The sequence below is a fragment of the Eleutherodactylus coqui genome, chromosome 13, assembly GCF_035609145.1.
Source record: "Eleutherodactylus coqui strain aEleCoq1 chromosome 13, aEleCoq1.hap1, whole genome shotgun sequence".
NCBI lineage: Eukaryota > Metazoa > Chordata > Amphibia > Anura > Eleutherodactylidae > Eleutherodactylus > Eleutherodactylus coqui.
Genome location: NC_089849.1, coordinates 49,572,644 through 49,716,822, shown reverse-complemented (window position 1 = coordinate 49,716,822; position 144,179 = coordinate 49,572,644). Strand labels below are relative to the sequence as shown.

Genomic DNA, 144,179 nt, shown 5'->3' with positions numbered 1-144,179 from the left:
ATGATTCTCACTTTTAAAAATGACATTGATTTTGAAGATGTGCCAAAGGGCAAATTGTACGGATTTGTTCACTGCGCTGCCAAGAGACTGACATAGCCACACAGCAAGATTATAATAAAGGAGACAGCTGCTGGGATGACAGTAAAGTACGAGTATCACAGTCTAGAGCTGTCATTGTGTGTTCTCTTACAGAACATTGACCCTCCACATCTGTCAGCAGCTCCTCGGTCATGTCATGACTGAGCCAATATTGTAATCTCTGTTCTGCCGCTTTATAACAGACAAGCTGGAAAGGCCTATCCATTTGTTAAAGGGCCTGTGATAATAGTGAACACCTCAACGATTCCAGCTTCATGGTTCAAAAGGCAGGCCACCTTATTAACAGAATGAATGACGGACTCAAAAGGTAATAGGAAGGGGACAAATCTGTTGTGCCTTAAGACATACATGCATAGTTTGCACTTAACAATATCTGGGACACGTTCCTGGTTCCTCTGTAACCGATACAGTTGAGAAAGTACAGGCTCATAAAATGGAAGAATCTGTCTCAAAATGGCCGCTAGATACAAAATGGAGCATTATAAGATGTAAATAAGCTTGTGTGTAGTGAAACAATTATTCAAGCAGAAATAACTTTACAGCAGTATATTCGGTACAATGTGTAATGATGTGTCTCTCTCTGTTCTTTTTCATGAGAACCAAGTCTGGACAACAGTTCTTATCAGGAAAAGTCCTCCCACACCTGCGGAGAAACTTGGACAAGGGAACTGACTGTACTACAGCGAGTTGAATAACAAAGGGAGGACCAGGGAGGACGAGATAACGCTGAAGCTTGAGAACATAAATATATTCTCACTAAACAGTGCATGATTCTAATGTTTTTTCTAACCCAATGAGATTAACCCCCGTGACTAATGACGTATTCATTTTCTGTATTAGAACTATAGTCAGTCAATAAACTTTTCAGTGTGTACGCGCCTTAAGCAGAGTGGGCTGTATATACTTGCCGCGGCCCATCTCTACATATCTGTGAGAGCTAATTACTATGAATCAGATAGTTTTTGGCCTCTCTGATGCATCCAGGTATGAACTGATTTGGAACCCAAGGCTTGAAAGGTTAATGTGACCGGTCATGTGTAACGGTCCTTAACAGTTGGCGTAGTCGGCAGGATTTACTGATTGACTCTTGTGTCACTCATCGGACGACGACATCGGACTGGGAGGACATATATCCACTGTGCCAAACCAGAGGACTGATCAACCTCACACACAGCCCGGTAAGTGTCATATTTATCATATGATGTCTGCCGTTGGTCTGTTTTGGCTCAGTTGATTGACAGACTCCTAGGTCAGTCGGATGTTTGATGTTTGACATCATAGTTGTCATCGGTAAAGAAGTTTACCTCAGGTCTTGGGTGGTCTATGACACCAGGGGACAGAATCTTTTAGGACGTTATAAATTGGATTATCGAGCATACTTCTCAGGGACTGCAGATCCCGATTGAGAGACGGCTTCGAGGGTTTAGTTTATCGAGCATACTTCTCAGGGACTTCAGATCCCGGTTGAGAGATGGCTTCGAGGGTTTAGTTTATCGAGCATACTTCTCAGGGACATCAGATCCCGGTTGAGAGACGGCTTCGAGGTTTAGTTTATTGAGCATACTTCTCAGGGAGTGATTGAGCAGACGGCATCGGACGTGACAAGTACGATCACGTGATTGAGCATACGGCTTCGGACTCCCGGTTGAGAGACGGCTCAGAGTTTAGTTTCGGAACATGTTTAAATTAAGGTACCTGACAGTGGTCTGTTTGATCCTGTCCACTTGGTGTCATGTAAGAGGAGGGAAGGAGTATGTGAAGAAAGTCAAGAAGTTATGTGAAACTGTTGGTATAGTCACTGAGCAAAAGGCTCAGGCACTTAGAGATATACTTCCCAATGTGTCATTGAGCATAAGGCTACAGGCATACCAGGGTCTCAGGCAGTTGTATATACTTATAATTAGGCCGTTGTGATATACGATGTTTAAATTGTTAAGAAGAAGACTGTAGATGATGGTCTTTTGGATCCTGTCCAGTTGGTAGTATATAGAGAGGAGTTGAAAAATGCAGATTCAAGATGGCGATTATTCATATGCCTTGAGTTGAAGACAAAGGAAGGCAGTCCTTCACCATGATGTTTTTCTCCCCTTGTCCTGCCCCTAGATGGCCGTGTTGTTATTGGGGCCAATACCAGTCGATATATCTTGATACGTGTCTAGTATGTAGTATTCCTGGACCCTCCCATCACCATCGCCCAGTCAGGCCACGCCTTCGGTGGCCATTTCAGTGCCAGCCATAGCCCAGCGGCCATTTTAGCATCTGTTGTAACAATACCTTCAGTTACCCCTCAGACGTCATCTTAGCTCCGCAGCAGAAATGAGCTGGCCTCTGAACTCCCATCTATGTATGTTTTTACCCAGCATACCAATTCTTTGAACTGCAATGACGAGTGCCTTTTCTGAATTTTGCATAGAAACATTCAAGTCCCCTCATCGCGCCTGCAAACAGCCTCCTCCCGATTATCTGTTCTGCAGTCTGTGTTTAGCACCCCCATCCCAAGTAGGTCTGTGCTTAAAATTGCCCACAAATGTAGTTGTCGCAAGGAGGAACCAGGGGGCGAGTTCAGGCAGAATCTGTGATCTATGTGACAATTTGTATGTCTTAAGGTCCCAACATTGTGTCATTGCTGTACGTGTTGTCCATTCCTCATAAGTCAGATACTGCTGAGAAGAAAGGTCACTATAAGTGCTAGGATCGCAGACGGCAGTAGGAAAGCTTACAGAACGAAGGAGAGGGTCAATATGTGATAAGTGAATCTTACTGTTTTTGCTGTTTGTGTAAATGTCAGTTCTGTAATTGGTTGGACGTGTGCATAATTGCTAAATGTGTGTTCCTTTTATGGGAAATATTAGTGCTGTGGAATGTGGTATACTTCTCTGGTATTACAGACAGGAGAGGTGGGAGTGATTGAATGCATTTGTTTGCAAGATGAGGACAGTTGCATCATACGCATTACGTCCTGTGTGAACTCTTACTAACATTTGAATGAGAGAGACAGACTTGACCGCATGGATGGATGAGAGTTAATGACCCGTGTTCAGACTATGATAAATGTAAGATGTGTGATGCAGATATTGACTGGGGATACAAGTTTTTCTCCCCCCCCCCCCCCCTTCTGCATATGCAGACTGTAAATTTTCAATGTGGATAGATGTTTGTAGAATATTCATGTCTGTTACTGGCACTGATATCTTACAGGCCTTATCTGCATCCATCAAATTCTCACCAGATGGATCAGTACGGGTTGAGACCTCAGGTGCCGGTTCAGAAGAGTTTTGTAAACTAACTGCTCCAACAAACACCCCTCTTTTTCCAGTCCAGAAAAGACGCTGAAGGGTCAGTCAGCCACCTACCGCATGTAGGCGCTGTGTGCTGTCGGCGCTGTGTGATGTAGGTGCTGTGTGCTGATGATCTGGAAGCCTGCCAACAGGCCACAATTTCACTGTTAATTTTTCTTGCAGAAATGACAAACTCCAGTTCTGCAAAACTAAGGTTGTTCTCCTGGGTCATTGTTTAGGCCAAGGAACTGGACATCTGACAGAGGAACAAAAGGCTGCTGTCCCTGCCATACCTGTACCTATATGCGTTGCCAAACCCCGCACCTTTCTGGGCCTTGTTTCATACTGCCGACCATGAATGCACTCGGTTTCCCTACTTATGCAACCACTCTATGACTGTCTTTCAATTATTCTTTTCTCTCTCACCTCTGAAGCAGCTCCCTCGTGTGTTTGTGCGGTGGCAGCAGTACAGGCAATGGTTAACAAATCTTCGGAGTTGGTATTGAACTAACTCCCCCTAGTGGTCCTCACCCCCCCCATGACATCCGGAGCGTATACACGCAAGTGCAACCCAAGCACTTATTTCTGGCCCGTCAAATCCAGCTACAATGTGCTCTTGTCATTCTTCTCACTGTTGCTACTACCTTGAACTCGGTTACTCTCCCAATTAAGTACCCTAGTTCAAAGGGGGGGGGGGGGGGAGAGAAGATATAGGTGATCTAGGTATTGCAGGTCAGCTATTTTTAAATTTTTAATTTTTTTTTCTTTTTCCTTTTTACAATAAGGTTCTGATCTATTTGAAATAGAATACCAGCCTGATTGTCTAGCGGTAATCGGTGCAAGGGGTTCAGAAATGCCAATTCAGCTGGCGGAAACTGAACCGCTTGAGGTAATGTTTAAAGGGTCACGATACCTCACGCGCTTCCTTGTGCTGGAAGGTCCTGAAAGCGTATTGAGAATTGCGTGATGGGACCTTTGGGATGTTGTATCAAACTTCACCTGTCCGGTGAGGCTCGTATACACCCCGGGTCTGAAAGTCACCCGACCTTATGTCGGATGGCAGCAGACCAAGCGACACCTCTCCCCGTCCTCACTCTTACGTACGCAGAGGAACAAGCTCTTAGCGCCCTTGGTCCGTCAGTACCCCCTGGTACATGTCCAGGAAGATGCAGTTGCAGACACTGTCTTTTCTTTATGTTAACTTAAAGCCCTTAAGGAATGTGTCTTCCCAGCCAATACCCCTTTTGTTCCCCGTTAAAGAGAAAGAGTATAAAGGGCCAGCCAGACTGTCAGTATTTGTTTGCATTTATTTTCAGAGGAAAGCAGTACTGTTGGACAGTGCTGCCATAAGGGGCACAGAATAGCCCAAAACCAGTTTACCAGATGCATGAAGCTGATATTAGACGCCTGGCCAATTCCCGAGGGCACCACCCTCTTGTAATATGTTGATGATTTACTTTTTTATGTACTCCTGACCCAAATAGTTACCTCAATGTATCACTAAGCCTTTTGTGTTTCCTCCATCAAGAATAGAAAAGCTGTAAGTTTACTAATGGAAGCCATCATGTTGCCAGAACAGGTGGCCATAATAAATGTTAACTGAAAGCCCTTGTTAATAATGCATATTCTGAGTTGTTTTTGTAGATGGTACCAGGGTAATTGACGACTCCACGCTGGATATGCAGTGGTCACGCCAGAAGATGTCCTAAAAGCAGAATGCCTCCGCATGTCCCAGGACAGGAAGCGGAGTTACAGGCCCTCACTGAGGCATGTGGAGTGGTAGAAGGTAAGACGGCAAACACTTACACTGACTCCCGGTATGCATTTGGCATAGCTCATGACTACGGCCTAACATGGAAGGCCAGACAGCTTGTTACCTCAGCAGGACAGCCAATTAAGAATGGTGCAGCGGTGACAAAGTGGAAAGCTCACACCAATTCCTACAGCAGAGAAACAAGAGGCAACGCCATCACAGATCACACAGCAAAGGCAGCGGCCCTTAAGCCGTGGAAGAAAAGAAGAAAAGAAGAATTTAACAATAATTTTGGACTTTGATATAAACCTTGGACTTTGAATTACTTTGATATGCTAAAGACTTTATAGTTACAAGCCAGCAATGAAGAAAAAGACAAATGGACTAAATAGGGGAGCAGCAGAAATGGGACGGTGAATGGCGAACAGTCAACAGAACTTGCCCACCACGGTCCCTGTGCCCCATGGTGGCCCAGCGAATGCACGGAAAGACACACCTACCGGGGGTCCAGATGTCCACCTTGAGGTCGTGTCCTCTGGCCTGCTCCGTCACCTCCGGTGCCGTCCGGCATAGCGTGCCCACAAGGGTCTTTCTGACTTTATTCCTGATGATGTCGCCTCCTGTGGCTAGAAACGCGCTGACGCCAAAATCTGCGATCTGCACGGAGCCGTCTTCACCCAGGGGGATGTTTCCAGCCTTAACATCCCTGAGGATTTGGCCGTTCTTATGCAGGTACTCCAGGCCTTCTAGCACCTCCTTCAGCATGGTGGCGATGCTTGCCTCATCCAGCACCCCGTTCAAAGCAGCAATGATTTCGACGCTTGAACAAGGACGAGTGGCTCCTTGGTTTTCTGTAGCTGCTGCATCACTTGTCCAATTTTGCATGATCTTTGCCGTAAGCAACAGGGCAGAAGTAAATTTGCCACATAACGCTTGCCTAGACCACTCTACCCATTTCAGAGATTGCAAATTGGCTACACTCAGCTCCCACTTGTTGGGAAGCATGAATATGTGCTTGTTGTTGATTTCTTTTCAGGTTGGAGACCTACCCTGTTACCAAAGTAAATAAGCAGGTAACTGTACAGAAGCTCATGAATGAGGTAATCCGCAGATATGGGGTACCGGAAGTGATTGAGTCAAACAAAGGTACAAATGTCACAGGTGAAATAATGTAACACATCATGTCTGCTTTGGGTATATTCCAGGCTTTTCACACACCCTACCGTCCACGGAGTAGTGGGAAACGGGTAAATCTTGAATTGAGTGTCTTCCATTAGTTTTTCTTTTTCTCCGGAGGATACATGCCACAGTAACCAAGTTTGGGAAATGATTCTCTTGTTAATTTTGTCATAGGTCTCTCCAAGAAATTGTCAATAACGCATTCTGTGGTCTCTGCTTCTCTCTCAGGTCCTACAGACGAGCGTCACAATCTGAAACCAGGTGGCAGGTTTGATCCACATGTGTGTATATATATATAGATGCAATCAGAGTACCAAGGGGGGGTGCCAGATGAGTTTAAAGCCAGGGATCAAGTTAAGGCCGGATTTGAGTCCCTGTTTGGAATAGTAACCATCAATAAGAATGTTTGTATATATATTACAACTAACAAAGGTTCGTGAGCTATACAAGAGATGCACTTTAGGGGCTTGCTGATCAGTTGGGCCCCACGGCCACCATGGCTTTCCGGAACCGAGTGGCTCTGGATATGATGCTAGCCGAGAAAGGTGGTGTTTGTAAAATGATTGGTGAAAACTTGCTGTACATATATTCCAGATAACACAGGGCCCTCAGGTAAAGTGACTAATCGCAATCAAGAAATTGGCCACATTGTCAGAAGAGCTGAAGCGTAATTCTGGGATAACTAACCCCTGGGATGAGTGGTTTGCATGGACCGGACAATGGAAACAATTCTTGATGCAGATAGGAATAGGGATTCTGGTTACTCTTATCATACTCCTGCTACTTTCTGTCTTTATTGTGCCCTGCATAAAACGCTCCTGTGCTAAGCTTACAGATCAGATGGTACCTGTCGCCCCCGTATACGTAAATGTAGAGACCCCAGGCGATGGCTATATGCCTATAATACAACAGAGCGATTTGTCCCCTTATGGATCTGTCTCAGCAGAAACAGGGGTGACCACTCTAGTCTCCCAGCCATTAGAATAGAATAGCATGTATGTTGTAGATCCCTTCTGTGTCCATCAGGTCTTCGCGTTTAGTTAGTTAGGATTAGTTGTCGGGGAAGGGATTAGCCCTTGGACAGCTGACCAACAATGATAGGTAGGACATAGATCATAAGCTAGAGATAGGGAAAGCAAACCTTACCCCGCCCAGTAGAAGTTATAAAGTATCGTTTATTTTGAGACAGTTTCTAGGGGGAATTGAGAAAGTACAGGCTCATAAAATGGAAGAATCTGTCTCAAAATGGCCGCTAGATACAAAATGGAGCATTATAAGATGTAAATAAGCTTGTGTGTAGTGAAACAATTATTCAAGCAGAAATAACTTTACAGCAGTATATTCGGTACAATGTGTAATGATGTGTCTCTCTCTGTTCTTTTTCATGAGAACCAAGTCTGGACAACAGTTCTTATCAGGAAAAGTCCTCCCACACCTGCGGAGAAACTTGGACAAGGGAACTGACTGTACTACAGCGAGTTGAATAACAAAGGGAGGACCAGGGAGGACGAGATAACGCTGAAGCTTGAGAACATAAATATATTCTCACTAAACAGTGCATGATTCTAATGTTTTTTCTAACCCAATGAGATTAACCCCCGTGACTAATGACGTATTCATTTTCTGTATTAGAACTATAGTCAGTCAATAAACTTTTCAGTGTGTACGCGCCTTAAGCAGAGTGGGCTGTATATACTTGCCGCGGCCCATCTCTACATATCTGTGAGAGCTAATTACTATGAATCAGATAGTTTTTGGCCTCTCTGATGCATCCAGGTATGAACTGATTTGGAACCCAAGGCTTGAAAGGTTAAAGGGGTTGTCCCGCGGCAGCAAGTGGGTCTATACACTTCTGTATGGCCATATTAATGCACTTTGTAATATACATTGTGCATTAATTATGAGCCATACAGAAGTTATAAAAAGTTTTTTACTTACCTGCTCCGTTGCTGGCGTCCTCGTCTCCATGGTGCCGACTAATTTTCGCCCTCCGATGGCCAAATTAGCCGCGCTTGCGCAGTCCGGGTCTTCTCCTGTTCTCTATGGGGCTCCGTGTAGCTCCGTGTAGCTCCGCCCCGTCACGTGCCGATTCCAGCCAATCAGGAGGCTGGAATCGGCAATGGACCGCACAGAAGAGCTGCGGTCCACGGAGGAAGAGGATTCCGGCGGCCATCTTCACAGGTAAGTAGAGAAGTCACCGGAGCGCGGGGATTAAGGTAGGCGCTCCGGTAAGCTTTCTGTACGTCCCTGCATCGGGGTTGTCTCGCGCCGAACGGGGGGGGGGTTGAAAAAAAAAAAAACCCGTTTCGGCGCGGGACAACCCCTTTAATGTGACCGGTCATGTGTAACGGTCCTTAACACAGTGATGTTATTTGCTCGTTGATATGTGGCAAAGCCCATAGCAGGTGACACATATCTTGGCCTACCTCCACCCCATTTCAGTGGTAAAGAAGCTGAGCATGATATTTCCATCCATTCATCCTGCAAACACATAAGTTCTCTCAAGGAAAATGCATTGGCCAGTCTACAATGATGCAAGTAGCATCGTCATTGGGCAGTTGAGCAATAGAAGAATTTTCTATGGAGTGATGGGTCACACTACTCTATCTTCAAATCAGATTGATGTACCTGGGTGTGGAGGGTGGCTGGGGAATGCCTTTTGCCGGAGTGTCTTATGCCAACAGTTAAGTACAGTGAAGGTTCCATTATGGTCTGGAGATGTTTTACGTGGCATGGTCTCGTTGGTTGTAGTGACAAGAACCATGACTACGGAGGTGTACCTTGATATTCTAAACAATAATGTGCTGCCGAATATGTGGTAATACTCTGGCAATGGTCAGCCATACTTCCAACAAGACAACATGCCTTGTCACAAATCCGACGCTGTTTTATGTTGGTTTGAGGATACGGATGTTCCACAATTGGACCGGCCTGCATGGAGTCCCGACCTGAACCTACTGAACATCTTTGGGATGAACTGGAATATCGGGTCAGGAAATATGAGCAACATCCATCTTCGTTGAGAGAACTCGCCAGACATTTTCAGGATTAATGAAAGGAAATACCAGCTGAAGTGCATCAGATGTTAGTAGAAAGTATGTATCCAATGTCATTAGGGCCAAATGAACTAAGTATTAACATATGGAGATACTCGTAAATACTACTTTGGATTCTTGCTCAGGTATCCAATTACTTTTGATATGAAAGTATACTTCGATAAAAAAAATTAAAAGGAAAACTTAAATTACACATCGGATATTGAGGATCTCCATCATCTCCAGATTCTTTCACATCGGTCAGATGTGCTCAGTGTGAACCTGCTCTCATCTGTTGGACCATGATGACACCAGTAGTAGTTAGAAACATGCAGATGAACTCCAGGATCAGTCCGCTGGAGATCATTCTGTAGAGCTGTCAGTTCTCCTCCTGGACCTCCTCACACAAAGGAGCAGTTACCAATCTTGATAAAGGGTTGATGCCCTACTACGTCCAGCTCTCACCATGTAACAGCCCGTGTCCTGGTGTGCCATCATGGAGGAGCAGGTCTACCCGTACAACCTAATTGGCTGCCAGTAGCGCCTCCTGCTACCAGTAGTGACAAGAAAGTATATACAGTCCAGGCATGATGATTAAGGACCATTGACAGGTCGAAATGTCACTGGTGTTTCTTTTACTATGGAGGAATAAAGAATATAAGCCTTATTTCATCTCATGCTGCCTGGACTGCATATACTTTCTTGGGTGATGTTTTGGTCTAGATCCGGACCTCAAACCCGGCTTTGCATCTTGTTCTCCTTGACTTGAGAATCAGGCGTGTATAACACCAGGAGACTCCTGTAGTCTTCAGTTGCTGCTGTTTATATTGCTTTATCACCAGTAGTGACAAGGACACCAGCAAAACTAGAGAAGAATCAGTCTGGAAGGATGAGGAGAGAGTAATGTTCTCTGGCCGCCACCTGCAAAACCAATCAGTTTTTTGGGGTTGCCCTGCTGTTGTCCCTTCGGTACTCCTGCCGTCACTTTCATTTACACCAATGATATTATGGTTTCTAACTGGACAGAATAATATCCCTGAGGTTTGTGATTTGAGGTTATACTGTGACATTTAAGTTTTTCCTTAACTTTTCTGGGCAGTGTATAAATACTGTATAATAAACATGTCACTAAGGTCTTATTTAGATGACCATATGCGCGATTGCGCATGCATCAGCACAACCCGTTTGCGCTGTAAAGGAGGTAGATCTGCGTGCATATCAGCAAATAGTACGGTACTTTTTCCACACGCAGGGCCTATTCACATGCCGGTGACACCGCCACTCTGATTTAAAAGGTTATTTAGCCTAATGAGGTCCAGATGTGTTCTGTTCCTCATAGAATTGCTCAGCGTATTGTACATTTGTGCGCATATTTACGCACCTCCCATAGACTTCTATGGGTGCCGTTGCTGAAAAATACGCAGAAAGATAGAGCAGGTTGTATTTTTTGTGCATGCACAAAACAAGCACGTAAGACATGTTGATGAGAACGAACCTATTGACATCAATGGGTCTTTGTGCATTGCGTATATTTCATGCGCCCAAAAATGCACGCAAATACGGTTGTCTAAAAAGCCCTAACATATTGGACACATCCCTCACACACGCCATTGGCACTTACACAAAGCACCAACTGGACATGTGCCGAGTAGACACAACACATACATTGAACACATACAGTGAAAACATACTATGCACATGTCACTTATGCATTGGAAAAACATCCGTCAGTAAGGCATGTGCATGCAGCTACACTTATTTGATGTGATCGGTCCCTCTCCACCGGACTATACAGGCAATCTGTCCTCCTCTGGCGGTCCCATGCTGAGATGACGTCTTGCAAGAAGCTTAAAACATTTTTTCATGATTTTTATAACTATCTAGGGGGCAAATAGCTATGTAAAAAAGGAGAAAAAATTAGTCCTCACCGTTAAAATTCCAGCTGCTCCTCTTAATCTTTAATCCCCTCTGGTCTGATCCTAGATGCTCCCGCAGTGGCCAACCACTGTCCCTTGTGGTCATACTCCACACATGACCACTGCGGCCAGCGAGTACGGTTTGTTTGAGCTGCTGAATGAATATAACATAACCCTTTGCACTGGGCAGTAAAGCCACAAACCTACTGGGTGTTTCAGACAACATTTGTTTCTAGATAGAATGAGATGAAAAATGGAAGAAATAGTCCCGTGAGTGGGAGACTTGTGGGAGAACGGTGACAGGAGATTGACGAGGCTTTCTATACAAGACATCCTCCAGAACTAAACTCTGAAGAGAACAATGTGTCATCTCAGCATGCATGATGTATCAGTACTTATCACAGATTAGTTATTATGGCAGACAATTATAATGTGCTATGGCATTGAGACTGAAGACACAAGAGAGTCAAAACCAGAGTACTTGGGAATGGAGAAAAGTTACAGAGGAGAAACTTTCCTAGTTCCATATGTGTAGTGACCCGGAGGGTCCTACAGGGTAGTCAAACAGGTACCAAGTCTTAGATACCTTGCTATAAGCTCCTAGGGAGACATAGGAGGCATCGTAAAGGAGGAAAACCCTGTCATTCTCCTGATATCGGGCTGAGTCTAGTCTGCCCGGAAACTGCTCTTTTCTGATTGGCTGCTTACTAGTAAATTCTTTGATTGATGGAGTGGGAGGAGTTGAGTCAAGCCCAGGAAAGTGAGCAGTATTGAGGCGGAAATGAGTGAGCAGAGAGAGGTAGGGCGGGAAAGCGACAGGAGAGAGAGGAGTTGGTCATCGGAGGTGGAGGAAAGAGAAAGGAGTGAGTAGAGTTGCAGCAGCAAGGAGTCTCCGCAGGTGGGGGATTGGAGGAAATTGTCAAGAACTAGTCACCATGAGGAGCCGGAACCCAAAACAGCACTTTTCAACAGTGAGTGTTACATACCCCTGTGTAACTAGGAGTCAGTGAGAGCACAGTAAACTCTGCATAAGCCCTTCATTCCTCCACAAATATCCGTCTGGGAGAACCCCCAGATAACTTAGACTGGTGGGCTCATCTTCCTGAAGAGAGGAAAAGTTAAGGAATTAGTACGTGTATTTTCTGCTCACAGCAAATCTGTTGAAGTTAATGCTAACTGGAAATTCTGCAAAGTATTAACTGTTGTTAATCTTCCAAGCGTGAAGTAAACTGTGTGCCTTTGGTTTACTTTATCAAATGTGGTTTGGACTCTTCATTTCATCGCTACCAGAATGGTCCACTAAAAAAGGTACTGGTGTCACATGAACATTCAAACTATAGCATTCATCACCACTGTTATTATTTTTGCCACTGTCGCAGCCTGGCCAGGTCGCGTCTTCATATGCCAGGAAGGGACTGTAAAGCCACTGTTGACTACCATCATATTCCCCGCTGTCTCCCAGCAAAGGTCTGCGCTCAGCTGCCACATTTGCATTTTAATGGAAGGATCCGAGCAAGCGGGCTGAGTAATCAGCAATCAGGTTGGGGTTGATAAACGAATCATCTATGTACAATTATTACAGTACACAACTCTATGCCGAGTGCAAGGCCTGTACATTCTGTAATAATGCCAACATACAGAGACCAAGTAGCCCCATACTTAAAAAAGCACTTTAGTATAAAATTGTTTTGTTTTATCTTGCAGAATATACTGTATATATGTGTGTAAAGATTTTGTTCTTACCGGGTCCCTACCCATACATGGACTGGCGTCACAACAAAACAACATCTTCCCCTAACTGATTCCACAGGTAGAGCCCCACTGGGGTATCCCCATCTTACCCTGTCCAACTCTGCTGGCAGCATGCAGTGAGAGCTGCCAAATGTTGCCACTATTTAGCACCACGTCCAGACCACCTTTACCGCTTTTCCAGGAGGAGCAGCAGAGCCACTGTGACTACCATCTCAATTTTCATCGCTGCTTGACCCCTTCTAGGTCTGACCTGTTGCAGAAGTGCTGTGGAGGAAAAAAGTGTCCATAGTTGAAATGGTCCACGGTTGGGAGAATGGGTGCTTACTGTGTGTGTGGTGGAGTGATCCAGCCGCAAATGATCACCTGCCGTATTCTGGGAGTAGTACCAATGTTCAGGGCCATATTTGCCACTAGGCAGTGGAGGGCCAGCACCTAGAGCGTCCAGCCACACGAGGCGGCCAGGAGCAAAGAGAATATTTCTTATTTATCTCTTCGATCTCCCCATACCCCCACCTTCTGCCAGACTGGGTGTGTGTAGGGAATATCTGTTTTCGTCACATGGCTCAGAAGCCATCATAAGACGGATCTCTTTGGCCATTGGATTCCATTTATCTTCTGTAATGGAGCAGGAAATTGGAAGCCAAAATGGTAATGTGAACAGAACTTTATATACATACAGATACAACCCCCAGCTAATACTATACTCTGCCAGCAATCGGTGGGACATTCCTCATTGTCCTGGCTGGCTCCTGTCCCGTTGACACCACAGCTGAGGTGCATATGAAGATCCGCAGCAGCTGAGATGTGTATAATAAGGTTCTACAGCAGCAGACTCACGTTTTATGAGATTCTGCAGCAGCTGGGTTGTGTATTATAATACTCTGCAGGAGATGACACATGTTCTATAAAGTTCTGCAGCAGCTGAGACATGTTTGATAAGGGTCTTCAGTTTTACAAGTCAGTTATGACCCTGAATTAAAATATTGTGTCAAACACTATTACAAGTTACTTTTACATTTTCCTTTCTTTTGTTTAACCCAATACTTTACCAGGGCTAGGTATATTTCCCTGTGCTAGACTCAAGAAAGAGGGCCTTTCAATCTTCCCCATGGTAGGCTAATCCACCCATGGGTTTGTCTTCACCTCATTTGCCAGTCCAATAGTTCTCAAAGTTGTTGGAACCTCTCGTGGGTGAGGGGTGATTTGGATAAGTATCACTATATGTGCGTGTAATGGCCCGAAGTTAGCGGGGCCCCTCCATAATGTTATGTGTTTGTCTCGTGCTAACACAGAGTTACATGAAAGAACCTTCAGCTTCCATGTAGGTGAAGATGGAGGAATAGGAGAGATATCCCGTGGCGATTGGAGGTTGGATGTGAATGGAGTGAGTCCCAAGATCAGAGAGAGAGAGCAGTTCACAATGCTTTTGTATAGACGAACCCATCGTTCAGGTACAAATTCACACTACGGGCTTTTCCTGTGCGCCCGTCCAAAGTCAGGATCACCGCACAGAGGTACACTACTGAGACACACCCATGTGCCTGCTGTGCAGGGTGTTATTTGTTTAATCCGTCATGTAAATAATTATCTGCTAGAGAGTCTGCAGAGTGACCCATACCCCACTTCCTCCTCTGGAGTGCTCCTAGTCCAGGAGCAGTACCATACAGATAACATGGACTGTAGAACCGGTTTCATGCTCTGTATTCTCCCTGACCTCTGAGGTCTAGCCTGCTTGCACTTAAAGAGAATTGTACCTGCACTGCCTTGAATACTTGTGTTGTAAAAGTTTATTTCTTCAAGTAAAGTTATACCGGGCCCTAACCATTCCTGGGGACAGAGGTACTATACACAAGTCCCTATGTTATTTCTCACAATATCATATCCTACAGAAATTACATAGTACTATCACAGACGCTCACACATTTCTCAATATACAATTTTCTTTGGAATACTCTATGCATAGGAAAAAAAAAAAGAATTCTTTCTAGAATTTTGGCCTGACGAAGAAGCTTGTACAGCTCACTAATGCGTAATCCAAGGCTGAATAAGGATTCATGCCATTTCTCTATCCTCTTCTGCATTGCTGGACAGCAGTGCTGACTCCGACCCCTTTTCATTGATCCTCTGCCTTTTGATCCAGGACCCGGCGTCAGTGTTACGTACAGTGAAAGGGCTGCAGCTGCCTAATTGACGTCAACATTCAGTGTTTGGTTTATAGCGATTCAGGTGAGTGCTTCTATCTTACCTTTTTCTGGCGTTTAACCTCTGATATCTGCACTGTGGTAGTGCTTTTTGTATTTTTATTCCAATTTTATTATTTTGGAATAAACTGTGCATTGCATACTGACACTTGGTTAAAGGTGAGTTAAAAACCAAGCAGCTTCGACAAGTGAGCGATTACTTGGGTAACTCGGCCCATGTAATGTGAACCTAAGGAGTGATTTGCAGAGTGTTACCTATAACTAAGTTAACCAGACATCCTGATTTAGGTGGGACAGTCCCACTTTGGGACCTTGTGTCCTGCTTTCATCAGAGTCCAAAGCGCGATAGCCATTTGTCCCACTTTTGGGACGTGGGGTCAGCATGAAGGTAATTACTAGCCAAGGTGCTGCGGCTCCCATGCTGGTAATTGCTTGCAGGGCTACTGTGGGAAGCACACACTGACGGAAGTGTGTGCACCTGGGATTCTCCTCCCCTGACCTCTCCTCCTTGGTTCCACAGGGAGGATGTGTCTGGGTATGCATGCTTCCGCCCGTAGTAGCACTTAGCAGAGGAGCAGTGGTGCCCTGAAGACCAGGAGAAGGCAAGTATATGGGTTTCAGGGAGGCCCTAATACTATTGGGGCTTCTGTAGGGGTCACTGTTACTACTGGGGTTGATATAGGGGACACTATTATTAATAGTGTCCCTTATAACAGCCCCAGTAGTAATACTTTTACTACTGAGGCCACTAAGAAGGTCACTATTACTACTGGGAATAATATAGGAGACACTATTACTACTGGGGCTGATATAGGGGGACACAAATACTACTGAGGTCACTGTGGGGGACACTATTACTACTGAGACCACTGTGGAAGTCACTATTACTACTGGGGCCGATATAGAGGACACTATTACTACTGAGGCTACTCTGCACATGGCAGCATACCTCAAGCTGACTTTGTCCTCCTTTACACTGGCGAGTGCGATATCGGGCTGTGATTCATCTTCCATGTGAAAGCCCCATGGATGCCCCAGGAATCCCCTGCCACAGCTGTCACAGAGGATCACGGAGTTCTCCCATTGCTTTCAATTGGGCCAGCGCTGCTGCCGACAGCCCCACTGACAGCAATGGGGCTGTGATGCGAGATCTTGCCACTAGATAGAACATGTCAAGAATGGAGTTCATATTTGTGCGAGATTTGTGTGCCTCGCAAAGCACAAATCCAGCAGGATTTTTGCGTCAGTGTGAAGACAGCCTTAGGATATGTTTACACGTGGCGGAAATGCTGCAAAATGTCTGCAGCGGAAATTTCCATGGCATTTCTGCATCCAAAAAAAGGTCAAAATCAGCCACGTATGCACAGCTGGTTTCAAACACAATGTGGCATAAGCACATCCAAAGACAAGAGAGCTACCTCACTTACTAGTTCAGTTGCTTTGCCCGTAGCTGTATTACTTTGCTGAGCAGTAACCGGGCCAGGACTGCAGGGCACATGCGTAGAAAAGTGCGCTACCGAGAACCTGCCCACCACATATAGAATACAGAGTATGTACTGCACAAACTCATCGGCCACGTCTATTACAAAGTGAGGGTAGCGGGTCTCCTAGACCAGTGCTTCTCAAGGCCAGTCCTCAGGGACTGCCAACAGGTCATGTTTTCAGGATTTCCTCAGTATTGCACAGGTGATGTAATTATCGTCAGTGCTTGAACAAGAAGCGGCCAAAAATAGGAAATGCTTCAATTTTTCTATCTCAGGCTATTGAAATAATTGGGTATTTTTCACGTGCGAATTCTGTCCTTCTCACAATTGGACACATGTGAAAATCACCTGTGTGAATACAGATCCATAAAACAGTCACCAGCCTTGGGTCCCAAGCCAGTAGGGATGGCTAACGGTCCCTTAGCAACTACATAAGTTGGACTACTCCAAGGCTGGACCTCCGAACAATCCATAAACTGTCAGGAAGAACAAGTAAGTGGAATAGCCAACTATGTGGATAGAAGAGAAGGGTGACCTACTTACAAGCAGAGTGCTGTTAGACAATGCCATAGACACGTTATTGTCCTCCACCCACACTCAACTGAAAAACCTTGTCCTGGTCAGCTATCAAATAACTACATCCACAGTTACATGAAAATGTCACTTACCATCATAATAGAAGATAAGAATCGGCAGTAGGTCAATGTCTCTCTGTGTTTACCACTGTTTCCTTCCACATAGCTCACTAATGAATGCAGTCTTTGCATTTCTTCCTTTTTTTCCTTTGATGTGAGTCACAATAGCTTTGATTTCAAAGGAATAAATTGGTAAAATGCATTTATTAAAAATAATTTCCAGACTCCCTGTTACATTCTGCGTCCTTCCTTAACAAAACTTCATCCCAATTTATGTGTTGAATTGCTGACCTTTAACATGGTGAGAATCGTTTTCTTAAATGATTTTTGTCATACTGACTTGCAATTCTTTCTCATGGCTTAGATTAGCGGGAATCATCAGTAACGACAATAATATGGCTATTCCCCATGTTTTCCTATTTTTCAGAACGGTGATGCAGAATTGCTTGATGTTAAAAGACATAACGTAGCTTCTCTTACACCTGAGACATGCAATAACTGATTCATAAATTGTCCTCCAAGAGACTTAAAGTCTTAAGACATTAACTTAAGACATTTTTATTCTTTGTAGTGCGCATATTGCTATCAAGCCTATTTACAGGGACACATCCAAGCAATTCCAATATTTCACATCTGACCATCGGTAAATCTATGGATGAATGTTCTCCACGCATTCCTGTCTTTCACCGCTTCTTTTAGTTCCGCGATTGACATATTCGTGATGGCCTTGATTGTATCTAGCCATCTTGTTCTTTGTCGTCCTAATCCTCTCTTTCCACTGACCATGCCAAGCCTCAGTACTGTTTCCAGTGAGTTAGCGCGCATCACATGTCCAAAAGAAGAGAGTCACTGTTTGATGATTTTACCCTCTAGTGATATTTTTGGGTTGACGCAATCTAACACCACCTTGTTGGTTGTCATGGCAGTCCAAGGTATCCATAGCATTCTCCTCCAGCACCACAGTTCAAACACATCAATTTTCCTTCTGCAACCATACGTCGTTATGGGAAAGACGATTGCATTGACCAGTCTGGTTTTTGTTGCAATGCTAATTTCCTTACTTTACCAGATTTTTTTCATTTCTTGCATTGCAATGATAATTACCCAGCATAAACCATCCTTGGTAAAAGTTGATCATTCCCAAGTACAAATTGTGCCTACTGGTTCATGTTCCAAAATGAATTTTGTAGACGGTGAAAACCTGTAATCAAGATACCAGTATATTTTAACATATTAATATTGCCTAATTCTTAAATAAGTTACATGAGAGTAAAATAGAGGTAATTTTTTGCTCTCTTTTCTATGGGCTATGTTTAATAATGATGCTAAGCCCTATTGACTTGAATAATACTGACCAGCAATACCTTAAAGGGGTTATTTCAGTTAATGGAAAGCACTGTCACTGGGTCCCCCATGGTGTAAGATAACAAGTCAGAAGTTACTCACCTCTCCCTGCTCCCCGTTCATTCTCTGCTGCCAGCTACGGTCTCCCTGTGACATTGGTTTGCATGCTGAAGCCGGTCTACAAACAAGCTGCAGCAGCCAATGACAGCGCTCAGCAATCATGGCTGAGCGCTGTCATTGACTGCTGCAGCAGGTTTCCGGGATGTCAAAGCTGCTTGTACACAAACAGTGGCGGAGCACGAACAGGGGAGCTGGGAGAGGGGACTAACTACTGATTTATTTTACACCAAGGGGGACGCAGTGACTGGGGTTACATCTAACCTGGACAACTCCTATAAGGTGCCTTTACACAGGACGAATATGAGGTGCAAAAGCGCCTGATAACCATCCCACTGCTATTGATCCTGTGCTTCAAACTGGAGAGATAGTCGATCAGAGAGCGGAGGAGGAGTGTGCCATTAATATCTTCCAGTCACCCTTTCCCCTTTACTGGAAACAGTCATTGATAGATGAAAGACTGCCTGTTTATATGTGCTGGTAGTTGTTACGGCCGCTGGGCACACCTCGCCGCGGGACGGACGTCGGAATATTATTGCGTCTAGTGCAATTTTATTGGGCCGATGATTATGTTATGTTCGTCCTGGACTGCCAATAGGAACAAGGTACGGGGGGCAGCCAGGATATAAGCCGGAAACTAGAAATACAGGTGGCTAGACGCAGGATGGGTAACAAATGCAAACTGGACGCGCAGGCAGAAACACCAACAGGACAGTGAACTGCATACTGGGAACTGCACTCACGGACAGACATAACATAGGGACTGACAAATGACCAAAACACTTACCTTGCATACCTGTACACATAACAGATGGAATTGCTATAAAAGTATGAGGTATTGGTTCATGAATTGGCCAAATCACTTAAGCCCGAAAGCCACTTTAAGGCTCCTCGTTGTCTTGCGGGTCCCTACTCTTACGAGATAACATACACCAGAACCCTGCCGGCAAGCAGGGCAATTGCCCCGATAAGAGCGGCCCCACACTGAAACCTAAGGGCCACACTAGCCCAGGAATCGATCCAGCAGGACAGAGCAAAAACAAACTGACATGAAATTGACAGAAAATAAACGTAAGAACACACACAGAACAAGACTATCCACACCTAATGTCTGGCTACCTGTACAAACACTGTTCACACACAATAACACATATAGAGGCATGCAGGAACCCATAGATAAGAGTGCTGTCTCTTGAAAAAAAAATGTAAGTGCTCTTGCACATAAATGCATTACAGCTACACAGAGCAATATGGTGCAATCCACAGACATCTCTGGGTGTTACTAGGATACACCTCCTGTCTCATCATTGGTATCATTCTGCAGAAGAGGAAGCCTTAACTAATGATAAGACAATGGCTGTGTCTCACTGAACCAATGATTAAATAGGAGGTGTGTCCCAGACTACTTCAGATTAGGAACTGTAGCTAAATTATAGTAACAGATCACAGTTCTGTCCTGATAGAGCTGAGCTAAAAATCAGCCAAGGAGCTGGATCAGATGAAAAATAAATAGCAGATAATCATTCACTGTATGTACTGACTTACATATCAGTTTTAAGCTCCCAATTGGAGAGTCACCTTATGGTCTTAAGGAGCTGCAGTTTGCAGGGGTTAACATTATAGTGTCATACAACACCGGAAAATTGATCTCATGTTGGTGCTGCTTCCCAAGCATAAGATTAATATATCCCTTATTAAAGACAACCTTTTATTCAAGTGTTAAATTGCTACTTGCTAATAGTAATTTAACATTTGAATAGAAGTTAATCTCTTTTCATAAGACATTCTAAGGCTTTATTTGGGAATCAGTGACAATACAAGATTCATTTTCCAGTACTGTATGATTCCAATTTAATTTGGAGACATACAGAGGCTTTTTCCTGCCGGAGTTCATATGAATGTGGCACTCCACTGGAGGTCATATTGCAGAATAACACATACTGGCACCTTGAGTGTCTATGACTTAGTAGTTGACAGGGACTGTGAGCAGCCTAACCTTGTACAGCCCCTTAAAGAGAATTAAAATTCCTCAGAATTAACAAGCTACCTTATACAAATACTTTGAAATAGAGATGAGCGAACGTACTCGTCCGAGCTTGATACTCGTTCGAGTATTAGCGTGTTCGAGATGCTCGTTACTCGTAACGAGTACCACGCGATGTTCGGGTTACTTTCACTTTCCTCTCTGAGACGTTAGCGCGCTTTTCTGGCCAATAGAAAGACAGGGAAGGCATTACAACTTCCCCCTGCGACGTTCAAGCCCTATACCACCCCCCTGCAGTGAGTGGCCGGGGAGATCAGGTGTCACCCGAGTATAAAAATCGGCCCCTCCCACGGCTCGCCACAGATGCGTTGTGAGATAGCTGAGGGACAGTGGTATCGTGTTGGAGCTGCTGTAGGGAGAGTGTTAAGAGTTATTGTAGGCTTCAAGAACCCCAACGGTCCTTCTTAGGGCCACATCTAACCGTGTGCAGTAGTGTGGAGGCTGCTTTTAGAAGTGTTGCACATTTTTTTTTTTCTGGTATATCGGCCATGCAGAGCATTGCGCCCTGCAGTAATAGTCCAGGGACAGAAGTGGGGAGGCAGAGAGAGCGTTAGGAGTTATTGTAGGCTTCAAGAACCCCAACGGTCCTTCTTAGGGCCACATCTAACCGTGTGCAGTAGTGTGGAGGCTGCTTTTAGCAGTGTTGCACATTTTTTTTTTTTGGTATATCGGCCGTGCAGAGCATTGCGCCCTGCAGTAATACTCCAGGGATAGAATTGTGTAGGCAGGGCCAGAAGACATATATTATAGATTGAATATACGCAGTGGTCCTTTAGAAAAAAATATTTGAAAATATTTGGCCTGCCGGTCACTCTGCTCAGTGTTCTGGGTCTGTGTCTGCTGGGGGTAGTAGTTCTCCAAATAAATACGCGTCCAGCTAAGTGTTACAGCAGGCTTGCGCCAAATTATTTCCTGGCTCTGAAATCACCGGTCTGTTGCAGTTAATAACAGTGCAACACTGCAGTTCCGTGACACACACATCAGGGACAGAATTGTGTAGGCAGGGCCAGAAGACATATATTATAGATTGAATATACGCAGTGGTCCTTTTGAAAAAAATATTTGGAAAAAATCTATTTGGCCTGCCTGTCACTGTGCTCAGTGTTCTGGGTCCGTGTCTGCTGGGGGTATTATTTCTCCAAATAAATACGCAGCCAGCTAAGTGTTACAGCAGGCTTGCACCAAATTATTTCCTGGCGTTCCGTAAGCGAACTCAGCCTCAAACCACAGGCCAATAAGCGGCACATTTAATTACAGCGTTCTGTTTCTGCACTACTGCTAATACACCATGCTGAGGGGTAGGGGTAGGCCTAGAGGACGTGGGCGCGGCCGAGGACGCGGAGGCCCAAGTCAGGGTGTGGGCACAGGCCGAGCTCCTGATCCAGGTGTATCGCAGCCGACTGCTGCGGGATTAGGAGAGAGGCACGTTTCTGGCGTCCCCACATTCATAGCACATTTAATGGGTCCACGCGGTAGACCTTTATTAGAAAATGAGCAGTGTGAGCAGATCCTGTCGTGGATGGCAGAAAGTGCTTCCAGCAACCTATCGTCCACCCAGAGTTCTGCGCCGTCCACTGCTGCAACTCAGAATCCTCTGGCTGCTGCTCCTCCTTCCTCCCAGCCTCCTCACTCCATGAAAATGAGACATTCTGAGGAGCGGGCAGACTCCCAGGAACTGTTCTCGGGCCCCTGCTCAGATTGGGCAGCAGTGGTTCCTCTCCCACCAGAGGAGTTTATCGTGACTGATGCCCAACCATTCGAAAGTTCCCGGAATCCGGGGGATGAGGCTGGGGACTTCCGGCAACTGTCTCAAGACCTTTCAGTGGGTGAGGAGGCCGATGACGATGAGACACAGTTGTCTATCAGTGAGGTAGTAGTAAGGGCATTAAGTCCTAGGGAGGAGCGCACCGAGGATTCTGAGGAAGAGCAGCAGGACAATGAGGTGACTGACCCCACCTGGTTTGCTACGCCTACTAAGGACAGGTCTTCAGAGGGGGAGGCAAGGGCAGCAGCAGGGCAGGTTGCAAGAGGCAGTGCGGTGTCCAGGGGTAGAGGCAGGGCCAGACCGAATAATCCACCAACTGTTTCCCAAAGCGCCCCCTCGCGCCATGCCACCCTGCAGAGGCCGAGGTGCTCAAAGGTCTGGCAGTTTTTCACTGAGAGTGCAGACGACCGACGAACAGTGGTGTGCAACCTTTGTCGTGCCAAGATCAGCCGGGGAGCCACCACCAGCAGCCTCACCACCACCAGCATGCGCAGACATATGATGGCCAAGCACCCCACAATGTGGGACGAAGGCCGTTCACCGCCTCCGGTTTGCACCGCTGCCTCTCCCCCTGTGCCCCAACCTGCCACTGAGATCCAACCCCCCTCTGAGGACACAGGCACTACCGTCTCCTGGCCTGCACCCAGACCCTCACCTCCTGCTGCCGTATAGGGTTGTGGAAACGGAGTCCTTCAAAAGTATGATGGCGGTGGCGGCCCCGCGCTACTCAGTTCCCAGTCGCCACTACTTGTCCCGATGTGCCGTCCCAGCCCTGCACGACCACGTCTCCCGCAACATTGTACGCTCCCTCACCAACGCGGTTACTGCCAAGGTCCACTTAACAACGGACACGTGGACAAGCACAGGCGGGCAGGGCCACTATATCTCCCTGACGCCACATTGGGTGAATTTAGTGGGGGCTGGGACAGAGTCAGAGCCTGGGACCGCTCACGTCCTACCCACCCCCAGAATTGCGGGCCACAGCTCGGTGGTGGTATCTGCGGCGGTGTATGCTTCCTCCACTAAACCACCCTCCTCCTCCTCCTCCGCCTCCAACGCAACCTCTGTCTCGCAATCAAGATGTGTCAGCAGCAGCAGCACGTCGGCAGCAGTCGGTGTCGCGCGTCGTGGCAGCACAGCGGTGGGCAAGCGTCAGCAGGCCGTGCTGAAAATACTCAGCTTAGGAGATAGGAGGCATACGGCCCACGAACTGCTGCAGTGTCTGACAGAGCAGACCGACCGCTGGCTTGCGCCGCTGAGCCTCAAACCGGGCATGGTCGTGTGTGACAACGGCCGTAACCTGGTGGCGGCTCTGCAGCTCGGCAGCCTCACGCACGTGCCATGCCTGGCCCACGTCTTTAATTTGGTGGTTCAGCGCTTTCTGAAAAGCTACCCACGCTTGTCAGACCTGCTCGGAAAGGAGCGCCGGCTCTGCGCACATTTCCGCAAGTCCCACACGGACGCTGCCACCCTGCGCACCCTGCAACATCGGTTTAATCTGCCAGTGCACTGACTGCTGTGCGACGTGCCCACACGGTGGAACTCTACGCTCCACATGTTGGCCAGGCTCTATGAGCAGCGTAGAGCTATAGTGGAATACCAACTCCAACATGGGCGGCGCAGTGGGAGTCAGCCTCCTCAATTATTTTCAGAAGAGTGGGCCTGGTTGGCAGACATCTGCCAGGTCCTTCGAAACTTTGAGGAGTCTACCCAGGTGGTGAGCGGCGATGCTGCAATCATTAGCGTCACCATTCCTCTTTTATGCCTCTTGAGAAGTTCCCTGCAAAGCATAAAGGCAGACGCTTTGCGCTCGGAAACAGAGCCGGGGGAAGACAGTATGTCGCTGGATAGTCAGAGCACCCTCCTGTCTATATCTCAGCGCGGTGAGGAGGAGGAGGAGGAGGAGGAGGAAGATGAGGAGGAGGGGGAAGACACAGCTTGGCCCACTGGTGAGGGTACACATGCTGCTGGCCTGTCATCCTTTCAGCGTGTATGGCCTGAGGAGGAGGAGGAGGAGGAGGATCCTGAAAGTGATCTTCCTAGTGAGGACAGCCATGTGTTGCGTACAGGTACCCTGGCACACATGGCTGACTTCATGTTAGGATGCCTTTCTCGTGACCCTCGCGTTACACGCATTCTGGCCACTACGGATTACTGGGTGTATACACTGCTCGACCCACGGTATAAGGAGAACCTTTCCACTCTCATACCCGAAGAGGAAAGTGTTGCTATACCACAGGACCCTGGCGGACAAATTGATGGTAAAATTCCCATACAACAGCGCTAGTGGCCGAAGGCGCAGTTCCGAGGGCCAGGTAGCAGGGGAGGCGCGGAGATCAGGCAGCATGTACAGCACAGGCAGGCCAACACTCTTTAAGGCCCTTGACAGCTTTATGGCTCCCCAGCAAGACTGTGTCACCGCTCCCCAGTCACGGCTGAGTCGGCGGGAGCACTGTAAAGGGATGGTGAGGGAGTACGTAGCCGATCGCACGACAATCCTCCGTGACGCCTCTGCCCCCTACAACTACTGGGTGTCGAAGCTGGACACGTGGCCTGAACTCGCGCTGTATGCCCTGGAGGTGCTTGCTTGTCCTGTGGCTAGCGTCTTGTCAGAGAGGGTGTTTAGTGCGGCTGGGGGAATCATCACAGATAAGCGTACCCGCCTGTCAACCGACAGTGCCGACGGGCTAACACTCATCAAGATGAACAAAGCCTGGATTTCCCCAGACTTCTCTTCTCCACCAGCGGACAGCAGCGATACCTAAGCAATAGGTAGGCTGCACCCGCGGATGGAAGCATCGTTCTGTATCCCCATAAAAAACGGGGACCTTTTCGCTTCATCAATCTGTGTATAATATTCCTCCTCCTCCTCCTGCTCCTCCTCCTGAAACCTCACATAATCACGCCGAACGGTCAATTTTTCTTAGGCCCACAAGGCTCAGTCATATAATTTTTCTAAACAATTTTTATACGTTTCAATGCTCATTAAAGCGTTGAAACTTTCACCTCCACCAATTTTTATTTTAACTGGGCTGCCTCCTGGCCTAGTTACCAATTAAGCCACATTAACCAAAGCGATTAATGGGTTTCACCTGCCCTCTTGGTTGGCTATGGCCAATTTTTCTGATGTACATTAGTACTGTTGATACAGCAATTTTTGTGGGCCCTCGCCTACAGTGTAATCAAATGAATTTTTAGCCCACCTGCATTACAGCTGACGTTACATTCGCTGTGTTGAGCAATGCAATGGGATATTTTTATGTACCGCCGGTGGGTTCCAGGGAGCCACCCATGCTGTGGGTCCACAGGGAGTTGTAAATGCATCTGTTTCCACTTCTAAAGAACCCCAGTCTGACTGGGGCATGCAGTGTGGGCCGAAGCCTACCTGCATTAAACATGACATTACTACCTCAGCTGTGTTGGGCAATGCAATGGGATATATTTATGTACCGCCGGTGGCTTCCTGGCACCCACCCATGCTGTGGGTCCACAGGGAGTTGTAAATGCATCTGTTTCCACTTCTAAAGAACCCCAGTCTGACTGGGGCATGCAGTGTGGGCCGAAGCCCACCTGCATTAAACATGACATTACTACCTCAGCTGTGTTGGGCAATGCAATGGGATATATTTATGTACCGCCGGTGGGTTCCAGGGAGCCACCCATGCTGTGGGTCCACAGGGAGTTGTAAATGCATCTGTTTCCACTTCTAAAGAACCCCAGTCTGACTGGGGCATGCAGTGTGGGCCGAAGCCCACCTGCATTAAACATGACATTACTACCTCAGCTGTGATGGGCACTGCAATGGGATATTTTTATGTACCGCCGGTGGGTTCCAGGGAGCCACCCATGCTGTGGGTGCACACGGAATTCCCATTGCGGAGTTGTACCTGCCTGTGACTATAAAAAACCGCGGTCTGACTGGGGCGTGCAGACACCTTGACAGAATGAATAGTGTGTGGCACATAGGTTCCCCATTGCTATGCCCACGTGTGCAGCTCCTGATGGAGGTGGCACAGGATTGGATTTCTCATTGCTTCTGTACAGCATTGTGGGCTATCGCCCCGCCCCTTTTAAAGAGGGTCGCTGCCTAGCCGTGCCAACCCTCTGCAGTGTGTGCCTGCTTTTCCTGTGGCAGACGCACTTATAAATAGACATGAGGGTGGCGTGGCATGAGGGCAGCTGAAGGCTGGGCAGGGACAGTTTGGTGTGCGCTGTGGACACTGGGTCGTGGGGGGGGGGGGAATTGGCAGCATGTAACCCAGGAGAAGTGGCAGCGGAGTGTCATGCAGGCAGTGATTGTGCTTTGTTGGAGGTAGTGTGGTGCTTAGCTAAGGTATGCATTGCTAATGAGGGCTTTTCAGAAGTAAAAATTGTTGGGAGGGGGGGGGCCCACTCTTGCCGCTATTGTGGCTTAATAGTGGGACCTGGGAACTTGAGATGCAGCCCAACATGTAGCCCCTCGCCTGCCCTATCCGTTTCTGTGTCGTTCCCATCACTTTCTTGAATTGCCCCGATTTTCACAAATGAAAACCTTAGCGAGCATCGGCGATATACAAAAATGCTCGAGTCGCCCATTGACTTCAATGGGGTTCGTTACTCGAAATGAACCCTCGAGCATCGCAAAAAATTCGTCTCCAGTAACGAGCACCCGAGCATTTTGGTGCTCGCTCATCTCTACTTTGAAATCATCTTTAAAAAAACCCTATATCTTTGTTTACATAAGGAGATGGTACAATGTCTCTAGGGTGCCAACTATTAGAAGGCGGGATTCTTGCAAGTCAATGCCAAACCTTTTAACAAGCCTTGTAACAATGATAAGGAATATAAGACAAAGCCTGAGTTTTCTCCAGAAGGAAAGGATAACCATTTACAGACAGGAGTTTTGCGCTTTATTAGTGTACAGTAGGTTGCTGAGTGGCTAGGTGAAAGGCCTATATTGTGGGTAGAGAGGGGTATAGTTTCTTCTTGTAGAAAAGTGAGTACGAGTGAGGAGACTTATAAGGCCATGCATACTCCTCTGGGAAATTTAGTGTGCAAATGCAAGCTGGTACATGATTCTAGGTTGCGACCTACCTACTGTACACTGATGAGGGGCAAAAACCCCAAAGAACTGTCTGTACATGATTATCTTTACCCTCTAGAGAAAACTCTGGCTTTGGCTTATATACCCAATCATGTTGCAAGGAAGGAATGCTACCTTCCAATAGGTGGTGCTGTAGAGACACTGTTCCAGCTGTCATTTGCATACTACATTTCCCATAGGAACATGCATGGTCTTATAAGTCTCCTCACACTTACTAGGTGCTCTGCACAAGGACAAACTATACCCCTTTTGATCCTTTATATAGGAGGTAAATATAAAATAGGGATTTTTTTGTCATGTGCTGTATCATATTTTTTAGTGAGTTCATCTAAATTTCTGTATAGCTTGGATGCATACCCTCCATCAGCCAAGCATTTCCCTCCGCTGCAATGAGTCTTAGGCCTCGTGTCCACAGGATTCCCCCTGCAGAATCACGCAACGGATTCCAGCCGTGCCAGCAGCCATGAGGCCTTAAAAAACATTTACTCACTTGTCGGTCTGCCATGCAGGTCTTCTCTGTCGCGGCCGGATCTTCGTTCTTCTGCACTGCGGATGTGCTCATCACGCCATCTGGCATGTTGCGCACATGCGCCGTACCTTTTTTTAAAAATCTCCTGCTTTCCCGCCGATCCGCAGCACAGGCACGGTGTCAGCTGCCTCTGTGCTGCGGATCTGATGGCTTCCATCGACTTCAATGGAAGCTGTCTGTGCGGGAAACTGCAGAAAATTGAGCATACTGCGGGGTTTTTCCTACGTATGTGATCCGCACGCTAAGAAAAAATGACTTCCGCAAGTATTTAATTACCTGCAGATGCCCAATGAATGTCTATGGGCATATTGAACTGCGGATCACCCGCAGATTCCACAATTCTATTTTGCCTGTGGACATGAGGCAAGGACAGGTGGAGTTTTGCAAAGTGAATGATGGCCTCAGTGTAAGTTATCAGTGTTTCTGTCTTGTTTTGTGCTTGTTTTTTAATTCCAGTCTTGAATCTGATTTGTTGCAACCAGGTATCTTTGACTACATCTCCACTGCAACGTATCGTAATCCTTGCTGTTATGTCTGCATAGGACTGCCGGACCAGCAACTGCAGACGTGCACAATAGTTGCTCGCAGTGCGGTGGCCAAAACAAACAATAAATGGGAAGCCCTTCCCTAAATACGCAACAAACAAGGGAGTGGGCCCTACCTGACACGGCAGACTGATCGTGTCAATAGATGCGGGCCTGCTCTTGTACCTGGGACCTAAGTAGCCCTACTTGGCCAAACTGATAATGGACAAAACCAAGTAAAACACAGCACTTAGCTTTAATAGAAAAAGCCGCAGCACACAGAGCCGTCCGGAGTAAGGAACAGTGGAGACCACGCTGTCCACGGGAGCCACTCACTGCCAGCTCAAACAGTGAGGAACTGACAATTTACAGCACCTTAGCTTCCTCTCTATCTAGGGTTGCCACCTTTGTCACGGAAAATTGTTAACAAGGGGCGTGGCTTGCATACAATCTACACACAGGCACAGATCACTCAGGTCAGTGATCAGCGCCTGCGTGTAGATTGTATGCAAGCGTCTGCAGCGTGATCTCGCGAGTAGATGACGTTTAGTGTGATTCACACTGAACGTCATCTACTCGCGAGAACATGCTGCAGTCTGCAGACGCTTGCATCGCATACAATCTACACGCAGGCACAAGTGACATCCCCCAGAGCAGCCCCAGCGTTAATAGTGACATCCCAAAGTGCGGCCCCAGTGGTAATAGTGACATCTCACAGTGGTCCCTAGTAGTAATAGTGACACCCCACAGAGTGGTCCCAGCATTAATAGTGACACCCCACAGAGTGGCTCCAGAGTTAATAGTGACACCCCACAGCGGCCCCTGTAGTAATGGTGACATCCCACAGTGGCCCCCTGTAGTAGTTGTGACATCCCACAGAGGCCCCAGCATTAATAGTGACATCCCACAGCGGCCCCCTGTAGTAATAGTGACATCCCACAGTGGACACCAGTAGTAATGGTGTCCCCCGCGGGAATGAAGAACACATCTGCCACACGTGGCAGATGTTTTCTTAATCCTCATGGGGATTAGACAGCTGCGGAAGAGGATCCAGCTGCGGAAGAGGATCCAGCTGCCGACACCCCTTGATTGTTTTTCAGGGAAGGGCTTTAAACATAAGCCCTTCCCTGAAAAACAACCGAAACTGGTGTAAAAAAATTAAAAAAAAAACATACTCACCTTTATTCAGCTGTCGGGGCTCAGCCACATCCTGTCACTGCTATCCCCGTCTCTGCACTGAAGTTCTTTCAGCAGGCGGGGAATTTAAATCCCTGCCTGCTAAAAAAGCTGCTTGTGATTGGTGGAGGCGCTCCGCCAATCACAGGCAGCTCTCGCCTGTCATTCATGTGGCAGATGTGTTCTTAATCCCCGCGAGGGATACGGCAGCCCAACCAAAATACCAGCCTGTAATAGGGCCAGTAAAAAATACTGGCACCGGCCTGGCCGAAAAATTACCGGCTAGGCCGGTGAATTACCGCCCGGGTGGCAACCCTATCTCTATCTCAGCTAAATATCCAGCTAATCATCCACAGATGAGAGTACATTGCGTCACACCTACTAAGCTAGAAGGTGCAGAACCATGTCTAAAACCTGAATCTTTGCTACCTGACACTTGCTTGTTTGACTGTGCTCACATCTGTTCCATGGTACATACTAATTCAAAGTCACAGGACATAAACGAGGGATAATCGCAAAGCAAATTACCATCACTGAAGACACAAACTAAATTGTAAATATATCCACCAAAATAAATGTAACCTTTATTAAAAACTAATTACTAAAAACCATAAAAAAGGCATTAAAGGCCCATTAGCAATTTATACTAATAGCACACAAATTGGGTACCAGAACTTCTAATACACAAAGATGCACCCTGCAAAAAATCCCTGTTTGTTCTATTAAGCCCTAACTATATCAGTATTCAAAAGGCATGAGTTATCTATTCCTGTTATTCCATAAAATGCTAATTATCAAATGTATGCAAATGCACGCTGCCGAATAAAGAATGAAGAAGTCAGATTCCCAACACTATCTGATATAAAGTGCAGATTAATTAGGTTCCAAAAGAAAGTAGCAGATATAGCAAAGGTACAATACCTACCTTAAAGGGAATCTGTCATCACTTTTGAGCCCCATAAACTACGTTATAGAATGGGGAGTCCAGGGAGCTGAGCTTCATACTCCATGATGACAATGAATTTTATAGGTAATATTTTAGTGCTATTATTTATAAGATTCAGGTTTTATATATATATATATATATATTGTGAGACGGTGACCGGCAAGGTGCTGGAGGGCAGGTATATCTCGCCTAGGATGCTCTCCTATGCTGCTTTGGGGAGCGCTTGGGCAGATACGTGCCACCGAGCAGCCTGGGCTCGGTGGAGGAAGCCGGCAGTATGGTGTCAGTAACACTAAGTTACTGACACGTTGTAGCAAGTAAGTGGCTCCAAGCCGCATAATCCGGGCCGTATTTTCCTGGAGTAACCAAAGTGAAGGGTGGGATGGTCACTCCCACGTACCAGGTGGGGCTGGTACCAGGCCTTATAAAGCCTGGGCCTACAGGGCCTAGAGGGAGAGCTGAGACCTTTGCAGGTCTGAGAGTCCTGGCTGGCGGTGTGCAGGAGCCATTTGTTACCAGTGTGTAGACAGGGACGCTCCATGTATAGTAAGTGCTCAGACGAGCAGGATTTACGTTATGTTTGCCTGATGTTAAGGCCTGTATTTTGCTTTTGTTTGCTTGGAAATAAACCCAGGCAAAGCCTGGACTAAAGACTTTATCCTATGTGTCACTGTCTCTGACTGCTTATGCCCAGGTTGCTACAGATCCTAAACGCTAATCCCTCACAATATATATATATATATATATATATATATATATATATATACATACACACACACACATTTATGAATTTTCTAGGACATACTTGTTATGAGCGGTGCCATGTATTGTTAGCACTCTAGGAATCTCTATGCTGCTGTTTCTGCTTCTTTGCTATTTGTAGCACTTTCTTTGCACTTTATCTGGCAGCGTGTATTTATTTGGTGCCGTGTATTTACACATACAGTATTTGATACTTTGCTTGAAGCACAAGTTTGCAAGTCTGGTTGTAATTGTTGATTAATTAGAGCTTCTGTTCCCATCCTGATTGTTATACTTGTATAAGTATTGAATTATATTTTATACAATAGTATCAGCGAAAAATATGTGAGTAGGGGCGGCCTCACGCAGGAGTATTTGTGTAGGCAATTCTTGCACACGCGATACGCAGCGAATACAAACTACGGACTTCAATGAGTTTATTCTCACGGTTCCTTTTTGCGTGCGCATTTCACTCATGCAAAAAAAGCTACATGCTATAATATTGTGCGCATTGGCGCACCAAAGGCAAATGCGCACCGGATGCCGTGAAATTCTGCAATAAACTGCATGATTTTGCAGGGAAATCAATAACACTAATTAGGGACTAAATGACACCCTCGCCGATGTGAATGGTCCCGGCAATGCAGAATAGTACAGTAAAAAGCGCTGACACACACGATCCAGGGCTAATATATCATGCTATATGCTTGTCTATGGAAGCCCTAAGGTTGGCTTTACATGAGTGTAAGCGCGAAACTGCAAGCAATAATGCGACCTATTGTTCAGTCAACAACGCGCTATCGCCTAATTAGGGCCAGGTGTTTTCCATTCCCCTCAAAATGTTGCCCAATTACGCGGGTATCAGGTGCACATTTGCGCACTCCCATAGACTCCTATGGTGTCTTTAGTGCGGAAATGCACACCAAAGTAGAACGTGCTACAGCTTATGAAAATAATGGGTTCTATTCTCTGCGCATTCTCAGACTCACACAACTGCATGTCACAATGTGCAGCTGTGAGGCATACGCGCATGGCACGTAGACGATAAGCAATGACTGCATACTGGCTGCATGCCGCCCATCGTCATGTACTATGTTGCCGTGTATGCACCAGGATAGAACATGTTGCAATTTTTCTTCCATGCGTAGTTTGCTCAATTCGTGTAAGTGATTGCATGGCAGCCTATGGGAGATTGGTACATGCGTGTGAATATGCTACAATGTAGTTTAATTTTACTAATAGGGTCCCAGATGATGAGCATGCAATAATTAATCTTTGGAATGTTTTATGAAGATAGAAGTTAACCTTTGTAATCACACATGACTTCTTTAATCTTGTGGGGAATGTGGGGTGTGAGGGGGTTGTTACACTATATCTTCTGCTCACAACTTGTGCCAGAATTGTTTTGTCTTTGCATATTCCACTAAATGCTGGATAATGATCCCTGACTGCTATTTCTGTGTGTAAACTCCATTTCACAGTCTGAATTTTGTTCCGGTGACCGTACTCCGGCGTGGTGCGCCCAGCGGACACAATAAATGTCCAGCCTTTGCATTTGCTGCAGACCCCTGTGCGGTATGTACCTGAGCTTTTTCCCTTCTCCTGCTGACTGGCTGGTGTCCGCATCAGACCCGTATGGATAAGTCCTGTGCATGCTATGCGAGTAGGGAGGATTGCCATCATTTCCCCCTCTGGCTATGTGCACGTTATGTGTTACGTTTGCACCCTCCTTGATAGGATAGGTTGTGTGTTTGTATCAGGCCTGTCTGATAAGTCCTGTGCTATGCCTATCCTGGTTGTGACATATTTGCAGCAGTACTAGGCTGTTGGGTAAGTCATGTACTGTGTAGTTGTATTTTGGAGGAGTTGCATAATTTTTTTTTTTTTTGTTTATGCCTTAAGGGTTCAGAGGCCCCTTTTTATGGGGAGGTAATGTTACATTGTGCTGCTGGGACCTGTAGTACTAGGGTTTCTAGCAGCACAGCTCCACAGGTGTGGCATGATTGAGCTGGCTGGGTGTAGTGATCTCCTGCTGGCCAATCCCCTGGGTCTTTGCTCACAAATAAACCCAGCTCCTGTCAGTGTCTGTTTGGTGTCCAGAGTGAGCAGTCATGTATCCTTGTTCATTGCAGCTTGCTGTCTGTTTGGTGTCTTGTTGGTTCATGTCATTCTTACGTTTATTATCTGTCAGTTTGACTTTGCTTTGACCTGCTGTGTTGTCTGACATTTATGGGCTAGGGTGTCCCTTAGAGTCCTCTAGTAGATGTGTTTTGCTAGTGTAGGGACCGCTAGACATGAGGAGCCTTGTCGTGGCTTTGCGGCTTAAGTTCATTGGCCAATGTACGAACCAATACCTCGTACTTTTATAGCTATTTCATCTGCTTATGTGTACAAGTATGCAAGGTGAGTGTTGTGGTCATTTGACAGTTCCTATGTTTGTCTGTCCATCAGTCCAGTCTGCAGTATGCAGTTTTCTGTTCAGCTGGAGTTTCCGTCAGCTTGTCCAGTCTGAAAACTGTCTTAGGTCCCCGTGTCTTTGAGTTTCCCATCTCTGGGCACGCTTGTGTGGGCCTTGTGCCTATTTGCCCACACAAATATAACAGCAGGCTATCTATAAGCAGATAGATGGTGAGGGAACACTTAGCTAACTTAAATGAATTTAAGTCTCCAGACCCAGATGAATTACATCCTAGGATACTAAAGGAAGTAGCAGAGGTAATTGCTGAACCACTCACCATAATCTTTAAAAATTTATGGAGAACAGGAGAAATCCCAGAGGATTGGAGAAGGGCAAATGTTGTCCCTATTTTCAAAAAAGAGAAGAAGGTGGATCCAGGAAACTACAGGCCTGTGAGCCTGACGTCTATACCAGGAAATGTCTTTGAACAAATTAATAAACAGCATGTATGAAAGTACCTGGATGAGAATGGAGTAATAAACCAAAGCCAGCATGGGTTTGCAACAAACAAGTCATGCCAGACTAATCTAATTCCTTTCTATGACAGAATCACCAACTAGGTCGATCAGGGAAATGAGGTAGATATAGTATATCTTGACTTTAGTAAAGCATTTGACAAAGTATCTCATACCATTCATGTTAAAAAACTGATCAAACATGGGATTGACAAGGAAACTGTTAGGTGGATTCAAAACTGGCTGAGTGATCGTACTCAAAGAATGGTCATAAATGGCTGCACATCCAAGTGGAAGAATGTATCAAGTGGGGTGCCACAAGGCTCTGTCCTGGGCCCAGTATTGTTCAACATTTTTATAAATGATCTAGAGGAGGGAATTCATATTTCACTGGAAAAGAGCCAAAAATGCAAAACCTGATAAGGTGCAGAGCAGGCACGACCGCCGCTAAGCAGGCACAACGGCCGTAGGGTCGACACAATGGCCATAAAACCTAACAATATGCAGCAAGCCAGACTATAAACCAGAGGAGCTAAACTGTCCACTGCAGACCTATATGCTGCCGGCCACTCAACCCAGCCCAGATTGGGGAGGAGCGACTGCATGCCACTAAATCTGCAATATGAACGATACCACAGAAGCCAGCCAATAGATGGGTGCTCCCACAATACAAGGATTACAACTCACACTGACATGGCAGTGGGTTGCCCTGTATCTCAACAGTGGGCCGCACTGGCTGACATCTTGGGCTCCCCCAGAAGTCTATAGCAAACTGCATAAAGGTGGGTGATTGGGTAAGATTTTATCTGCTCTGTATTTATATCTTGTGTTGTTTCATTGTTGGTATGGACTGGAAAAAGACTGCTTGTCAGTCGAAACGTCGTCTGCTTGCGCACTTTTCAATAAAGATGGGCACTTTACCATGTGAGTACTGTGCTATTTGGAACCCTGGATGCAGCTCTAACATTATGAGGACTTTGCAGATTATATGGGTCTTGGATCCAGACCTATTTTTTTGAGCCTGCACCTGTTGCCCAAAAATACACCTCCCCTCTAATTGAGGTGCATTTAAGTGCTGTTGTCATCACTTGGGGCCATATATATAAATGTAAAAAAGACATACAGAAACTGGAGCAAGTTCAGAAAAGAGTCACCAAGATGGTGAGCGGTGTGCAAATCATGTCCTATGAGGAACGGTTAAAGGATCTGGGAATGTTTAGCTTGCAAAAAAGAAGGCTGAGAGGAGACTTAATAGCCGTCTACAAATATCTGAAGGTCTGTCACAGTGTAGAGGGATCAGCCCTATTCTCATTTGCAGAAGGAAAGACTAGAAGCAATGGGATGAAACTGAAAGGGAGGAGACACAGATTAGATATTGGACAGTGAGGGTGATCAGTGAGTGGAACAGGTTACCTCGGGAGGTTGTGAGTTCTCTTTCAATGGAAATCTTCAAACAAAGGCTGGACAGATATCCTGCATTAAGCAGGGGGTTGGATCCGATGACCCTGGAGGTTCTTTCCAACTCTACCATTCTATGATTCTTTATGTTGCCAAGGCCATCAGAATATACGTCCCTTCCAAATTCCTTGTAGTTTTCTTAATTAAGTCATACAGGAAAACTTTTGTAATGCTGCTTGATATTAATAATATTAGCAATAGAGTGAAATCTTTTGTATATTGGAGAATTGTACAAAGCAGCATGTCTCATCTGAGAAACTAATTCTGCAGAAAATTTGCATTTGTAGGAAAATCCCAGACAATGCATTGATATTCATGGGTAATAACACACATAACGTGTCTGTACTCATAAATAATGGAGTGTTTAGTTAGTACATTCCCCTAGGATGTATCATCTGAAATGCATTGATGTTATGTAGCAGGTGAAACACTTTGATGTTTTATAAGTGGCAACATGGCTCCTAAGACAACTAGTGAGTTTCTGTAAATATCTCCTGTTCTAGTTTAGTTCATCCGAGTCGGGAGGGGTGTAGTTTCAGCTTGTGGAGATGGGCCTAGTAGGCATGAGGAGACTTAAAAGGACATGCAATGCTCCTCTGGGAAATTTTTCATTTGCATACTAGTTTAGTTCATTTCATCCTAGAAATAAACTTTAAGGCAACCCTCTGGTTCACAGTCAGAATCTCACTATACATGTAGAAAGTATAGGTAACATAGCTGATGCTCTCCTTTTCAATGTTGCTCCCTATGGTTCATCCCATTCCCAGCCTCTTTCTCATTTATGTGAAATGGACACCCAATTCTCATACTATCCTATGTACAGTGTGCTTTGGTAGTCTTAGACACTCCCCCAGTCTCTCGGATAGACAAGTGTCAATTATGTCAGCACTTTGTCCATCCTCTATCTTTATCTACAGGTCCAGTGCCCCAAGAGTAAGCAGCAGAAGGGCAATAGGTGTGTTAACTATATACTCTACATTTTTAGTGATATTTTTAATATAAAGTGGAAGATTGCTTTAATGATTAAGGTAATGCTTTGAAATGAAGAATCTTGGTGTTTCATAGAATCATAGATTGGTAGAGTTGGAATGGACCTACAGGGTCATCGGGTTCAACCCCCTGCTCAGTGCAGGATTCATTAAATCATCCGAGACAAATGGCTGTTCAGTCTCTGTTTGAACACTTCCATTGAAGGAGAACTCACCACCTCCCGTGGTAACCTGCTCCACTCATTGATCGCCTTCACTGTCAAAAAGTTTTTTTCTATCTAATCTGTCTCTCCTCCCTTTCAGTTTCATCCCATTGCTTCTAGTCCTTCCTTTTGTAAATAAGAATAGGGCTGATCCCTCTGCACTGAGATAACCCTTCAGATATTAAGATTGAGACTTAATAGACAGCTATTAAGTCTCAGCCTTTTTTTTGCACATTAAACATTCCCAGATCCTTAAATCGTTTCTCATAGGATATGGTTTGCAGAGCAGGCACCATCCTGGTAACTCTTCTCTGAACTTTCTCCAATTTGTCTGTCATTTTTAAATTGAGGTGCCCAGAACTGGACACAGTATTCCAGTCTGACCAAGGAAAAGTAGAGGGGGATAATGACCTCACGTGATCTAGACTCTATGCTTCTCTTAATACATCCCAGAATTGTGTTTGCCTTTTTGGCTGCTGCATCACATTGTTGACTCATGTTCAGTCTGTGATCTATTAGTATACCCAAGTCTTTTTCACATGTGCTGCTGCTTAGCCCGATTCCTCCCATTCTGTATGTGCTTTTTTCATTTTCTTGCCCAGATGTAGGACTTTGCATCTCTCCTTGTTAAATACCATTCTGTTAGTCGCTGCCCACTGTTCAAGCTTGTCTAGATCTTTTTTAATCCTCTCTCTCTTCTCTAGTGTTAGCTATCCTTCCTAGCTTTGTGTCATCAGCAAATTTGCTCAGTTTCCCCTCAATTCCCTCCTCCAGATTATTTATAAAAATGTTAAACATGCAGATCAGATGTGGATATATGCAGAATGGCAGATGAAGCCCTGCTTTAGAGCATTTCCAGAACATTATAAATAATATATAGAGGATTTGAAGCAAGTTATGTGTAGAATGTCTACTATGTTTCACAATAGGAACATTCCAATATATTTCCCATTGTCTATATATAGCAAACATATTCCACAATGCTGTGCACAGAACGTGGTCACTAACATTATTCCCTTTATTGACTGCAGTTTAGCTTAGAGCATTAAATGAGTACTGTCTCTAATGACATTGTACCTAAATATTGTATGTACTATATTGTATGCATCTGGGCACTATATTGCTCCATTTATCTTAGTAATATGAATGACTATAAGGCTGGGTTCACGGGGCGGATTTGCCACAGAATTTCCCCGTGGAATTTTTCTGCGGCAAATCCGCCTGTGGCCACTAATCCTGGTATTGGCCAGCCATGTGGACGAGATTTGTCAAAAATCTCGTCCACGCAGAGCGGCGAATCCGTCACGGCAAAGCCGGCGCTGCGGCGTGGATTCCCGGGATGCAGCATGTCAATTCTTTATTTTTTTTCTGCTGTGGCTGTGCTCTCCTCTATGGGAGAGCCAGCCGCAACAGAAAAGCATGCGGCGAAGCTGCTCCAAAACCCGCAACTAAGTGCCGTGTGTTTTAAAGTTGTGCTTTCCCGATGGAAATCTTGAGTTTCTTTGCTGCGGCAAAATACCAAGATTTCCGTTAAGAATACGACCTGTGTGACCCCAGCCTTAAAGGCCTTTGTAAGGTTCTTTTACACTAATGAACAATTCACAAATTTTCATTAGAATGCTCATTGGCCCGATCATCCAGTCATGTAAAGCTGCAGATGATCATTTGTTGGCCAATTGTTTCCTTTTTGTAGCAGAAAAATTCATTGTTGTTAGCAGCACGTCTCCCCATATCAATGGGGGATGTGCTGCTGACAGTGGTGATTCTCTATGGGGGACAAACAATCGCATGAAAGAACATTTATCCCACATAGAGTCTGACATGGCCCATGTTAACGTTAGGCGAAAGAACCCCAACCATTGTGGTTGGCACTCTTTCAAACACCTAGATTTGCCTGTTTAAAAGGACCCTTAGGCACTATATTGGGAGGATGAGAGTGAGTACTTTCAGCTCCCATTATGGATCGAATCCGTGAGGGGAGCTAAATCTTTAACTTTTTTAACACTTTTATGCAATCACCATTATCAGGTGGATATCAGCGATCGCGTGACCGGAGGTTAGATATCCCAGCCCCCTATGGCAACTCCAGGTTGTCAGCTACCTCTGGGAGCTGACAGAATGGAGCTGTCACATCCACAGCCCACAGGGATTTAATCCTCAGAGCGAACATGTTTTTATGTCCCAGCAAACTAGACTTAAAAAGGCAATGGGCCTGTCACTAAGGGGTTAACAGATGAGAATAGCACAGGCAATGCATAGGGTCCATAAATATGAGATAGCACATCCTATTTCTCGGCTGCAAATAGCATACAGCTGTCTGAATATGTTCTTAGGCTCTTTTCAGACTACGTCTTTCCCATCCATCCCCACTCTCTATCACGGGTTTCCATCTTTTAGGCCAAAAACTGCACTTAGATTGAAACGTGCGACAAGTGGGTAGAGGCCTGAACTCTCTGAGCAGTTTCTAAAAGGTGGCTGAGGAACCGTGTCACAGTGACAATTAGTGCAGCACTCTCTATATAATCTACAGATGAAGGTAGACAATAGGATATGGTCGACTAATGGTATTAACTGAACGTGACGCCAGTGCCTGTTTTGGAAGAACTTGATAAAGAAATAAGACTAACACATGTATTTGAGTAAACTACGGTCACACCATTTATTGTGAACATGGCAGTTTGCAGGAATATCAAACAGTAGAACTTGTATATCCATAGTTGAGCACTTTATGCACAGTTAAACAAGCCCTGGGGAGGCAGCACCTGAGATATAGCAAGCTATAGAGAGTGACTAACTATGTCTGAAAATGCCTCTCAACCCCACTATCAGTTTTTGCAAACTGAAACATGAGCCAAGATTCTCCAGTACTCACTCCATGGGATTCTCTGGAGATTTGGGGATCTTTGCAGCCTGCGATGCTGTGACTGTGTGGCTGTTTAGCAGAAACAGGAATGGAAGGCTTTCAGGTCTTGATGACAAACACAGGCTTCCCTCAGTGTCGTGGGTGATTGATCTGCTGCTGACCTGGTTTTCTTACTGTTGTAAGTAAACTTCTTTAATTACAGGACAAGGGGAAGGAAAAGCCCATAAGATGGCTTCACTTGACTGCAAACATCCTTCCTCTTCCTTCTGCCTCTCTCTCCACACTGACTCCTGCACTCCATTGACTCAACATTTTTATATTTTCCAAGTGTGACACAGATCCGAGGTGCAGGAAATTTCCCTCCTGATGAAAACTTGGACAGAACCATAGCCTTTAATGTGTGAAATGGAGACCACTTTGGTCTCCATTTCACAAAATTTCTATCCAGGACAGTCTTTTTAGCTGGATAGAAAAGCATTGTCCACTACAAAGATTAACAGGATGGAAACCTTGTGAAATGTCCAAATGCTATGGTTCCGTCCAAATTGCGTCTCAAAGCCGTTTTCGCCATGATACAGAAATGTGAGATAGAAAGCGGGGGCGGAAGTATAGGCGCAGTGTAAAACTAACCCAGTAATGATGGATAACAGCACATGTAATGCAGTAACAATTCTAAGTGGTCTAAGAGTATTTATGTTCTTTCCAGTATCTCTCACCATGTGATGCTGGATATATTATGGGACGGTTCAGGCTTTATCCAGATAATACAGTCTGTAGTATATGTTATAATTAGAGTGGCATTAGAGACTCCGAGCCGTATGCTGCCATACCTGCTACTTTATTAGCAAAAGTTACAAATACAAAGGAAACACAGGTGGCACTATTCATTCTAAGTCTTATACAGCAAGGATTAATGTACTTATCAAAGTACTTCATCTTTACTGATATTTAACTTGGCAAGGAGTTAGTACTATATGAGTGGGTGTTCAATAAAATCTTATATACAAAACCTCCATCATGTCTTAACATGAACTTATTCTCAGAGGTTATTGTAGGTACTGAAGTCTTTTGTGAATTTTATATTTTACAATGTTATCACTCTGGCAAGAAATCACACAAAAAGTTATCACTTCCCTCTAGTCAGAGATGTATTCAGCCAAAGCCTTTTGACCTTTGGAAGTAGTCTTCCCTGTGTAGGTATTGCAGCAGGTTCTGTTGATAATGGATCTCAATGGAATTCATACCAATCCAATCAAATGTGTAATTTGCATTACTATTCAAGGTTATGATGACCCATTAGGACAAGCACTGTCCATATGTCCTAAATGGATGTCATAGAAGCGGGGTCCTTCTGCAATAGAGGCATTGAATGGTCACCAATGCAGTTGAGTAGTCAAGCATATCTTTTCCTTCCTTCTAATCAGTCATTTACCAAGGGTCTTGAGTGCCAGATCTGTGGCCATTTATCTAATTAATTGTCCAGTAATTATCATTTTACATGTGGAAGACATAATTAATGTAATACTAATGTGTGGTCAGCAAAAAAAAATAGTGAATTATTATTATTAATACCTAGGTGTGTTTATAGACTTGAGGGGCACTGGTTGACCATGCTAAAGTTCCATTCAAACATTTTGCCGAACTTTAGCAAACAGTTCAGTTTGGTCTAAATTAGTTGGAACTGGATCAGACGTTCACCAGAATCACTAGAACTAGTATCTAACACTATCTAAGAGACATAAAGGTTTTTATGGCTCTTAGACATTGTTATTCACCAGTGTTCAGGACAATCGTTGAGAGAACCAACTCCATAGAACCCTGTTTCAGGTAGAAGTTTGCTAAAAGCTCTGTTTGGGTTTGTGCCGAACCAAACATTTAGCAAAGTTTTAACCGAAACAAGATTTTACTGGTTCAGTTGGCTCAACGCTAATTCTGAGCATGCAGTTACAATTGAAAATGGCACAAAATAATGTGGCCTGCTTTACTTTTTTCTTGAGAAATAATTTCCTAAAAGGGTTTCTGGGAGTTAAATATTGATGACCTACCTTTATGATAGGTCATCAATGTGAAATCAATGAGAGGAGCCAACTCCCGGTACTTTCACCAATCCATAGTTTGAAGGGGTTGTCATGCTTCAGCAAGTGCTGCAACCTCTTAATTTTACAACTAGTACAGCACATTATGTTGTGTAGTATTGGTGTCTCCACTGCAGCTTAGTCTGATTTACTTGCATGGGACTGAGCCACATTAAGACCATATGGCCAATGAGATTAATGTCTAAGGAGGCCAAAGAAGAGGCGCAGAGCTTACCTGAGCACCACGACCCCTTCAAACAGTTGAGCAGCGGGAAGTTGTCCCTCCACCAATGTGATATTGATGGCCTATCCTAAGCATAGGTCATCAATATATAAATCCGGGAAAGCCCTCTTAAGGCATAAATGAGGCTTGAGCCAAACAAATTTTAAAATTAAGGGAATTAAATAATACTGTAGGAGTGCAATACCCAGAATGGCCCACAGAGAGTGGTAGACAGGCATTCAGTCTGCAGAAACAAGAGGCAACACCTGTGGGTGTAGCAGGAAGCAACATAAAAGTGTCAGTTCATACCACACTTAGGGGGAAGTTGGTTGAGACAACGCTCGAGAGGCAGTATGAAGACGCTGCATTGGGAACTAGGAGCCTGAGGTCCAGCATGGACCAATCGGGGCCCATTCCAAGTTTGACCGAGGAGGACTCCTGTACACTCCCTGGGTGAGGGGTAGTGACAGAGACCTTGTGGGTTGTGAACCCTGAGGAATGTATGTACTGAGTATTGCATTTGCTGTGGATGGAATAAATACTGGCAGGCTACAGAAGTTAAAAGAAGCTGCTGAGTCTGCTGAGCCTTTTATGCACGTGTGCCAAGCATCCTGACTGAAAGATGGCGATACGATAGGTAAATGAACCCCAACTTGCCACAACTCCAAAAGTAATAGTTGGAAGTAAAAGTTTTACTTTTCTTGTCTTTCTGACATAGCAGTTCCTGTGGGTCAGCTTAATATCTAAAGTGATAATGAGTCTGAAACATGTAAAAAAAAAGGCCATCATGATGTGTGGTATATAGGTGAAGCATTTGTGGACTGTGAGTTAGAGCTTTTTTTTGTCCTAGCTTCACAAATAGACACAATGGAAGGATCCCGCTATATCTGAAAGATCAAAACTGGAAACTTTATTAAAGTCTCCTATAAAGTGTATCTGTAGAGAACTATGTGAGAACTTTTGGCTTCTTTTAGCCTGTTTCCTCTTGATCATCTCCTACACTGAGTTGTCATCTACCCCATCCTCTAAGTAGCGATCATTCATCCTGAGATATGGAGCAGGGGAAATGTTTCATTATAGGAATAATGAATAGATCATGATAACATCTGCCTGTCAGGCTGAATAGGACACAGGCCTGAGGAATGCTTAATAACTCAGCTTAGCAGTTCTTCAGAAGTTTAGGGGTCAGTTATTTCTACTGAATTTCTCAACATTATTGCATTTTGAAATGTAAACTATTAACCATTTATATCTGATTGGTAGAAGAGTTCTGTTATCCTATAAGGCTCAAGAAAACTCAACTGTTTAGAAGATACAGTACAACGATTACCAATGGACCCACTTGGGTGCCATATGTCGGTATTATTGTATCTTGTCACCACCATGAAGAATGGGTGGAGACAAGATGAACGCTCCGAAGTGACGCCCACAATTTTATTGACTGGCCTGGAGAATAGGTGGTCATTAACTCCTCTCCAGCCTCGTGCCACTCAGCCCTCTGGCGCTGTGCCTTGTGCCCTGTAACCGGCTTCTGCACTGTGGACTTCCCACAGACAAGCCCTTTTGTGTTCTCCAGCGCTCCCCCTAAGCCGGAAACAAAGCAAGCTCCTGGAAGTGCCTCCGGCAGGGCTGCTGTGTCTGTTCCTGATCCTGACCAGGCAGCTCCTGGAACCGGTACTGCCGCTGCAAGCACTGCAGCTCCTGGAAGCGGCTGTGGCAGGGCTGCTGCATCTGCTCCTGTTCCTGGATGTGGCTAGCTCCGGGAAGCTGCTCCGGCAGTCCTGCTGCAGCCACTCCTGCTCTTGCTACTGCTAGGACGGCTCCTGGATGTGGCTCTCACAGTGACGCTGCGGCAGCTCATGAACGGGAGTGCAGCCAGACACAGTGGGCATTGGGGGATGGCATCACTGGACACAAGGTTGGCATGGAGGCAGACAGCATCTCCGCCATCACCGGGGGATGGGAGCACAGGCATACACAGCTGTCAGCGGAAGCGCAGATAGGACAGCGGCACAGACAGCTGTCAGCGGGGGAAACGAGCGCAGGCATACACAGTGCAGAAGCCGGTTACAGGGCACAAGGCACAGCACCGGAGGGCTGATTAACACGAGGCTGGAGGGGAGATAATGCCCACCCATTCTCCAGGCCAGCCAATAAAATTGTGGGCGTCACTTGGGGTCATTCATCTTGTCTCCACCCATTCTTCATGGTGGTGACAAGATACAATAATAGCCCTTATGTCTTCATGTGTTGTGTACTTTGGCTATACCAGCAGAGCAAGACAAAGCAATCAGAATATATAGGGTACAGTTAATGAGTTCAAGATGTGAAGACTTGACCTAAAGCAAGACAGAGGTAAAATTCCCTAAATTATATTACTACTTAGAAAAAAACATTCAGTTAGAGCCAGGTTAGGCATCAGCTGTTACTATCCTGAACATAAAGTGAATCAGATTCCTCTGTACAAAATATACCAGGAGGAGAACAGATGTAGACTGCAGATTTCATAAAGCTTAGGCAGGAGCTGACATATGTTTGGAACTGTTCGGGCTCCATGAATGTTATTGGATTAGTAAATCTGGATATATATTCCACAGTAAAATGCATAGTAATCTTCTCAAAGGATCCAAAATAGTTTTGAAACTATAGTACTTTTATCCTATCTATTTCTCATTGCCTATATACTGTACTAAGATTGTCTATATTCCCTTCAGTCTCTGTCCAAACACACAAAGATACACTTGGACAAATTTCATAGAAAGCCAATAAACTTATTTATTGGTTATATCTAGAGATGAGCGAACGTACTCGTCCGAGCTTGATGCTCGTTGGAGTATTAGGGTATTCGAGATGCTCGTTACTCGAGACGAGCACCACGCGATGTTCGAGTTACTTTCACTTTCATCTCTGAGACATTTGCGCGCTTTTCTGGCCAATAGAAAGACAGGGAAGGCATTACAACTTCCTCCTGTGATGTTCCAGCCCTATCCCACCCCCCTGCAGTGAGTGGCTGGGGAGATCAGGTGTCACCCGAGTATTTAAATCTGCCCCGCCCGCGGCTCACCACAGATGCATTCAGACATAGATCAGGGAAAGTGCTGCTGCTGCTGCTGCTGCTATAGGGAGAGTGTTAGGTGTAATATTAGGCTTCAAGAACCCCAACGGTCCTTCTTAGGGCCACATCTGACCGTGTGCAGTACTGTTGAGGCTGCTTTTAGCAGTGTTGCACATTTTATTTTTTTGTATATCGGGCGTGCAGACCAAAGCGTCCTCAGTCTGCAGTCATTGTACAGAGTATAGGGCCAGTACTGGTGAGGCAGGGACAGTGGGAAAGGTGAAAGAGATATACTGTCTATATAGGCAGTGGGCTTTTTCAAACAAATTTGGGAAAAATATTATATTTGGGCTGCTTGTGACCGTCTTGAGTGTACTGCGTGTCTGCTGGGGGTAGTAGTCCTAATTAATATGCAGCTAAGTGTTACAGCAGGCTTGCGCAAAATTGTTTCCTGGCTCTGCGTTGCCCGTTACATCACCGCCGTCATCCCGTCCAGAGGGAAACAGCATACATATATACGCTGCCTACAGTATCTGTCTGCTGTCTCAGCTCAGCCTTTAAAAAAATAGAAGCAAAATACTTAAGGCCTACTAGTGGCCTTTGGACACTTGACTGCTTCTGCGCTGTGAATTCCACTAGCTCAGCCATACGCACCTACGTCTCACTACAGGCTTGCGCAAAATTCTTTCCTGGCTCTGCTGTGCGTTCCGTAAGCGAAGTCAGCCTCCAACCACAGGCCAAAAAGCGGCACATTTAATTACAGCGTTCTGTTTCTGCACTACTGGTAATACACCAGGCTGAGGGGTAGGGGTAGGCCTAGAGGACGTGGACGTGGGCGAGGACGCGGAGGCCCAAGTCAGGCTGTGGGCACAGGCCGAGCTCCTGATCCAGGTGTATCGTAGCCGACTGCTGCGGGATTAGGAGAGAGGCACATTTCTGCCGTCCCCACATTCATCTCACAATTAATGGGTCCACGCGGTAGACCTTTATTATAAAATGAGCAGTGTGAGCAGGTCCTGTCGTGGATGGCAGAAAGTGCATCCAGCAATCTATCGACCACCCAGAGTTCTACACCGTCCACTGCTGCAACTCTGAATCCTCTGGCTGCTGCTCCTCCTTCCTCTCAGCCTCCTCACTCCATTACAATGACACATTCTGAGGAGCAGGCAGACTCCCAGAAACTGTTCTCGGGCCCCTGCCCAGAATGGGCAGCAATGGTTCCTCTCCCACCGGAGGAGTTTGTCGTGACCGATGCCCAACCTTTGGAAAGTTCTGGGGTCCGGGGGATGAGGCTGGGGACTTCCGGCAACTGTCTCAAGAGCTTTCAGTGGGTGAGGAGGACGATGCCGATGAGACACAGTTGTCTATCAGTGAGGTAGTAGTAAGGGCAGTAAGTCCGAGGGAGGAGCGCACAGAGGATTCGGAGGAAGAGCAGCAGGACGATGAGGTGACTGACCCCACCTGGTTAGCTAAGCCTACTGAGGACAGGTCTTCAGAGGGGGAGGCAAGTGCAGCAGCAGGGCAGGTTGGAAGAGGCAGTGCGGTGGCCAGGGGTAGAGGCAGGGCCAGACCGAATAATCCACCAACTGTTTCCCAAAGTGCCCCCTCGCGCCATGCGACCCTGCAGAGGCCGAGGTGCTCAAAGGTCTGGCAGTTTTTCACTGAGAGTGCAGACGACCGACGAACTGTGGTGTGCAAGGTTTGTCGCGCCAAGATCAGCCGTGGAGCCACCACCACCAGCCTCACCACCACCAGCATGCGCAGACATATGATGGCCAAGCACCCCACAAGGTGGGACGAAGGCCGTTCACCGCCTCCGGTTTGCACCACTGCCTCTCCCCCTGTGCCCCAACCTGCCACTGAGATCCAACCCCCCTCTCAGGACACAGGCACTACCATCACCTGGCCTGCACCCACACCCTCACCTCCGCTGTCCTTGGCCCCATCCAGCAATGTCTCTCAGCGCACCGTCCAGCCGTCGCTAGCGCAAGTGTTTGAGCGCAAGCGCAAGTACGCAGCCACGCACCCGCACGCTCAAGCGTTAAACGTGCACATAGCCAAATTGATCAGCCTGGAGATGCTGCCGTATAGGCTTGTGGAAACGGAGGCTTTCAAAAACATGATAGCGGCGGCGGCCCCGTGCTACTCGGTTCCCAGTCGCCACTACTTGTCCCGATGTGCCGTCCCAGCCCTGCACGACCACGTCTCCCGCAACATTGTACACACCCTCACCAACGCGGTTACTGCCAAGATCCACTTAACAATGGACACGTGGACAAGCACAGGCGGGCAGGGCCACTATATCTCCCTGACGGCACATTGGGTGAATTTAGTGGAGGCTGGGACCGAGTCAGAGCCTGGGACCACTCACGTCCTACCCACCCCCAGAATTGCGGGCCCCAGCTCGGTGGTGGTATCTGCGGCGGTGTATGCTTCCTCCACTAAACCACCCTCCTCCTCCTCCTCCTACGCAACCTCTGTCTCGCAATCAAGATGTGTCAGCAGCAGCACTTCGCCAGCAGTCGGTGTCGCGCGGCGTGGCAGCACAGCGGTGGGCAAGCGTCAGCAGACCGTGCTGAAACTACTCAGCTTAGGAGAGAAGAGGCACATGGCCCACGAACTGCTGCAGGGTCTGACAGAGCAGACTGACCGCTGGCTTTCGCCGCTGAGCCTCCAACCGGGCATGGTCGTGTGTGACAACGGTCGTAACCTGGTGGCGGCTCTGCAGCTCGGCAGCCTCACGCACGTGCCATGCCTGGCCCACGTCTTTAATTTGGTGGTTCAGCGCTTTCTGAAAAGCTACCCACGCTTGTCAGACCTGCTCGGAAAGGTGCGCTGGATCAGCGCCCATTTCTGCAAGTCCAAGACGGACGCTGCCACCCTGCAACATCGGTTTAATCTGCCAGTGCACCGACTGCTGTGCGACGTGCCCACACGGTGAAACTCTACACTCCACATGTTGGCCAGGCTCTATGAGCAGCGTACAGCTATAGTGGAATACCAACTCCAACATGGGCGGCGTAGTGGGAGTCAGCCTCCTCAATTCTATACAGAAGAGTGGGCCTGGTTGGCAGACATCTGCCAGGTCCTTGGAAACTTTGAGGAGTCTACCCAGATGGTGAGCGGCGATGCTGCAATCATTAGCGTCACCATTCCTCTGCTATGCCTCTTGAGAAGTTCCCTGCAAAGCATAAAGGCGGACGCTTTGCGCTCGGAAATGGAGGCGGGGGAAGACAGTATGTCGCTGGATAGTCAGAGCACTTTCATGTCTATATCTCTGCGTGCTGAGGAGGAGGGGGAGGAGCATGAGGAGGGGGAAGAGACAGCTTGGCCCACTGCTGAGGGTACCCATGCTGCTTGCCTGTCATCCTTTCAGCGTGTATGGCCTGAGGAGGAGGAGGATCCTGAAAGTGATCTTCCGAGTGAGGACAGCCATGTGTTGCGTACAGGTACCCTGGCACACATGGATGACTTCATGTTAGGATGCCTTTCTCGTGACCCTCGCGTTACACGCATTCTGGCCACTACGGATTACTGGGTGTACACACTGCTCAACCCACGGTATAAGGAGAACCTTTCCACTCTCATACCCGAAGAGGAAAGGGGTTCGAGAGTGATGCTATACCACAGGACCCTGGTGGACAAACTGATGGTAAAATTCCCATCCGACAGCGCTAGTGGCAGAAGGCGCAGTTCCGAGGGCCAGGTAGCAGGGGAGTCGCGGAGATCAGGCAGCATGTACAGCACAGGCAGGAGAACACTATCCAGTCAAGGCTGAGTCGGCGGGAGCACTGTAAAAGGATGGTGAGGGAGTACGTAGCCGATCGCACGACCATCCTCCGTGACGCCTCTGCCCCCTACAACTACTGGGTGTCGAAGCTGGACACGAGGCCTGAACTCGCGCTGTATGCCCTGGAGGTGCTTGCTTGTCCTGCGGCTAGCGTCTTGTCAGAGAGGGTGTTTAGTGCAGCTGGGGGAATCATCACGGATAAGCGTACCCGCCTGTCAACTGACAGTGCCGACAGGCTTACACTCATCAAGATGAACAAAGCCTGGATTTCCCCAGACTTCTCTTCTCCACCAGCGGACAGCAGCGATACCTAAACAATACGTAGGCTGCACCCGCGGATGGAAGCATCGTTCTCTATCACCATAAAAAACGGGGTCCTTTTAGCTTCATCAATCTGTGTATTATATTCATCCTCCTCCTCCTGCTCCTCCTCCTGAAACCTGACGTAATGACGCCGAACGGGCAATTTTTCTTAGGCCCACAAGGCTCAGTCATATAACTTTTGTAAACAATGTTTATACGTTTCAATTCTCAATTCAATAAAGCGTTGAAACTTGCACCTGAACCAATTTTTATTTTAACTGGGCTGCCTCCAGGCCTAGTTACAAATTAAGCCACATTAACCAAAGTGATTAATGGGTTTCACCTGCCCTCTTGGTTGGGCATGGGCAATTTTTCTGAAGTACATTTGTACTGTTGGTACACCAATTTTTTTGGGCCCTCGCCTACATTGTAATCCTAGTAATTTTTAGCCCACCTGCATTAAAGCTGACGTTACCTCAGCTGTGCTGGGCACTGCAATGGGATATATTTATGTACCGCCGGTGGGTTCCAGGGAGCCACCCATGCTGTGGGTCCACAGGGACTTCACATTAGGGATTTGTACCTGCCAGTGTCTATGTATTAAAAACCCCGGTCAGACTGGGGCATGCAGTGTGGGCCAAAGACCACCTGCATTTAATCGGACGTTACCTCAGCTGTGATGGGCAATGCAATGGGATATATTTATGTACCGCCGGTGGCTTCCTGGGACCCACCCATGCTGTCGGTCCACACGGAGTTGTAACTCCCTGTGTCCACTTCTGAAGAACCCCAGTCTGACTGGGCCATGCAGTGTGGGCCGAAGCCCACCTGCATTAAAGCTGACGTTACCTCAGCTGTGATGGGCACTGCAATGGGATATATTTATGTACCGCCGGTGGCTTCCTGGGACCCACCCATGCTGTCGGTCCACACGGAGTTGTAACTGCATGTGTCCACTTCTAAAGAACCCCAGTCTGACTGGGCCATGCAGTGTGGGCCGAAGCCCACCAGCATTAAACCTGACGTTACCTCAGCTGTGATGGGCAATGCAATGGGATTTATTTATGTACCACCGGTGGGTTCCAGGGAGCCACCCATGCTGTGGGTCCACAGGGACTTCACATTAGGGATTTGTACCTGCCAGTGTCTATGTATTAAAAACCCCGGTCAGACTGGGGAATACAGTGTGGGCCGAAGCCCACCTGCATTAAACCTGATGTTACCTCAGCTGTGATGGGCAATGCAATGGGATTTATTTATGTACAGCCGGTGGGTTTCAGGGAGCCACCCATGCTGTGGGTGCACACGGAATTCCCATTGCGGAGTTGTACCTGCCTGTGACTATTTATAAAAAACCCCGGTCTGACTGGGGCATGCAGACACCTTGACAGAATGAATAAAGTGTGGCACATGGGTTCCCCATTGCTATGTCCACGTGTGCAGCTCCTGATGGAGGTGGCACAGGATTGGATTTCTCATTGCTTCTGTACAGCATTATGGGCTATCGCCCCGCCCCTTTTAAAGAGGGTCGCTGCCTGGCCGTGCCAACCCTCCGCAGTGTGTGCCTGCGGTTCCTCCTCATGGCAGACGCACTTATAAATAGACATGAGGGTGGTGTGGCTATGAGGCCAGCGTGTGGCATGAGGGCAGCTGAAGGCTGCGCAGGGACACTTTGGTGTGCGCTGTGGTCACTGTGTCGTGCGGGGGGGGGGGGGGGGGGAGGGGGTTGGGCAGCATGTAACCCAGGAGAAGTGGCAGCGGAGTGTCATGCAGGCAGTGATTGTGCTTTGTTGAAGGTAGTGTGGTGCTTAGCTAAGGTATGCCTTGCTAATGAGGGCTTTTCAGAAGTAAAAGTTGTTGGGAGGGGGGGGCCACGCTTGCCGCTATTGTGGCTTAATAGTGGGACCTGGGAACTTGAGATGCAGCCCAACATGTAGCCCCTCGCCTGCCCTATCCGTTGCTGTGTCGTTCCCACCACTTTCTTGAATTGCCCAGATTTTCACAAATGAAAACCTTAGCGAGCATCGGCGATATACAAAAATGCTCGAGTCGCCCATTGACTTCAATAGGGTTCGTTACTCGAAGCGAACCCTCGAGCATCGCGGAAATTTCGTCTCGAGTAACGAGCACCCAAGCATTTCGGTGCTCGCTCATCTCTAGTTATATCATGTGCCACTGACTCCATTTTTTTTCTGTGTCTTAGGATTGAGTCTGGGGTGATATCACTATGCCAGCTCCAGATCGTGTAGTGTGCCTACTGGCGCACACGTTTAAGTCATCCTTCGTCATTAAGGGTTAAACATCTACCTACTGATGATTGGTCAGCCTTCGTCATTAAGGGTTAAACATCTACCCACTGATGATTGGTCAGCCTTCGTCATTAAGGGTTTAACATCTAACTACTTTTACTAAACATCTACCTACAGCTCGAGGACTGGCTGGTGATTAGTCTAGCCAACTAATCAGTAATCTTATTCGAGTTATTTAGCTGATTGTCTGGCTGAGTTGATTGACAGCCCAGTTGGCCAGTCTGCAACTTTCTTAGGATGTATAAACCAGCCCCTCCTTGATGAGGGTGCCAGTTATACTCCTTGAATTTTGGCCCTGTCAGGACATTTAGCATACTTTTTGCATACCTGTTTGCTGTCAGTTTTGTATTCTCAGCATATCTGTCTATTGTCAGTGTCAGTTGTCAGAGTTCTGTCCTTCCATAGTCCCGGGTTCTTCTCTGGCTGCAGACCTTGCCATGTATAAGTAGTGGGGTCACCCTTTTCAGAGCGAGTGCTCTGCTTTGTGGCAGTTCCTGTTGGGATGTTTCAGGGTGTTGCGTTCAGATCAGTACCCTCATGTTCTGTTCAGTTCTGCATCTAGCTACCATTATTCTTTTGTATATTCACCTGCCAAGACTGGAATTCTGCTCTTCCTGGTTTCATCAACAGTCCAGGATAGACGTGACAGGTTACTTAATAGGGTCCATTGTTGTTAGCATTCATTTAGCTGAAGGGTTAATTGGTTTTAGCATCTCCTTTATACATGACATTTACTGGCTGAGTAAGCACTCTAAAGAGCAAATTCAAACAATAGTAGCTCAGCATAAACATGGTCACAGACAGGGTGACCAGCGATAAGTCACTAGTTGGTTCATTTCAGCTTACCAAAAAATAGTTTATGGTGGATCAAAAGACATCTGTTGTAAAGTCACTGTCGTTCATATTTGAACTATTTGCAAATTAATTTGCGTGGAGATCCCCTCTATGAACGATATTTTGCAAACAACTAATGAACAATCTTTGATCAGTGTAAAAGCAAATGAAGGCTGTTGTTTGTACGCTTAAACGACTTTTCTGGGCGACTATCTGAACAATAGTGGCCCATTTAAGAAGTTACTCTAAGTGGAACATTCCTTAAGAATAAAATATTTGGACATTCGCAGAGCTTCTCTAATAGATAAGAGGCTTCACCTCACTTCTGATGATGAGAATGACTGTATAATGTCTCATTGGATAATAGCAAACAATATTGAATATGAGCATCATCCATGATATATAAGATTGGTTCAAAGGAAGGGTGGAATCCACCATGAAATGGTACAGGTGACATCTATTCTTGAATTCTGGGATTAACGGATAAATCAGCAAGAATCCTCCCAGATTGTTGACTGCATATCATGGGAGCCGAGTAGCATATTGTTTTGCTTTTCCATATCTTATTGATAAAATATTAGTGTATCCTGTTTGCATCCTTTGCTCTTATAGTAGGTCTCTTTTGATTATATCTTTTGATGTCTTGTATGTTTTTCTCTTTGATGATATCTCTTGATATCTTGTATGTTTATCCACTTTTTAGCACTTTATATAAACTTTATTAATACTTACTTAACCTGTGAGTGCGAACATACTTGTTCTTGTACTGTAAAATACCAATATGTTTTTGGAGTGTGGAAGGAAACTAGAGCACCTGAAAGAAACCCCCTAAATCACTCAGAGAAGGCACGGACTTTGGGCTATACTTGGTCATATTTCAACCCACAACTATTGCATTGCCCCTGGTTTTAATTCTTTGACTGCATCCATCACCCAGTATTTCTTCCTTGCTCCTTCTTGTTTCCAGGACCTCTGCAGATCTGTTTATTTTTACTATGAATGGCATGGGATTGGAGGATTTGTAGCAATGGCAATCTGTCTTTGCAGCTCTACCCACAAACAATAGGCAATCTTTTGCCTACATGGCCACAACTTTCACATATTCTTGGAAACAAAAGACCTCAGTAAACTAGATAAGCATGGAAGGCATTGTTTGAAGACAGCATTAGGGTGCTTTTATAACCCACGCAGAGGATTCCACTTTCCTGCTCCATCTGGAATCCCTGTGGATAAACAGCGGCGGGTGGACCCCATTGAATATAATGGAGTCAGACCGCTTTCGGCCCAGCTGCCCAGTTTTGGGAAGTATGAGTGTTTACATACTAATGCCTAAGACTGTGAAATGCCTTGTAATGGAACCTTACAATTGAATTTTCTAGTAAAGAGAAAACCGTGTCCCTCTGGTTTTGAAATCTATTTCTTTTTGACTATGGACTCTGAGGCACTGGCGTCACAAAGACAAACAGGTACTAAAAGGTTCTCTACACAGCTGTGTGTGGCTGGGCCAACTATACTTTGGGTTTTGCAGGAGAAGATGGTAGAGCCACCCATGACAGAGTAAGCCTTCTACCCCACCATCTTCCCTAGCCCAAGGTCGGTATCAGGCCGCCACATTTGCAGCTGGATCAGCAATGGAACCTCCTTTTGGAGGTTCCATCACAGATGTGAAGCCACCCTCAAAGTTGCTTTTACACTGGCAGGTTTTCTACCAGGATTGACATTTTTGCAAGTCCATTTGAGCTCATTCAACTCCATTTCCATGGAGCACTCAACACAACTGTATGTAACATAGTAACATAGTATGTAGCGCCGAATGAAGACAATGTCCTTCTAGTTCAGCCTGTTTATCCTCCTGTGTTGTTGATCCAGAGGAAGGCAAAAAAAAAACAAAGAGGCAGGAGCCAATTAGCCCCTTTGGGGGAAAATTCCTTCCCGACTCCCTAATGGCAATCAGACTAATCCCTGGATCAACCTCTAATAGTTCCTACCTGCCTGTATACCAGGATTAACAATTAACCTAAGATTTATATCCTGTAATATCCTTCCCCTCTAGAAAGACATGAAGTCCCCTTTTAAACTCCTATATGGATTTTGCCATCACCACATCCTCAGGCAGAGAGTTCCACAGTCTCACTGCTCTTACAGTAAAGAACCCCCTTCTGTGTTGGTGATGAAACCTGCTTTCTTCTAGACGTAGCGAATACCTTCTTGTTACCGTCGCAATCCTGGGTATAAACAGATCATGGGAGAGATCCTTGTATTGTCCCCTCATGTGTTTACACATAGTTATTTGATCGCCTCTTAGCCGTCTTTTTTCCAGGGTGAATAATCCCAATTTGGATAGCCTCTCTGGGTATGCCAGTCCCTTCATTCCATGTATTAGTTTAGTTGCCCTTCTTTGGACCCCCTCAGGCACTGTAACATCTTTCCTGAGAACCGGTGTCCAGAACTGTACGCAGTATTCCATGTGAGGCCTGACAAGTGCCTTCTATAGTGGGAGGATAATGTTCTCGTCCCTCGCCCCTATACCTCTTTTAATGCACCCCAAGACATTATTAGTTTTTGCAGCAGCTGACTGGCATTGGTTACTCCAGTTTAATTTACAATCCACTAGTACTCCCAGGTCTTTTTCCATCTCACTTTTCCCTAGCAGTACCCCATTTAGTGTATATTGGTGACATCCGTTTCTCATACCCATGTGCATAACCTTACATTTATCAACATTGAACTTCATTTGCCATTTTTCTGCCCAAGCCCCCAGCTTATCTAGGTCCGTTTGTAGCCATACATTGTCCTCTGTTATATTGATTATATTATATAATTTTGTGTCATCTGCAAATATTGATATTTTACTGCACAGTTTCTCTATCAGATCATTGATAAATATATTGAACAGAATGGGGCCCAATACTGAACCCTGTGGCACCCCGCTAGCGACGGTGGCCCAATCAGAGTACGAACCATTTATTACCACGCTCTGCTTTCTATCTCTGAGCCAATTCTTTACCCAGATACACACGTTTTCACCCAATCCGAGCTGACTCATCTTTTATATCAGCCTATTATGCGGCACGGTGTCAAATGCTTTAGAGAAGTCCAGATATACGAGATAAATAGACTATCCCAGGTCCAGCCTAGAGCTTACTTCATCGTAGAAGCTGATCAGATTAGTCTGACATGATCGACCCTTCATGAATCCATGCTGGTGAGGTTATTCTGTTGTTCTCCATGAGGTATTCTTCAATGGCGTCTCTCAGAAACCCCTCGAATATTTTTCCAGTTACTGAAGTGAGACTTACCGGTCTGTAGTTATCAGGCTCACTTTTGGACCCCTTTTTGTAAATTGGAACCATGTTGGCAATGCGCCAATCCAGTGGTACAACCCCAGTCTTGAAAGTATACATAAATATTGTATATAGCGGCCTACCTATCACATCACTTAGTTCCCTTAGTACCCTTGGGTGTATTCCACCTGGGCCTGGCGATTTATCGATTTTAATTTTCTTCAGCCGATTCCGCACTTCTTCTTGCTTTAGGTATGAGATATTTTGTGAGGGGTCCATTTTATTCCCCTGCATCTCATGTGACATTTCCTTTTCGTTTGTGAATACACTTGAAAAGAAACTATTTAATAGGTTTGCCTTCCCTCCATCATCTTCAATGATTTCTCCTGCATTATTTGTTAAAGGGCCAGTGCTCTCGGTGCAAATCCTTTTGCTGTTAATATGGTTAAAAAATAGTTTCGGGTTGTTTTTACTCTCTTTGGCGATCAGTCTCTCAGCCTCCTCCCTAGCAATTTTGATCTTATCTTTGCATATTTTGTGCTCAAACAGTATTTGGAGTAATTGGGCACATACAGTTCCATCATTGCCGGCCGCACATCCCTGTTTACACAGAGCAATGTGCTGCCAGCAATTGATGATTTTTGGGGCCGCATAAAATATGCAATTATTCGACAAAGAAGTGTTTGCTCATCTCTTGGCTGATCTCTGCCAGCTTCAATTGGGGCAATATTCAGTTGGTCGAACATACATTACTGTTCTGCCCCTGTAAAAGCCGCTTTAGTTCTCTTCTCTTCTCAGCTCTACTTTTGGCCTCCTGATGCAATATATTATGTCCGAAAATCTCTCTCTTATCACAACACAGACACAAGGTCATCAGTCTAAGGTACAGGAAATATTTCATATAGTTATTTTAGTTCTATATAGTATACATATATGGAGGCTCTTCTACCCACCATGTACCATTTATAATACTGATGTCTTTTTACAGTATATTGCAAAGAGGCATTTGGGTTCCGTCAGGCACCAGGACCCGGATGTGACTGCTACACTCACTATAAGCTGTGCCCCTGTATGTATAGGCTCCATTGTACTAGATAAACTATATTGTTCAGGATAGATAGGAAAAGGCTTGACAGCGCAATCACTTCCCCATCAGGTAACGTAGTTGAAGAAATGAAATAACTGATGTTTACAATCTTGGTCTCTTCTCACAGCAATACATTATATTATGTCCTTCATGTCACTATTAAATGTCCAAACTGACTGAGACCGTGGATCAGCCTCCAAGCTGCCAGAAAATAAGATGTGATCATAGATCTAAAGGCAACTACATTGTTGGGTCTGGATTCAGAGTGGCAATGTATAGATTGCCTCCTTGTGGAATATTTATATAAATGATGCAAAAAAAATATTATTAAGGATAATGAGGGAGAACAGCGATTTTTCAAGGCCATGGTGCACAATGATTATTATGAAAGGGTTTTTCTGCGAATACACTATTGATGATTTATTCACAGCCCTTGGAATCCCTGCTGATCAGCTGATTAAAGCGAGCGCCACTGTCACTTTAGTCCACATCAGACACAGCACCATATATTGTATAGTGGCTGTACCTGGTATCGCAGCTCAGTCCCATTCACTTGAACGGGGCTGAGCTGCTCCCAAGCCATGTGATCGATGACCATAATGTCAAATGTCTGAGAAGAGGCCATGACTCTCACCTAAGCACTGTGGCCTACTAATTCCGCAAATAGTCGTGGATCCTGAGTGGTGGACCACTGCTGATCAACTATTGATAACCTTTCCTGAGAAAAAACCCTCTAAGACTTTTGTCACACAGATGTATTTGCGCGTTTTGCTATACGCAGTGAATAGAAGTCACTTATTTCAATGCTAAAAATACGCAGCATGCTCTATTGTCCTGCACATTTGCGTACACAAGAGCCCATTTTGAACTAATTAACTTAATTGCCTATTACAATTAATTGGAGAATGCTTTGCATGTGCAAATATGCATGACGTGCACTCACAAAAAATGCATTAAACACACACAGGCATGTGCAAAACGCAACTCCCATTGCAGAAATACGCAACACAAATGCGCACATAAGTGCGCTTACACCTGTGTGACACTGGCCTTAGGGTAATGGTGGAAATAGAGATTATGCAGGTTAATAGTAGAAAATGGAGATTATTAAGGGTAATGGTGGAGAATAGAGATTCTTTACCATTATCCTGAATAATCTCCATTCTGGACTATTACCTGGAATAATCTTCCTCCACCATTACCTTGAATCATGTACGTTCAACACCATTACTTTGCATAATCATGATTGTCCACCGTTACTCTTAATAATCTCCATTCTGCACCATTACCCTGCATAATCTCCCTTCTCCGCCATTACCTTAAATAATGCCTGTTCTCCACCATTACCCCGCATAATCTTCATTGTCCACCATTACCCTTAATAATCTCCATTCTGCACCATTACACTGAATAATCTCCATTTTCCACCATTACCCTTACAGGGAACCTGTCACATTCTCATAGCACCATGAACTACGTTATGGTGTTAGGGGACGTGATGAAGCCCTGAGTTAATGGGGTCCCCTCCAGGATGTTCTATGTTTGTTTCATGCACTGTCTTGTTTGTGGAATGCATCAGGTTTATGTATATTGGATGGCTGCAGGCATGAATGTGTTAATGTCTGGGTTATGTCTGGAAAATGTATTGTTTTGTCTGGTGTGGTATAAAAGAGTGGTCACATGATTAGTTGAGGAGAGAAGCTCAAACCAGAATAGAGAATGAAGTGCAGAGAGTGAAGTTCTGAGAGAGAAGACCCGGAGGATTAGAAATGGAGGAGTCCGAGAGATGGTCCATTGTTCCCGCCTGGGCCTAGCCTTATAGAGCAACTTCCCTTAGCCTCCATCTCTAAAAGAAGCGAATGTACCCGGACTGGAAAAAACAGGTGGAAACTTCATGAGTCCGTAGACGGAGAAAGGAACCACAATGGTAGCAAGCAAGAGAAGTGTGAGTGACTGGCAGGAGAGAGTTACCAGGTGAGTTAATGCCTACAGATAACTGGGACTGTAGAGATACAAATATCCTGTGAATTCTCTCTGAATCACCATTGTAAGAATTGTTGAACTATTATCATTGATACATGTTTAAGAAAACAGGCAGAATCGAACGTTCCAGGTTCCTGTTCAGAAAAGTGTAGTTTGTGCGTGGACTGGTTTATTTCCCGGAATTGACATTGGAGGAATCCACCACAGAGGACGGAACATTGACGTCACAAATGACTAGTTGGACTACAGGTAACCATGGATTTCCGTGATCTCCCCCAGCAGTAACAAGGTCGGGTCCCAAGCTACCCTTGGGAAGGAGATGGTAGAGCCCCGTGACAAGGTTAACATCTCTACCCTGCTGTCTTCTCGTCTAAGGGTCTGCTCCTCGGAAGCTGCATTGGGTGATGTATTTTTTATATCTACCCACTCCTGTGGTGTCCCCTTCTGAAGATCACGCCAAAACTGCAAATCTGACTCTTTGCATAGTGCAGTGCGTGCACTGTCCTATACAAGTATATGCGAAAAAAATTGGATTTGCAGTTTTGGTGCAATCTTCAGGAGACACCACAGGAGTGGGTAGATATAAAAAATACATCACCTGGCTCCGTCACGTCTCCTAAAAATACCATAACTTTATCGCTATTCTTCACCATTACATTAACCCCTTAATGACCAGGGTATTTGGGTCCAAAAGGACCAGACACTTTTTAGGATTTTTACCCATATAGTGGTTTTACTGCTCTATTTTATTTTCTTCAGCCTCCAAAATTGTTTTTGCTGCATTTTTTTCCCGGTGACATACAAGGCTATTCTTTATATCTTTTTTTCTTTTTTAAATTTATTTTTAGTTTAATTAGGAGTAAAAAGAAGGGACTTTTTAAAAGTTTATAGTTGTTTTTTTTTAAAGATTTTAATAAAAAAGGATCAGGACAGCACTCTACTGAAATACAATAGCGATGGAACATAGGATTTACCGGGACTTACCTGGTGACCAGTGAAGTTCCCTTAAGGGAAAACCCCACTAGCACTTCCACATCCAGGAAAGCATGTAGAAATTCGCAGATGAAGCTTCTCAGTCTATTCCCTCTATCCTGAGTGATCATGAGAGCTGCTTGGTGTTTGTGTCTTCCAATGGAGGACATAATATACAAATTGTCGAGGAGGAACATGAAAAAGTCACTTAGCACTCCCTAGGATAGACTGCCAAGGATCTTCCGTATATATCAATCTTTCTTTATTGAAATGCAACGCGTTTCGGCTCGTCACAATAGAGCCTTTGTCATGCTTGACAAAGGCTCTATTGTGACGAGCCGAAAATTCTAATACATAAATAGGCTCTTTACAGAAAAAAATGTAGCGTTGAGATTCAGTAGATATGCTTGAAAATATATTTGTCATATGTTCATAATATATGTTTTTCCCAAGGGCACACATACCATAGAGACAGACCAGATGGCCGGTATGGGGCCAGTGGAGAGAGGAGGAGCAGCCCAGGTTAGCTGCGTCCGTTAGTTTAAAGGGGTTTACCAAGAAAACCTTCTGTCACCTATCCACGAGATAAGTGATAAAAGTCCAATCAGTGGGAGTCTCAACTATGAGATCTCCACCAATCCCAAAATGGGGGTCTTGGTGTCCCCCCTTCATCTTCATTGTGGTGTCACTGCAACCCCTGCAGTAAGGAGGAGATTGAATGGAGCGGCAGTCACATATACGTAGCTCCATTCTTTCTCAATGGGACTGCCAGAGATAGCCGAGTGCTTGAATTTTCTCCTGAACTCAGAGGGTCACTTTAACCCCTTATATGGCGCTTGGTCCTGGACTTTAATCCCAGCCAATAGTAGATGTATGGTGCGGGATTAAAGCCTCTACTCCTGCAAGCAAGCAGGAGCAGGTCGGGTTCTCAGCTGTCAGTTACAGCTGAACAGTTTTTAACTGCTTCTGCTTCCTCCTTTTCCAGTTACAAAGTGGAAGTGTTACTTCCACTATGCACCCGTTGATCACGTGACTGCTGGGTGCCCCTGCTACAGCAGAGCCGCAAGGTCCTTGTAGACCCTGATCAGCTCTGTTAGTGACTATTGTCACTACTGGTTATGTTTTCTCCTGTAACTGGAGCTCCTATGGATGCACCAGCTACAGTGGGAAAGTGTCAAATTTAAAAAAAGACAATGTGAATGACCCTAAGAGGTCTTATATGACATCATGGGTGACTTTGATGAAAAAAGAAATAGTTAGAAAAATAAGTTTTAAAAAATTACTGAAAAATATATACATAAAAAAGAAAATGACCCCAAACCAACACCAGCCAAAACAGTCGCCGTTTGCGCCCTGAATCCAAAACTATACATCAAAATGTCTAAAACAAAATGAGGAACCCATTTCCATACTTTATTTTAGCGTACATTTACTACCGTATATACCGGCGTATAAGGCGACGGGGCGTATAAGACGACCCCCCAACTGTCACCTTATACGCCGGTATTCAGTGGAGAAAAAAAAAAAAATTTTATTACTCACCTCCCCCGGCGTTCTGTCGCGCTCCGGCAGGATGTCGCTCGCTCCGGCAGGCTGTCGCTCGCTCCTCGTCCCCGGCGCAGCATAGCTTTCTGAATGTGGGGCTTGAAATCCCCGCTTCCAGAAAGCTAATACACACGCCGGCAGCCATGACATCATTGAATGGCTGTGATTGGCTAAAGCACACGTGGCTTCAGCCAATCACACTATTCAATGACATCATTGAATGGGTGTGATTGCTAACACGTGCGCCTTCAGCCAATCACAGCCATTCAATGATGTCATTGAATAGTGTGATTGGCTGAAGCCACGTGTGCTTTAGCCAATCACAGCCATTCAATGCTGTCATGGCTGCCGGCGTGTGTATTAGCTTTCTGGAAGCGGGGATTTCAAGCCCCGCATTCAGAAAGCTATGCTGCGGCGGGGACGAGGAGCGAGCGACAGCCTGCCGGAGCGAGCGACATCCTGCCGGAGCGCGACAGAACGCCGTGGGAGGTGAGTAATAAATTTTTTTTTTTTTTACACTTTTTTTTTTTGTATTACCGGCGCATAAGACGACCCCCGACTGCAGAGCAGATTTTTCGGGGTTCAAAAGTCGTCTTATACGCCGGTATATACGGTAATTTAAAAAAACAACTTTAAATGTAAAAAAATTATTTTTACCTTTTTACCCCCCAAAAAACAAAAAAACAGGAAGTCAGTGAAAAGATGATTTTAAAAAATAGCCCTATATATGACAGAAAAAAAATGCAGCAAAAATAATTTTGGTAGCTGAAGGAAAATAAATAGGGCGTTAAAACCGCCACATGGGTATAAAACAGCCTGGTCCTTAAAGGGTAGGTAGATGGACTGATAGCACATGTGCACCCATGGAGGCCAGGAAACTGACAGTGTCTGCCGTGGATCTCATGGGGTATATGACTCTGGTGGTAAGGGGCGCTGCAGGCAATGACCAGTGGCCATCACAATGAGCAAGTCATGGTTCTATGAATACGGAATAAAGACGGTCCTAATCTCCCCATAGGTTGTTAATGTAAGACACAACAAGAAGTGGAATGAGCTACATTGTAAGACAAATAAAGAAATGTAGATATATGACGATTAGAGATGAGCGAGCACCAAAATGCTCGGGTGCTCGTTACTCGGGACGAAATTTTCCGCGATGCTCGAGGGTTCGTTTCGAGTAACGAACCCCATTGAAGTCAATGGGCGACTCGAGCATTTTTGTATATCGCCGATGCTCGCTAAGGTTTTCATTTGTGAAAATCTGGGCAATTCAAGAAAGTGGTGGGAACGACACAGCAACGGATAGGGCAGGCAAGGGGCTACATGTTGGGCTGCATCTCAAGTTCCCAGGTCCCACTATTAAGCCACAATAGCGACAAGAGTGGGCCCCCCCCCCTCCCAACAACTTTTACTTCTGAAAAGCCCTCATTAGCAATGCATACCTTAGCTAAGCACCACACTACCTCCAACAAAGCACAATCACTGCCTGCATGACACTCCGCTGCCACTTCTCCTGGGTTACATGCTGCCCAACCCCCCCCCTCGCACAACGCAGTGTCCACAGCGCACACCAAAGTGTCCCTGCGCAGCCTTCAGCTGCCCTCATGCCACACCACCCTCATGTCTATTTATAAGTGCGTCTGCCATGAGGAGGAGCCGCAGGCAGACACTGCAGAGGGTTGGCACGGCTAGGCAGCGACCCTCTTTAAAAGGGGCGGGGCGATAGCCCACAATGCTGTACAGAAGCCATGAGAAATATAATCCTGTGCCACCACCATCAGGAGCTGCACACGTGGGCATAGCAATGGGGAACCTATGTGCCACACACTATTCATTCTGTCAAGGTGTCTGCATGCCCCAGTCAGACCGCGGTTTTTTATAAATAGTCACAGGCAGGTACAACTCCGCAATGGGAATTCCGTGTGCACCCACAGCATGGGTGGCTCCCTGGAACCCACCGGCTGTACATAAATAAATCCCATTGCATTGCCCATCACAGCTGAGGTAACGTCCAATTAAATGCAGGTGGGCTTCGGCCCACACTGCATGCCCCAGTCAGACTGGGGTTCTTTAGAAGTGGACACACGCAGTTACAACTCCGTGTGGACCGACAGCATGGGTGGCTCCCTGGAACCCACCGGCTGTACATAAATGTATCCCATTGCAGTGCCCATCACAGCTGAGGTAATGTCATGTTTAATGCAGGTGGGCTTCGGCCCACACTGCATGCCCCAGTCAGACTGGGGTTCTTTAGAAGTGGACACATGCAGTTACAACTCCCTGTGGACCCACAGCATGGGTGGCTCCCTGGAACCCACCGGCGGTACATAAATATATCCCATTTCAGTGCCCAGCACAGCTGATGTAACATCAGCTTTAATGCAGGTGGGCAAAAAATTAATTGGATTACACTGTAGGCGAGGGCCCCAAAAAATTGGTGTACCAACGGTACTAATGTACGTCAGAAAAATTGCCCATGCCCAACCAAGAGGGCAGGTGAAACCCATTAATCGCTTTGGTTAATGTGGCTTAATTTGTAACTAGGCCTGGAGGCAGCCCAGTTAAAATAAAAATTGTTGGAGGTGAAAGTTTCAACGCTTTAATGAGCATTGAAACGTATAAAAATTGTTTAGAAAAATTATATGACTGAGGCTTGTGGGCCTAAGAAAAATTGCCTGTTCGGCGTGATTACGTGAGGTTTCAGGAGGAGGAGCAGGAGGAGGAGGATGAATATTATACACAGATTGATGAAGCTAAAAGGTCCACGTTTTTGATGGTGATAGAGAACAATGCTTCCATCCACGGGTGCAGCCTACGTATTGTTTGCGCTAGCGACGGCTGGACAGTGCGCTGAGAAACATTGGTGGATGGGGCCGAGCACAGCGGAGGTGAGGGTGTGGGGGCAGGCCAGGAGACGGTAGTGCCTGTGTCCTGAGAGGGGGGTTGGATCTCAGTGGCAGGTTGGGGCACAGGGGGAGAGGCAGCGGTGCAAACCGGAGGCGGTGAACGGCCTTCGTCCCACCTTGTGGGGTGCTTGGCCATCATATGTCTGCGCATGCTGGTGGTGGTGAGGCTGGTGGTGGTGGCTCCCCGGCTGATCTTGGCGGGACAAAGGTTGCACACCACTGTTCGTCAGTCGTCTGCACTCTCAGTGAAAAACTGCCAGACCTTTGAGGACCTCTGCCTCTGCAGGGTGGCATAGCGCGAGGGGGCGCTTTGGGAAACAGTTGGTGGATTATTCGGTCTGGCCCTGCCTCTACCCCTGGCCACCGCACTGCCTCTTCCAACCTGCCCTGCTGCTGCACTTGCCTCCCCCTCTGAAGACCTGTCCTCAGTAGGCGTAGCAAACCAGGTGGGGTCAGTCACCTCATCATCCTGCTGCTCTTCCTCCGAATCCTCTGTGCGCTCCTCCCTCGGACTTACTCCAATTACTACTACCTGAGTGATAGACAACTGTGTCTCATCGTCATCGTCCTCCTCACCCACTGAAAGCTCTTGAGACAGTTGCCGGAAGTCCCCAGCCTCATCCCCCGGACCCTGGGAACTTTCCAAAGGTTGGGCATCGGTCACGACAAACTCCTCCAGTGGGAGAGGAACCATTGCTGCCCATTCTGGGCAGGGGCCCGAGAACTGTTCCTGGGAGTCTGCCCGCGTGGACCCATTAATTGTGAGATGAATGTGGGGATGCCAGAAAGGTGCCTCTCTCCTAATCCCGCAGCAGTCGGCTGCGATACACCTGGATCAGGAGCTTGGCCTGTGCCCACACCCTGACTTGGGCCTCCGTGTCCTCGCCCGCGTCCACGTCCTCTAGGCCTACCCCTACCCCTCAGCATGCTGTATTACCAGTAGTGCAGAAACAGAACGCTGTAATTAAATGTGCCGCTTATTGGCCTGTGGTTGGAGGCTGACTTCCCTTACGGAACGCACAGCAGAGCCAGGAAACAATTTTGCGCACGCCTGTAGTGAGACGTAGGTGCGTATGACTGAGTTAGTGGAATTCACAGCGCAGAAGCAGTCAAGTGGCCAAAGGCCCGTAGTAGGCCTTAAGTATTTTGCTTCTATTTTTTTAAAATGCTGAGCTGATACAGCAGACAGATACTGTAGGCAGCGTATAATATTATGTATACTCTTTCCCTCTGGCGGGATGACGGCGATCATGTAACAGAGACAGCAGATCCAGGAAACAATTTTGCGCAAGCCTGCTGTAACGCTTAGCTGCGTATTAATTAGGACTACTACCCCCAGCAGATAGATACTGTAGGCAGCGTATAATATTATGTATACTGTTTCCCTCTGGCGGGATGACGGCGCTGATGTAACAGAGACAGCAGATCCAGGAAACAATTTTGCGCAAGGCTGCTGTAACGCTTAGCTGCGTATTAATTAGGACTACTACCTCCAACAGACACGCAGTAAATTGAAGACGGTCACAGGCAGCCCAAATATAGTATTTTTCCCCAATTTTTTGGAAAAAGCCCACTGCCTTTATAGCCTGAATATCTCTTTCCCTGCCTCACCAGTACTGGCCCTATACTCTGTACAATGTCTGCAGACTGCAGACGCAATGCTCTGCACGCCCTATATACAAAAAAAAAAATTGTGCAACACTGCTAAAAGCAGCCTCAACAGTACTGCACACGGTCAGATGTGGCCCTAAGAAGGACCGTTGGGGTTCTTGAAGCCTAAAATAACTCCTAACGCTCTCCCTATAGCAGCTCCAGCATCAGCAGCACTTTCCCTGATCTCTGTCAGAATGCATCTGTGGCGAGCCGCGGGAGGGGCCGATTTATATACTCGGGTGACACCTGATCTCGCCAGCCACTCACTGCAGGGGGGTGGTATAGGGCTTGAACGTCGCAGGGGGAAGTTGTAATGCCTTCCCTGTCTTTTTATTGGCCAGAAAAGCGCGCTAACGTCTCAGAGATGAAAGTGAAAGTAACTCGAACATCGCGTGGTACTCGCCTCGAGTAACGAGCATCTCGAACACGCTAATACTCGAACGAGTATCAAGCTCGGACGAGTACGTTCGCTCATCTCTAATGACGATTGAACTACAATGGGCCATAACACACAAGGACTTTGTATCTCCATTTCTTACTTTTAATAATTGACCATCAGAGTCTGCAGTGTCCTCCGCCACAATAAAAGATATTTGGTATAGTGGTCCTATCATTTGTATCTGTTGTAAAACATCCCATAAATGTAGAACAGCATTTTAATATCTTAATCATAACTAGAATGTCATAGATTTATTTACATATATAAAACGGAACATAAATATAGAGATTTCAGTAGACAAGGGTGTATGGCATTCTGTGCCCATTTTTTTCACAGCATGCTGCTTTCCGGGGGCTTGTCCACAACATGTAGGGGGCGCCAGCACTCCGAGGGATAACACGTATTTATATGGGCAACAGGTATATGGCTTGACTCTGGTGAACTAAATCCACAGACACTTCCTTCTGAAGAACCCGAACTGGCAGCTAAAATAGAGAGGGAAGAAAAAAATATTAAAGCTCAAACGGCTGTAGAAATCGTATGGCCTACGCCATATAGCACTTAGTAGATTATAGTTGTGTGAAATACATTGGCATGAGTTTTGGTGGGATCCATTAAAAATGTAATGTAGTGTATATGAGGAAGTACCAAAAACTGGGGCATCTCCAAAATGGAGAAACATAGTTTAGCCATGTTGGGTTTTTTATGAGAAAGAAGGTTCCAGAAGTGTCCGGTAAGAGCTCACCAACATCTCCATAGGGATTATTACACCTATTCTGCTGAGCCAAATGTTTGATACTGTGGGGATCAAAGGTTGGCTGAAGATCTCTTGGCAGACAATGCATGTATATTGCCAGCTTTAAGCCACGGCCGTGTGAGTAACTTTGTTACTCCAATGTTGCACCATCACATCTCCTATTCATCTTCCAGCATTGGAAGTTGCTGATGATGCAAGATTAGTAAGTCAACCCACCTCATTGATGATCATTTCTAGCTGCGAGTGCAACATGATAACAAAGGTAATCATATAGATCTAACCATTACGCAATACTTTTTCAGCCATTAGTTGACATATCACTGAAATATGAGGTTTACCCAATCTGTATATTGGAATTGGATATTGAAAGGTTCTTTCCTACCATATGATGTTTGGTTTTGCATTTGTCTACATTAGACTCACTTAGGAAAACGTTGGGTTCTTTATCATTGGAGGGCTCAGCCTTAGAGCATCTCCATGGCGGCTCCGATCCAGAAGATCCGTGTAGGGGGCTGAGAGAACCACGACCAGAAGAGGTGGAAGAGCATCCTCCAAGAGATACAGCACTGCTAGCACTGCTCCGAGAGCCTACTGACATAGAGCGAAGTGGTGGAGGGGATGTTGGGAATGATAAATTCATGGAAGGGGAAGAAGAAAGATTTTCATCTAGTGCAAAAAGAGAGATATAAAGGAGAAGTCCATGTTACTGTACATTAAGTGATTAACATAATGCTTCACACTGCTTAGACTGTATAGGAAATTCACACAAATTATATTATCCATTAGTGACTTCAGTACCTCCATTGCCAGTCAGGGGAACAGCTCTACTGCTAATGGCGGCCTCGCTTGGCTGGATGTCGGTGAATGGCTTGCATCCCAAACCAGAAAATGCTCTTTCTAGTCTACGCATTTCTGCACAAGAAATATAGAAAAACTAAGAAACCGTCCATATAGAATACAATTTAAAGTTATCACTCATCCATAGCACTCTTCACAGTGCTGCACCGCCCTATGTCTCTTCCCTCATCTCTGTCTACCACCCTACCCATGCTCTCCAGTCTGCTAATGACCTTACATTAAAGGCCCTTTTACATGGAATGACTGTTTGGCGCAGAAAGCTGTCCTAAGGATAAACGCTGCTGTACTTTAATACAGGAATAATAAGACACTCAGTGAATGCAGGTGGAGCAGGCCGGAAATCATTTTGGACCGCCCGCCTCCATACAGTAAACAGGCCGTCATTCATAGATGAATGAATGTCTGTTGACAAGTTTTGTTTGTTGTGAGCTTTATGCCTGCACGATCCGAATGACAAATAAATTATCATTAGTTATTCAGATCCTGCGGGCACTGAATGATATCGTTCAGATTCATGCAATCCAGAGAGAATTTGAACGATAATCATTCAGTTTAAGAGAGTGCTAAATTCCTCTTTGATCCGATCCTCCCACTCCTATCTCCAAGATTTTTTCTAAACTGTACCAGTTCTCTGGAATGCGCTACCCTGGACAATCAAGTTAATTCCCAACGCCCACAATGTTAAGTGTGCCCTAAAAAACACCTCTTTACATGTTGCCTAATGTAACTTTTCTCCATTTACTGTTTCTTTCCCCCCTTCTCCCCTTTGAAACCTCATGCCCTCAAGACATGACAATAAATGGTTTTAAACGTGCAGTCATGGAGGCTATAGTAGTACCCTGTTGTACCGCCTCTAGCTTGGATGCAAGAGCATGGAGGCATCTAGGTTCCGTTTGGTATCCTGCAGCATGTTGGTCCACGCTTGCTGTAACTGAGCCTTTAGATCGTACAAACTCCTAGGCTGTCGAACTTGGCATCCCAGATAGTTCTATACATGCTGTATTGGCAATAAATCTGGTGGCCAGGCAGGCCAAGGAAATGTGGCAATGTTGAGGCGGCATTCCTGTGACCCCCTTGTGTGTGTGGCCGAGCAATATTAACCCCTTAACGACCAATGACGTACCTGGTACGTCATGGAGCGTCGGGGTATGTATGAAGAGAGGTTGCGTGGCAACCTCTCTTCATACAGTGCGGGCATCAGCTGTTTATAACAGCTGACACCCGCGGGCAATAGCCGCGAGCGGCCGCGCGGCCGCTCGCGGCTATTAACCATTTAAACGCCGCTGTCAATTCTGACAGCGGCATTTAAATCCCCCGAACGATGTTCGGGGGTCCCGCGCGGCCCCCCCGCGGTGAGATCGGGGGAGCCATGCACGTATCATGGCAGCCGGGGGCCTAATGAAAGGCCCCAGGGCTGCCTTAGCAGACTGCCTATCAAGCCGTCCCCGTGGGGTGGCTTCATAGGCTGCCTGTCAAAAAGCAGTATGACGTAATGCTATAGCATTACGTCATACTGCAGGAGCGATCAAAGCATCGCATCTTAAAGTCCCCCAGGGGGACTTCAAAGTAAAGTAAAAAAAAGAATCAATAAAGTTTTTTTTTAATTGAAAAAAAAAAAAGTTGTAAAAGTTTAAATCACCCCCCTTTTGCCATATCTATTATTAAAAAATCTAAATAATAAATTAAAAATATGTATTTGATATCGCCGCGTCCGTAAAAGTCCGATCTATCAAAGTAGCACATAATTTTTCCCGCACGGTGAACGTCGTCCGAAACAAAAAATGAAGAACACCAGAAATGCACTTTTTTAGTTACCCTGTCTCCAAGAAAAAACGCAATAAAAAGCGATCAAAAAGTCATATGTATTCCAAAATGGTACTATCAGAAACTACAGGACATCCCGCAAAAAATGAGACCTTGCTCAACTACGTTGACGGAAAAATAAAAAAGTTATCGCGCGCACAAAATGACGACAGAAAATAATTGAAAAAATTTTTATGTATTTTAAAAAAAAAAAAGAGGAGTATAGTAAAAAAAAACCTAAACAAGTTTGGCATCGTAGTAATCGTACCGACCCATAGAATAAAGTTATCATGTCGTTTTTGTTGCCATTTGTGCGCCGTAGAAGCAAGACGTACTAAAAGATGGCAAAATGTCGTTTTTTTTCCATTTTACTCCACTTAGAATTTTTTAAAAGTTTTTCAGTACATTATATGGTACTTTAAATAGCACCATTGAAAAATACAACTCATCCAGCAAAAAACAAGCCCTCATACAGTGACGTGGATGGATAAATAAAGGAGTTATGATTTTTTTAAAGGGGGGAGGAAAAAACGAAAATGGAAAAAGAAAAATGGCCGCGTCATTAAGGGGTTAAGCTGGAAAAGGCCTCTTGGAAGCTGCCATGAGAGGAACACATGTGGCTGCAGGATGTCCTGAACATATCGCTGAGCTGTCATTGTTCCTTGTACCACTACTAGGGGGGACCGACTGTCGTATGCGATGAACCCCAGTCCAACACACTAGCAGGGGGGCAGTGTGCCGCTCCACAACAAAGGCAGGATTGATATGCTCACCCCTATGTCTCCAGACACAAACACAGCTGTCATCAGTGCCTAAACTAAACCTGGATTCGCCACTGAAGACATCCCATTCCGCAGCAGTCCAGTTTTGTTGTTCCTGACACCACTGCAAACAGAGGAAATTGTGGGTGGCTGTCAAAGGCCGTACATGTAATGGGCACCGTGAGACCAAATGTCCTTCAACAAAGCACCTGGAAATGGTTCCCAAAGACACAGGGGCCTTTAAAAATGGTGCCACCTATCTCTGGATTGCGGACAATGAAACAGTTGGAGCTGCTTGTGCTTTCCAGACGATCCTCTCTAGTGATGGTTTGTCAAGGGCACCCTGAGCCCAGTCTCCTTGTGTTCGTGTCCTCATGTAAACAATGGTCCTGACACCTCCTAAAAATCTGGTCAGAACGCCCCCGGTGGTGGGCAATTTGTCAATAGAATCACCCAGCTTCTTGCATTCCAAAAACGTGCCCCTCTCAAGCTCTGGTAACGGAGTGAAATTTCTTTGATCGCCTGCGTCGTAGAGGCGTCTAGTGGTCAACAAGTGGAACCATTTTTAGGGCCTCAGGTGTCAAGACTGTTCATCTAATCACACCACAACTCTTATCATTTGTATATCTGACTGGGATGTAACTACATTCCGAGTATAGCAGCCAAACAACAAGTCCTGCTGGGGGCTTGATTTTTTTTGACAAAGTGTAATAACTTAGTAATGGTTCATGCACTTCTATCATGTAAATGTCCACTCCCAACATCCTATATTGGGGATGTTCACAACTCATGCAAATTGCCAAATACATATGAAGATTACATTGCTTATCATATAAGGTTGCAGGCCTGGTTGTGTCCAATGAAGAATTGTTATGTTTATGCTGCCCTGCTGCTATACTTGAAATGGGATAAGGGGGCTTATGAAAATGTATTATTGAAATATCAAATATTTACTGGTAAGTGCTTATGTGATTTGCATACATGTTGTCAGGACATTTTGTACAGTGAACTAGTTTATATTTATACTGTCATAAATTATTATAAAATTAAGTTTCTACACCGCAGAGCGTTACTTTCTGGATCCCGCCAACATGACTTTCACCAGCAAGAGAGCATAATTTTGTGCTACCTCCTCCTCACCTCAAGAACAGCATGTGCCTGGGTTGCTTATATGCTAAATACAGCTCTGACATGTCACAGAGTGGTTTTCTGTCATATGTGCCACTTGTACAATTGACAAGTTATATTTATTCTAGTAAAATGGGCCTTGTTCTTTCATACAGCTCCAATATAATCTTTCAAATCTCAGTGTACCCAGTGCCATAAACTGTGTAGGACTGTCACTAGAACATACCCAAAATGTCAAATATAAAGCAAAGTTACACTAACAGCCAAAGCTTTTGTTAGCTTGAAGCCCAGCTGGACTGGTGGTACGTGTTAAGGAGGTGTTTCCTGGGGGCGCATCTCATCAAAGTTCTGTATAAAGGGGAGGGGATACGGTACCTAAAATATCTGGGACTTTGCAAGTTTTCTGGCCTGGCTCAAAATATGAGAAAATGGAATTTCAAGCCAAAATGGGTAGCATTATAAGACCACTCTGGCAACAACACATTTTTCCATCCCTGCCCCAATCATTCGATTACCTTTAACACTCCAGAGGTCTCCTCTGTGTATTTCAACCATTTCCATGCAGTGCACTTCTATCTGATACTTATCAGACGCCATCTTGATGCTACTTCGCTTTCACATCAATCCCATGATGCATTAGCACAGCATTAGCTAGAGGATATACCATTTTTGCCTGCTGACTGGACAGTTTAATTATCACTGCCTTCTATATTCACTAAAATATGCTACAGATTAAAAGTATACAGTCAGGAGGATGAGCTGTGATCTCCTCTACTATAACTGTGTGACAGGAGCTATATGATCATCATCAGTAACTGTGATAGGAGTGTTAGTATCACCCTCTAGGCAGTTTCTGTGGTAGAGTCTATTTAATAACATCACACAAACTGAGAAATTGACTAGAAAGTGAACACATAAACCCAAGTAAATCTTAGGTGGTCGGAATTGACATCACATGACCATCTGAGGAGAAAGAGGCTGAGACTTTCATATAGAAAGGAATAACTAACCAAGCTAATATTACCCTGCTTATATATACTGGAGGCATAATGAATGAAAAAAAGAAAATCATCCGGATGGCCCTTTAATATTGGTCGGATATAAACAAGTAGATATGATGCAAGAAGATAATGGTAGGGTTCTTTTATCTCAAAGGTACCAAACACATGGAACTCAGATCTACAAAGAATATCCTGTTCACCATGCTGATGCACTCGTCTACGAAGTCGCTGTGTTGCTAAAAGCAGACAGCTCTGTACACTCTGCAATGAATTCAAAGGAAATTGAATGGTGCCTGCAATACCAACCTGGGCCACTGCAGCGTATACAGAGCTGTCTGATTTCAGCAGCACAGCAACTCTGTGCAACAGTACTTCTTTTCAAGGGAGGTTTCTGCCTCCCTTAGCTCACCTTAGGACATCTGCATTGTGGTTTGACAAGTGTACCACCCCAGACCTTTAAACAGCAGGAGTCCTGGGAAGCAGACACCTACAGATCAACTATCGATGGCCTTTTCTAGGGATAGTTCATTAATAGTTCAAAGGTGGACAACCCCTTTAAGGGTAAAATAACACGCAAAAGATTTTTCCAGAAGTGTCTATGACTACCCCATGTGCAGAAGTCCATGTGCTAACCACTAAAGCAATAGATGAATGGAATTGATTTGCAATTACAAAAATGTCAACAACCAATCTGCGGCATGTGATTGCAGCCTAATTGGTGAATTGACCGCTTTATTGGGGAATTGTATGGGGTGTCCATGATTTTGGTAGTTTAACTAATTTCCAGAACAAACAGCCATGACTACAGTACATGACATACCCTCCACATTGTTTACCTCGATTTTTAATAGCCTGGTCCCAAAGAATCTTCTGCAGGTCCCCAGTCCAGGCCTCCTTGACATCAGGAGAGGGAGCCTGAAAAGTATACGTGTCCTCCAATTTCCTTCTCCGAAACCAGATCTCAAAACAGAGTCCACTGCCTCCCAGTGTGTGAGTGAGACCAATCTCAGAAGTCTAAGCATGTGAACAGAATAAAATCAAGTCATTCAAGAAAATTCTTTGATAGTATAATTTGGTTTTACCAACTTTAAAGATTAAACTCAGGACATAAATGGAAGGATCAGCTTCTATAGGTTACTCTTCTATATCCAAAATCGTATTCCCTTGAGATTTCTAGTGCTTTCACAGGAGATTATTTCCAGATCAAGGCAACCAGACAGCATTTTTATGAGCCATGAGTCTACATCTTTTACTGGATTCTGCTTCTTCCAACAATGGGACTGTTTAACATGCAAACTCCAAGATGGCTCATGAATATGGTACTCAAGATTCATGGACTGGACTTACCATAGTGAGAGGATATTTGAGATCCCCAAAGAATGAGATTCCAAGTAAGGATGAAGATATAACTGATAATGATCACCCAGAATGTGATGACTGAAAAGAATGTCAAGACTTGCTTAAAATCAATCTGGACTTCTAGTCTTTAGCTTTCCAACCCCAAGGTCCAAAACATTCCCATTTAAGATGATGGGAAACTTTAAATGTATGTTATATAAAAGATGAATACTCAGTAGAGATGAGCGAACACGTTCGGCTCCGCCCCTTTTTCGCCCGAACACCGAACTTTGCGAACACTTCAGTGTTCGGGCGAAAAAGTTCGGGGGCCGCCGTGGCAGCGCGGGGGGGTGCGGCGGGGAGTGGGGGGGAGAGGGAGAGAGAGAGGGCTCCCCCCTGTTCCCCGCTACTGCCGCCCGCGCCGCCGCGCATCTCCCCGCCCCCCGGCGGCACCCGGACACTTACGCGCGAACACTGCAGTGTTCGGCAAAGCCGGTGTCCGGGTGCGGATGTGTCCGTAACGGACACGTTCGCTCATCCCTAATACTCAGTAAGGTAGGACTTAGGTCAAAACCTGGGGAAGATACAGTAATGGGGCAGGGGTCACCATAAGAGGAAGGTACACTAGTGGGGATATGGGAGCTTTAAGGCTTAAAAGGAGGTATGTAGCGATGGATGGCGTCTGTTTTGTAGTGAGCAATTAATGGGGCTCCAGCCCACCCTCTCCTATTTTAATGGATTGCTTCCTCATGAGCTTACCAAAAGGGTTTGGATGTAATGTTATGGAATGACCATGCAGTTTTTACACCAGTTTTAGTAGAGTGGTCCTTGAAGTTTCTATCTATGGTTTTGGGGGTTGGGGATGGAGCAATGAAGTTCTGGAGTCCTCAGTCAGTGGTTGACTACAATTCTGTAGTTTTCTTAATGGCTACATCCCAGTCACCAGAGTGTGGTTATGGGACGAGAAAGCTGGCCAGAGCACCCCCAGGAGTAAAGAAACCACTATAGCAGTGGTAGCATGCAGATGTGTCGTTTTTGTGGGGCCAATGCTCAATTGGTGCTGCCACCCTAATACACTGGTCAACCAGAGGTCATGTTAGTGTGGTTTACTGAAGTAAAGAGGCAACAAAAGGAACTGAGACTGGTGGATCAAAAGTCAGTAAGGCCTATGGTGTTGATTGAAATAGCACTTTATTTTGAATTAGTAGGTAACACGTTTCTAGGTATGTAGACCTCTTCATCAGACAGCATTTTGTTAGTTCCTCAGGGTCCAACGCTCGTCTCTAAAGATTCGAGGGCCAGTGGGGGGCGGGGAGCGGCGGGTGAGAGCGGGTTAGGAACGGAGGGGAGATCTCTCTCTCCCCCCCCCGCTCCCCGCCGCAACTCACCTGTCACCGGCGTCGGCCCCCGAATCTTTAGAGACGAGCGGGGAGATACTCGGCTAAGGCACTAATCGCTCGAGTAATGTGCCTTAGCAAGTATACTCGCTCATCTCTATTCAGCATCTGTGGTGGGGGCTGAGCTTTACACAGCTGTCTTTACTTCAATATTGAGGTGTGGGTGTAGCCAATAGAATCCATTCCTGGTTTCGGGTCATTAATTAAGGTGTGTAGTGGGTTTAGCAATGGAAAGTGTCAACAATAACACAAGTTACATGCATGCAGTATTTAGTGATGAGGAAGAATGACCATTACCTTGATGGATTGCTTGTACAGATAGATCTCTCTTCCCGATGCAGCCTTTTTGGTTTTACTAAAAAGAATCAGATCCTTGAACAGAAAAACCCTTCTGAGGCACTTTCTCTTTCTGTAGAAGATCACAAACTCTCCTTGGCGCAGTAGTCGACCTTGTTCCTTTAGGTTCACCTAAAATAAAATACGAAGAAAATGAACATGAAGTAAATAGAATCAAATAGTGAAGCTAAACGTGTCACCTAAGATCCTGCAACATTGAAGACATCTACATTTATTAGAGTGGAAGAAGAACATTCACAAGATATGTGAAACCTCTCAGCTGTCAGCTACAACCTATAATCTTTAGTGATATTGCAAGAAATCGACTAGATGTCACATAACTGTCTTGCTTATAATGAAGGACTGCCACTAACTTGCATCCTCTTAATGATTTCCATGTATTTTGGTTTAGTTCATGGACTGATAATTACGCAGACCGAATTATGCGGAGAATTATAATTATACACATAAATAATACTGCACACAAATACTCATGGAGGAATGGATAAAATGTACCTATAATGTCTAGAAACTTAAAGTGGCTCATCAACAAGCACTCCTGGAGGTTGGGGAGTCCACTTCAGGTTTCCGACTGCACTCCATCTATGTAGCTATATAGTAAGAGTTCAACTTCAGATCTCAACCTGGTGCCTTTCGAATTTATTCCCATAGATTTGATTTCTGTCCATGGTTGGTAATCTGGAGGTACTATGGAATAATTCTGTGTTTGACCAATAGTTCAGACTCTGAACCAAAGTTGTACATAGAAATAATGGGGCCCCATAGTAAAAAGTAAAATTACCCCCACCTATCCCCCCAAAAATTAGTTCTTATCTCCTCATCCCTCCTTCGGGGTCCAGACCTCATGCAGTAACAGTGCTACTTTTTCAGACACAAATAATAATAGTGCCCCCTTTTAGGCTCCATGCAGTGACATTGCCTCTTCTTTTGTATCCCATACAGTAATAACAGCCCCTTTGTGTTCCCCACAGGGATATAATGCCCCTTTTATACTCTGAATGTAATTGCAAATGAACAAAATATTTCCAGAATGCATGCTACCTTATCTAGAGGGCAGCTGTAAAAAACGGCATCAGAAGGCTCAGTCCCAGTAGACCACCACCTCCACCTGCTGCTGCTCCGCACCTTGTGTGCAGCAGCTATATGACCAGTAACAGTAAAGTGAGCTGTCCCAGTAATGCAGATCCCACAGAGCAGGCTATGACAGGGGACTCTTCCCTGACTCTTCTGTGCAGCTCCTCCGCATGTTCATGTGAGGAGATGATATTCAACTTATATTGGCATCCTAAGGACACTGATACAGTTTAAGTGGTGAGGCTGCCAGGGTAGCCTGGTACAAGGTGCACCATTTGCCCTATAGTTAAGTGGCCCTGGATAGGCAGGTGTACGACAACAAATATGTGTTGTGCCAAATTGCAAGCAAATGATGGGATGGGATAATACACAGGATCATTTATCCACAGGTGCCCCTGGCCCATGGGTCCCATAGCAGCTGCGTGGCCTGCCGCCATTGGTGGTATACTGCTAATCTAGACCCCTTACCATGTACATCTACATCAAACATTGCATTGTCCTGATCATTGCTGGCCACCTTGAGAGTCCTCCTCTGTGCAGGATGCCAAGTGCACTCCAGCTCTGCTCCAAATTAAGATACGTAGATCATTGTGGCCTCAGCTTCAGATCTTGAACCTGGTTCTTTGCTCTACACAATGGCACTACACAGCCATAGATTAAGTCCCTGTGCATAAAATCTGTGTGCATCATGCGACAATGCATCTGACATAGTTGCCCAGGTCCTGGAGACTGAATATCTACGTCAGACATGGGATTATTCGTGCTAATGAACAACGAGTTGTGTGCTTGGACATTACTTGGAGCACCAGTGTTGAATTTGGTTGAAATTTGCTAGACTTTGCACTGCATGTTCATTTCAAAGATTCTTGACATCCTCCTCTGACACCTATCATTGATGGATTGTTGAAGTCTACAGAATACATAGATGTTTTTCCCTTTATCGCACCATTATTGGCATACTCTCAACATCATTGCACAAGAAAACTTCACAAGATTGGGAGAATCAGTGAATCCCACAGGTAAGCTGATCACCCTCTGAAGCGATTTCCCACAAGGCTGGCAGTTTTTGGAACACTGACCCCCGCTGGTCTAGCACTGATAACCAGGCCTCATTTGAAGCTGTTGACTTTCGTATTCTAATGTAGACTCACACTGAAACTGATCCATGGAAAAGTTGCTCACTTGATGCTATGCTGTACTTTGGGGTCATGTGTCAATAATTAGTTTCATACCTGCATCAGGGATTCCACTTTCCAAGAACGTTTAGGGAGCAGGAAAGGGCAATCCCAGTGGCCAAACGGCTCAGTCTTAGGACAGAGCCAAACAGCGCCGATCAAACCCCATTGGCTATAAGGGCTCCCACCCACTAGCGTTTTTTTCTCCACTGCGCTGCGAGAGTAAGTGAAAACTCTCGCAGAGCAGTGCGAGAAAATCGCTGCGATATCGCTGCGATAGTCTTTTCAATGGGGCCAGCGGCAGCAGCGCTAGCCCCATTGAAAAGATATGGAGAATGCCACAGACCTCTGCCACAACTGTGACAAGTGTCACAGCTGTGGCAGAAGTCAGCGGCATCCTATCCCATTGCTTTCAATGGGATCGGCACTGCTGCCGATCCCATTGAAAGCAGTGGTTTCTGACAAGCCCTGCAGAATGATTATCGGAGAAGGGCTTGAAATATAAGCCCTTCTCCAATAATCATCAAAAAGTGGTTAAAAAAATAATAAAAAAGTTACTCACCTCTCCTGCTGTCAGCCGCGTCCTCCACCGGCTGGCTCCCCAGCACTGCTACTGAGCTCTTTCAGCAGACGGGGATTTGAAAATCCCCGTCTCCTGAAAGGGCTGTGCGGATTGGCTGAGGGCTCAGCCAATAGCAGCTAGTGCTTAGCTATTGGCTGAGCGCTCAGCCAATGGCAGATAGCTCTTAGCTATTCATTCATGAATAGCAATATCTTAGCTATTTTTAAATCCCCGTCTGCTGAAAGAGCTCAGTAGCAGTGCCGGGGAGCCAGCCGGAGGACGCGGCTGACAGCAGGAGAGGTGAGTAACTTATTTATTATTTTTTTAACCACTTTTTTATGACTATCGGGGAAGGGCTTATATTTCAAGCCCTTCTCCGATAATCATTCCGCGGGGCCTGTCAGAAACCACTACTTTCAATGGGATTGGCAGCAGTGCCGATCCCATTGAAAGCAATGGGATAGCATGCCGCTGACTTCTGCCACAGCTGTGACAGAGGATTCCTTCATCCCCGCGGTCCCTGCAGGGATGAAGGAAACTCCTGCCACAGCTGTGACAGCTGTGGCAGAAGTCCGCGGCATTCTCCATATCTTTTAAATGGGGCTAGCGCTGCTGCCGCTGGCCTCATTGAAAAGACTGGCGATGTCGCAGCGATATCCCAGCGATTTTGGGATATCTGCCTGCGTTTTTCTCGCACTGCGATGCGAGACTTTAACTTTAGAATCGCATTGCAGTGGAGAAAAAAACGCCAGTGGGTGGGAGCCCTTAGGGATACATTTTTGTGTTGGATGTGCGACAGAACCTCCAGAGGTAGATGTGAAACCACCCTAATTTCCATACAGAGAAGATCCAATCATGAAAGGACCAGCATCTCTAATAAAGTGGCCATTTAGTATATACAACCATTTTATAATTTGTTGATTATATGTCTAAGTAATACAGGAAACCGCAGAGCTTTATTTTGCTTGAGTGCTAAAACAATTTTGCTGTTCCCATTCTGCTAAAATACCTACGCATTGCCAACAACATCCCAATAATTAATTTCCAGTTGTCCGTCTGACAGGGGGAGGGAGAGAACGGCCCGCGAAAGCCCAGCTGTACTTATTCCAATTTTAAATTAAAGCAATATATCTGCAATCTCATATCATGGGCGCAGAGCGGTTCTGGTAGCATGCTGCGTAGCTAAAGGCCAGCTCTTCTGGGACTGCGCAGTTCAGACAAAACCCATTCAGCTGCAGAAGATGCTGATGTTAAGATCTAGTGACAAGTGACATGAAGTCAGTGACAGGAAACACATTGGGTACATGTGTAGCATATTTGACACTTGTAGTTCAGTCTGTTGAGGGACAGGAGACTCTCGGAGCTGTTTGTACAGGAATCAGTAGCCTGGTTACCCCCTGTTGACCTCAGTCCCTTTCTCCCAAGCCTGGGATTTCTCCCTATTGTAAATGATACTCTTCCACAGCAGCTTCTATCTAATCCTGTACTTTGTCTCTGTCCCCGTGTGATGTCTCCGCTGCGCCCCAGTCCATTGCTGCGTGTATGTGATTAATCTCACTCCTCCTTCTGTCTCCCACCGCTGCGTTCCGAGCAGTTACGCTCACTCCTCAATACGTCTCGCTCTCCCTAATGTCCCCTCTCGCACACTGGTAATCCACTTTGACTCTAATAGCCATAAATGCTTTGACGTTCGTGATATTACATCTTCCTTGCTACATTTCACGGGGAATTTAAAGCCTGTCTGTCACCTATCTCCTGCCATCTTTCAAGGGGATGTAAGGAGCAAATCCTGCATGACTAAACTTTCGCTCAAAAATTCTAATTAGCCGCAAGGCAGGAATATTTGCATACAGGCTGTGGAAGAAAACAGCATATTTAGAATCCCCGGTTTACTTGGCGGCTCTAGGTGAGTGCTGATAATAGGAAGCTGAAGTTGCATCAGGATCACATAGAGATAGCAGCCAATAAAGGGTGCAGAATTGCTATGCGGCACAAGATAGTGGCACTAAATTTGCATTGCATTTGAATTCAAAGGAAATCAAAATGATATCCATTTGCTGTATATACTAAGGGCGCTATTACGTAAGCACTGTTAATGCTTGGATAATAGCAATAATTGCCGGGCCTGCGCTTGCAGGTTCAGCCCGGCAATTGTTGGGAAAATGTATTCATTCAGATGAGCGATTTTTGGACGTGTGAAAAAATCGCGCTGGGAAAAATAGCACAATTTTATATGCTGCAACAAAAGATTCTTTGGCCAACATATACTGGAAGCTTCCATAGAATTCTAGGGAAACTGAAAAAAAGGGAGGGGAGGATGTTACAGGGTGTACAACGCTGGGAAAAGAAGACAGCTGGGTTTATTTAAACATTAGCAGTCATTCTGAGAATTTCTGCCGATCAAGGGATATTCGACCTGCAGCGTATTTTTAAAGAAAAGTACCGTAAAATGCGCAAATATGTGTGCAACAGATTCTCTGTGGATTTTCCGCTGGGGAAAACGATCCACGTTCATATACCGTTGTAATGGGTACCATATAACTAAATTAGCCGTGTAGTCTAGGACAGTATTTTTTAACTCCAGTCTTCAAGAACCTCCCAGCAGGTCATGAGTTGAGCATATCCTATAGAGAGAACAAACATGTGGCAATGTCTGAGGTGCTGACAATAATGACATCACCTGCTTGATACTACGGAAATCCTGAGCAGCTCATCTGCTTGGGGGAACTTGAAGTCTGGAGTTAAGAAACATTGACCTCGGACGTGCAAGGACTTATATTCATGATTAAGAAAACTGGGAAATTCTCCAATTTTCCAGCCGCTAAGCACATATCCATTATGTAAGATACCAGAAAGACACATTGTAGGAGAAATCACAGAAATGTATATAAATGTCCATAGACCACTGCTGCAGGCCGCAACATTCTTGAGCACTACACCTCAGTAGCATCCTTAGGCCTCTTTCACCTGAACGTCACTTTAACGCAGAGTAGGCGCGTTAAAAAAATTGCATCTAAAAGAACCAATGGTTTCCTATTGGTTCTTTCATACAAACGATTTTTTGATGCGCCTAAAAAAATGGTGCATCAAAAGAGTTTTTTAACGCCAATATTTCTCTGGCATCAAAATGCACAACGGAATTGAGCATGCAACATAAGCGCTTGTGAATGAACCTATTGAAATCAATAGGTTCTATTCACTATGTATTGCGTGCATTAATTTTGCATGTGCAAATATGGTCATGTGAATCTGGCCTTACTGCTGGAGATAGCCCTGATGGTCACCACTGAGACACCCTACCCCGATTAGACAGTCTTGTTCAGGCAGGGTTTATTGAAAGGGATTATCTTTGTCTTATTTCTTACATCACAGTCCTGAATGTCGTCCATGGCAAGGAGGTCATTCCCGTGACGTAGCTGGAATCTGACAACCTCCTGCGCATCCTTCAGCTCTGCCTCTCTGCTGCTTTGCCCTTTGCACTCCCACTCCATGTCCTGTAGGAGCAGACTATACTTGCTGATACGCTGGATGGGTTTTAGAAGATAGGAGGAGAGATCCATCTTGTCCCCCAACTCCTGTTGCTTCCTCTGTGAAAACACAAATTTCCGCAAATATCAACTTAAAGGCTATGTACATCTTTATTTTCACTTAAATATATGTATTTGGGGTTGACAATCATTTTTGCTATGATGTTTAATTAAAAATGTTGCACTGTTTACCTTCTGCAGTTTCTACATATCACTGTATACAAACATTGCAGTCTAAGGCCTCTTTCACGCGAGCATATATCGGCCCGGCCAATATAGCACTCAGCGTTTTTACGTCGGGCTCAAAAGATAGTCCTGTAATTATCTTTTGGGCTGGAATACGTTGGCTGCTGCATGGGCTCCTATGGGAGCCAATGACAGCAGCCGGAGAAGGGAGGTGGGAGGGAGTTTAGCAGCATGACTGCTAAACTCCCGCCCTCTTCTCCCCTCCGGCTGATTGCAATGGGAGGGGGCGGGAGGGGGGCGGAGGTAAGCACCACTCCATCCCGTCTCCTTCCATTGCTGGCTGCGGACAAGGGACGGGCAGGGCTAAGCCAAGCTCCCTCTGCCCCACCCCCTCCCATTACAATCAGCTGGAGGATAGAAGAGAGGAGGTGATCTGGTTAGGGGGAGGGAAGGGGAAGTAGCAACAGCAATGTGGCCTCGGCATATATGCGCCGGGGCCCATTGCGTCTAAATGGGCACACAAACGTTAGATTTGTGCACCCGTTCATGAGTTTTAACTGCTCAGATCGTAGCGTATATTGGCTGGCCATGAAAACCTGACCGATATATGGCCGTCTGAATAAGCCCTAAGTCTGAATAGGAGATCTGTTAGTGCGGCTAAACTGCCGACTCAGGGTACCTTTACACAGTAGGACTATCTTATCAGCGACTATCGCTCCTATGCTTTACACAGGATCGATAGACATTCAAGGGAATGGAGGTGGAGCAGCCGGGAGTGTACCGGCCCACCCGCCTCCATTCACAGTAAAGAGGAGTCGCTCAAAGTTTGAGGACTCCTGTTCACACGGCCTGACAATCACTGGGTTTTAGATCTGCTAAAAACAAAGTAACTCAGATGGGTAAGCGATTTTTAACTCAGTGTCCAGTTGGTGTACATGGGGCGATTATCGCCGGAATTCACTGTTTCAATCGATAATTTATGTGATAATCACCCCGTGTAAAGGTACCTTTAGTTTTTAGCCCTTATCTCTCCTCTGCTTCACTTTTTATCAGCTAATTTATAACCAAACCTTGTTTTGGCCATAAAGAATGATGGGAATATACAGGAGAGTAGAGAGTAGAGGGAAACTAAGCTTAGTACAGTTTGAATGACAGATCGGTGCATACACCAACACATCCATAGTCCCCCATTCACCCTCCCATCCTCCCAGCATATGCCCCGAAGGAAGGCTCTAGCGCGGTGTGAACACAGCCAAGCACAGTGTGTCAGGTGCTGCTGTGAAGGACCAACAGTGACCCAGTCTTTCCACTGATTGGCAGATCTGACCCCAATTAAAGGGGTTGTCCCGCGAAACAAAGTGGGTCAATACACTTCTGTATGGCCATATTAATGCACTTTGTAATGCACATTGTGCATTAATTATGAGCCATACAGAAGTTATCAGAAATTTTTCACTTACCTGCTCCGTTGCTAGCGTCCTCGTTTCCATGGAGCCGTCTAATTTTCAGCGTCTAATCGCCAGATTAGACGCGCTTGCGCAGTCCGGGTCTTCCTCTTTTCTCAATGGGGCTGCTCGTGCCGAAGAGCTGCTCCTTGTAGCTCCGCCCCGTCACATGCCGATTCCAGCCAATCAGGAGGCTGGAATCGGCAATGGACCGCACAGAAGCCCTGCGGTCCACCGAGGGAGAAGATCCCGGCAGCTATCTTCAGCAGGTAAGTAAGAAGTCACCGGAGCGGGGGATTAAGGTAAGTGCTGTCCGGTTTTCTTGTTTAACCCCTGCATCGGGGTTGTCTCGCGCCGAACGGGGGGGGGGGGGGGGGGGTTGAAAAAAAAAAAAACCCGTTTCGGCGCGGGACAACCCCTTTAATGCTAAATCCCAGAAAACCCATAGTCACACAGCCATGTACAAAACGGGCCCAAAAAACACTGCACAGCACGCAGATCCATATAAAAAATCAGCCCTCTGAAGACCAGCCTCATAGGCTGCTATAGGGCAGGGTGCTTTCCACGTATTACACAGACAGCACATGGCCTCAAGATATGACCGTGTCATTGGGCTCTTAAAAAGATTCTCCACCTAAATTTTTTCTTTGAAGGGAACATGTCATCGCCCATAAGTTCAGTGTAAACACGGCCCATGATTGAACGATGAACGAGAATTTGTTTGCTTGCTTACATATCGTTGCGTAGAAACAGTGTTCGTTTAGTCGTTCACATGTCTCTTGAACCTGTCAGTGAAAACATTAAGACAGTCTTGTAGCTAGGAATAACCACCTCATGGCTTCAGTAGTTTATATATGTTTGCCAGATCACTCTTACCCAATAACCATCCTCTCTTTGGCTTTCTTAAGTCAAGTGACAAACTGTCAACGGACAGAGAACAGAGAAGGACAAAGACCGACAACACTGAAACCAGCCTACCATCCAGCCTTCCAACCCATCTATCCATCTCTTACTTCCAGGAGGTAAAACAATGTAATATACATATTATCATAGCTAATATGTTTCTGCTTCCACATGAAGACTTTGTCTTGACCATACCTTGAAGTACGTTGACCCGTGTTCCTGTAGTAGTCGGTCAGACTGAGGTTTGTTCTTGCTGTAAAAAGCATAAAGTCCAAACTGTTCCTTCTGTAACGTAAAACAAATCAGCAATCAAGTGTGAATTTAATGTGGGATTCTATCATTTTAATTGAAAATAGCAGCTCGAATTTACATAACTTACCTATATCACGCCCAATACCTGAATCATGCTGATTGCATTCAAGCATAACCACTTAGTGGCAATCCTTACAAAGCCTGACACTTCCAGCACTGATTAGATGTATTAGACTGTGGGGGGACACGCTCTACTGACAATGGGAATGGTAACACTCAGGTGTCAGTTTATTGCTACATTTGCTCCAGAGCTGTTACTTTATGGCAAATGCCAGACCCTCGTAATACAAATTAGTGAAATTAAGAATCCTTGACAAAAATGTTTTTAAAATACACTTACATGTTTCAGAAAGCAGCGTCCCACGTGACTCGGGTCCCTTCTGCAGCTTGTAAGTTCCTGTAGGAAAACATGGCTGTGGAATTCATAGAGTTTTTCCAAGTTTCCGAATACGGCAGCGTGCTGTCCGCGTAGAGCCGGAGGGAGATCAGGCTGATCCATCTCACTCAGGTAGTGGGACAGGACATAACCCAGCGAGCACACGTAGTCTCTCTCTGTAGTGAGCAGCTCTTCCATTATTCGATGGAGCTTACTGAACAGGAATTGAATCAAAGATGTTGGATTTACTGGCAGGAAACACATTTTAAATACAGGGGGTGGACAAAAATATGGAAAGACCATATAAAATGCATGGGATTTTAATCATTAGCACTAAGTTGCCCTTTTAGCCCCTGCTTGGCTGAAGGCTTTCTCGCCAAATTTGTGTTTACTTCACCTCTTGCCCTGCTCTGAGTGTTTTTGAGAGCCAGCTGGCAACAGCAACCGAGTGGCTCAAACCGCTGGCCAATGGAACCTTGTTGCTTGGGCAGATGTTCACTTCTGCCCAGTAACATCTGTGTCATATTACCTCCACTTAAAATCGGTCTCCACATGTCTTATTGAAATATGATTTATAATCAAATTTAAGGCATGTATTTTGTCCGGTGTTTCCATATTTTTGCCCACCCCTGTATATTCACCGATTCTTCAGATTGACTTAAAAGTATTAATGATTATTAGCCAGTAAGTAGGGGCCCATTAGCACAAATAACTTTGTAGAATGCCATCCTTATATCTCCTTCAGAGCTCATCTACACAGCAAAGTCAGCGGAAAGCCTGTATCGTAGGGACACTTAGAGTCCTTACAGGACTGTGTTAGGGGTTGTAGAGCATTGCTTGTATAATGGCTCTGTAGGGCATCCTATTCTCTTCTTAAAGGATTGGGCTAACCATCAGAATACAAGAGTATCTTCTAGTAGACCCAGGATCTTACACAATAATAGGCTCTAAAGGTTCAATTAAAGGGGTTGTCCCGCGGCAGCAAGTGGGTCTATACACTTCTGTATGGCCATAATAATGCACTTTGTAATGTACATTGTGCATTAATTATGAGCCATACAGAAGTTATAAAAAGTTTTATACTTACCTGCTCCGTTGCTGGCGTCCTCGTCTCCATGGTGCCGACTAATTTTCGGCCTCCGATGGCCAAATTAGCCGCGCTTGCGCAGTCCGGGTCTTCTCCTCTTCTCTATGGGGCTCCGTGTAGCTCCGTGTAGCTCCGCCCCGTCACGTGCCGATTCCAGCCAATCAGGAGGCTGGAATCGGCAATGGACCGCACAGAAGCCCTGCGGTCCATGGAGACAGAGGATCCCGGCGGCCATCTTCAGCAGGTGAGTATGAAGACGCCGGACCGCCGGGATTCAGGTAAGCGCTGTGGGGGTTGTTTTTTTAACCCCTGCATCGGGGTTGTCTCGCGCCGAACGGGGGGGGGGGTTTAAAAAAAAAAAAACCCCGTTTCGGCGCGGGACAACCCCTTTAAGACAATCTGGAGCGGACTTTGGAAGCATTGTCTTTTTCACTAGGGTCTATTCTTATGGGGTGACTAACAAGTATATTATTAGACCTTCTCGATGATGAGCTCAATGATGACAATAAAGTTTATGAAGCAAATAAAACTGATTGTGTACATGTTCTGGATAGATAGTTAGTGAGCCATCATAATAATTTCTTCTACTGGGTCTGAGGAATCTGAAAGGGGTACTAACTTTTCAGACAAGTTAGGCTCATATGATAGCTTTTGTGTGTTTCATCAATCTTGTAATATACTTTCATTAAAAAATATTTTTTACCACTATAAATCAAATTTAAAGTGGCTTCCACAACAGTTTCCCTCCTACGCCTTTTGCAATCCCCTGCCTGTTGTTAGGTATTGACATTCTGTAGTTACCCAGATAGGGGAGTTCCTATCTTCATAAGTTGATCCCACAGATCTTATATCCGTTTGCACAGTGTATTCAATCTCCACAATGTCTACCTCTCCTGCCATTGTGTATTATTTATTATTTTGAGTTTACTAACAATTTGGCCAGAATGTCTCTGAATATCCAACTCTTACAATCTTCCTGGGAAAGCAGAAGGGCAGACATTCAGATATTGCCTTCTTGCTCTTTGGACAAGAGACAGAGCAATGCAGCATGGGAAGTGAGGGAAAGGACGTACAGGACAGTAAAGTACTGGAACAATAGTAGGCTTGTGACACAGACCCTGTCTGAGAATGGTTTGAAAACAGCACAGTAGCAGAAAATTGGGGAAAACCACGTGAAATCAGAACTTAAAAACATGAAATGGGGTGCCAACAAAAGAAAATGAGAGCATAAGGAGAACCTGGTTTATTTTAGAAAACTTGTTGAAAACTCAGATAAGCTTTAGGGTGATTTCACATCTGCGCTGGAACCTTCAGTTGGAGGTCCCTTTGAAAATCCAGTACAAAATACTGAAAGAAAAGTGCTGCATGCAGTAAAATGCCAGGCTGCTGAGCGGAAACCAAACAAATCCCATTATAGTCAATGGAGCCCATTCAGTACTGTTGTGTTCTGTCATAAGATGAAGCCGTTCGGCCCGAGGGTTCCCCTTTCCTGCTTTCCGAACAGACCATGTGAAACCATCCTTAAACTGATATTGCCTAGAAGCAATACTTTTAGGGGAAAATATAGATCTTTCTGTTTGATTCTTGTGGAAACCATGAGAAAGAATCCTCTATAGAATCAGAGGCACTTGAAGGTGCACAATGGGCATGTAGGAAACTATGTGCACCATATTATAGATTCATTCAACACTAATCCATAATACTGATATATGGATTAGGCATTAAACAGCAGTCTATCTTCAGTTCACGCTTAAACAAGCTTTAGATTTGTGTTACAAAAAAAATACTAATATAGAATAATATTCCAAATGTTGCATCTTCTATTCCATTTATGTTAAGAGTCCTCCAAATTCTTTATTTCTCAGCTGGGAAGAAGTGACTTAATTTGGTTTTATATATATATACTCGTGCAGGTAGCTGTTTGCTATCTCTCCCGACCTGCCAATATGCATGCACACTCAGGCAATCGTACATGTGTTTTGTATGTAGTGAAGAGAGAAAGCTGCAGCCACATATTAGGGCAAAGACTTATCTCCTGAAAACAAAGGGATCAGACAGTTGGAATCCAACTTCTGATCCTTATGTCCTCCAACATCTGCCATTAGGGAAGAGTCGGGAGGCTGCCATACGCTTAAGATGATCGTCCGGTACTGTTAAAATCAATGGGTTCAGTCATTTATATCTAATGTGTATGGCCACCCGTAAGGCAGCAGAAAAGTTACAGTAGGTTCACTTACGCAAAATTGAACTGTATTGCCCAGTCATGGTCCCTAGATGATTCAGTCATGGCTCTTCTCATCAAAGGCAAGCGAGAGGTAAGTGGCTCCATAAGTAGCAAGGGAGAAATGGCTGAAGAACTTTCTGAGGAGTAATTGGAACTCGAGTCTCCTGTTGAGAAGCTGGCATGCCTAGAGAGGACGCACCTTCTACCTGGTTGCTTCATTTTACTACTGTCGCTCTGAGTTAGAATACTGGAGTCATCGCTGTTGGGCCTGCTATAGGATACCCATGTGAAGTGGTCTGTATTTGTTACAGAGGAAGGCTGTACCGAGGTTGGCCCAGGAAGCTTTGGACTGGGAGTATGTAAAATCTCTAGAGCCTCATTGTTGGAGTTTTGAGTCATCAGCTCAGTGCTCTCTAGGTCAGACCCATTGTTGTTCTTGGTTTCCTCACTGGTAGAACATCCCTGGGAAATCAAAGATTCTCTTGCTGATCTTGCATTTCTATGACTTCTGGGGGCTTTAAGAAACAAACCCATGGAACCAGCATGGAGACCAAAACTACAGCAGTTAATAATTGTTGATTCTGCAGATCTCATGCTGCCTCGAGGTCGGAATTCGTCTTCTTCCTTTCGGCTTCCTTGCGCTACTTCACTTGAGAAATTCACCACATTGTCCTCTAATGTTAATAAGGGAGAAGACAATGTGGTATCCTTGGACCAGGTTAAGGCTGCGATCTGTTCATCTTTACACTTCTCTAGAGTTTCTTCTATAAGTTGCTTAGCTTCTTGACATTTGAGCCAGGTCTCATTCCAAACAGTCAGACCTCTACAGCTGCTCAGTTTGTAGGATTCTTCTTTCATCTCTTGAAATGTGTCATCTGACAATTCTTCTGTTAGTTTCTGAAGGTAGGTCTCTAGGCACTGCTGCGTCTCTGGTAGGCAAAGCTTCTGTTCGGCCATCTTCAATTGTTCCACATAGCGGCTGCAGCTCACGGTGAGCTGTGTGATCTTGTAGGAGAGATCGACCAACAATTAGAAGTAGAACACGATATAGCTGATGACTATGCTGATATGGTATATGATATTTTATGGTATACCTTGTCACAAAACCTATAAAGATTCAGAAGCTTCTCCAATTCTTCTTTTTGCCTTTCAACATTCATATAGAAACTACTTAGTTTGGTCTGGAAGGCTCCTCTTGTCATCTTGAATGAATCCATCTCTGGAAACATGGACCCACTGAACTTATTTGCATCATCTAGAAGGACCAGCCCGTGATTATAATGCACCTGCAAGTATAATGCTTTAATGAGAAAAATGGGTACATAGATCCAATAGGTCATTCACGCATATGGTTTAGTGCTAACAACAAATGCTGAACCTGTACTTGCAGCTTGAAATTATGGCAAGTGCCAGAACAGTATGACTACTAGCAGTACTCTGCATGCGGTAACTGAGGCTCCCCAAACATGTATGGGCAGCCTCCTTACAGCTCAAACTAAATTGAACCATTTTTGGGATCAACGGTCCATTGATCAAATGTAGACGTTTGGTAATAGGTAGTCGAAGGAGTCTACTGAATACACATTTTTTTATATTTATATGGAATACTTACTGTTGCTTGCAGAAAGAATTCCTTAAACTTTTTGTAATACTTCTCCAAAATTTCCAAAGACCATTCCATAGTGTCCATTTCATGCAACTGATTTTCACCATCTCCGTCTAGCCAGCAGCTGAGCTGTGGGTGCAAACGTGGCGTTAAAGGGCATGGTTAGAAAAACGTGGCTGCTTTTTTCCAAATATGGGTCAACATGTTGTACAGGATATTGTTACTCAGACCCATTCATCTTTAAGGGGTTGTGCCAAGAGTATAACTTTTGTTCATTGGCATATGGGCATAATGTACTATTGGCATATGTACATCACAGAGTGGGGTGCTGTTCAGTATAGGTGGCTTTACATGTATTAAGAGAGATTCCTGTTCTGGTAGAGCTGCTGTCTTGGTAATATTGGATGGCCATTCATGTGAATCAGCTGTTTGCCCAAGACCCCACATTCGGGGAGGGGTTGTGCATCTTGACAGAACCCCTTTAATGGTGCTGAGCTGCACTACCAGACCCATGGCCAGTTGTGGCGCTGTTCCCCAAGAAAAATAGGCTTATTTTCAGGACTTGCAACCTAGAAGAAGCCAGTGGGCAGTCATGTGCCATACACTGTGTACATGACTACTTAGCCAGTCACAGGATGCAGTGACTATGGAAGAATTACCACTGAAGCCTGTGATTTTCTGAGTGGTGTCGTGCACAATGAATGACATGTGACCTCACATTGGCCTCTTCTTGAAAAGATGGGGAGTCCCTGGAGTAAGTGAGTATATTTTTTCTTTATTTTACACTATTTAAACCTGTAAATTTTTTCTAAGTCACGGAACATCCCTTTAAATGTGGAGCAGGTACATTATTATGGTATTAACTATTTAAATGCATTTATATTGATAGTTCCTTCAATTGGTCATTATACAACATAATCATAATTCCATTTATCAAAATATTTCAAGGCTAATTCTAAGAATTTTTACTTTTCTTTCTTTCTTTTTTTTAAAAAAGGAAGCTGTCATCAACTATGAGCACCATAAATAAGAAGTTTGTATCAAAGTTGTTTTGGAGGGGATGCCTCATGGCAAGCATAGAAGTCCAATTGGTGGCAGTCCAACTTCTGTAACCTCGGAGGCAGGAGTGTAGCTAAATGGGCTCATGGGCCCGAGTGCAAAAGTTTATCTTGGCCCCCCCAACTTCTCTAAACCCACTTAGGATAAGTCACCCATAGGCTATAATTGGATGACCATACATCACTGGAAAAAAATCAATAGAAGATGAAGTGACAGCTGTTTCCTGCATCCTCCTTACCACTTCTTTCTAGCAATCTGCTGGCATCACAGTTTTTGGACTCTCATCTACTGGTATATCCTAGTGACAAGCCTTCAATATCTGATATGGATGAAATTTGTATCTTGTAGTCCTTCCATTGCCTATTATCATATTTTTAGCTTTGTGCCGAAATGACTGCACTGCACTGAAATGTCAAATGCTGGCTTCAAAAGGAAACTGTCAGGAACTACAAGTACCTTAAACTAAGTTATGGTGCTCATAGTTTAGGTGATGTGGAGTCTAGGGATCTCTTTTCGTACCTAACTCTTCCCCTGTTCCTGCGGTGCCAAGTTTTCTTTGGTTTTTCATTCACTGGTGATATTTCTGTTACTTACTTTACGTATATTTACCTGGTTAAATTGTTTTTCTAACTCCTGGATCTTCAACATTGACTCCAAAAGTTCCAGTCTGCGGTTGGACTTCGTGACTAGAGCATGCACTCGTTCTTCCAAGTGGTTGTACATCTGCACAGCTGACTCCACTGCACTCCTAAAAGATTAATAAGGAATAACTATTTCACTGGTGACCCTTCTACTAAATGTGCATATCTATCATATATACTTATTTTAAAGGGTTATCTGGCTACCACTTGTTCTCCTATCATCTGCATTCACATCCTGAGCGCCATGATGCTAGGAGTTCGGGAATGTGACTGTGGCATTGAATGTCAATGCCAAGTAGTATACTTCAGTTTATTGTTTTAATGCAGTCCAGTAACTGAATAACCCATTTAACCCCTTGAGTGGCACGCCCGGAGAATTTCCGGGGACGAGCTCCACTGCTCATAGCAACATAGCCCGGAAGATTTCCGGGCTATGTATCACAATGGGAGCTGCAGAGCACAATGCCACAAGCTGTGACAGTGTGCTCTGCCTGCACAGACCCACACAGAGCAGTGCAAGGGCTTTGAAAAACCAGCAGAAGGTATTGCCGACATGTCGGCAATGTCCTGCTTTGTTTACAGGTTGCCATAGAGACCATCGGCTTGTCAGAAGCAAGCCGATGGTCTCTGTGGCAGGGAGAGCTGGTTGTTAGCTGTCAGAGGACAGCTAGGTACTAGCTCTTACAGCAGAGATCAGAGAAAACCTCCGATCTCTGCTGTGTTAACCCTTTACATGCTGCAGTCTATGTGACTGCAGCATGTAAAGGGCTGTCACTGCAGCATGTAAAGGGCTGTCACCATCGGACCCCCGGAATGTGATCAGGGGGTCCTGATGGGTCCCTGTGGAAGTCCCCTAAAGGGACAAAAAAAAAAAAAAAGTAAAAAAAAAAAAAAAAAAAAAAAAGTTAAAAAATTATTTAAAAAATTAAAAAAAACACTTGTCTCCCTTTACTTTGTAAAAATCAAAAATACAATCACACATGTGGTATCCGTGTGCGTCGTAATGACCCAGAGAAGGAAGTTAATACATTATTTAACCCCTTAATGACATGGCCCCTTTTTTTCTTTTTTCCCCATTTCTTTTTTTCCTCCCCCCTGTTTAAAAAATCACAACTTGTCCCGCAAAAAACAAGCCCTCATATGGCCATGTCAATGGAAAAATGAAAAAGTTATGGCTCTTGAGACGCAACTGCAAAACTAGTTGAAATTCAATGATTAGACCATTTTAAAAAACCTGCCCTGGTGGGCACGACAGGGTGGTAGGAAACCTGCCACTCAAGGGGTTAAAGCCATATGCACATGGCAAAGTCTGTAAGCAGCACATGGAGCCATAAGCAGTCTGTATTCCAATTGAGGCTGTGAGACAGGAAGGGTATCCTTTCTCCTTAGGGAGAGCATTTAGTATCTAGTAGCTATGAGGAGACTTATAAGGCCATGCATGCTCCTCTGGGAAATTTATGCAAATCGAAAGATGGAACAATGCCTCTACAGCGACATCTATTAAGATCCATTTACACGTGAAGATGATTGCTCAAAATTCATTTAAAAGATAGGGAGAAAGGTGGTCTGTTCTCTGCATACAGTCCCTTTTTCTGCAGCGGGGCTGCAAGCTGAATACAATGTAATCAACACTCCCCATGGAGAACATAGCATGCAGTCCCTGCTATCAGATGGATTTTATGCTCACCTAGAAATTATCGTTCAGCCAAAGAGTGAAAGATGGGAGCATTTACATACATTGATTATTGATCAAATTATGACTTTTGAGCAACTTTTGAGCAATAATCGTTGAGTGTAAATGGGGCTTTAGAAGGCAGCATTCCTGCAAGTCAATGTGTGACCTTTTCACAAGTCTTTAGAGGCATTGTTCCATCTTCACATTTGCATAAATTTCCAAGAGGCTGTGAGATAATGACCTCCATCTGCCTCCAACATAATCTGCCCAGTCAGGTCCATAGCTTTCTAAGGGTACCATGTTATGGAGTAGTACAACACAGACCCCTAATATGGCCCTCCATACGAGGTGTAATTCTCACACATCCACATCAATCATGTAGCAAAGAATTGCATGCCGTCTGACCCATTATCTTATTGTTTGAAATCCTTTAATGGGATTGCTTTAGTAATAATATGGTAATTTATAACAGTCTACTAATAATAACCTTTAGTCCAACATAGTCCACAAGGTTTTCAATTAGGGCTCATGCACTTAGCCATATTGTACAGAGCCATAACATGGCACACCGAAGTCTATGGGGCTGCATTGTACCTCTGTATGCCTCCAATTTCATACTAAACCCCGTCGTTTTACAGTAATACATAATTAGTAGCGTAAGGAGGCACAATATGGTGGAACAGAGAGTGTCAATGACTCCATAGTAAAGGAACAGCATGAGGCTCATAAAGAGGTTCACTGCGGCACAATAAGTATAGCAGAAATAACTAACCATATAGTCTGTTACAGTTCAGCCCCAAATGCTTATTTAGTAGCTTGCAGCTGTGTATATACTTGCCTATAACTCATGCATTTCATCCATATGCACAGAAAGCTCGGAGAACACTATGTTGCAAAATGCATTTCATAATTGGTTATTTCAGCCCTATTTATGGTCTGACGGAGAACGCCAGTATTTATCTGCAGGTCTCTGTACTACTACCATTAGCTAGCAGGCACCATCCTTCTCTACACAAAGTATATGCTGACCTTTAATGTGAATGTTGTGATCTGGATTGATTTGCCTAATTGTCCTTTCTTTACATCCAAGGACTCCAGTCTTGTTTTATTATCGCTTTTAAGTACATAATGTAGAATTTTATGGATTCTCCTTTTCTATGGCTCATGAATACTGCACATCTGCCAACCTTGTAAACCGCCATAAACCTCTCGATGAAGATTTCCAGACTGAATTCTAATGTTCTTTGGTTTTTGAGACATTATACAGTAAGAATATTTACTTCATTTTGTGCATATATCCAAAGGAAAAAGCACTTGCGTCACGATTGTAACCCAGTCCATTTTTTAAAGGTTTAATAACTTTTCTATTGTCTTTCTCGTATAGCATATCTGCTAACAGTCCGATTTTTCATAGGACTATCCATTAATTCATCCCCTCAAAAGATGTGGCTTGTCAAATTTGCACAAAATATAGCGTGTCCTTAAGCAGAGCGGGTGGAAACTAAATGACCCGTGATTTGGTATATAAACCCCATTTTCCGACAACTATATCTGTACGTGTAATGTGGATGAGTGTCCTGGTCTGACGGCGGGTCAACTGATTGGCTATCGCTTATCACATGAGCAGCATTGGCAAATCAGAGAGCAGGTATAGTGCATTAGTAGACTAACACTACCAATCACTGTGGGGATCAGATAGTCTGAAGATTCTCTTGGCCATCTTGGGCGGCCAAAAATGGGATCTGGAACAGGCAGATAAGAGGGATGGCAGAGATCAACTGCAGGTTATATACCCAACTCCGGTCTTGGGATAGAATTTTTCCCAAGAGGGTTGCTTTAGTGCACACCTAATTCAAAAGTCAAAAAGATGGATATCTAAAGAGCAAAGATCAATGATCAGATACATCCATTTCTAATTTCACTGCGTCTAAGAGCAGATAAGGGGGTGCAGAGAAGAGGGGTGCTGGAACAGTAAACACGGGAAATCATTGTTGAAGTGCTGCCTACGGTGAGTGCCTACTACAGCCCTCTAGCATCCGGAATCTGCTGACATCCCAGATTTCATTCTCTTTCCAAAGTATCTTTCTTTTGCATAAAAAACAATAAATTAGGAAATTGGTGCCAGGATCAGAGAAAGAACATGGAGGGGAAACCAATACTTATACACACCCTTATGTCATGGGTGAAATACGCAGCTCTGTAATGGATAGGGCACTCACTGCTATTGCAAGAAGCACCTGCTCTCATTTACATTTTCCGTAGCACAGGCACAAGAAAAAAGGGGAAGCTCGCCAAAATCTTTAGTTTGGGCATCTCTTCACTTTTGGAATAAACAAAAGAAGAACATACTGATACTAAAAGGCCGGAGAATTCTGAAGACATGAAGGCCGGCTTCACATGGGTGTTAGTGTATTTACGCAGCATTTGAGCTATGTATTTGCGCAACGGGCGCTGCATTTTTGGGCGTGTTTTACACATGTAAAAAACACACCAGCATGCTCCCATTGATTTCAACAGGCAATAAGTTTAATATATGTTATTTTCGTGCACATGCAAAATATGATCATGTGAACGAACTGATTAAAATCAATGAGTTCTATTCACTGTGTATTGCACGCGCAAATTTTGCCCACGTAATACGCAGCGCAAATGTGTTAGCGTGAATAAGCCCGCAATGAGCAGTATTTAACACCTAAAAGTCCTCGGTGAGTGTGAACGTCCCTTATTCCAAGTCCTACTAAAAGCTTATCCGTGCTGTGCTGCAGTGCCACCAAGTGGTGGCCGATGGAAACATTTGAAAAAACGTCCTTTTTTCAATTAAATATGCAAAGTATTTGCAAAGGTTCTTAAGTAGAAATGCAAATAGCAAACTGCTAACCAAAGCGGAGGATCGCATGACTTAAAGGGGGTTTATATTGAGGGGATTATGTGATTTGGAAAATCCATTTTCATATACCCCATCAGCGGTTACAAAAAAGTTTCTCTTGCTCTGGAGGATGAGTCCTGCTCTGCTTAAGGCCAATTATGGATTCCGTTATGAGGGAAGGAATACCTAATCCTGTCCAGAATGGATCCATCCCATTGTCATAAACTGCCGAGTTGGGGCTTTAGGGGTAACTTCACCTACTACAGAGGGTTGGGCCGGTGAAACCAGTGGAGCAGCCTTTACTACCAGGACTGAGATCTCCATGTGCACTGGGGCTTGGATGTTGATGGGTCATGGTGGCTTTACTTATGCAGACAGGTAGCAGACTCATCAAGCTGGTTCGGGTCAGGTTACATCCGGTTTGGGACAATGGTGGTCCACCATGAATTCAACTCTTGGCATAGCAGCCCACCACATACTCCTATTAGAAGTCTGCAAAGATGATTTCTTACTTATATTGCTGCTCATAACGGTTTAATAACAAGCATGGAACAAACAGTCGGGCGCAAAATATTCTAAAGACCGTATACGAACCGTGTTCTATATCAAGTTTGTTATAACAAAGCAGTTTGAGTTGTAATGATATTCCCGCAATGTCCCTGATATAGAATGTCTGTCAGCCATTGCACCTGTCCACCAGATCTATCTATCTATCTATCTATCTATCTATCTATCTATCTATCTATCTATCTCATATCTATCTATCTCATATCTATCTATCTCATATCTATCTATCTGTATCTATCTATCTATCTCATATCTATCTATCTATCTATCTATCTATCTATCTATCTATCTATCTATCTATCTCATATCTATCTATCTATCTCATATCTATCTATCTATCTATCTATCTATCTATCTATCTATCTATCCATCTATCTATCTCATATCTATCTATCTATCTATCTATCTCATATCTATCTATCTCATATCTATCTATCTGTATCTATCTATCTATCTATCTATCTCATATCTATCTATCTATCTATCTATCTATCTATCTATCTATCTATCTATCTATCTATCTATCTCATATCTATCTATCTATCTATCTATCTATCTATCCCATATCTATCTATCTATCTCATATCTATCTATCTATCTATCTATCTATCTATCTATCTATCTATCTATCTATCTATCTATCTATCTATCTATCTATCTATCTATCTCATATCTATCTATCTCCATCTATCTATTTATCTATCTATCTATCTATCTATCTATCTATCTATCTATCTATCTATCTATCTATCTATCTATCTATCTCATATCTATCTATCTATCTATCTATCTATCTATCTATCTCCATCTATCTATTTATCTATCTATCTATCTCATATCTATCTATCTCATATCTATCTATCTATCTATCTCATATCTATCTATGTATCTATCTTTCTATCTATCTCCTATCTATCTATCTATCTATGTACAGCGGGTCGGGAAAGTCTTACATTTTTATGTAGCGCCACCACAGAGAAAACAATGAATTACATCTTGTTCATGGGTAGTCTGTGTAAGGGCTTGTTGACGTCTGAATTGAAGGCTCCGTTCGAAGATCTCTACCATTCGGTTTTTACTTTGTCATTATGAGGTTCGGAGTGCACAATGTTGGGGGAAAATTACATTTTTATTTATTTGCGCAAAGCCACAACATAACAAAATGTAAAAAAAAATGTAAGGGACACATTGTATAATATATATATATACACACATATATAATATGTTGTTAGCCAACTAGTCGATCACGACCCTTGGCGATCCCAAAGCTCCCTCCATGTTTTTCGGTTTTGCACTGCTTCTTTCATTTGTCTGATATCCATGCCAGTATCAGCCATCATGTTTTTTGGTGACCAGGTCTTCTATACACACACACACATATATATATATGCCCGACCGCCCCTATCCCAGTTTCAGTCCAGGGTTGTATGCCCAGAACTGACCAAGCGACTATTAACTCTCTCACCTCTTTCGCCCTTAAAGGGACAGGTGATACATAAATCAACTAACAGTGCCTGCTCTGCTGAACCAAAACAGAATGGAGCCTAGCTTTCCCCCTCTACACTATAACGGCCCTGAATGGACCCCATTAAGTATAATGGGGTCTGTCCAGCTGTTGTTATTTTCTCTGGTATTTTCCATGGTGAAATATCCCAGCATGCTGCACCATTTTGTATGAAACTTTAATGGACGCTTCGAACGGAGCCTCCAATTCACATGTCAACAAGCCCTTACACAGACTACCCATGAACACGGTGTAATTCTTTGTTTTCTCTGTGGTGGCGCTGCATAAAAATGTAACACCTGGGATATATCTTTCCATCCAATCTATTTTTATTTTTTTAGAGTAGAAAGCGCTTAATACGCGGTAATGAAAACGCGCTCGGCACCGGGTGGCATTTTAGTATTCACCGCAGTTAGTTCACATCTGGATAACAATAGCATCAATGAAGATATATAGCAGGATGTGAGTTCGGATTCAGATATGTAGGGTCAAATACACCTCAGAAGGATATAGAGCTGCCGGTTCATTAGGAGGAAAGGTAGGCAGATTATTCATCTATTAAGCCCAGTCTATTAACCTCTGATACTGGCAGGGCTTAATAGACGACAATATTTGGCATACCTGGGAGTATTCCCTAGGCTCCGGACTGCCATGTGAACTCATCGGCACCCTGCAGTTATGCCACGAGAGGGTTCAGTAGGGTGTTAGACGAGGACGTCTGGCTGGCTGGATGCACTGTCAACTTTGACAGAAGCATTTTAAGGAATTTTTCACAAAATGAATCCGCTTGGACATTTCAGCATCACAATGTTATCTCTATGGGGCCTGCCTGCTGCTTTAATTCCCACATGGCAATATAGTCCCTCAACCACAGCAACAACACCTTAACCAAATTATTCTGTTACCCCATAAGTGATCTTGGTACAGAAAGGCCAGGCTGGGCCTCTCAAATCTATAAAATGATGCAGACGGGAGCAAATTTGTCGTTTCTGCATCATTTCTCCAACTGTCAATCATACAGGAATTTTATGTATGCCGCTTGGGGTATCTTCCCATATGACAATTGTTACAGTAATGACTGGTCTGTCCGATTCAGATGAATGGAACTGATATTTAGTTGCAGAAACTTGCTGCCAGCATTCCCTACTAATTACAACTGACTGGCAGAGCGGCACACACCCATCAAGTGGCACTGCCAACTGTAGCCAGTTGTTAAGGACACTAATACCTAACAGCTGACTCTCAGTTCTGGTTTTTGGGAGTCAATGTTAGAGTGAAAAGCGAGCGGAGGATTGCCAGAGATCTTTGCTTTGTAGACATGCAAAATGCAACCTAGGAAAAGCTGACTTACTATGCTGGATGCAATTTTTCTTCACTGCTGGCACTTTTCTGATTGGTGTGTGGCCCCACACCCTGCCCAAGTGAACATTGGAATACTTTAGTGACAATTAAAGGAAATGTATCTCCTCTATATTTTTTGTGGCAATTAAAACCAGATATGGAACATTTTCCCTTCCTGATTTGTTTGTATTCACTGATAGTAGATTTTTTTAATTCACATTGTCTGCACATGACTATTGAGGCGGCCATCTTGCCTGAGCTGCAGAGATATGCTTTACAGCAGCTTCATGAGCCGTAAACACAATGGACAGGAGGGGACCTACTGATTTTTGCGGGAGACTGTCCTAGGTATGCTTTGTAACATGTGCAGAGCTTAGTGTGCAGGGAGGGGGAGGAGGTGACCTGTGACCCCAATCTATTGTGAATGGTGGATTCTGTGTTATCTATATAACAAGCCTTTTACCTTTCATAGTAATCTTCCCTGTTTTGAAAATGAGATGACCGCTGAAAAGTTTTCCCAACAGAGCGGTAAGTGTCAGCCTATTAAAAGGCCCAGTGGTCAGTGTGGAAACTGCAGGATATTAGGATTTTTTTTCTTTCTAATGTAAAGCTTCACAAAAAAAAAATTCTTAAAAAAATATGTTTATAATAGAAAATAGATTTTTGTGGTAAAACTGCATACATTGGCCATTGAAAGTAGACAAAGTTTCAATTACGTGCAGCATTAGATCGTGTGTCCTTACCCGTTTGCTCATTGCCATTGTTATGCAAATTAGTCACATGATTTATGTACTGCTTGCTAGGTCTATCTCCCAGGTTGAGAAAAGCCAAAGTAGAAGGGCTTAAACACGGCCAAACATGAATGAATAAAGACAAACATATTGTGAAATGTGGGAATTTTGCTTTAAGAACAAAACTGAACATTTTAGCTCACTGCTCATATGCTGTCCCGAATATTCTCTCAGCTCTGTAATATTAGGTAGACTGCACTCACAAGCGGGCATGTTGTATTACGGGAAGCGTATTAGCAAACTTTTTTTCAGACCTCCTGATTTAGCTCATCAAAGCAACATTTTGTCGCGGGCACACACTGTGAAACACCTGTGATATATAATTTTCCCAGTCTGTAACGATCACTCTCTGCTTCTTCCTCATGGTGTTAAGTGCATCAACCAGTAGTAGGTGTCTATTTTATTAATCGATGCCAGGGTTCTGCAATCCAGGGCTTTTAACATATTTTTTAAAAGAAAGAATTGGTGTCTTTTTGTGTGAGTATTCATAGGATGAAAAATCTACGCTTTCACAGAGGCCATTGCAGCACACAGAATAAACTTACTTGTGAGCTTTGTTGTGTAGAGTGGGTCAAGGTCAACAGAGTCATCTCATTATGATTAGAGGACAGCAGATTTTATGATAGATGACAGCTCTACTGTACTGTGGGACAACAATATATGCAATAGACAAATGTAAGGCTCTATCGCCAACTTCCCTGTCACTCCCAGGTTCACTGAAGCAGGAGCTGTGCTCCAGTTCTTCTTGGAGACGGACACTTTTTTCTGTTTATAAACTTCCATTCAATTTATTTGCCATAGATTCAACATAAAAAGCATATTAATTAGAGATGAGCGAGTATACTCGCTAAGGCACATTACTTGAGCGAGCAGTGCTTTAGCCGAGTATCTCCCCGCTCGTCTCTAAAGATTCGGGGGCCAGCGCGGGTGACAGGGAAGGAGCGGGGGGGGGGGGGGGGGGGGAGGGGGGAGGAGAGAGATCTCCCCTCCGTTCCTCCCCGCTCTCCCCTGCCGCTCCCTGCCGGCTAAGGCACAACTCGCTCGAGTAATGTGCCTTAGCGAGTATACTCGCTCATCTCTAATATTAATATCTGCAGTCATAAAGCTAATTAATGCAGGTCCACCCTGCTGGACAGAAACACAGCGGATGGCCTGTCTGTACAATCTGTATGTTCCTGTATAAGATCACAATGGCCGGCCATTCTGCAATGAGTGCTTTCTGCAGATGTAAAGGAGAGTGCTCATTGTCACTCCCTTACAGGCACTGTTTGTGTGACATCAGCCTGTATTAAAGGGGTTCGAAGGACTTTTACTTGTACTATTAAAGAAGTTGTCTAGTTCCTGGACAATATTTCCCCTATTCCACCAACTGTGCTAAAATAACAAAAGGATCAGTATTTACCCCTCCTCTACCTCCACGGTCCAGTGCTGCAGCCCCGCTGTAGTCCCGGTGTTTGTTGTGGCAGATGATGTCAAGGAAAATCAGCCAATCAAAGGCTACAACATCACTGCCCACTCTCCTGGCATTAGCATTCACATCTGGGGCACCATGCCAGGAGTTTAGAACAGTGACGCTGCAACCTGTCATTGGCAGCAGTGGTTAGGTGCCTTCTGCTGACATCATTGGCCACAAACACTGGGACCACAGTGCGTCTGCAGCGCTGGATCGCAGTTGCAGAGGAGTGGTAAGTAGTGATCCTTTTATTGTTTTACCACAGTTCATGAGATAAGGGGATTTATTGACTGGTAACTGGGCAACCCCTTTAATGACCTATCCTCAAGATATGTCATCAGTAGTTGAGCAGCAGGGGTCTGCTGCTCAGGATCCCCACCCAACAGCTGATCCCTGGTTGTCATTGTAGACAGCACTGGAAGCAGATAGTACTGTCCATATTGCAACATCCCTGTTTGGTACTGTAGTCATAGCTCTTAGTGCACTCAATAGGAGCTGTGCCTGTAGTTCCAAACTGGGCCACTGCAATATTGACAGCGCTATTTACTTCCTGCTGTGAGGGGAGATATTTTTTTTTGGGGGGGGGGGGGACTTGTGATGTGATGCGGATTCTGATTTTGGGGAAGATGTTCTGTTGGAGGCATTTGCAGTGTGAGGGGTGATGTGGTTGTGTTTGGGGGTGATTCGTGATAAGAGGGCAGATATAGTTTTGTGAAATGAAAAATTATGCCAAGAGCAGCTAAAATATGTTTTGCAGCTCTGTAAAATGAAATAATATGACAATATGGCCCTCAACTCACTGATGCTATGTACCCCTGAATGAACGTAACTACAATTCTATACATGGTACATCTGCTTTATGTTTAGCTATGCACTGACACATTAAGCAAGTTGTTTGATTTATAGTTACCTGACATCCTGCGAGCTGTAGAAGCGAGTTGCCTCTTTGCGAAGTCTGGCCAATGTTGTCCCTCCTTCCCGTTGTAAGGAGACTAAACGAGAGTCACTTAACACCACCTTCATAAGCTCCCGGTACTGACCCAATTTCTCCTCTGCTTCCTATGAAGATTCATAATGACATATATATTCAGTAAGTCAGACACGTATCTCACAACTCCGTGTTTAGGAAAAGACAATTACCTTTGAATCCTGCAAAGTGCTGCCTTCACCCAGTTCTTCAATGGCATGCTGAAGTAAGTCGGAGGCCTTCCGGAGGTCTGCTGAGAAAGCATCAAGCTTCTGAAAGACAAAAAGGAAGTTTTCAATGAGAAAAACGAATGACAGATTTGATTAACTGTAGTGCAGCTCTATGCAGAAACAGAACAGTTCTATATGCTATAGAATGGACTGCACCTCCATGCAGCACTGGATGGTTACATCCTCCGAGCATGAGAAGATAGGAAACCAAGGCGCATGAGGATAAAATATGCAAAACAAGAAGAGAGAAAGAGAAAGAAAGTTTGTAAGATGCTTTTTTTTTACTTTTGAGAGTTTGGATGGGCCATACATTTCCCTGCCGTCCATTGCAGGGGAGATTTTGTATAACATGATGACTAATCAAATGTAGCGGTAATGTTTATTTAGGGCACAACCACAATGCCCTCCACGGACGTCACCAAAATGTCAGACAAAGATGTAATAATGTCCGCAATGGACAAATCTATGAATGGATTACATCACTGAAACTTGAGAAACACAAAATACAGGACAGGGAACGCTCTACCGAACTGACTACAGCTTGGAGGAGCCTGCCTAAAAGCAGTATTATCATCCCGACAGGGATGACCCACATCTCGAACATAGAAGACCTAGTCTGTCCCTAGATAGAGGATAGGGAAGGCGAATAAGCCCCATACTAAGAGTATCACCACTAGTAATTAGCTGCAGGCCACCAATGCCATACCAGACACCTCTCAGGCAGGAGAATAACCAGCACCCATCTATAGGCGGGCCCAGAATAAATACACTTCTGTTATGGCTGATTGGTGAACTAAGGAATCACCTCCCTATCCGCCAATCAATCCATGCACCACAGGACTTATTGAAGCATGGAAGTGGAGGAAAGGAACATCAAATACTGAAGGATTCAAGGGACCTTCTTCAGTGACAGGAAACACCGAAGGATGTACATTGCAGACTTAGTCGATCAGTATTAACTGGAATATACGGACAAATGCTCTGCTGGTTCATAGAGGGGGTTCCTTAGTGGGGGATGTCCATACAGATGTGTCCTTTCTTACCTTTATTTTTGACTGGATATAATCCGATATGTGTGTCATGAGATAACCAACTCTTCAAGATTACAAGATACTCTACCACAAGCTCTCTATCCTATATGTGTCCATTGTGGCCACCCAGTGGTTGTGTTGTGCACTGCAAGACTCAAAGGTTTTGCTAGAATCTTGTGCTAATCTTTACAATTCATTTAATCAGAAATTGCAATCCCTAACAAAATGGGTGTATAAGAGCGGACACACCTGTATGCCGTGATAGCTTAAAAGGCCTGCACATATATATATGAATACACGCAGTATAAATTTAATTTAGTCATTTTCCCACTGAGCATTGAGCAGAAGAACCGTGCAGGTTATCCTCCTTATTACAAGATGCCAATGCACAATTTTGTATATCTGCACTTACAAGTTTGTGCTTATGTGAGATCACACAGAAACTAACATAATGAGGCTACTGAGATTTGAGAACATGTACGGCAGCGCATGTAAATCCACTATAACAAGCATATTGCTGACAGCCGTCTTACTAATCAAGTTCTTGACATAGACTCAAGAGAGACTTAATGCAGAATTCAAGACATACTGTAAGATGCGACATAAGTTGCTAAAATAAAAAAAAACTAAGCCGCAACTTATTTATTGTAAGCAGGCAGTGGCACCTGATAAAATTGGACCCACTCGCTGTGGCAGTAGGGGTACGTGCCTCCTAGGTCCCAGGTCAGCTGTCCAATGTCGACATGTCTGCCTAGAGATTTCAATGAAGTCAATACTTCCACCTACAGATGCAAACATTCAGAAAGGACAGAAACCTTGTCAGAGTAAGATAACTTTAATATATTTGTTATTACATATATATATTGACTACAACCAAGGAACTTCAAAGTGGCTTCAAATGGTTGAATGAGATTTTAAAAAAAGTTTGCTTTAAGAAACAGCACTACTTATTTCCATGGGTTGTATCAGGTAATGCACCTCAGCACCAATCAACTAACAGCCTATTTCTAAATGTATCTGATTGTAATGCAAAGCTACAGAAGGGAGGGACAAAATAGGAACAATAAGGACTTACCTGTAGTCCGGGCATCCTGTCCAGCTGTGGAGCAGCTTCCTTCTCTACAAGAATGACAGTGCTCTGGATAGAACCAGGAGAGGAAGCCTGAAGAGTGAAGTAAGATGGTCAGAATGACATTACAAGGAATTGGTGTATTGACTGGTGCATGGTTGAGGCATCAGTGTAGTGACATGAACAGGGTGGAGGCATCAGTATAGTGAATGATACAGGGTGGAGGCAAAGAATCATGGAATGGTACAGTTGGAAGGGACCTCCAGGGTCATCTGGTCCAACCCCCTGCTCAGTGCAGGATTCACTAAATCACCCAGACTGATATTTGTCCAGCCTTTGTTTGAACACTTCCATTGAAGGAGAACTAGCCACCTCCTGTGGTAACCTGTTCCACTCATTGACCACCCTCACTGTCAGAAAGTTTTTTCTAATATCTAATTTGTGTCTCCTCCCTTTCAGTTTCATCCCATTGCTTCTAGTCTTTCCTTGTACAAATGAGAATAGGGCTGATCCCTCTGCACTGTGACAGCCCTTCAGATATTTGTAGACGGCTATTAAGCCTCCTCTCAGCCTTCTTTTTTGCAAGCTAAACATTCCCAGATCCTTTAACTGTTCTTTATAGGACAGGATTTCACCATCTTGGTAACTCTTCTCTGAACTTGCTCCAGTTTGTCTATGTCTTTTTTAAATTGGGGTGCCCAGAACTGGACACAGTATTCCAGATGAGGTCTGACTAAGGAAGAGTAGAGGGGGATAATGACTTCACGTGATCTAGACTCTATGCTTCTCTTAATGCATCTCAGAATTGTGTTTGAATTGTGGCTGCTGCATCACATTGTTGACTCATGTTCAGTCTATGATCTATTAGTATACCCAAGTCTTTTTCACATGTGCTGCTGCTTATGCTGCTTAGTCCAATTCCTCCCATTTTGTATGTGCTTTTTTCATTTGTCTTGCCTAGACGTAGGACTTTGCATTTCTCCTTGTTAAATACAATTTTGTTAATCGCCGCCCACTGTTCAAGTTTTTCTAACTCTTTTTTTTAATACTTTCTCTTCCCTAGTGTTAGCTATCCCTCCTAGCTTTGTGTAGTCAGCAAATTTGATCAGTTTCCCATCAATTCCCTCCTCCAGATCATTTATAAAAATGTTGAACAACACTGGGCCTAGGACAGAGCCGTGTGGTCCCACTTGATACATTCTTCCACTTGGATGTGCAGCCATTTATGACCACTCTTTGAGTACAATCACTCAGTTGTGAATCCACCTAACAGTTGCCTTGTCATTCACATATTTGGTCATTTTTTAAAAGTATAATATGAGATACTTTGTAAAATGCTTTACTAAAGTCAAGATCTAATATATCTACCGCATTTCCCTGATCACCTCAGTCAGTGATTCTGTCGTAGAAGGAAATTAGATTTGTCTAGCACGACTTGTTTGTTACAAACCCATACTGGATCTGGTTAATTACTCAATTTTCATCCAAGTACTTGCATATATGCTGTTTAGTAATTTGTTCAAAGATCTTTCCCGGTATAGGAGTCAGGCGCACAGGCCTGTAGTTTCCTGGATCCACCTTCTTCCCTTTTTTGATGATAGGGACAACATTTGCCCTTTTCCAATCTTCTGGGACTTCTCCTGTTCTCCAGGAATTTTCAAAGATTTTGGCAAGTGGTTCAGCAATTACCTCCGCTGCTTCCTTTAGTATCCTAGGATGTAAGTCATCTGGACCTTGAGACTTGAATTCATTTAAGTTAGCTAAGTGTTCCATCACCATCACTGAGGCATCAGTGTAGTGACTGGTACACGGTGGCGGCATCAGTGTACTCACTGGCACAGGGTAGGGGCATCAGTGTACTCACTGGCACAGGGTAGGGGCATCAGTGTAGTGATTGGCACAGGGTGGAGGCATCAGAGTAATGTATGATACAGGGTGGACGCATCAGTGTCATGACTGGTACATGGTGGAGGCATTAGTGTAGTGACTGGCACAGGGTTACTGCATCAATGTAGTGACTGGCACAGGGTGGAGGCATCAGTGTAGTGACTGGCACTGGGTGGAGGCATCAGTGTAGTGACTGGCACAGGGTGGAGGCATCAGTGTAGTGACTGGCACATGGTGGAAGCATTAGTGTAGTGACTGGCACATGGTGGAAGCATCAGTGTAGTGACTGGCACATGGTGGAGGCATCAGTGTAGTGACTGGCAGAGGGTTGAGGCATTAGTGTAGTGACTGGCACAGGGTGGAGGCATCGGTGTCTTGACTGGTACATGGTTGAGGCATTAGTGTAGTGACTGGCAGAGGGTTTATGCATCAGTGTAGTGAATGGCACAGGGCGGAGGCATCAGTGCAGTGACTGATACATGGTTGAGGCATTAGTGTAGTGACTGGCAGAGTGTTGATGCATCAGTGTGGTGACTGGCACATGATGGAGGCATTAGTGTTGTGACTGGTACAGGGTGGAGGCATCAGTGTAGTGACTGGCACAGGGTGGAGGCATCAGTGTAGTGACTAATACATGGTTGAGGCATCAGTGTAGTTACTGGCAGGAGGATGATGCATCAGTGTAGTGACTGGCACATGGTAGAGGCATCAGTGTAGTGACTGGCAGAGGGTCGATGCATCAGTGTAGTGACTGATACATGGTTGAGGCATCAATGTAGTGACTGATACATGGTTGAGGCATCAGTGTAGTTACTGGCAGGGGGATGATGCATTAGTGTAGTGGCCAGCACAGGGTGGAGGCATCAGTGTAGTGACTGGCACAGGGTGGAGGCATCTGTGCAGTGAGTGGCAAAGGGTGGAGGCATCAGTGTAGTGGCCGGCACTGGGTGGAGGCATCAGTGTCGTGAATGGCAGAGGGTTGATGCATCAGTGTAGTGACTGGCACAGGGTGGAGGCATCAGTGTAGTGGCCGGCACAGGGTGGAGGCATCAGTGTAGTGGCCGGCACAGGGTGGAGGCATCAGTGTAGTGGCCGGCACAGGGTGGAGGCATCAGTGTAGTGGCCGGCACAGGGTGGAGGCATCAGTGTAGTGGCCGGCTCACGGTGGAAGTATTGATGTAGTAGTTGGAAAGAAAGATCAGCTTGGTTGCTGCATTCAGGATGGATTGAAGTGGGGAGATTTTAGTGAGGGGAAGACTAATCAGTAATTAATTACAGTATTCAAGATAGAAATGGATAAAGGCAATAATAAGACTTATCACAATTTCCACAGTAAGAAAAGTATAGATTCTGAAGAAATAATTGAGCTGCAGGTGACATTAGCAGCAAGTAATTGAATTAAGGGAATAAAAGGAAAGATCGGAATAAAATATATTGGAACATCTCCCATTTTCTCTTAGATACTATATAAATAGAGAAAAAAATCCCTCATATCCTTTGTATGAAATTAGAGGCACACAGAGGTAAAGTGTGGGCCCATAGACTTCTACGGTATCAGCATCATGTTATGCTTTCATACAACTCCTAATATCGCCGTTTATAAGGCCTAAGGCTGTACTGTCCTTTTTTCTAAACCACAGGAGTTTTCTATTGCTTCTTAAAGACACATCTTGTCTTTACTAGGTTCTGCTCAAACAATGCATGCATGATGCCAACGTGAATGTAAAACAATGTCTTGTGATGAAGAATAAAATCAGTCTATTAAGTTATCCCCATTACATTCTATAAGAAGAGGCGGAGTCCTAGCGCCTCAATCAGTCAAACCAAACAGACAATAGTCTCATCTGATGGAATTATTACGCAGTAATTACCCATCACCATTGCCAGCATGCAATCATTCCTAGACAGGATCAGCCCTATTATCTGCACTGCGGCAGTCATTAAAAGCCTTGGTTTGCAATTAAAAGTAGTCATCCTCAATAAAATACTCTTTTTGTTACTAAAAGGAAGTCTCGCTCATTAATGGATGTCTCCTCCCTTTCTAAAACATGGCCTGTGTTCCTGTATATTGCCAGCAGCAAGTTATGCAAATCAGTGGGATGATAAACTAGACAATTGACAATGAAGTTTGACTTGTAGGTCTACGGGATGGCTTTACTCTCTTGTGCTAAGTGTATTACTTATAGGCAGCATTTTGGGCTTTGGATACAGTTAAAATACTCCAGTCTATATTGGAGGCATACAAAGGTACAATAGGGTTCTATAGACTTCCAATAGTGCCATATTACAGCAACTTCCAGGCTGAAATGAGATATTGAGCATGAGCCTCCTAATACGTTTTCTGCCTTAAAGGGTTGTATCGAGATTAGAAGTTATCTGTGGATATGGAATAATTTGTTGATCGATGGGGGTCACACCTCTGAGACTCTTACCGGTCTCAAGAATGGGGATCCCATGTCCTCACTGCGGGGTTACTGCACCCCTCTGGATTGACTAGGAGACTGAATGGAGCGCTGGTTATGCAAGCACGCTGGTGCTCCATTCGCTTTCCATGGACTGTGGAGATGCAGGTGCCACTTGGGTATTTCAGTCCCATTGAAGTGAATGAAGAGCTGACCGCACATGCTCGGCCAACGCTCCATTCATTCTGAGGTCATTGCAGGTGGAGAAGTGACCACCACAGTGACAGGTAGAGGGGGACATGGGAGTCCCATTCTGAAGATGGGTGGAGATCTCCGCAGACCCCAACTGATCAGCATCCCGTGGAAAGGGCAAAATTTGTAATCTTGGTACAACCCCTCTATCTCCCAACACTCATGTTAAAATTGTAAAACCCTCCAAAAAATTCACCTTTTTTTGTAGATTTTGAACTTATATCTAATATAAATTTATTTAACACAGAACCTAACTGCATTTTTAACCCCTTGGTAACATAACTAATTTTAGCCTTAAGAGCCAGTCACCCGTATCCCCTTTGTGTTCCAGCAGTCATAACGTCTTTATTTGTTTTGTGAATGTAGCTGTATGATACCTTGTATTTTGCAGTATGAGTTTTAGTTTTTACAAGAACCAATTTCGGGTAAACATAACCTGATGAGTAATTTTTTTTTATGTGTCTTACATTTAAGTAGGAACTACCAAAGGTTGATCCAGGGATTATTCTGATTGCTATTATGGAATCGGGAAGGAATTTTCCCCCGAATGGGCTAATTGGCTTCTGCCTCATTGGGGTCTTTTGCCTTCCTCTGGATCAACTAGGGGGTGGAAATAGGTTGAACTAGATGGACATGGTCTTCATTCAGCCTAACATACTATGTGACTATGTTATGGCATTCCCCATTTAGAATAAATACTATATTACCTTTATTCTATGAATCATTACGATTATGACAACACCAAATTCATAGAGGTTTTAGGATGTTTTACTACTTTTGCACAATGTATCCACTTTTTTTTTTACAAAAAAACTTTGATTGGCGCCACATTCCAGGACCAGAGGATTTTTATTTTTCAGTTGACAGATCTGCATCAGGTCTGTTTTTTGTGGGACAACTTGCAGTTTTTATTGCTACCATTTTGAGGTCTGTATGACTTTTTAATTATTCTTTATTCCTATTTTGGAAAAGCGACACAATGAGTATTCAGCTATTTAGTACGTGTTATTATGAATGTGATAAGACCAGTTATGTGTAGTTGTATTTTTTTTCAATATCTAAAGCCTTGTGTATTTTTTTTTCCGTAAAAACGTTTAGATGCCACGGTCAGTGATGACTATAGAATCTCCTGGGTTAAACAGTGTAGAGGAGGGAAAGGCCTCCCATCATTTTACTTATTTTGTGGGAAAAAACCCATAAACGACAATCAGAGAGCAAAAATACTCTGTGATCAATGGGGGTGCGATAGCATAAACAAAAATTCATGTTCCCCTTCCCTGAGACAGGGAGATATACAAGAGAACCACAGATCTTTTCTGCTGCCCCTGGTGTCCCCTCCCTCTTCCCTCTGCAAACACTGACTGCCTAAAATGACAGCTGTAAAGTCAGTATTCCTGACTCCTCTTCAATGGCTGAAGCTCCGGTTCTATAAGGGCAAGGAAATTCCTTTGATTTTGTTTTAAGGCCAAGAATCTTAACATGTCAGTAGCCCTGATAGAACAAGAGCAACAGCCGTTTTAAAGTAGAACACGCTCTGTTTCTCCAAAACTGTAATGTCCCTTTCCTGCAGAATGGGGCTCGTCTGAATAGTGTAGGGAAGTTAAGGGCAGCCACCTACTATTTCAATGCATATGGTTTTTTGTGCAAGACGTTTTTTTGCATTTCTTGTGAATGTATCTACATATAATATATCACTGTAAACAGCACTTCAAAGCAGATATCAGATCCATATTTGGCCTCAGTGGTCATCACTGAATGGTACCACTGTATCAATGTAGATCACAGAGGTGTAATTCGAAGCTCCTGAGTCTTGATGCAAAATATGTAAACTGTCCTTCCACCTATGAAGTGCTAAAGGCTGGTGTCACATGGGTGTAAGCATATTTACATTCTCATATTTGCATGTTGGGCATTGCGTTTTTGTACACATATTTTACTGTTTTTTTGCGTATGCAAGCAAAAAAACATGCAAGCATACTCCCATTAATGTCAATGGCTAATTCAATTAGTTAGATATGTGCTATGTTCATGTGCAAGATGCATAAAAATAGAACATGCTGTGTATTTTTTTAAGAGCTTATTCAGACGTCCGTATATCGGCCAGCTTTTCACACCCAGCCAAAATATGCTGCCCCTCTCTGCAGGAAGAGGAGGCAGGACGGGCCTGGAGCAATGCACTTAGCCCGGCCCCCATCCTGCCCCTCCCATTGCAAACAGTGGTGAGGGGCAAGAGGTGGTGGAGAGGGAGCAAAAGATATTGCGCAATTGCATTTTTTTTCACCCAACTTTACAGTTTTTAACAGTTTCTCAGAACATTATACTGTGTTCCAAGTTATTATGCAAGCTAAATATTAATAGGATTTCGGTAAACTGAGCATTTAGCATTTAGTTTAAAAAAGTGCTATATTTCTCATCTCCTTTTACATGTGAGGCATCAATTGCAGACAGGTTGGTAATTAGATTGCCATGTGATCTTGGTTAAAGAGAAAGTTACTTAAAGATAGTTTTCCACATTGCTAAGTAAGTCACAGTTCTCATGCAATAAGGGGGAGCGGGTAGGGAGAAATACCTTTCTGAAGATAAAAAGCGTGAAATAGTCCAATGTCTTGCAAATAGCATGAAATTAATTGTTGTTTTGTGGAAACTAAAGAAAGATCATTGAACTGTGAAAAGATATGTGAGTGATTTACAGCACAGGTGAATGCGATATGATAAAGGCTCAATTGGAGCTCCTGCACACTGGCGAGGGCGATATCGGGGCATGAAACACCCTTGCAGTCCATCTGAAAAACCCTGGATGTGAGGCGTTTTCAAAAAGAGAGAGGGGCGGAGCTACAGGGTATCTCCTAGAGGGCTCCCCAAGGCCTTCCCCAAGAATGGGTGTCAGAGGGGGCAGGGCTAGAGGGTGGTTCTCATAATGATTCCTCTCTAGCCAAAAGAGTGGGTTGGGCTAGAGGGCAGATTCCTTCACGATCTTCTGCCATTGATTTTAATGAGGCCAACACTGCTGCCTCTGCCCCATTGAAAACAATGGGCAATATGACTAAGATCGCTTCCACATGGATGATTTTTTTCATGCACTTTTGGAGCAATGTGACATCGCTACAAATTGCATGTATGTAAAGCCCATGCTTACCTGTGGGGTTTTCCACATGAGCGATGTTTTGTATGCTGCTACAAAAACTACAAAATCGCGGCATGCTCTATACATTTTTTGTAGCCCATGGTTCCCTATGAAGCCTCCATGTTTATTATAGAATCATAGAATGGTAGAGTTGGAAGGGACCTCCAGAGTCGTTGGGTCCAACCTCCTGCTCAATCACTAAAACATCTCAGACAGATATTTGTCCAGCCTTTGTTTGAACACTTCAATTGAAGGAGAACTCACCACCTCCCATGGAAAACTGTTCCACTCATTGATCACCCTCATTGTCAGAAAGTTTTTTCTAATATCTAGTCTGTGTCTCCTCCCTTTCAGTTTCATTCCATTGCTTTTAGTCTTTCCTTGTGAAAATGAGAATAGGGCTGATCCCTCTGCACTGTGACAGCCCTTCAGATATTTGTAGACAGCTATTAAGTCTCCTCTTAGCCTTCTTTTTTGCAAGCTAAACATCACTCAGATAGATGTGAATCCACCTAACAGTTGCCTTGTCAATCCCATATTTGGTCATTTTTTCAATAAGTATAGTATGAGATACTTTGTCAAATGCTTTACTAAAGTCAAGATAAACAATATCTACCCCATTTCCTTGATCAAACCAGTCAGTGATTTTGTTATAAAATGAAATTAGATTCATCTGGCATGACTTGTTTGTTACAAACCCATGCTGGCTCTGGTTAATTACTCCATTTTTATCCAAGTACTTCCATGCATGCTGTTTAATAATTTGTTCAAAGATCTTTCCCGGTATAGAAGTCAGGCTCACAGGCCTGTAGTTTCCTGAATCCATCTTCTTCCCTTTTTTGAATATAGGGACAATGTTTGCCCTTTTCCAATCTTCTGGGACTTCTCCTGTTCTCCAGGAATTTTTAAAGATTTTGCGAGTGGTTCAGCACTTACCTCTGCTGCTTCCTTTAGTATCCTAGGATGTAATTCATCTGGACCTTGAGACTTGAATTCATTTAAATTAACTAAGTGTTCCCTCTCCATCTCTCTGCTTATAAATAGCCTGGATTCTCTTATTCCCCCAATAACACAAGGAAGATCAGTTGATGTTGCATCTACTTTCTGAGAGAAAACAGATACAAAATAAGAATCTTTGACTTTTCTTTTGCATTTTACATACCCCCCAAATACTTTTTTATTGCTTTTGGCCTCTGTTGCAAGCCTCAATTTATTATCAGCTTTAGCTTTTCTGACACTTGCCCTACAGTTTCGACAGACCGCATTGTATTCTTCTTTAGATATTTTCCCCTCTTTCTATTTGATAAACATATTTTTCTGCCTTTTTAATGTGTACAAGTTCTGTGTTCATCCATCCTGGTCTCTTTAAATGTTTTCCATTCTTCCTTCTTTTAGGGATTGTTAAGGATTATGCTTTGAGAATCTCATTTCGCAATGTTTCCCAACCTTCTTGGACATTTCTGGACTTAAGAACATCCAGCCATTGGATTCTTACTACCCTCTTTCTGAGTCCATTAAAATCTGCCTTCCTGAAATCCAGCCAAAACTTGCGATTTTTGTGCAATGCGATTTTTTTGTTACATTAGAATGTCCTATTGAATTTCTTGCTACAAAATAAACAGGGGGGGTGGGGTGGGGGGGGGCTCAGGTAGCAGCGATACAATGCTACATTTTTCCCAAGAAAAAAGCATCACTGACACTACAAAATCGTGTGTACATAGCCGCGATATTGCAGCTATTTCGTACCAGCGATATGAAAAGATTTGCATGTCTTCCGTATTTTGGAACAACTCCTGGCTTTGGCTTACAAAAAACTGAACATAAAAACTGTTGTGTGAAAGCGCGCTCAAAGAAAGAACATGCTGCAATTTGTTTTCTGCATCGCATCACAACATGGTGCTATGCAGGAAAACATCGCTAGCGTAAATGAACTCATTCAACAGAGTGTGTTTCATATTTGTGTGAGATTTGTGTTTCTCGCAAGGCACAAATTTCGCACAAATTTCTCGCCAATGTGCAGGAGCCCTAAGGCTGCATTCACACAGGCGACTTTGATGCGTGATTTTCTCACAATGAGACAGTGCTACAAATTGCATGTATGTGGAGCCCATGCTTTCCTATGGGTTCTTCCACATGAGGGATGTTTTGTAGCCTGCGACATTGTGAGACTACAAAATCTGCCGGGCCGAAGAAAGAAGATCTGGCCGCGACGGAGGGGAGACCTGCAGCGTCCTGAGAGGTGAGTATAATCGATTTTGAGGCCTCATGTCTGCAGGAAAGGAAGGACCCACTGCAGGATTCTGCATGGGGAATCTGTGCGGGCCCGAATTTCCCCGTGGGCATGAGGCCTTATACTCCGGCCTAAAAACCCTTGCACATACTGTCTGTATTGGAATAACAAACAAACATGTCATGTGTATAATATAGTAATAATATTTTGGGTAACTTAAATGGTACTACTAAAAAATAAAACCCGTGCCACAAAAAAACAAGCCCTCATACAGCCATGTTAGTGGGAAAGTGAAAAAGTTCTGGCTCTTGGAAGGCATTGATGAAAAAAAAAAAATCTGTCCAGTCTTGAAGGAGTTAAGGAACACAATGAAGCTTAGAAAACAAGGGCCGTCGCCCACTACCCCTTCCTTCATTGTTGGAGTCTCATTTCAATAATCTCCTTCTGCAAGGATCCCTTTAACCTCTGTGCAATATTTGTGTCCCATCCCCCCAGCATATCCTGCAATCTAATAAAGTGGTAGGACCAGTATGGAAACTGAATATTCCCAAGCATCGGCACTTTCATATATGAGAGTGTTCATCATGGCGACTGCTGGCCAGACAGGCTGATGGAGGAAGATAATTATTCTACATTTATCATTTAGCAGGGAATTAATAGATGCGGCTTCAATATAAGCCTTTCCATCGTCTATATTTAGATTCACTCCGTACATCATTAAAGAAGCAGTCTAAACTCATTAGAAAGCAGTCTCGCTTTAACAGGCAGCCGACGTTATTACCACCTAATAAACTTTATGGAACCCTCCTGCCTAATGGTACAATTAATCCTCAAATGTCATTTTTGGGATGGGCACTCGGAATCGCAAACATCTCCGCATTAACTGCTTATGCGCTGAAAAGATATTATGTAATGTTAAAAATGTAGAAAGATGGGAAGTTCCAGCTTCTTCTTGGTCTGTAGAAAGGTCGTTAAGTGAGATTGTATAATTGGAGAACTGAGAGTATTGTGGCTCAATCCTCATTGCTAATGGTCTGAATCATATTGCTGCAGCATATTGCAGGGATGAAAATATATCTCGAACCAGCAGGGCATAACCTCTGCTGCCTTTCACCTAGATCCCTATGCATATGCCCATGTTTTGGCTCTGTATATGCCAGGAGTGGTACAGCGTCGTAACAAAGGCACCCATATATGCACATGGGGGCATAACAATCATGGTCGCAAGGGGTTTAACTGCAGCCGGGCCAGGAGGAGTAGGGGAACACGTTGCTGCATGGCACAGCTATTAGAAGCAGCAGGACTTTCACTTAACTGGGATGGATAGGCACAAATGACTGCTCCGGAGTCCATAGCGCAGCGCCGTGCATGCAAGTGGAACAGAAAATAAGGAAGATGGAAGAATACCTCTGCAGCGCCACCTATTGGATGGCAGAATTCCTGCAAATCAATAGCAGACCCTTTATACAGGTCTTTATAACAAGGATTGGGAATTGACGAAAAAACAGAAAACCATATGCAGAAAGGGGGTTTTGCCACTCATCAGTGTGCAGTAGGTTTCTGGTTTGGCTGTTGAGAGGTCTATGACGTGGGTCAGTAAGGATATCCTCTCTCCTTAGGGAAAGCCCTTAGACGGTGTGTGAGTGAGCAGTCCTGAAAAACAATGTCAGACTCTTTGCTGCCATCCAGTAGGGGGCGCTGCAGAGGTATTATTCTATTTTCCTTATTTGCATATTTTCCAGAGGAGCAACATGGCCTTATAAGCCTCCTTATTCACCTCCTAGGTGCTCTCCTTAAGGAGACAAAATACCCCTTCTGACCCAGTGAAACAGGGAGCACACTGATTGCCTGGCTGACCCAATTCTGCACCTGAGAATATCCAGTAATACTGTAAAAATATGGCTGACTGTATGCTGCGGCGCGTGTGCCTTAAAGAGTAGGTGATCTGAGCGGTGTACGCTAAAGAGGCATATACAATGCTGTGCAAAAGTTTTAGGCCAGTTTGAATAAAATGCAAAGTGAGGCCTCAGTGACACGGGTGCATCGGCACCCGTACACCGGCGCCGATGCGCCCGTGTGACTGACACCAGCAGACTGACATACCTGCAGACGGCCGTCTCTCTGCAGCGCTGGAGGAAAGAACATGTGACCGGCTTCATTGCCGGTCATGTGTTTTTTCCTTCAGCGCTGCAGAGAGACGGCCGTCTGCAGGTACGTCCGTCTCCTTCCTGCAGTCACACGGGCGCATCGGCGCCAGTGTACGGGTGCCGATGCACCCGTGTCACTGAGGCCTAAGAATTCTTTCAAAAATGAAAAAGTGTTAATAGTTTATTTTTGTCAATTAACAAAAAGTGAATGAACAAAAGAAAAATCTAACTCGCATCAATATTTGGTGTGACCAGCCTTTGCCTTTACAACAGCATCAATTCTTCTAGGTATACTTGCATAGTTTTTGAAGGAACTCGGCAGGGAGATTGTACAGCGTCCGAAGAGCGGGCCCACAGCCGAGGAGATAGCGGGGTAGATAAAGGCTTTATCATGGGTCTCTATCATCTCCTCCCATGGGGGTAGCTCGGGACCCGACCAAGTCACTGCTGGGGGAGGTCACAGGGGAAAAGTAACCGGAGGTTACCTGAAACTTCTTTATCACATGTAACGCCACTGTTCCATCCGCTGCTGTGAAAATTCATGGTGAAATAACTTAGTTCACACACACGAAAAACTTTCTGGACAAACCGGGAACAGTCGGTAATGTCCGTTCACTGTAATGTTTCCGTCTACAACAGAATAAAGTGATGCGACAGGGAGGATTCTCGGGGTATTCTAGACGATCCACAGTCCCAGTTATCTGTGTGATCCCGCTCCCGACGACTCTCTCTCTAACTCCATACCAGTCCACACTCATATTACTTGTCTTTTCCTTTAGCCATGCAGCGGTCCTTCTCTCTTAGTCAGTGCTTAGTGGTAGCATCGGCATAGACTGGGTAGACTGGGCCCAGGCCAAGCAGAAGGTAATCGCTCAGCTTCCTCCATTCTCTCCACACACAGACCTATAGGTGTCTATGTAACTCACTCACTGACTCTTACAGGAACACTTGCTAACTTGCAGACTCAGACTAGACTCTTGCAAGACTGGCACGGACTGACTTGCATCCCCCTTGCAAACACATATATATATAACACAGTCACATCACACAAAGTGATACATTTTCCAGACATAACCCAGACATTAACCCATTCAGTGCTGCAGGGTTGCATTACACCTAATACTAATACATACTACACATAGGACAATGACAAGACAGTGGCACAAAACAGACATATAACATTATGGAGGGGCCCCACTAACTCTGGGCCACTACAGTTGTTGGCCGACATCCCCAGATATTCTGTGGATGTCGGCTTGCTTAAATCCTTTTGTCTCTTCATGTATTCCCAGACAGACTGGATGATGTTGAGATCAGAGATCTGTGAGGTCATATCATGTTTGGAACAACCTCCCTGCTGAGTTCCTTCAAAAACTGTGTGCAAGTGTAGAAGAATTGATGCTGTTTTGAAGACAAAGGATGGTCATACCAAATATTGATGTGATTTAGATTTCTCTTTTCTTCAGTCACTTTGCATTTAGTAAATTGACAAAAAATAAACTATTAACACTTCTATTGCTGAAAGCATACTTATTTTACAGCATTTTTTCCACACCCACCTAAAAAAATTGTATAGTACTGTAGGAAAAGTGTGAGGGAGGGCCTAATATTTTAACTATTATATTCTTAGTGGCTGTGGTCCTGAGTTTGCTCCAGGGTCCATAGTACTCTAGTTACAGTGCTCTACTGTATGGAATCCATCACAGAATAATTGCGGCATGCCATATTATGGAGGTACTGAGTAATATTGTACCATATGGATGTACCACACAGCATACCTAGTGCCTATGATTCTCTATTGCAGGAGTCTCAGTTCTGTTGTACACTCACCTGGGCACACTGCAGTGCCGCGTGGAGACATGGAGATGGAGGGTGCTTCCTGGCATCCACTAAAATCATCAGTCCCAGATCTCTTATCTCCTTTCTGTAAGAAAAACGACATATTAGGATTCCATAAAATAATGGATACATTTGTATCTACTTTTATACACTTGTGATCCTCATGATAGAACAAAGGAACGGTAGTAGTACCAATAGTGGTAGCAGTCTAGTGAAGCTGAAATATCTTATAGATATCATATCTCACCTGGCCACCGAGAACAGATAGAGGAAGAGCCGAGCCACGTCTCTCACTGAGCACCATGTAGCATCCCACGCTGTGCTGTCGGTGGTCACCTGGATTATGGCCCTGCCCAGTTTATCCCGACTTCCTAATACCATAATGATCAGGTTAATACATAAAGATAAAACTAGCATGCATATACAAACTCGTATACCGCTCAGTGGGCAGTTTTTACACACACAGAAAATCACAAGTATGGGGAGAACCAATCATATAGATGCATTAGCCTGCAGCACATCCCCTATTTATGTGGGAAGATGTGTTGCTGGCAAACAAGCATTTTAAGCCTGCATGAATAATCCAATCAGCCAACAAGTGTTTGATATTTCGTCAGCTGGCATATTCAATGGCTCAATAATTGGACAAACAAAGGTTCAGGTGAACGTCCATGCCCTAATTATTGGCCCATGTAAGATGGTCTTATAGGGGATCTGTCATCAACTGTAAGGACCATAAACTAAGTTATGGTGCTTATAGTTTAGGTGATGTGAAGTCCAAGGAGCCTCTTTTCATACTCGCCCATTCCTGCAGTGTCCCACGGCACAGTCAGTGCACATACAGCGGGTTGACACTCTTTAGAAGGCAGTGCGCACACACTCCCATAAAGATGAATGGGACTGCCTTCTGTAAAGAGTCAAGCTGCTGTGCGTACTTTGACTTTTGCCGGTGAATGCTGCATGAATGGGGGACCTGGTGAGTATGGGAAATGGCTCCCCGGACTCATCATCATCTAAACTATGAGCACCACAACATATTTTATATGGCTTATAGTTTATAACAGGGTCCCTTTAAGTTAGTGCAATAGCCTCAGCAAAGATCTAGTTATCAGAACTGTAGAGGTAGCAGTACATAAGAAACTTCCTTTCCAGAATTTTCATGGCGACTGTGTAGCACACTGCTGTTTAGAAACTAATTTCTTCGCCTTTCATCTATCAATCATTTTCCACCAAAGAACTATTCATTAAGCCAAAATCAGCGCAATAATGTCAACCTGACCTAAATAAGAAAGTCAGCGGTTCCTCTCACCAAGATAACATCAAACTCAACAAATACGAGGACCTAACTTTATAGAACATGACTTTTAAAAAGTCCTATAAGACACAACAACAAGTGAACGCACAAAACTAGAACAGAAAAAACAGTAAGAGCAAATCCTCAGTGTGCCAACAGTAAATTCAGAGAAACCAGCGAGACATAAAAAGAGGAACACTTATCATGATCTTGATTAAATGAATCATAGGAGTTTGTCGATGGTGTCAGAAACATCCAGGAGAGGTGATCAAGTAAACCAAGTAGCTCTGTTGCACCCTAATAGATATGGATTAATAAAACCGAATGCCTAGAACAGGGTATCCGGCCTGACAAGGGCGATACCATCTGAATCCTAGACTAGATACACCCTATCAATTTCCTAATTGGCTACTGGTGCATTTCAACCTAAGCAGGGCTCATCACAGACCGTCTTATTTAGGGTTAGCAATTCAGCAATGAATGGGGGTGAAAGTTTCAAGTACCCATGACATCCGAACCAACAGTGCCCTTTTCAGGGTGACCTCTTCAGTAGTGACAGGAGATGCATGCTGTGTGACAAGCTGGCCACAAATTTAAAGAAGTGTGACTTTGTCTTTACATTTAAAGCAATTCCAATTGCCTACATCAAGACTTCAAATGGAAAAGACACCAGAAATAAGTAGTTCTACAAACCTGGAAGACAAGCGATTCCAGAATACAATAACTTGGCACTGAGATCCTGGCACTGGATTGGAAGATCAGTAATGGTCTCCCAAGGACTGGATCCTCTTGATGGAGATCCTACAATGGATACCCATAGTCCACTCTTGGATGGCACTTTCTGAACAGAAGACATCACCTCAGTACCAGGATTCATAGTCGCTACTGATCCTGCTTAATGGAAAGACAACACTTTAGTAAGAATTGTCCGGCGTGTTTAATTTAGGACCCCAGGCTTAAAGCGTAAGTACTGAAGGCTTTGCATTAAGTTGCATGACTTCCAAGCAGATACAGTACATGGCTATTAAAAGTATGTGACACGGTGTGAACCCCGATTCCAAAGACGAGCCTATGGTTCTGTATGTCACAGAAATATGTTGTGCTTTTAAAGGGGCAGATGAGGTTATGACTATTTTTACATCCCGAGGAGATCTGATTTCCGAAAAAAAATACACAACGCTTGTAAACAGCAAGATTATCATCCTGAGCGCTTGGCAACAGTATGGGATAAATTGAACTAAAAGTAGATAAGTGCACATGTATTCTACAGATGAGATCTGGTGCATTGCGAAAAAACTCAATAACAGCATATAACTATATGTTATAAGTATAAGGAATGCTGTAGCCATTGGTCGCTCTGTAGGATACTTTGTAGTCAGGAAAGAAAACCAGTGAGCTTCTTCATGTCACAAGACCCTACCGCCTACCCATATCTCAACTTCTTGAACTCAGTAAGAGAGATGTAGTAGGTAGGATAGTAACTAGAGATGAGCGAGCACGTTCGGCAAGGTGAGTTACTCGAGTGAGGGGGGGGGGGGGGATGTGACCATGCTATCCAACAGTGAGGAAGAACCTGAGTTCCGGGGGAGTGAAAAAGATGAGTATAATGTATTTTTTTAACAGCATAAAAAGGGGCATTTTTACTGATGGGGCACTATGGATATGAGGATTGTGTAGAGGTAACAAGTTCTGGTAAAGCAAGAAGCTAAAATGTCCATTGGTTAAATTTTGCAGAGACAAGCTGTGGCCGGGAGAACTCGTCATGGCAGTTTGAACCAGATAAAAAAAGGCGGAAAAGTGAAAAACACCAATCAGAGGAGATATTATTTGCGACTGCTGGAGGTAACAGTAGTGTAGTCTCTTACACTGTCCGCCTGTGTAGAGCTGGGTTCTACCGCTATGCGGTCAATGCATGATGGTAATACTGATCTTTGTATAGTGGTATTTCAAGTACAGTATGGTGGTATTATTTCCTAAGTATTTGGTGGTATTATTTAATCAGTGCTTGGTGGTAATAGGTGATCATGGTCAAGTGGTATTCGGCTATATTCACACCTGCATTTGGGTCTTCCATTTTCCTGTTCTATTATGGGAGCAGAAAAGGGGAATCCCTTGCCAAACGGGTCCCTCTTATAAAGGAAATGAACAGCGTTGAACGGACCTCATTGACTTTAATGGTGTGTGTTTGGTCTCCATTAAGCTGTCCAACATTTTACTGGAAGACAAAGTCCTTCATGCCGGATTTGTGATGGAAACTCCGAATGGAGCTCTCTAACACAAATGTGAATATAGCATTATTTGGCCCTTACACAGTGTTATTATTGGTAATTTTGGTCATGATATAGTAGATTCTGTTCAGTGACCGTATGGAAATAATATGAATGTTGATAATATTTGCATCTTGTATATACAGCATGCTGTATAAGGTTTTTTCACTTAACCAATCAAGCTTTATTAGAAATAATAGCATACACGCACAAGGACTATATATATATATATATATATATATATATATATATATATATATATATGTGTGTGTATACAATACTTAACACGCAATGAAGTAATAAATGAAAACAAAAACTGACTAAGTGTGGTTAATCAGACCTTATTACTACCCTATATAGTTCTTGCAAGTCCAGCAATTCTCAAATACTGGTTCCCAAGTGGTAGATGAGTGTTGAATAGAATCACCATACATTAGTGTGACAGGAACAGAAATTACTATCTTATAGTCAATCAATATAAGGATACTTTAACATGGACGAATAACAGCCTGAGTAATTGCTCAAAATTCGTCCCGTGTAAAAATGGGACTCAACAGGGCAAGTAAGCAACGGTCGATCAGGTGATCGGTGGAGATCCTGAATGACGGATCTAATACGGACGACTAGAGATGAGCGAGTACCCAAATGCTTGGGTCCTCGTTATTTGAGTTGAGCTTTTCGTAAAATTCGAGAGCTCTACTCGAGTAATGAACCCCATTGACTATAGTGGGAGACTTGAGCATTTTTGTATGTGGGCCGCCGGGTGGCAAGTTTTTTTTTTATGGACTAAATATGGACCAATTGAATGTATTTAGACGTGTGTTGATGCATGTAAAAAAAAATGCAGAATGTCCTCTCTTGGTCCGTATCATGGACCAAAATCACCCTTGAAAGTCTATGGGAGTGTAAACCAACGCAGTGAAAATGGATGTTTCATGCCTATTCAATGTTTTTTTACGCATGTAGCCAAGAGACAGTGTTGAAAACTGTCAAAAAAAAGTGACATCAATTGGGCTTCTTTGAGGTTTTTTGCACATGTGAAAAACGCAGTAAATGGGATTCAAAGTGCAGATGCAATTGGGACATAAAAAATGTGCATACACACCAAACTCGCACCTACACATGCAGTGAAAAAGGTGCATTTTTCACAGACCTGAATTGCATACGCCCATGTGAATTAGGCTTCTAAGCGGTATTCCAGTTGAAACAAGTTATCTTCTATCCAAGAGATAGGGAATTACTAGCTTTTCAGTGGAAGTCCGACCACTGGGACTCCCACCAATCCCGAGAAGAGTAATCTGGTTCGTTCCCAAATGAATGGAATGGAGGTCGCGCAAGAGCACTGCCACTAAATTCATTTCAATGGGAGTGCCATAGATTGCCGAGTGTTTCAACTCAGCAATTTCTGGTGCTCTCATTGAAATAAATGTATATTATGTTGATATAAATAGTTATACAGACCTCACCTAATAAGAATTTTAGTAGCAATGCCCCACTTTGCTTAATTGTGTGGTGTCTATGATCTTGAGTTGCCTGGCACAGTGGCCAGGGGGCCATGTGGAGTGTAGACTACTGGCTCTGGCACAATAGTCAACCTTGAAGGTAACTGAAATAAATGCCTATACTCACCTCTCTCGCTCTGCCGCTCTGTTCCCCAACTGACTTCCGCATGTAACAAGAACACATGGTCCCTATGACTGACCCCCGATCTTAATGTTGGTGGTGAAGCAAGCACTTTCTTGGTCACGTGTTTGCGCTACTCAGAGATCAGTTGGAAAATGATTGTTGCGGCCAGGGGAGTAAGAGAGGTGAGTACAGATTATTTTTGTCTGTATATAACGGGCATTACTGAGCGGGTGCATGGGTGGGGTATTATTATTGAGGACAAAAGGTCGCGTTGGCACTATGGCAAAATAGTATAATAAAAAATAAATCTTATGATTTGTATAGCGCCAACTTATTCCGCAGCACCTTAAATACCCACCAAGCTGGGTATTCATTTCACCGACCTCGGAAGGATGGTAGGCTGAGTCAACCTTGAGCCGGTTATCTGCACCATGCGGGGATTGAACCTGAAGGTTGTGAGTGAGACCTTGGGACTGCATTTCTATTGTTTTAGCACTCTGTGCCACATGGGTATTATGAATGAGTTGGGGCATAACGAAGGTATCATTACTGTGTGTGGGCACTTTTACTGTGTGAAGACCTTTAAAACCTGCACATACAGCTTGGGCCTACATGGGGAACCAAAATAGGGTACTATCAGGCTACATTCACACCTGTGTTTTTTAAGCCTCCTACTTGCAGGACCTTTTGTCTGGTGAAATGGGGTCTGTTCGGCTCTGATCACTTCCGTCATAAAATGGGTACGTTTGACCAGGGAATTCCCCTTATCAGCTTCTATAATGAAGCAGGAGAAAAGAATCCTCTAACAAAGATATGAATATAGCCTTACTGTGTAGGGCACCACTGTGGCGTTACTACTATCTAGGGCACTATGGATGGGGAGATTGTGTAGAGGTTGGGAAAACATAGGGAGCATTCTAGAAAATTGAGGAGCTAAAAATGTGTGTGTCATTCTGCAGGGCCAAGTTATGACCGGACGAAGTCATCATGGCAGTCTGGGCCAAGATGGAGAAGAAAAAGGAAAATGAACAACTCCAGTCACAGAAGATGCCACCTGGGGTTACTGGATATAATGATACTGTAAGTACTAATATACTTTGCAGAACACCTTTGTAGCTTTGTAGAACTGATATATACCGCTATATGGTCACTGTATAGTGTTATTATTGGTAATATTGACCATTGGTGCAGATTTTGACTCAGATTCAGCTGTAGATCTGCAGCTGATTTCTGCCCTTTCTGCTAAATGTGAACACATCCTAAAACATGATCTTCAGGATCAGTCATCCTTTACTTGTCCAAACTCGGACAATGTACCCATTCAACATCCCCCTAAAAGATATGGACATATTGGAGTAACAAATCCAAAACAAGCTTTTAGCAAACTTCTACACGAAACAGGGTTCTACTGATTCAGTTGTCTCAGCACTAGGCCTGAACACTGGTGTATAAACTAAGTGTTATACCAGGCTTTTATGGCTCTTAGACCATATTAAACCTCAGTTTTAGAAGTTTTGGTGATCTGCTGGTTCAGTTTGAACTAATTCGGACTGAACTGAACTTTTTGTAAAAGTTCATGGAACTGGGTGAACCGAACGCTTCCATAGTTCGCTCATCAAAAATGAGGACCATATCTATTAGTGCTAGCTGTATACACAGTACTTACAGTATGTCTTGGAATAGTCGTAGTAATTCACAGTCAGGCCATGCACTTAAAAACTTGATACCAGCCTCCAATTTTTTGGATTTTTTGGTCTAATGATGTCTGTAGAGCTCTAACACATGGTCTTATTTGATACTTGATTGGTATTATTGGTTTATATAGGAGTTGCCCAGGAATAGAAAATTCTTCTCCCTTTTCCAGAAACTGTAGAATGTTCTGGTTCATACATTGCAGCTCCATCCAATTTGAGGCTGAGCTGCAATACCAAGAACAATCTATGGACTAGAGTGGTGCTGTTTCTAGAAAGATTGCAACCCCTTTTTTTTCTAATCACTTCCTGTACAATGGTAGCATTTTGACTACATTTGCATCTTTTTAGTAGAACGCATGGCCATAAGGGTTGATTATGAAATCGAAATAGACGTGAATTACAGATATAGTCACGCACAGATATAACAATCGTTAACACGACCAGTGCTTTGTGATAACTTGATTACAGCATTGTGGTACATTTTAGCTATAATGCTTTGAATGTCAAGTTAACGTTTACTATATCTGTATGTATGTTCACCAATTTTTAAACTATACTTCCAGTGCTAAAGTCTCACACGTTCTTGCTATAAAAGGAAACTCATCCACTTACTAATACCTTTCCCGGAGAACTTAGCCCGGCTAAGTCTAGGAGAGCAGACGGCAGACACTCTTCTCCAAGTCCCACCATACTGATTAGAGCTGTTATCCATGCTAAGGCTATCTCCACGTTGTCCTTTTAGAAAGGAGAATCTATGTACAAGGGATGGAGAAGAAGAGTCTGAGCCAGGTGAAGCAGTCATTTTTGGGTTTCTTGAAGCACCTGGCAAATCCCCAGATTTGGAGTCTGTCTTTCCAGCGAAAAGCCTGGATGTTTGGTTTTGAGGTTTACGACGGGAACAAATAGGACTTTCTAAGGCAGCAAAAGTGCTAGATCTACTCATTGTTTCTTCCAAAATCTCAGTCATAGGTGTTGTGAGGAACTTAATTGGATTTTTAAGAGCTGCAAGATATGACTGACGGAAGCGGCACTTTGATTCCTTGACATTCAGTTCTTTGTTGAGTTTTCTCCTACGGCATGGGGTGCACACCCCTTCCTCACTGGTCTGAGTTCTCCCACACACCCACTTATTAATAGCAACACTTGAAACAGGATCTCCGTTAACTTTAGGAACCCTGATAGAATCCCCCATTTCCTGGTGGCGAGAAATGAATGGTTTATTTTCGGCCTTGACAGCGGATTCTAAAAGGTCCACATAGTCTCCTTCCAGATCTTTGTCTGCCGTCTCATCCAAGTGTGGTGTCATGAGATCGTTCAGCACTTCAAGCTCGGAAACGTCTTTAAAGGAATATGAGGTTTTGTTCTGCATGGACGTTCGAGTCACATCAGTCCTGTATTTCCATCGTACTTCTAAGTACTTATGACATGATTCCTCCCTGGCTGATCCTAGTTATTGAAATTAGGTTTTTTTTGTGGCCGTGGATGTTGACCGAGTTGGGGGGAGGGGGAAATTTTAGGTAAATTCATCCAGAATTCCCTTTCGAATTGATATTGTAGAGTTTATTTATGGATTCCTAGTTTTCACCGGTTGACCGATATCTCCAGGAATGTGTCCACTCCGAGCAGCCAGAAATTGAATTAAATTAAATTTCTGCTTAAATGTCAATGTACTAATGAACAGCCTGATTCTGTCATGGCCTCTTAAAGTCTTCAAGCAACTCCCAAGAAGATGGAGCCGAGTCAGTGTTCCAGAGCATGTCGCCTGATATGAGTCCATACGGGGAACCAGCCATGCTGCGGCCACCGAGCACTTAGCGTGGAGACTGCAATTAAACAGTACATTAAGCAACCTTGTAATCGCTCTGTAATGAAGCGACGCGACCAGTTTCCAAGGGGCCTGCGAAAAGAATATAAATTGAATTAAAAATTATGCTTTATGGACACAAGATTTGTTCAAATACAAGGGAATAGAGCAAAGTCTGTGATAGATAATAGCGCCGGCAGCAACCCTCGCCGTATGTTTACATTTTCCTGTGTGCCTTGTCCTATTTTTCATGGCAAGGCAAAAATAAATGTTTGTTTAGTAGGAGTTCATTGGCATTTATCCACCGAAACAGAGATGAATGGAGCAGATTACTAAGCACATGCGGCATAGATACTGATGCATCCTAGGGTTCCCCTTACACAACACGATTTGCTTTGATCTAGAAGAAAGACGACAATCACGATGATCATTACTGCATGTAAGTGGCCAAAACTGTCAGTTCTATCAGTGGGAATTTATTTCCTATTATTTTTTTTAGCTCCAACATATTCTAAAACGCTGTATAGAATATATCGTCTCATACTGGTTCCTGTCAGCGCAGGATCTCGGTGACTATATCCACTGCGTTAATGGCTTTTGCCTAACGTATGCACCAGGAAACATTCCCAATGTATACATTTCACAAAGGTTGCGACAGATGACTAACAGTGGCATTCATCAACTATAGGCTATAATGGCATCCTGTAATAGAAAGTATCTGTTAAACAGATGCTATTATAGCCTATGGGTGATGGATGCCACTGTTAGGCATCTGTTTAGCCTATTCGTCACTTATAGGCTATAATAGTATCCTTCTAACGGATGCTCTTATAATAATAATATGCAGCATTTTACAAGTCAGGGGGAATATAGACGAAAAAAAGATATAAGATATTAAACCCATTGACAGTTTGAACAATAGGAGGGAGGGTCATGCTCACAAGAGTTTATAGACTATTGGGAACTAGGGTGACACAAGACGTATAAGTGCTTGTTCTATACAATGGTCCTGCCATCTTATATATAAATAGGGTAGTATATATAAAGCTGTATGAGCCGGTCACCAGCCGATATCTGTGTATGTACAGATATGAAGTGCCTTAGGGTGTACGGCGTGTGGGGAGCACAAGCTCTAAGGGAAAGTAGAAGCGGGGTAAATGCAGAAGAATTAGATTAGGGAATGTGGTAGGTCTCCCTTAAAAGATATGCTTTGAGGGCATATTAAAAACTATGGGCATTGGAGATTAACCTGATTGCCTGAGGTAGTGCATTCCAGAGAACTGGTGCTGCTTTGTGGAGAGATTTATGGATGAGAGTAATGCGCTTAAAATGTCATCTACAGTGGATGGGCAACCAATGAAGTGACCGACACAGGGTGGAGACATTAGTGTAGCGGTTGGACAAAAATATAAGCTTTAGCTGCTGCATTCAGGATCGATTGGAAAAGGGAAGAGTTAAGTGAGAGGAAAACCAATTGGTAGTGAGTTACAGCAATCAAGCCAAGAATGGATTAGGGCAACAATAAGAGTTTTTGATGTCTCCACACTAAGAAAGGAGCGTTGAAATGCTTATGACATATCCGTTAAACAAATACCTTACAATGACATCTGTCACCCCAAAACTACTAAGGTGTCCACTTAAGAGAAACAGTGTTTTACAGGATACATCTGCTTGGAATAGCACAGTCTGCTGGGCCATGGCATTCAGGAAAAAAAATGGATACCAGCCGCACCGAGATGGAAAGGATTTTTATCCAAAGAATTTAGCCTAAAGATCCTTTATATGTATATAGTGGAAACCAGCACATACTTCAAAAACATAATATGAAAGTAGCGTTAGCTGTGTGAGGCACTCCTAAGGGGGCGCCATGATGATCTGGGCCTTATGCTTATTAGAAGACATTGTGGGAGGATATTGGAATAGCCAGAGGAAACCAACATAGAGCATACACAGTACTGTACATAAAGCTGTCATTTCTGAGGTCGGGTCCCAACACATAATACCAGTAGTAGCGGGCACTAAGCCACTTAGTAAACACAGAGGGAATAGAACTGCAGGCTCAATTGATAGGCGTAAACATTGCATAAAGGGTCAATAACATTAACTTAACAGAGAGCATGTAGCTTCTACATTGTTATACTGACTATAATAAAAAGTAAGATATTGAGGACCCTAGTTGGTGGGTGGATAGTCAATCCATGCATGTTGAATCATTGAATGTCTCCCATCCATATGGGTAAATGTGCGCACACAAATAAAAGATCCACCCAACAAGTTCAGCTACGATCCCCAAAAGTTACGCTACGTACTTTCTTTACCTACCCTTGTAGAACACCTCCAAGTTTCACATAGTCACAGGTGCTTTGTACAGCCAGGCCTGCCTTGTAATAGGAGCAGTAATTCTCTGATTCCCCATTATGGCTGACAATGCAACTCAATGCATTCTGGGAAAGTAGTTCTCGAAATGTAAGACAAACTACACAAAACGAAAAGAGTGAAACTTACTAGAATCCCAGTGTGCATGCGGGGATGAGCGACATCACACATCACCCAGTCTGCACTTAATGAAGCATGATAAGTACATAATACCTTCCAGAGATGGACGCCTGCAGGAGTCTGCAACAAAACTTCTTTACTTGCACTTCTCAGGAGGGGCTACCAGTTCCAACTTGCTGCTTACACACCTCCAGTCACCAGGCCGTTCCTGCCACATACAAAAAAAGGGGACAAGGAGACAAACCCCCAGCACCTACAGTCAACCAAGCCTCCCCTTGAAGGACCCCCTCCCTGCGCCTTCCATTGATGTGATTGGAGGGCTGCGATCCGAATTTAGCTGCACCAAAGACAGAGGAATGTGGAGACAGAGCTTGGTGTCAGGCTGTCAGACTTTAATAGAAGCCCCCTCCCTTCCCCCCACTGCTTGCTGGCACTGATCACAAGCTAACAGTTGTATCAACAGTCACCTGCTGGGACTTGTACCCATTCACACACCCTGAGATTAGAGTAAAAGTATACTGTGCAAGTAACTGATGGGCTGTCGCTCCTGGACCCTGTGCAGAAGAACATCTCTTTACACTGCACGCTTTTTGTGTCAGCAGCAGAGATGTTGCAACAATGTATACAAACGTAGCAGAACCGAATGTATCAATTACTGGTAGATTCATTGTTACTATATTGTGATCAAATAAAGGTTTTATGTGAACTTTCGTTTACGATGGCCAAAAATTTCCTCTGCCAGGTAGGAAAATTTCAATTGAAGTCAGGTGAAACTACATGTTTTTGGCAGAATGTTTTCTTAAAGGCATTGTCCAGTTGTAAACTATTTATGGCCTATCCTCAATAATCAGTGGGGTTCATGGCTAGGGCTTCCAAAGATCAGCTTTATGTTGAGGCAATGCACTGGTGTACCGAACTGATTTCTGCAGGAAGCAGACAGCTCTGTTCTAACTGCAGTGGCCGGGCTTGGTATTGCAGGCCAAGTTCCCGCTGAAATGAATGGGAGCTTTGTCCGTAATTCAAAGTCTGGCCCCTACTGTAAAAATCCAGCTGTCCACTTCCTGCCAAGTTCACCAGCACACCGGTCCAACGAACAGCTAATTGGCATATGTTCCAGGCAACAGACCCCCACCGACCTACTATTGCAAACGTATCCTAAGGATAAGCCATTAATAATCTACAACTGGACAAACTCTGATTGGCCCATTTTTTTTCTGACATGTTGCTGGTGGGATCATTCATAGAAATGAACCCATGGACAATTGATTGGTCACATTCCAGCCAATGCTTATCTCATGGTCCTTGTACATGAGCTTATTAGTGGGGCCAAGCATTCCTGTGAACATCTGTTCAACTGACAACTGTACAGTGTAAAGGGACCAATAATCAGCATTTGCTAATTTGCTGATCAGCTTGTTTATGCAAGCATAAAAATACTCACTGATTGGCGGTACATCTCCTTGTGTGTACAGCTGGCCTATGGAGAAAATTGATTGCATTTGCTATCGTTGGTCCCATAAGCCTATTCTCGACCCATGTAACAAGAAAATGAAAGGAGCTCCAATGCAACATGTGTGTTGATCGGACTGAGAATTTGGCCTGTGTAAAAGGACTATTAGGGTCTGTCCATATCTGCCCTTGTTGTTGCCATTGTTCAGTTCTATCATAAAAGTCCAATCATTAATGAAAATTATGGAACTGCTGAATCTGGAGCTTTACTGACATAAATGGCAACCAATAAGCTCCATTGACTATTACAGGGTCTGTTGGGTTTCCATAATTGTTTCTGGGATTTTGTGCCAGATCTGCTTCAGATGCCCCCAATGGAGCCTCCAATGCAGATGTGAGCAGACCCTCTTGTGTATGGCTAGCTTTACTGAGTCCAATGTTAAAGGGGCTGCCTTCAACCTATACTATTGATGACCTATCCTCATAGGTCATCTTCAGTGGTCATCCACCATTTGTGATCCCTGTAAATCAGTTGATCACCGGGCCCGCTGTTCGTGCAGAGAACGCTGGAAGCAGATAATGCCATCAACATTTCAGCAGCTCAGTCGGGTATTACAGGCACAGCTCCCATTGAATTGAGTGGGAGCTGTGCCTGCAGTGCCAAATGGGGCTGCTGCAATATGGACAGTACTATCTGTTTCCTGTGGATAGGTCATGAATAATAAAAGTCCCGGACAACCCCTTTAAACCACATATGCCAGATTGTTATACTACCATGAGTTATGACAAATGACAGTCTTAGCTCTGATACATCTGTACTTGGTTCAGATACAATGAGTATCTATGGAATGCTTCTATATATACTTTCTTGATATATAAGGATTGACTGTTACTTACCCCATAGGCTACAAGTGTTGACTGACCAGTAGCTTTCTTGGATGTCTCCTGTGAAAAGTCCATGACAAAAGACAGTGATACAAACTCCTCATCCTTAAAACGTTTTTTTTTTTTTTCAATAGCCCCCCTGTTCGGCGCGAGACAAACCCGATGCAGGGGTTAAAAAAAACAAAACAGGTAGTGCTTACCTGAATCCCCGCACTCCGGTGACTTCTTACTTACCTTGTGAAGATGGCCGCCGGGATCTTCACCCTCGGTGGACTGTAGGTCTTCTGTGCGGTCCATTGCCGATTCCAGCCTCCTGATTGGCTGGAATCGGCACATGACGGGGCGGAGCTACGAGGAGCCGCTCTCCGGCACGAGCAGCCCCATTCAGAAAAGAAGAAGACCGGACTGCGCAAGCGCGTCTAATCGGGCGATTAGACACTGAAAATTAGACGGCACCATGGAGACGGGGATGCTAGCAACGGAGCAGGTAAGTGAATAACTTCTGTATGGCTCATAATTAATGCACAATGTACACTACAAAGTGCATTAATATGGCAATACAGAAGTGTATACCCCCACTTGCTTTCGCGGGACAACCCCTTTAAGTCTTCCCTTGCTTGTTATTGCAAGTGAGTAAACATTTTGGGTAATGTTCCACATCCATTGGCTAATAGATGAGGGTCCTCAATGTGAGACCCCTCTATTATCTCAGAATACTTTAGTAGGGGATTTGAAAATGGATTTTGTAAACCAGACATCCCCTATATATTCTTGTCATCATTTCCCTTTCCCATATTCATAGAATGTAGCAATTGCTATTTATGTAATGCCCTAATAGCTACAATGTTAGCAGCAGCAGAGAGTTGCTGTAGAGTTGTAGATTCTTTGCCATTGCCCTGTAAACCTGTGAATGGACTTGGCTTATTTTAATGTACTGTATAAGAAAGCTCCTAATAAAAAATGCATTGTTAAATGGGATTGTTAATCAAGGAATTTCCCAGTATATACAGTCAGAATACTTACAACCACTTGTCCGTCTGTCTGTAAGTGATTTACATGCTCCGCCCCTGATCACATGATGGTGACGTTATAAAAGGTCCTACACCCCAAGTCAGTAAGTTACATGATCGACTCCTGTTCACATGATGGTGACGTAATCACAGGTCCTATTCCATAGCAACTGAAGCTGCGGGAGTTTGTAGGGGATGCATAACTCACTCACTTGGGATGATCTCCGAATGAAGAACCTGTGACGATGTCACCATCATGTGATTAGAGGCGGAGCATGTAACTCACTCATTCTGGATGATCAGGGGCAGAGCAAGAGTGATTGAGTTACATGCCCCAACCCTGATCACATGGCAGTGATGTAATCAACGGTCCTGTAACTTCACGGCTGCTGTCCAGCTAGGTGTTCGTTAGTTTTCTATAGCAACAGAGGCCACAGGAGTTTGTAGGGGATGGAATACTAATGAACACCTACACCAGCCGTGTGCTTACGGACCTGTGATGATGTCACCATCATGTGATCAGTCACCTGTGTGGGAGGAGACTGAGGTCACATGACCAGGGGGTGATCAGTGTGTGCAGGACTCAACTGTGCTGCCCTGTTGTATGAAGACTGTATGTGATGTACATGTAGCAGTGCTGTGTGTGTGACGTGCATGTAGCAGAACTGTGTAGCGCATTGCACCACAAGAAACACTTTCCTATTAATTACTAGTACATTTTTTAAAGTTTAAGAATTATGAACTGTTAAAGAAATTTTCTTACACAGTTATGTAATTCCTCAAAGTTCATTTTTAATATCATGGAGAATTGTAAAAGTGAAGTCTGGGAAATATCCCTCACTCTCATTCTGGAGGACTCTCCACAATATGTTAAAGGGATTTTCCAGACAAATACTATCGATAACCTATCATCAGGATAGATCATAAATGGTTAATCACTGGGGATCAGCTGAATGTCCAGTCTGTCAGTGTAGCTGAGCCAGATGTCATCATTGGTGTCAAAGATGAAAGCATCATAGAGGACCTCATGCCCATTGAAGTCAATATGAGCGCTGCCTCCTATTACACTCTGACCTCTGTCTTGGAGCCGGATGTGCAATAGGAGGCTTTAGCTCCCATTGATTTCATTGCTTGTGAAGCCCTCTATGATGCTTTCGCTTCGGACCCAATGACAACATCCAGCTCTGCAACACTTAGAGCGGGCCGGACAATCAAGCTAATAAATGGTGAACCCAAGTGGTGGGACTTCGATACTTATAGTTGACATATCCTGAGGATAGGTCATCAATAGAATTTGCCAAAAAAAACCTTTAAATGGTTGCTCATTGACATCAATATGTGAGGGTCAAATGAAGCAATAAAGCTAGTAGGACGGTAGGACATAATGTCTAACTTCTCTTTTATTAAAAACCAGCATAAGGTATGTGTTTCGGAGTGAACCCCTTCATCAGTCTAGCTGGGTAGAGCATCACTCTTGGGACTGAATAACTAAGGATCCCAAAAGTGCTGCTGATACCAGTGGTGGAAGAATCCAGGGCTGGGGACACCAGTAGAAGTGGAGGACACTGCAGAGAAAATGTAGCAATCCTGGCAGTATTGTCCGGTGATTGATTTCAAGTGATTGCCCAAAAAACATACAGAATAGAGGATATTGACCGATGTGGGATCAATAGGAGAATCCCCACTAAAACCCCAAAAAGGGGATTTCAAATGGAGTGGTGAAAAAAAATGCTGCAAAAATTGCATGCACTGTTAAAAACCCCATGCAGTTTTTAGAAACCCCGTGCATTATTGATAAAACGCACACAGTTTTTGCTGCAGTTCAAAAGCGTTTCAAACACCACCAAGTGTGAACATGGAGATACAATCATAGTAAACTCTCAGCTGTGAGAGATATAAGGTCTGTAAGACTTTACAGCCTCTGGACATTCCTATTCACTGACAGCAAGCTGAGATGTAGTAAACAGTAAGGAATTAAAATATATCGTAAAGTGAAAAAAGTTGCGTAGGTTTCTATTAAAAACCTTTAGGGTGCGTTCACAAACCAATCATTTGCTGTGGGCTGTGGTGTGGGTCTGCAGCAGATTGCTCCCTTTCAATTGAATTCAAATGGAAGGGATGAAACGTGCTGCTGATCTGCACCAAAATCCACGACAAATTAGCGACACCCTTGAATGCACCCTTCAAATGTAACATGTGTTTCATAATGATTTTAATGCTACATGTTTCTCACTTGAGAAGCAACAATTTGGCAGAAATTTGCCCCGGGAAAAAAATGATTAAGATTCCAGCGTCGGTGATGTCATCCGTGTGATGACATTAAACATCTGATTTATAAACCGAGGGCTGGAATATTCAGGCGATTGCTTGTCTTGCCGGTAATTATGCACATACAAGTTTGCTACTTTGGTGCCAGTTCAGGGTCTGAGCTCATAATCTCTCCGAAATATCCTGGAAATGTAATCTCCTGCCCAGAGCTCCATATAAACCGCTCCCCAATTAGAAGAGTAATCTACCAGCACATACCAGGCAATGCAATTAAAGTGGGGCACGGTGCAACCAGGGAGTTGGTCGTTCTGCAGCGCAATTCTTACTAAACTCTGTAACTCGACTATACAGACTGGATAGACACAAAATTAGTGATCACTGTGAAGAGATTAATGAGCCACTGAAATACGCCTGGTTGGCTTAGCGCTTATATACTGCGTGCCGCTACAGCCCTCGTACAGAGCATTCTCCGGTACTCATAGGCTGAGTTGTCCTCTTCTGGCTTACCCATCAGGGACTTTTAAGAATTAAGCCGCAGAACGCACTGCAACATGCAGCTGAATCTGCCACTGCGGAAATCTGCAAGAAAACTGGCATCTCTAAGGGTGCACTCTCACGCCCGGATGTGTATTTCGGCCTATGAATATGCAGCGTATGCAAGGGCTGAAATACGCTGATACTTTGCGTGTTTCTGCCTATCGGCAGTATTTTGGATGCATAAGAGCTCCTGCAGATGAGCGCATGTGTAGATACACTCATAAGAGGAGGATGTGATTGTGCAGTGAATGGAGCACTATCACATATTCTCGCAAGCGTCTCCGGGCCCGTTCACATCGGTGCGGGACATAACAGTTTTGAACCAGCTCAGCAGCCTAGTTAGTTCCCAGTGTTACCAATTAACACCATGACATTACACAATTATGTGGCGATTTTGTGCTAACGGGAATACACACAAAAATTGAGCATGTCGCCTATTTTTTCACCCGATGGAAATGTGGGTGCAAAAATGCTCAATGTAAGGGAACCCATTCAAATCATAGGGTTTTATTGTCAGTGATTTGTGTATTTACACACACCTATTAATTTCAATGGGCTATTAGGGCGGATTCAGACGAATGTGTTTTTCTCCCCTTATGTGGCCATGATAATCATGACAAAATGAAACCACTGATTTCAATAGAATTTCAGTGGTTTCGCTTTCGCTAGCGGTACTTTTGTCCATTAATTGTATGGCAAAGAAAAGATAGGAACTGCCCTATTTTCCCCACACGTAGGGAATACAACGTGCAGGAAAGATCAGGAGGCACCTAACTTCCTGCAGCTTTTTTCAAACTCCTACGCTCTGTCTCAGATTTTAAAAAGCCAATATCAGAGCCTCTATGTCCCCCTTATCACATCTTGTATCCAAGCTAGAGGCAGTACAATGGGGTACTAGAGCCTCCAAGCCCGTCCGTATCACATCTTGCATCCAAGCTAGAGACAGTACAACAGGAAACCTTGAGCCTCCATGTCCGCTCGTATCGCATCTTTTATCCAAGCTAGAGGTTGCCCAACAGGGTACTAGAGCCTCTATGTCCCCCTTATCACATTTTGTATCCTAGCTAGAGGCGGTACAACAGGGTACTAGAGCCTCCAAGCCCATCCATATCATATCTTGCATCCAAGCTAGAGGTGGTACAGCGGGGTACTAGAGCCTCCATGCCCGTCTGTATCACATCTTTTCCAAGCTAGAGGTGGTACAACAGGGTACTAGATCCTTCATGCCCACCCGTATCACATCTTGTATCCAAGCAAGAGGCGGTACAACAGGGTACTAGAGCCTCCATGTGTGCCTGTATCACATCTTGTATCCAAGCTAGAGGCCGTACAACAGGGTACTAGAGCCTCCATGCCAGTCTGTATCACATCTTGTATCCAAGCTAGAGGTGGTACAACAAGGTATTAGAGCCTCCATGCCTGCCCGTATCACATCTTGTATCCAAGCTAGAGGTGGCCCACCAGTACTAGAGCCTCCATGCCTGCCCGTATCACATCTTGTATCCAAGCTAGAGGTGGCCCACCAGTACTATAGCCTCCATGCCTGCCTATTGTATATCTTGTATACCAAGTTAGAGGCGATATAACAGTTAACTAGAGCCTCCTGTCAAGTATTCGGTTTCCTGCAATAAATTATCCTTTTGCTCTGATATTGTAATCACTTACTTATATCATTATTACAATCACACAGAGAAAGTTTCATTCCATTCCGACAACTCCTTCTAGGGGAGGGATATATGTGACAATGAGTGTATATGGTACATATGTACTTCAGCTTGTGAGGTTTTCCTTCAATGCCCCATTCCCATTCCATCAGCCCACTTATACAATTCTTTAAAGCTCACATCTCATCACTTCCCCCATTCAGAAAGAATAAGATCCTTGGACACAGAGAGCAGCTGGGCCAGCAGTTTAAGAAGTGGTCATTGTATACAGAAATGGTAGCCTTTTGTCTCAGAAAATCCCCCTTTTGTCTCTCTCTGGTGGATAGATTCTTAACATGCAAAACTGAAGCTGGACTATATTTACCATTAGGTGTGGGAAAGATATAAGGTCATTAAATAAGAACTACTGCTGATGATGGGGATTGTAAATTCAGGTTTTGTGGTCCTAGTAGAAAACATAGTAGTAGCAGTGATAGTAGTAGTGGACTAGTACTCATAGGGTTAATCCAGTAAAACAGAACTCATAACAATAGAGCAAACTGAAGAAGTATCCGGGGCGGTTCGGGGTAAAATTTCACCTGACTGTATTGTTGTTTGATGAATGCCACTTTCCCGTGACTTAGTGATACGGAGTGTAATATACACGGAATACCTACTATATTAGGGCGGTTGTACACAACTGATTGTGCAAAAACGCTCGCCTCAACGTGATGTATATGCGCATGAACGAGGTTGTCGAGGTTGATTTGTGCATGTGTGCGTATTGTGCTGTACATTTTGCGCACGCAGGGCCAGTTTACACACACCCCTTTCATGGATTCAAAGGCTATTTAGCCAAATGAGGTCCAGATATGTTCTTTTTTTTCGTGGCTTTGCACAGTTTCACACATCCCTTGTGTATTTGCACACCTCCCATAGACGTCTATGGGGGCCTTTGCTGTGCAGAACACAGAAAGATAGAGCAGGTCCTACTTTTTCAGCAGCTCGTGAAACGCGCAGGTAAAACACGCTCCTGAGAACAGATGACAGGAAGGGGTCATCGATCCATGCTGCTTGTGCAAAATTCTGACCCTCCTATTAGCATAGTGCAACAGAAATCTGGATTCATCTGTTTATACACTGCTCGGTGATCTAATTTTTGCCTTCTGCAGTCTTGTCTTTCTGTTTTTCTTGGGACTTAAACAGATGGGCATATGCGCTAATATGGAGTGTATTGGCGCCTGAACCAGGTAACATTTTTTAAAAATTTTACCGTTCAAACTCCGCGTGAATTTAAAAAAAAAGCAGGACATTAACCCTTTCCAATCCACTGTCTGACCTCTGAAGACATTATGATTTAAGGCTGTACAGCTCCGATGTTGGAAGACGTCCGTCAGGGTTCTCTTACTGTATATTGCCAGCCTCTCTGCTGTCGGAGCCTATCCAACGTGTCACCTCATGCAGTACTGGCTTTAGCCAGCAGATAGCGCCGTTGTATAATGGCAGAAAAAGAGTAAGCCCCCTAGGAAAACCAGGATACAAATTGGATTGGAAAGGGTTAAGTCCTGCCCTAACACTCAAGAATTCGGATAGTGAAAATGAAACAATCTAAATCAACGGTTTCAATTCGTCCCATTTTTCTGCCGTGATTTTCACCCTACAAAACGGGAGAAAATCGCAGTCGTCTGAAGACACCCTTAGATAGCAATGGCGCCGGAACTGTTCATCTACTGCCATAGCCCATCCATGCTAAGGACCGACAAACTGTGCGTTCCTCCATGTAAGGGCAGAGACATACGAGCGTATGCCTTGCACAATTGCGCCACTGGAATCAATGAAACCATATGGAAGTGAATGAGCCAAAAGTCAATAAGAACCAACATTTGAAATCTGATTTCTATTATGGTGACTATATTCTCATACAGCCTTCCCACAAACAAGAATAATTGAAGACTACTTTTTTGACAGGAGAGCTTTTGACTATAATTGGTCAACAATGTGACCGCTGGAAAAAGCTAGTAGGAGATAAAGTGGCATGACGGTTTCCTAGTGTAGTGGAGACCTCTTCCACCTCCATTCACTGTGACCAGGTATGAGCGACTGACTGCTTACACGGAGTGACAGTTGCGAACTGGTCGCTTTATTTCAGTGAGGGCGGGGTCACATGAGGCTTTACCCAAAAACACTCACCCCTGTGCGGTGTATTTGTGCATGAGCGAGGCTTTTGAGCAAGATTTGCATGTGTGTCTGCACATATTAGTGGATTTTTTTAGGCACACAAGGCCAGTTGACGTGCGCACATGACACACCCCTCCCATGGAATTTATTGGCTATTTTAGCCTAATATAGGTTAGCGGTCTTCGGTTCCTGCATTTTGTGCAGTCACACCCTTCCCCTTGCGTATTTTCGCACTCGCCATAGACGTCTATTGCACTTTTGCTGCGCAAAACATAGGAAAGTAGAGCAGGAGCAGGACAAAATGCGCTTATGTTTAACGCGCACAGATTTTGTATGCGCAAACATGGCCACGTGACGGCGCCCTGAGCTGAAACACAGAGACTACTGAGCAATTTCTCACTTAGTACCCTGTCAAGTCATGTGTGCACCCGCGACGACTGTAGCTGAAAATTGCTCTTTTGGGTGATTTTTCAGCCAATAGTTGTAAAGCCAGCCTAAGGGCTCTTTCACTCGGGTGAGTTTGTGCGCATAGGAGGGTGCGCAAATGTGCCCTTGTCCTGAACAAAATTGCGCACTGAACTGTGCGATTTCGTGTGCTAATCAATAGCACTGGGGACTAAGCAGGCTGGCCAGCCTACTAATTAGTACGGAGCGTGGATCCACTCGCGAGAGGACGTGACAGCGCTCCATTCAGAGTGCAATTATGTCACGCTTTCAAAAGCTTGTGTGAAAGAGCAATGCGCTGCTCCAGTGAATGCGCGATTTTCATGCGCATGAAGCTCAAGTCTTCTGGTTGGAAGGAATAGCCCGTTCACGCGATTTTTAGGGCAAGGTAGCCGTGATTTTCTGACATGTCTATACTGCGCTAAAACCAAGTATTTGTTGCAGAATATTGGCTATGAAATGTGCACCAGAATTAGGTCGCGATTTCGCCGCGAGAAAATCGGGGCAAAATCACATTTGTGTTCAATGCTTTTTCCTGAGAACAATCTTGCATCATTTTATCGCGCAATAGACAATAGGACTTTCTAATGTTAAAAAACGCATCGCATTGCACGAAAATCGTAAGTTCGTTCATTGCGATGTAATAAAACAGAGGCTCCATAGGGAAACATTGTCGATTTTCAAATCCCCCAACATTGCAGATGGGAATAAAACGATTGAAAAGCATGGGTTTCATAATTCTGTGTTTTCATGCACTTTCCAATTGCGCAAAAATTTAGAGATTTTATCAAGTGTGAAGGCCGCCTTATACAACCCAGCGCGGTACAATATAAGGGCAAAACCACATGGCCGTATGCAAAACTACGCTCGCCGCTACAGAGTGTAGTGGTACATGAACCAGATTTTTTTTAATCGGGCCATTCAAATTCGGCGCCATGGTGCGAGAGTTTAAAAACATGTCCTGCCCTATTTTTCTTGCACGTAGTATTAGCTATAGAGAATACTGATAATGAAAATGACATCATTGGTTTCGTTTCGTATGGGACAAAATCCCGCCCATTTAAAGAAGCCCTAAGTGAATGGGGCTAAAACAAACCTCATTCACTCAAGGTGGTTTCACATGGATGATAAAATCAATTGATTCCCTCGCAATGCGAGAATGAGTAAAAACGCAGAATTATGAAACCAATTGTCTTCAATGATTTCCTTCACATTTGCGATGTTTTCACTCATGCGATGCTGCGGGAAAAAAAATTGCCTATCTTTCTGCATTTTGCGTTTTTTAAATCTCCCATGCTTCCCTATGGAGCCTCCTTTTAATTGCATTGCAAAGCACGAACTTAAGATTTTCATGCCAGGCGGTTTTAACATTAAAATGCTCCATTGATTTTCGTGCTAAGCGCTGATGCTCAAAAATCGCAGGAAAAAAGATGTGATTTTGCAGTGATTTTTCTATGCAAAATCGCTGTATAGAATTAGTCTAATAGCGTAAAAAAATCCCCAGCAGATTCCAGGCATGCTGCGGACATCCAAGTCTGTTGCAGTGATGCCATTGATTTCCACTGTGGATTTGGAAAGAATGAAATCCAAAGGAATTTCCACCAGGCTAGTAAGCCATAGATTAGGATGCTTGCCTCTGTCCTGTCAATATCACAGAGTGCTGGATGTCCGAGGACCGTAGCCCCTCTTCAGCCCCCTCTTTCTGTAATACTAGGAGCCCAACACCCACCAAGCAGGACAGTCTTAGGAGTTAAGTGGACCCCACTCAAATCTCCCGGAATTCTTGTCAAGTGCAAAGAGTAAGAAGATAGAGAAGTGAGTCGGCTGAGACGCCAACCAGTTCCCTTCATCCCTTTTTTTCCGTAATCTCTTCAAAGCAAACAGCTGTTATTTCCAGAAACTGATCTGCGGGCCCAGCAAGCCTCATTAACCCATTTCCGCTAGTCATGCTGGTGAATGTTACGTCTGTATAATGGATCTGCTTGAACAGATTTTGCATGATTGCACTATTGGGAAGATACATTACTGGTGATGGGAATTAGAACAGTTGGCAGATGATTATATAAGATAACGGCAGGCGCTGCCTCCGAATCATATACATCTTCTCCAAACAGATTCCGAACAACCAAAAGTACCGCTTTTTACAACTTTTTTTACTTCAGTAAAATTAATTAGTTGAATGGTAGAAAATCCGGGGAAGGAGCCAAAATTTAGTGAGCACGGCCCGCTTCACAGTAAGTAACATCAGCGCCGACATCAGTTACTGCGTCTGACATGTGGACGTCAGCACCAAATGTTAGATGCAGAGAGAAGCCCAGCATGGGGCGGCAAGCTGAACGTATGCAGGTTGGGCAGGCACCCGAGGATGCGTACTTACCACTTGGAAAGAATGTGTGGTTGGTATTCTGCCGGCATCTATGCCTGGCACACTGAGGACATATGTGGTAGAAATACGTTTGTATGAATATGGCCTAAGGGCTCCTTCAGATTAGCGTAAGCACAGAAATGCTTGCGATATCCGGTGCATATCTGCGCTGTTTACTGCACTTTTTTTGTGCGCTGCTGGGGACTGTTCACACCAGCGCGGGAAACACCCGCTTCCTGATTTAAAAAGCTGTGCAGCCTAATTAGTCACTGGTGTTATCGATTTCCCCGCGAAATTGCACAGTTCATTGTGCAATTTCGCTGAGATCAGGTGCGCATTTGTGCAATCTAATAGACTCCTATGGTTCCTTAGGTGTGCAAATGTGCCCAAAAATAGATCATGTCACGCAAAAACAAAGGTAAGAATGCGAAGAATGCAAAAACATAGGGCATGCCGCACATTTTTGCCGCACAGCATGTATATGACCCAAATTAATATCACAGAAAGGGAAATATCATACAGACAAAAAAAAAAGTCACAGAAAGCCGCCATATACTTACTGATATGCTGATACAGGAGAGCAGACATATATACCACTTATCCCCCAACATGCAGACAACTAGAATGCTAAATGGAGGAGCAAGTAACACAAGTGAAAGGCACTGATGAGGCCACCACTCACATACCTTCCTTATATTGAGGTGAGTGGCTGCTTAGTGCTTATTCCCATGCAAAAAAGTAGATACAGGGTGTCAGACCACATGATACATATAGTGCACCAT

At 44.4% G+C, this 144,179-nt stretch overlaps 1 protein-coding gene across 7 annotated transcripts; it reads right to left on the bottom strand.

Moving 5' to 3' along the window:
* Positions 1-66,721: 66,721 nt before the first annotated feature.
* KIAA1755 (KIAA1755 ortholog) lies at positions 66,722-130,920 on the bottom strand. 7 transcript variants are annotated; one of them, XM_066588038.1, is made up of 22 exons: positions 130,712-130,920; positions 130,445-130,598; positions 126,931-128,215; positions 121,425-121,625; positions 119,685-119,808; positions 119,429-119,522; positions 105,563-105,649; positions 105,153-105,269; positions 103,400-103,498; positions 103,170-103,318; positions 92,031-92,169; positions 90,369-90,491; positions 89,851-90,042; positions 88,770-89,761; positions 85,410-85,659; positions 84,953-85,042; positions 82,062-82,283; positions 75,826-75,996; positions 73,630-73,807; positions 68,041-68,154; positions 67,666-67,908; positions 66,722-66,970 (listed from the first exon to the last, which is right to left on the bottom strand). In XM_066588038.1, the coding sequence occupies exons 3-22, from the start codon at positions 127,685-127,687 to the stop codon at positions 66,816-66,818; spliced, it is 4,497 nt and encodes a 1,498-aa protein (XP_066444135.1). In that variant the 5' UTR covers positions 127,688-128,215; positions 130,445-130,598; positions 130,712-130,920; the 3' UTR covers positions 66,722-66,815. The 7 variants fall into 7 exon arrangements, with proteins under 7 accessions (XP_066444135.1, XP_066444138.1, XP_066444139.1 ...); XM_066588041.1 differs by having other exon boundaries at positions 121,425-121,622; XM_066588042.1 differs by having other exon boundaries at positions 126,937-128,215.
* Positions 130,921-144,179: the final 13,259 nt, after the last annotated feature.

What these genes read in the sequence shown, in the direction of transcription:
- KIAA1755 (XM_066588038.1), bottom strand. Translation starts at nt 127,687, where the DNA reads ATGCAGAACAAAACCTCATATTCCTTTAAAGACGTTTCCGAGCTTGAA. An exon ending in GCAATACAGTTCAATTTTGC is followed by an intron (nt 85,660 to 88,769) that starts GTAAGTGAACCT and finishes ATTCCTGTTCAG; the next exon opens with TAAGCTCCATCGAATAATGG. An exon ending in TGTACAAGCAATCCATCAAG is followed by an intron (nt 73,808 to 75,825) that starts GTAATGGTCATT and finishes TCACATGCTTAG; the next exon opens with ACTTCTGAGATTGGTCTCAC.